The 144,179-nt window shown below is 41.5% G+C and overlaps 1 protein-coding gene across 1 annotated transcript; it reads right to left on the bottom strand.

Moving 5' to 3' along the window:
• Positions 1 to 39,344: 39,344 nt before the first annotated feature.
• TPH2 (tryptophan hydroxylase 2) lies at positions 39,345 to 128,157 on the bottom strand. The gene is given in 12 exon segments (XM_088025641.1): positions 39,345 to 39,519; positions 39,648 to 39,781; positions 48,501 to 48,596; positions 76,398 to 76,524; positions 92,246 to 92,313; positions 92,315 to 92,382; positions 97,291 to 97,487; positions 117,733 to 117,800; positions 122,478 to 122,578; positions 122,689 to 122,872; positions 125,403 to 125,555; positions 128,053 to 128,157. Coding segments are annotated over 12 exon segments (1,476 nt in total).
• Between the last annotated feature and the right edge of the window lie 16,022 nt (positions 128,158 to 144,179).

The raw sequence follows: 144,179 nt of genomic DNA, 5'->3' as shown, positions 1-144,179 counted from the left end.
ATGGGTTAGCCTGGTGATGGGTATTGAGGAGGGCACGTTCTGCATGGAGCACTGGGTGTTATGAACAAACAATGAATCATGGAACACTGCACCAAAAACTAATGATGTAATATATGGTGATTAACATAACAATAAAAAAATTAAAAAAAAAAATAGGGATTTTTTTTCCAGAAGAACCAATTTTATACTGGCTACAAAGAAAATACTGAATTAATTTATAAAAGCAGAATTTGGACAGACTGCATTTTTTAACCACAGAGGAATAAAGAAGTCAATAACAAAGCCAGAACTGTTTAGGTATTTTAAAATATTCTCCCAAACAAAATTGGATGGAAAGGGAAATTAAAAATGTAATAGACTACTGAAGGGAAACCACCAAAAACTAAAAGTGACAACACTGATGATAGGGTCAAACAGAAATGCTGCCAATTTTAAAAGAAATAGTAAGCATTCAACTAAGCATTCAAGGTAAGAAATTAGAAAAAGAACTTATCCAATACTGAGTTCTGATTCTACCTGGAACTTAATCCCTCCCACCATCAACTGAGGCAGTCGAGGGGATGGCCCCACCATCTCCTCGACTGCCTCAAGCCCCAAATCTTGTGACATCCTTGATTCTGCCCTTTCCTTGTAGATTGTAACTCATACTCCTACTTCACAGCCTCTGCCACATACGAAGGCCCATCATCCTTCACTTGGACCACGGCTATGACTTTCTTCCACTCTTGCCCACCTAGAAACCCCTCTCCACACAGAAGCCAGGAGGTGCCTGTGGGAAAAGCAAATTAGATTATATTCAATGATTTCCTGTTGCGTGCATATTAAAATCCCAATTTCTCCACAACACCCTACCTCGGAGACTGGAAACGGTCCCCGTGAACAGAATTTGACCCACAGACGTGTCTTTGCCCTATAGGGTATTTCAAGAGATTTTTAATTCCTTGCCAGTATTTTTTTTAAGGACACTATACATTAAACATAGAGATTTCTGAATTTTTTTGAAAATTTGAAAAACATGTCTAAACTGGAACCTATGTTTCCATATGGTGAATACTAACTACAGTTCCTACCACCTCATTGTGTCTCCAGACCCTAGTCTGGGTCTCAATAGTTCTTTACCATTAAGGCTGCATGATCTCCTTTTCATGTCTTAGTCATAAATATTTTTCTAGATGTAAGTATCTTTTACCATATGAGAACTGAGAAAACCACATTTTCTTACCTCTGGCGTACTTTATTTGTTTATGATACCTGTTCCGAAACTGGACTGAAATGGAATGTCTCCATATTTTTTCCATACTGCACTAAATAGACTCTTCCAGGCCTCCAGATGTTTCAGAATATTTGGATATTTGGTGTCACACAGAAGAAGAAAACTTCCATGATGAGTATGTTCACCTTTCATCTCAGTCAATAAAGGTCTAAAAGGAAAGAAGTAAGAGGAAGAGGAAAGGGAGGGAGGGAGGGAGCGGCATAGGCAGGAAAAGGAAAAGAGGCAAAGTATACAGCCTGACATACAGACAGAACCAGAAAACTCAGACGACTAACGTCTGTGTTAGTTATGTCTGTGCTTAGCATCTGTGCTTAACACAACGATACCTCCAGATGTTATAGATAAGATATTGATATGTGTTCATTTGCATTTCTACATGTAATACTGGGGGGAAAATGGTCTGCCGTCAACAGATTTCAAGCTCCAGGAGTAGGAGGACAGTATTATCCCTGACCCACCTAATCCATTTGTAGCATCTTTCAAAATCTCCCTAGACACATAGCAAAAAAGAAACAGTAACAATAATGCATTGTCTTTAGATAGGATTCTTTGTGAAGTAGTTGGAAGAACCTTACAACAAAAATTACACCTATTCTTATGTCTCAATAAGGTAGGTAGATAAAAAGCTTTTATCTGCAATTCAGACAGGATGAATAAAGGTGTTAAGTGGCTTGCCCATGCTATGTTTCTGGCTGAATTTCAGGTGACTCTCTATAATTATTTCACTTTTCAGGTGGCTTTGGAAATTTCTGCTCCTCTATCCCAGCAGAGTGCTTCCATTGTCTTCCCTACTCCTGCTGCAGGGCTAATAGGTCTGTGATAGCAGGCTGCAAGGGTGTCATTAGCCTCTCCCCAGTCCATCAGCTCATCTCTCATCCAAAAAGAGCTTCAGAACAGTTGGCTAAAAGTTTCCTGTTTGATTTTATTCCTTTTTTTTTTTTTTTACTTAACGCACTCTGGTTTTCCTGAACTAAGGCTGTACATAGGAAAATTCAACTGGAACCCAAAGATACAATTTGACCTACTCAAACATCCCTCTGTTTCTGAGCCATTTTGGGCACAAATCAGATTTTCAACAACCCTCAAATACAGAAAACCAATGCCTCCAGTGTAAATTATCAGTCAACTCATGTTTTCAGCTCAAGTGAGACAGAAGTATTGAAATTTTAGATCTCCTTTTCAGTCAATCCATGTAAATAAAATTACAGTCATTTCTGTCATATTGGAAATAGAATAAACCTAGAAGTCAAGGAGGCTGAATTTTAGACCCAACTCTGCCACTACCTGGTATCTGATGAAGTGGAAATCACGCTAACTGTGCTATATGACACAGAGGAAGCTACTGAACTTCTCCGACCCATCTGTAAAATAAAGACGATACTATTTAATTCACAAGATGGTTACAAGGATCGAATGGATTCCCTTGTAAAAAAGCATTTCACAGGTGGCATTCAATAATATTAGTCTCCTTTCCTGTAAAATGAAGGAATTGAATTAGATGAGTTTTCAAGTCCCTTCTGGTGCTAACATTTTTTGTTTCTACTATTTTTTCCTACACACTCTAAATTGTATACTAGGCTGATTCCCTCCTTTATCCTCCAAGCTGCACAGCTGCAAATATTTAACTCCCACCTGTAGACTCAAAAGAGGTCTAGACTCGGTGACTCTTATGACCAAACCTCCACATCATACCCCATTTTCATGGAGCACAAGTTGCTGACTGATTTCCTGTCTTGTACCCTATTCCTCTGGGATTTGAATCCCATCATTCTCCCCTCATTCCTCTCAGGATATGGAGGCCAGTTCCTGAGCCCTATTTGCATGGTCGATAATACCTGCTAGACATCCTCCCTGTACTGACCACCCACCTGCTTGGACACTCACTGTCTGCCCACAGCCAACTTGAGAGCCCTAACCCACCAGCCACGACATCTGTCCGCAGACCACGGCCAGGCCCCCCAGATACCAGATCCCACCTGCCGGCTGGCCTCACGGTACTTGCTGTGTGAAAGCCAGCCTGTTCTCTCCCGCCTGGCTGAGCTAGCCCACTTGTGGGTCCTACGCCATCAGCCAGACCCTGGACCTAACCTGGACCTGGACACTGCCATGAATACAAAGATGCTATTGCTTCTTCTTTCTAAAAAGAATATGTGTTCCTTATACATTTCAGATGAATTACCTTAATCTCTTCATTTAGTCGATTTTATAGCCTACTTTATTACCTAATTTGTTCTTTTCATTAATTTGAATTTTAGAGAGATAAAACACATATTCAGAAAAGCGCACGCGTTGGGGCGCCTGGGTGGCTCAGTCGTTAAGCGTCTGCCTTCGGCTCAGGTCATGATCCCAGGGTCTTGGGATCAAGCCCCACATCAGGCTCCTTGCTCAACGAGAAGCCTGCTTCTCCCTCTCCCACTCCCCCTGCTTGTGTTCCCTCTCTCGCTGTGTCTCTCTCTGTCAAATAAATAAATAAAATCTTTAAAAAAAAAAAAAGAAAAAGAAAAGCGTGCAAAACCTAAGTGCGTAGCTCAATGTATTATGACAAAGCAAACTTACCCATGTAACCACAGCCAGATTAAGAAATATAATACTAGCCCCTCAGAAGTTTCCCTCATGCCCTTTTCCAATGGCCACTTTTCACTCAACAAAGACAACTACTATCCCAACTTCTAAGCCCACAGTTCAGTTTTGCGTATTTTTACATTTTATTTAAGTAGAAAAAGACATTATATGTTCTCTTTGTTTGCCTTATTCTGCTCAACTTTATAAGATAAACCCATGTTTATGTGACTGTGGTTCATTCATTTTCATTCTTATAAAAAATTCCATTCAAGCAAGGATGTGGAGAAAGGGGAACCCTCTTGCACCGTTGGTGGGAATGCAAGCTGGTGCAGCCACTCTGGAAAACAGTATGGAGGTTCCTCAATAAGTTAAAAATAGAACTACCTACAATCCAGCAATTGCACTACTAGGTATTTACCCAAAGGATACAAAAACACTAACTCAAAGGGATACATGCATAGCAGCATTATCAATAATAATCAAATCTTATGGAAGCTGCCCAAGTGTCCATCAACAGATAAATGGATAAAGATGTGGTGTATATACACACTGGAATATTACTCAGCCATAAAAAAAGAATGAAACCTTGCCATTTGCAATGACATGGATGGAGCTAGAGGGTATCGTGCTAAGTGAAGTAAGTCAGTCAGAGAAAGACAAATGCCATATAATTTCATTCATATGTGGAATTTAAGAAACAAAACAAATAAGCAAAGGGGAAAAAAATGAGAGAGAGAGAAACTAAGAAACAGACTCTTAACTGTAGAGAACAAGCTGATGGTTACCAGAGGGGATGGGTGAAATAGGTGATGGGGATTAAGGAGTACACTTGTGATGAGCACGGGGTGTCATACGGAAGTGTCGAATCACTATATTGTACACCTGAAACTAGCACGCATGTGTTATCTATAATCAGCTTTTATTCTGAAGGGGAAAGCACAGGTGTTCCTCTCTGTGAATATGCACCACAACTCTAATCATCTTGCTTTAAAACAACATGCAAATGCCAAGCTGAATGACTTCAATTTTTAGAAATAGAGAAACTGGGGCACCTGGGTGGCTCAGTCAGTTAAAGCATCCAACTCTTGATTTTGGCTCAGGTCATGAACGCAGGGTCCTGAGATCCAGCCCCGAGTCAGGCTCCACATTGGGCATGGAGCCTGTTTAAGATTCTCTTTCTCCCTCTCCAAAAAAATAAAAAAATAAAAACTTTTTAAAAATCTAAAAAAATTCCATTCTATAAACCAGCCATAATTCACTCATTCATTTTACCCTTAATGGTTATTTGGTTTTTTCCCTTGGTTTGGACTATAATAATATTGCTATGAACATTCTTAGAAATGTCATTTGAGCACCTCAGCTTGTGTTTCTGTTGGGAAAATACTGAGTTATATACATACCTTCAACCAGACTGTTTTTCAAAGTGGTTGAATTGCAATGCCTATGTAAGAATTCCTGTTGCTCCAAATCATCACCAACACTTGGTATTTTTTAAGTGTTTTGAATTTTAATATTCTCATAAGACAGTAGTGTTATCTCATGGTTTTATTTTTTTTAAAGATTTTATTTATTTATTTGACAGAGAGAGACACAGCGAGAGAAGGAACACAAGCAGGGGGAGAGGGAGAGGGAGAAGCAGGCTTCCCATCAAGCAGGGAGCCCCATGTGGGGCTCGATCCCAGAACCCTGGGATCATGACCTGAGCCCAAGGCAGACACTTAACGACTGAGCCACCCAGGCACCCCTATCTCAGGGTTTTAAATTTGCATTTCTCTGATTCCTAATCATGTCAAGCTCCTTTTCATATGCTCATTGGTCATTTCTATATCCTCCTTTTAAAGTGCCTGTGCAAGTCTCTTGCAAATCTTTCTAGCATTAGCTCCCTTTTTCTTATGTTCCTCTACTTTATTAGGAGTTCTTTATATATTCTGAACAGGACTGTCAATTTTCTGTACTGAAAATACCTTCTCTTACCCGGCGCCTTAATTTTTCATCCTCTTAATGGTATCTTTTGATGAAGAAAAATTATTAATTTTAATGTAGTTTAATTTATTACATATTCCTTCTTTCTTGCTAATTTTGCTGTCCTGCTTAAGAAATCTTTCCTTATCTCAAAGTTATAAGGATAATCTCCTATAATATACTCAAGTACTGCACTGCACATTACTTTAGCTGCTAGCTGTAAGTGGCTAAATTTAAATTTATAGCAACTAAAATTTTTAAGAAATAAAAATTCAGTTTCTCATTCACACTAGCAACATTTCAAGGGATCAATAGGCCCAATACTGATGGTTACTGTAATGGACAGCACAGTTATAGAATATCTCTTTCATCACAGAAAGTCCTATTGAATAGCCCTTGCCTAGAAGCGTTATTGTTTATTGTTTTTGCTCTTTTCATTTTTATGCCTATACCTCACCAGGAATGAATTTTTGTGAGATATAGGCTATTGTTTTCCATATGGATAAACAGTTGACTCAGCACATTAGTTGAGAAGACTATTCTTTCCCAACTGTGCCAGAATGAAATTGTTGTCATAAATAAAAATATATATTTATAAAAATACATAAAAATATTTTATATATTTTATATCTATAAATGTGCATTTCTAGATATATAAATATATTTTTATATATTTATTTTTATTTATGATAACTATTGGATAAAATGAGTCCTCCGATCTTGTTCTTCAAAGGAGTCTTGGCTAATCCTGACCCCTTACATTTCCATATAAATTTTAAAATTAGCTTGACACATTCCACTAAAAAAAATTGGAATTTCAATTGATATTCCATTGACTCTATAAATCAGTTTGGAAAGGGTTTTCATATTTATTGTATTGAATCTTCTAATCCATGAGTATGGCACATCCATCAAAATACTTAGGTCTTCTTTAATTTCTCTCAATAATATATTTTTCTGTGAAGAGCTCTTACACATTTATTAGATTTACTCTAGGGGACCTAATACATTTGTATTTTCCTACACTCTGTTGCTGTTACATAGAAACATGGTCAATTTGAAAACTTTTGTTGGTGTACCCAGCAAACGTGCTAAACTTATTCTTCAATTCTATGCATATGATCATCTCTCGTGCAAATAGTCCTTATGCCTTTTACACTTTTCCATGACTTATGGAGTTGGTTAATAACTGCAGTGCATGAGTCTGTTGAGGATCCCTGAAAGGATTTGAGTCATAAAGAAGGACGCACAGGAGTCAGCATTTAGTCATACTGAATTATTTACAGCAGAAGGATACAAAGCAAATTCAGCAAAGGGAAAAGGCACAAGGAGTAAAGTGTGAAGGAAACCAGGAGCAAATTTCCAAGAGTCCTCTCCTACTGGAGTTGGACAGAACATGCTTAATTTCTCCAACATTGAATTGCGACAACACATGTGTAGTGATGTCTACCAGAGGAACTCATTAGAGATGCCGTGCCCAGGGTTTTTATTGGAGGCTGGTCACATTGGCACCCCCTGCCCAGCACATGCTAAAACTCCAGATTTCTAGAAGGAAAGCAGACATTTAGCATAAACCACATGCAGACAGTAAGGCCCAGTGAGTCACTCTTATCAGTTAGGGAATGATGGGAATATTACTGAAATCCAAGTTTCCAGATGCCAGCCAAGGGCAACCTTACCTGCAGGCCTTTGTAAAGACTCTCCTAGGGCCTGGTGTTCTCTAAATAAAAATCCGATGCATTTGAACACAATTTATGACATCATTTTAGGTCAGTAGGAAACATGCTAAAACCAGCACATCCCAAACTTGGCAGGGCATTTGAGGTATTTTGTCAAAAATACATAACACAGGGCTCAATCACTGAACTACTAAATCAAAATCTCTGGCTATAGAATCCAGAAATATGTCATTTTAAAATTTCTCTCAGTCATTATTACATGCAGCCAGACTTCTAAAACATCGCTCCAGAACTAATGAACCTAGAAGTCATAACTGCTTAGTTCATGTGCTCAGAGTATTAGCTAAAATAAACATTGTTCCTGCTTCATGCCCATGAACAGTACCTCTATCCTTGGCCATTATGGCTCCCCGAGTATTTGCTGCTCCTCACCTAGAAAACCAAGTGAGAATAGATTACCCCATCCAAACCCATCATGAAAAAAGGTCTGTGTCTCTTCCTTTTCTTATAGGAGTACCAGCCCTCAGATTAGAGTCTTACCCTTATGACCTCATTTCACCTTTAATACATCCTAAAGATGCTAACTCTAAATACAGTAGCATATGAATTTTGGAGGAACATGATTCAGTCCAAAGCAACTGAGATAAAAACAGTATCAATTACACAAAAATAACTTTATAGCTTCCCTTTATTATGTGGTTAGATATGCCAGTGCCAAGTGCTTTATTTGTACTCTCTCCTCTGGTAACTACCGTTATCGTCCACTGTTTATATGTAAGAAACACATCCCCCAAAAGATTAAATAATAAAAATCTGGAACATATCTTTCTCCTCATTAACATTTTCCAATGGTTTCCTATTACTCCGAAAATTGTATCCAAACTCTTCACCATGACGTACCTGGCCTTCTCAACTGGCCCCTCCACTCTCCCTTTGCTCACCGCTCCCCAGCCACATCATGCCTCTTTCTGTCCCTCAGCCAAACCACGAGTATACCCCATCAAGGCCTCCCTCTCTCTACAACATTCTTCTCACAGATCTCTGCATGTTTGGCTGCTTTGTGATTTAAGTCCTAAATGAAATATATCTTCTCAGATCTGGCCATTTTACTATGTCATCTGCAGCTCCCAACTGCCTCCCAACACAATGGCCTGTTTTTACTTTCTTTGTAACACATGCTGTTTCTCTGTAACAGTAAACAGCCTATATTTATTTTCTTTATAATTATTTCTAAATAATTCCCAGTTATTTTATTTTATTATTTTGATATATCTTTGGTGGTCTAACAAGTCTTATTACAATGTAAGCATCGTACAGATAAGAGCCTTGTCTTTCTTCCTCACCTCCTTATCCCCAGTGCCTACAGCCTGGCACATAATGGCACCAAGTGACATTGAATAAATGCATGGATAGGTGGATGCATGAATGAATGAGTGGCTTATCTATGATCACACAGTTAGGTAAACGGTAGAATCTAAATTCTAAGCTATTCCTTCTCATTTCAAACCCTACAGAGTAATGTATGGAAGAATTTATTCCAAAATTATACATCAAACTTAAAAACAAGGAATGGATTAATTCCTAGAAGAATTTGATTCAACAATTATGTAACTACCATTTATTAAAGGCCTACCCAGTGCCATGAACTCTGCTAAGTGCTTTCCAAGCACTATACATATAATCATCAAAAACTCTCCATGAAGTTGTTGTTTCTATCCTCATTTTGCACTAAGGAAATTGAGGTTTCACAGAGGTTGAATAACTGACCCAAGTCACATCTAATAGGTGAGTGAGCTAAGATGAAACCAGGTCAGTCTCTAGAATTTAAACTATCACAGTCCATACCATAAAATCCGGGTGTTTTAGAATAATATGCCACGTTGTATATATTTCCCTAATCTAAATATGTATTTGCTTGATACTTTAAAAATAAATTTAAAACAATTTGAGTCCAAAAATAATATGTAAATTGTATCATCACACCTGACACTGTTCTCATCTTCAACTCTCTCCCTCAGTAGAGAAACAAGATGTTATTTGATGATGAAATTTTCCCAGCACTAAAATCTAATATGCTATATAGAAGGGTAGTTCCACTAGATAGAAATTATAGATGGCCAATGCCCAGGGCTAATTCATTGCCTTTTAAATGAAATAGCAAGAATGTCTTTGAGAGGACATTTATAACACCTAATAAGTAATCTTCCAAAGCACAGTGTGTTAGCGATTATTAACCAGCACAAACTGCTGAGGTTAATGAATAATGCTAATCTGAATGCATCTGCATAAACTCCCTCCACTCAGGATTTTTCCCCCACTTTTATCTTGAGATGACTATTTACAAACTAAAGCCGGAATCAGAGACTTGCAGAGAGTTATCAGACACCACATTCTTTAAACATCTCTGGATGCAGAATGCTGACTTAACATGGGAATAACAGATCATACAGGCAGTCTCTCGACTGCTTCTTATCCAACAGCCTGTCTCTAGCCGGCCTGGAAAGCCAGCTTTCAACAGAAGCAGCTGAGTTATAATCTCTTAGATGAAAAATTCTACGGGGAAAAGGAAATACAAAAAAACCTAACACAACTAAAACAACCTGCCTCAGCAATTCAAAAATGGCGACGAGAAAACACGTCTGTGTGTGTGGGTAAGCTGGATAATATTCTGAAGCAAGTGAATAAAGCAAAGACTAGTTACTGTTACTAAAAGGGCGGGGAGTGGTTTAAGGGCATCACACCAACAGCCTACAATAGCATGCCATTGCAAAGCCAGCACATAAATCTAGTGCATCAAGTGGTACCACTCATATGGATTTTTCTCCACATAGTTAAGTTTTTCTAAACAAAAACTAATGCTCGGTTGCCTGGGCAGTTCAGTCCATTAAGCATCAGATTCTTGATTTCAGCTCAGGTCTTGATCTCAGGATCTTGACCCCAGGGTTGTGAGTTCAAGCTCTACATTGGGCTCTACATTGGGCTCCACACTGGGCATAGAGCCTTCTTCAGAACAAAACAAAACAAAAAAATTAATGTTTATCATTCTATCCAGAACTTTCACTTTTCTCCTTTTTTTTAATATTTATTTATTTATTTGTTTATTTATTTATTTGAGAGAAAGAGAGCAGGAGCAGGGGGAGAGGCAGAAGGAGAGGGACAGGGAATCTCAAGCAGACACCCTGCTGAGGGAAAAGCCCAATGCGGGACTTGATGTCATGACCCTGAAATCATGACCTGAGTCGAAAACAAGAGTTGGAGTTCAACCAACTGAGCCACCCAGGTGCCCCTCACTTCTCTCCTTTAAAGAGTTCGTGGCAGAGGGTCAAAATCAGTAATACAAAAGTTCTTCAGTTTCTGAAAATCTGAAGCCTAGATCCAGACACCTACTTATTACTCTTCTTTAATATACAAGCAGCATAAAAATTCACCTTTATCAAAGACAAGATAAAGATGATGGAAAATTTTTCCCAATCTTACCCTTTATTTGCACTTGTTGAGTGTCTTCCTAGATGGACAAACTGGCTTCCCAGCCTCTGGTCCATCCATAGCTATCCATCATGCCTGCCACTGTTGAAGAAGTTTCTTCTCCCCTTAAACTCAAATACAAGTATATCTCTTCCTGTCCCAAACCTCTGCCTACAGAATAAACTTCACATCCTCCAGCCTTCAGGCCTTCTCCAGTTCCGCAAGTTCCTACCTCTTAGACATGTGTCCAGCAGACCTGACCATTGTTCAGTCACTGGATTATATTCTGTTCCTAAATGAACTCTACAGCTACGTATTTCTAGGCCAACATTTCTCAAGCACCAGTTCTCCTGTGGGTCTCCCAGAAACAGTTTAGGAAATAATGCCCTGGCCTTTGCTTAGCCAGCTCCCTCTGCCCTTTTTCTTCACACCTCCAATGTCCCAGCCTTCTGGAAAGGTCTACCTCCAAGTCTATCTCTGCCAAGAAAACAAGTGAATCTCTCTTTCCCCAACACTTAGAGAATGTGGAGGCTCTCTTTTATCGCTTTATATTTAAGATTTTATTTAATTATTTGAGAGAGAGAGAGAGCACGAGAAGGGGAGGGACAAAGGGAGAGAAGCCCGAAGTGGGGCTCGATCCTAGGACCCTGGGATCATCCTGAGCTGAAACCAAGAGTCAGATGCTTAACCAGGCACCCCTCTTTTATCATTTTATAAACAAATATCCATGAAGAGCTTTTTGGTTTACCAAAAACCTTTGTATATATTATCTCTTTACATTTTTACAAAAGTCCTGCATTTTCCATTCTATTTTTTTTGGGGGGGTAGAGATTTTCAAAAGTTCAGTCAAGTTACTTCTGTCTGAACCTCATTTTTGTCTGTAAAATGGGAATAATAATAACATAACTAAAGAATCATGGGGAATATTGTTATTATTAAAACAAGGTACTTATTCCCAAGGACCTTACACAGCTCTCACACAGAACACAAACTGATGGACCATAAACAAAATGTGACTAGCACATATATTGAGTTTGGTTTGCACAGTATATTTTTAGTTGAGCCAATATGTAAAGACTAAAGTTTCACATGAAATCTAGATCAACTATTCAGCTTCCCTCTCATAAAAAAAAAAAAAAAAAAGATGAGAAGGAGAAGAAGGAAGGAGAATATTTAACATTCCTATATGACAAGTGAGTAGTTGGTGTGTTTCCTTAGAAGAAGGTATTCATCTACAAAGTGTCACAGTCCCCATCAGCCTCTCTGACACTAATGCCAAGTGTTAGTCCCTGTTTATCATCATATACTGTTGCTTTTCTCATAGGAGAGAAATATATCTCAAATATGTCTCCATCAAAATTGGAAAAGTGAAGTATAATCCAAAAGGACCTCATGTTTCAAGAAAATTAGGAAGCAGCACAAACTCTGTGGAAGTGAAAACTATTTTCCCTCACATTTAATAGCCAAAGAAAGGAAGTTTGTGTCTTAGACTTGGTGCTATGTTCTGAATGTTTGTGGTCCCCCAAATTTATATGTTGGAATCCTAAGCCTTTAGGGGATAGTGCCCAGAGGTGGGGCCTTCTGGAAGTGATTAGGTCAAGAGGGTGGAGCTCTCGTGAATGGGATTAGTGCCCCGATACAAGAGACCCCAGAGAACTGGCCTGCCCCTTCTACCTTCTGAGGGCACAACGAGAAGTCATGGGGGTCGAGGAAGCTGGCTCTCACCAGACACCCATCTGCCAGTGCCATGATCTTCGACTTCCCAGCCTCCAGAACTGTGAGAAATAAGTGTTTGTTGTTTATAAGCCACCCAGTGTAATAGTATTTCATTCTGGCCGCCCAAACAGACTAAGACACCTGGGCTGCTTCACTCATTCACATTACTAGCCTGGTCCCTGGAAACATTTGGAGTCGTAACCCCAGATCCAGACCGTCTGGATGGAGTCTGGACTCTCCATGGAGAGAGAGAAAGAGACAATATTTTGTTGTTGCTTATGGCCATATCTTCCATGCCTAGAGCAGTACCTGGCACAAAGGAGATCCTCAGGAAGTGCTGACTAAACACAGTCTAACAGTCGGGGAGATAGCTACTTCCAAATAACTGCCATCACACAGTGGCAAGTGCTCTTTAAACAGTACCTACAGGATACAGTGGAGACACAGCGGGCGTGGCCTCCTCCAGCATCACATACAGCGAGGGTGAGCAAAAAGGTGTCTGTGTCACCTTGACCACCATGCTCCATGCTCCATGCTAGCTTCAATAGCAGGGGTTGGTAAACATTTTCGGTGAAGTGCCACATAGTAAATACTTTAGGCTTTTTGAACCATAGTCACAACTATTCAACCTGCCACTGTAGTACAAAGCAGCCATGATCAACATGGAAACAAATGAGCATGACTGTGGCCCAGTACAATTTTATTTACAGGCAGTAAGCCACATTTGGCCACAATGTGCTGAAAACCTTGTTCTAGAGCATGGGAACTATTTTTATCATCTTTGTGGCTTCTTGAATTGAATGGAATTATACAGAAGACTTTACTCTTGGGATTCTGGACTCTGATCTTTGCCAATATATATATTTATCCACTTGAAACAGTGGTAACTGACACTAACCACCTCCAGAAAAATGCTGCTGCAGAAATGGAAAAAGCATTTGGTGTGCGTGGCTTCCTAATGGAAATGAAAGTCTTTGGACTTTTTTGCAAGTAAAGCCCTGACCTCAATGCAACTGCTTGGTCTTAAAAAGATCCAAGGGAGTATCAGCTTGACAACCTAGATACTTGTTCTGATATAGACAAAACTGACCTCATTTTCTCTGATGAGAACTCCAGGAATGATATTTACTGAGATTATGTTGCTTCCTTAAGTTACTGGAGATACCTGGGATAGAAAAAAAAATAACAAATGGACATGATATACATTTGCGACCTTCTCTTCACGAGAAAATAAAGCAGCTCTTCAGCTTAAAGGAAAGAAAGTATCTTCCCACCAGAAATTAACAGCTTCTTGGTCCTGCTGTCTGGGGAACAATTAGTCTGGAAAAGGAAGTAGGGGAAATACAGAGAAAATGGAGAGAGAGAAAGACAAGGAAGAAGGAAGAGAATAGAATAGGAGCGGAAGAAACAGTAAGGAGAAGAGATGAGGAAGAGACCAGTGAGCTGGTGTTATGGTGGCAGGTTATCAAGGATTCCTTCAAGGTCATGTAAATCTTTTAGGGTCACAGATGACCAAAGTCTGGCTCACCGGATTTTTAAAAAATCTAGTACATAGCATTTTATAGAAGTGAAGGCAATTGCTTATTTCAATTCTGTGTGTTAGGTTGCAAACTGGCCCCATACACAGAGGGCAAGGACAGAGCAGAGAAAGAGGGAGGCCTCTCCAGATTGGTAGGTGATAGGTTTTAATAAGCAAGGGAACGAACTCATGAGAGAAGTAGAGCTCTTCACCAGCCCACTAGAATCTTAAAAGTTTATATAGAGGCCTTAAGGGTTCAGTCACATATAAGATACAGCAGATAGGCTGGCTCAAAGATCCTGTTCTTTCAAGTCTGCATCCTTGAAAACAGCTTCAGCTGCGGGAATGGTGGGCTGAACATAACATTTCAGGGAAGGAGAGAGGGGGTGAGGAGCCTCTGATTGTCCCGGTCCAGCCCCAGGCCAAGTGGGGGTCGCTTCTTCTTAATGACCTCCAACACTACAAAACAGAACATCTATTTTAAAATTCAGACAAAATATAATACTTGGTGTATTTGGATCCCTCAGATCTGTGCTGGTGTGCATTGCATTTCCACCATTCAAGATCTCTGTTGTGAGAAGGATCATGTTGCATTTGCCAATGAAAGAAAATTCGTGGGCCATAATGTAGGCCAGAAATGACTAAAACTGCTTTGACTGCCATTTAATGTGACTTGTTGATTTCAAGGAGTGTCAGAGAAGAGGCCCTTACAAATCTGAAAGGAATGTATGAGGGACTCTGGAGAAAATCAGCTCCCACGTTCCACACTCCGACACCAATGTTGAAACCAAAATGTGACGTCAATATGTGTTTTCTTTTTCCTATAATTTCCCCTCCCTGTTCCAAGATGGCCACTGAGTTATGTTTTCTTCTTAAGGGAGTTCATGCTGCAAGGTCCAAGCAAAAGCTGCCCAAAGATTATGCATCTTTCTGGATTTTTTTTCTAAAAGCCTAAACTCCATTAGAGACTTATGGTAGGTCTACAGGGGAAGAAAGGAAGGAAATAAGATGAATGCTTGGAGGAGGGAGAACTCCCAGGACAAGGAAAGGGATTGAGGTCTGTGGGTTTGACAACAAAGAAGTCCCACAAAGAGAGAAGAGAGCAGGACCGCTGAGAGAAATGTTTGTGTATGCTGGTGGGTGTGTAGGCACACAGCCTCACAAAGACCCAGACTCCAGCTTGTAGCAAAAGCAGCATACAGAGAAAGACAAAAACTGTGTGGTATCTTTTATATGTGGACTCTTTAAAAAAAAAAAAAAAGGCAACTCAATAACAGAGGGTAAAATGGTGGTTGCCAAGTGTTGGGCATGGGGGAAATGAAAAGATATTGGTCAAAGTGTACAAACTTTCAGTCTTAAGATGAATGAGCTCTGAGAATCTAATGTGCAGTGTGGTAACTATAGTCAGTAACACTGTATTATATACTTGTAATTTACTAAGAGAGTAGACCTTAAGGTTTCTCAGCACCAAAAAAAGGTAACTATGTACAGTGATGGATGTGTTTATTTACTTGATTTTGGTAAACTTCACAATGTGTGTGTGTGTGTATATATATATATATGTATATATATATATACACACATAGTCATCATGTAGTACACTTTAAATACATACAATTTTATTTATGATTTTAATCATAACTCAATACAGCTCAAAAAAAAAAAAAAAAAGGCAGCAGAGCCTGTCCTTATCCAAGATAGATGTGAGCTGGGGCAAAGATCCGTATGAACCAAAGATATGAGAATCACCCCCAAATATTCTCACTGTAGGCTTCATCCCCCACCCACCCCATCCTGGCCAGCACCTTTGCCCAATTTGGCAACAGAGAAAACTCCAGAAAGTGCTGAGATGGAATTCCCAGCCAACACAATGACATGAAGGCTTGGATCAGATTAAATTTGATTTAAGGAAGTAAAAGAACTTTCTTACACCTAAATGTTAGGGTAGAATAAAATATATTGCTGCTGCCCCACTTTTTAATGAGTCACTTTAATTGTGTAGAGTTCAGTCACATCTCACATTAAATGCAAAGTAGAATCGTTTTTATTCTCAGCTTCCTCCACTCCCAGCTCATGAGCTACAATGTGTCAGACACTTTTCTCAGCACTTCATTGCAACTCTGTGAGGGAGATACTATTATTGCCCCCCTATTGCATATGAGGAAACTGAGGCAGAGAGAGATTAGATAACTTACTAAGACCGTCGCTCGTGAGTAAGAGAAGCAGGACTCAAAACCTGGCAATTTGACTTCAGAGGCCACCGTCTCTACCAGCGGCTGCTACCCGGACTCTACAGGCTGGGTGGGGCCTCCTGCCTGCAGACAAGAATCCCAATCCCGTGGCACCAAAAGTTCCCTGTGCCCTCAATGTCCTGGTGTAGCCATATGATAACAGATGTGAGAATTGAACATTAAAACAAAATAAGCCTCAGTGAATCGCTGTTGATGAACTGAACGTCTTCCTGGACAATCTCCAAAACCAGAAACTTGAAATCTTTTTCTACCATAGAGTTTATTCTAGTGCTTTAAAGTTTTAAAAATAGTGTCCTGAGGTCCTTTTTTTTTTTTTAGTTTTCCACAGAAATAGAGAAAACCTGATCAGCACCTGTCTCATTAAAGGCCACGCGCCTTCCCACAAAGGAAATGACATTACCCCCCCACCACGCCAGGGCTTGTGGGCGTGGCTCCAGCAAGGAGGAAACCCACCAGCAGGGGCGGGGCCAGTGACTGTCTACAAGGTGGAAAATGGGGGGGGGGGGGAATGCAAATGCACCACCTTTACTCTGAAGTGCCCTGTTCCCTCCACTCTAGACACGAGGGGAAGACCACAGCTGGCCTGACCCTGGGGGAAGGGGGGGGTGGGGCGGGAATAAAAAAGGAGCAAAGATCCAATTAACATCTTCAGCATATTCTCAGTCTAACCTCTTTTTTCCATTTCAACACAATTTCAGCAATTATGTCTATCCCTTAAATGTCTCCTCTTGTTCATAACTTTGATGATTCTCACATGGGCGGTAGACTGTTTACTCTAATTGTGTTCTTATTAACATTCCCATTTTAAATGGCTAAAAATAAGACTTTGACCTTCCAAAGTGAAAGCCTGTTTACTGCCCTTCCTCAGGGAGAAATTAACTTTGGAAATATCTGCAGAGTATGTCCAGGGTGATATGTCCATTCATTTTTTTTCATTTTTTTTTTTTTTTTTTTTATTCTTTAAGGTAGAGTCTCCTGTTTCCTTTCTGGAAGAGATATGGGGGCAAAGGGTCACTGGGCCCCAAAGAAAAAATCACAAGACACTAGTGACAAATGGAAAAGGTTTTCACAGGAGAATGCTACAGTGACTACTCTTTCCCGCACACGCACTGATCTATGGCTTTTGGTTTTAGGAAAGAGATCAAATAATGAATATAAAGTATTTTTCTTAATAGGTGCCAGCCATTAAAAATGATATCATTTAAGTTCAAATTTTTCACGTAAAGAAAACTATCATTTGGTCATTTCTGGGGGAAAAACATAAACTTATGCATTTCTACCAGAAAACAAAACAAAACAAAAACCTCCTCTGGAATGTCATCCTGAAGAAGCAGGGTAGTGAGGATTTTTTTCTATACAAAATTGAAGGCTAAAAACTATGAATTAAAAAAAAAAACATTTAAATATGAATTAAGACAATCAAAAGACTTATTTGCAAAGACTTGGAAAACCTAACCCAACGTATTCCCTGTGCCTCTATAAATGTGTGTGATAAGTGTGAGTGTCAGGGCCAAATAATAATTCTATACATTTTATTGATCATTGTCGTCAGCCTGACATATGGAAGGGAACATAATAGTTGCAGGAAATTGCAGCAATATATTTAGTCCCCTTAAACCTCTACTTCAATCACCTTTCATAAAGTAAAAGAAACGAAAGGAACTTTTTAAGATATACAAAGGGAACTAAACTTATTGATATATGCTAGGAGACCCAAACCAATTCCTTTCATCCAGACACACATAATTCTTACTGCAGACCAGGTTCTTTCTTTTTTTGGATGAGCAGTCACTCCCTCCCATTAGAGCTTGGGAAGAATGACTATCTCTGATCATGTATCACTATCATTAAAACTAAGGAAATATGCCCACCTACCCTTTGCAAATGAAAGGGAAGAAAAGTAAAAAATAATCATCATCAGTTCTTCCAAGCACTGACTTTTTATATCTTTTACAGGGATCCATGAATCTTCCAAAATTAATGACAATGGATAAGCTTCCTCAAAGATTTTGCAGGATGCTGCTGGCACTTTTCTGCAAGGTAAAGTGATTTACTTTGCCCTCAGAGGAGGGAAAAAAGGGAGGGCTTAGAAAAATAAACTAGCTTGAACATAAAATTATAAAGCTGAAGAAATAACATATGAAAGAAACATCCCACCTATTCTCAATTTTAATCATCTCAAACCTAAAGGAGAATTAAACTTATTTATTTCCCCAACTGAGGCCATTTTTGCTGAAATTGCAGAAGCAGTCATTTTGCAAAAGAAAGGGAACAAATAATATTTTGTGCTGTCCAGAGTAAATATCATAGATCAAAGAAGAAGGAAAGATGAAAATAAAGCTCAGTTGAAAAGAAGTAATTTCAATAAATATATACTCTACTATGTACTTTAATAATAATTGCTTAATCAACATCCAAATTATAAAATTTTTCTGACAAAATAATTCCTAAATCCAAAGATCGACTTCAGGAGATTATAAGTGATCAACAATATTTTGAAAGTTAAGCATCCCTAAGATATTTACTGGTAATTATTCACAATTAAGCAAAGGAATGTTCTTTCTGCCCATGATGAATTAAACACTTATGAAACAGTAAAATTCATTCAATTACTTTTTTATTCAAAAAATATTTACTGAAGGTCTACTATGTACCAAGCATTCTTCTAGACACTGGAGGTACAGCAATGAACAAGAGGGGGAAAAAAATCTCAGCTAGAGAAATGGAAGAATAGAGCTTTTATTCCAGTAAAGGAAGACAAAATGTGAATAAAATATATGTATGTTTGATGGTGATAAGTACTATGGAGAAACAATACAGGAAAGGATGATGGGAAGTGCTGAGGGTGGCAGGATTTGAGGAGGAGTGGGGAGGGAGAATTGAACAATAATGCTAGCTTTTGTGCAAATACCTAAAGGAAATAAGGGAGCAAGACATTGATATCCAGAGCAAAAGCATTTCAGGCAGAAGAAATAGCAAGTGCAAAAGCCCTGAGGCAGGGGTATGGTTGTCATTTTCAAGGAACATTGAGGAATATGTTATTTCTGAAGCAATGCGAGGCAAAAGAGAGTAAAGATGATCTCATAGAGGTAAAGGAATGAAATTAAAATTGTGTACATTCTTTTAGGCCATTGTAAGAATTTTGGCTTTTTCTCTAACTTAGGGAAGCTTTTGGAGAGATTTGAAAAGAATGACATGATCTGAGTTCCATTTCAACAGGATCACTCTGGTTGTGATACTCAGGAAGACCGTCACGAGAAAGGGACAGTAGCATGGAAACCAGATAGAAGGTTATGATAATTATTCAAATAAGACATGATGGGGCGCCTGGGTGGCTCAGTTGGTTAAGCGACTGCCTTCGGCTCAGGTCATGATCCTGGAGTCCCGGGATCGAGTCCCACATCGGGCTCCCTGATCAGCAGGGAGTCTGCTTCTCCCTCTGACCCTCTTCCCTCTCGTGCTCTCTATCCCTCATTCTCTCTCTCTCAAATAAATAAAAAAAAATAAATAAAAAATAAAAAATTTTAATAAAAAAAAAAACAAATAAGACATGATGATGGCTAGGACCTGAGTGGTAGCAGTGAAGGAACTGGGAAGTGATCAGATTTGGGATGTATTTTGAAGGTAGAGTCAACAGGACTTATTGATCATATGTTGGGAGCTAGTATGAGAAAGAAGAATCAAGAAGAATCAAGTATGACACTGAGGATTTTGGTTGAGTTTGGTCAGCTGCATCATTGACTCTAATTCCTCATGTCTCCCAGTATCAGCGTCCTTCTCATTACCTTAATATGGGCAGCATCTGTTTTCCCACACCTTGACCGTGGGCTCAACCACACACTTAACTTTGGCCAATGACATGCATGTAGAAGTGACTGCCTGCTGGTCCTGAGCCTAGGCCTCAAGAAGCCTTACACATTGTCTCTTGCCCTCTTATACCTCTGCCATCAGCATGAAAGAATATTCCCTGCCTTGCCTGCTTGTTCCAGAAAAATAAGAAACAAGTGGAGTAGAGCTGCTCAGGTGACCCACAGACCTGCAGTAGGAAGCAGAGCTGCCTTAGCCTCTGAAGCTTGGAGCCAAGGTGCCTAGGCAAGGCCAATCTAGATTAGCCAACTCCAAATCAACCTTTAGATATAGGAGTGTTAAGAAATGATTATTGTTTTAAGCCTGTGAGAATAGGATGGTTTGTTATGAAGCAATAGCTAACTGATATGCTAAACAACTTAATAGATAGAGTTGTATTTACAGAAACAAGGAAGCCTACAAGAGAGGCAAGTTTGGGGAAGAAAATCAAAATCTTAGTCTTGGACATTCTAAGTTTGAGTTTCCCTTTAGGCCTTAAAGTGGGGATTGAATAGAAACTGTACATATCAGGGAAGAAGTCTAGGCTAAAATATAAATTTAAGAGTCATAGGCACTTAGACATTATTTAAAGCCATAAGATTAGTAAGATCTCCAAGGAAACGAGTATAGTTAAAGAATAGATGAAATCCGAGCCTTGGAACACTTCAGCGTAAAGAGGTTGAGGAAATGAGGAAGAACAAGCAAAGGAAACTGAGTAGGAGCAGCCAGAGGTGCAGAAGGCCCCCAAAGAGGAGAGTGCCTGGAAGCCTAGTGAATAAAATCACGTACAGAGTAAGAGAGCCATTGGACCAATTGTACTGACAGGTGAAATGAGAGGAAGACTGAAACATTACCGTTAGGATCCTGCAGCGTGAAGGTCTGATGATTTGACTAAGTTTTGGCAGAGTGGTGGGGCAGAAATTTGGTTGGCATGAGGTCTAAAGAATGGGAGAAGAGGGACACGGTCAGTATGTACAGATTGCTCTTTAACAACAGGGAAACAGAAACGGGGCAACAGCAAGAGGGAGAAATGAGATCTTAAAAAGAGTATATTGGGTTGTTGCTGTTTAATGGTGGAGAGAATAGCATTGTTTTTTTCATATGCTGATAAGAATGATCTGGAAGAAGATGACAACTTAATGAAGGAGAGAGGCGGATTGTTGATAAACAGGAGAGAAGACAGCGTAGATGGAACGAGGGCTAGAAGACAAGTAGTTTTGGATGGGAGCTTATGGAAAGCCTCTTGACTGCTTGTATTTTCTCAGTGGAATAGGAAGCAAGGTCAGCTAAGAGAGGGGACGGAGCGGCGATATGAGAGTTCAAAGAGAGAGGAGAAAGTATGACATAATCTAAGAGAATGGGAAAGTACATGGATCACATAAAGTCAGGCTACATAAGCCCCACTTGGGGTGAATGATCACAAATTTAAAGTGAGACCAACCAGGGGTACCTGGGTGGCTCAGCCAATTAGGCATCTACTTTCAGCTCGGGTCATGATTCCAGGGTCCTAGGATGGAGCCCCGAGTCAGGCTCCCTGCTCTGCTCGTCCCTCTCCTTCTGCCTCTCCTCCAGCTTGTGCTCTCTCTGTCTCTGTCTCTGTCTCTGTCTCTCTCTCAAATAAATAAATAAAATATTTAAAAAAATAAAGTGAGACCAACCACGGTTGTGTGTTTGTCTACAATCACATTCTGTTGCCTGGTTATAGGCACAGGAAGACAGTACGGTTTACCCAGGTTGGGATTTTCCCCAACAAAACTCAGAAAACAAGAGTGCACGGGACAGCTGAGGATGTATGCACTATCACTATAATGACAGACCCTGGAATTTAAGCTGGAGAAGAGGGGAAATGTGTACAAAAGGCAGGTGAGGGAGAGTGATAAGAGGATACCAGGACTTTGGCGGTTGAGGTCACTGAAGGGAGCTGCAGAGTTGGGCTGGTGGTGACAGGAAGTAGTTGTTCGAAAGAGAACCCATGGAGAGGTTGCAGTTACTGGCAACAACAAAGTTGGCATATGCCTGAAAATGAAGAGCTGCTGGAGGACAGGATGCATGAGGCAGAGGAGGGCAAGGAAACACAAAGCCAGTGTATTAAAAGAATCATCTGGGCTCTGATGTTAAATTGCCAAGAATTCTATCAAGAGGAGTGTTAGAGAGCCAGTAGAATAAAAGACAACATCTTCCAGAAATTCAAATTAAAAGGTTTGGGGTTTCTGCAAAAAATTTATTTCACACCTTAACTGAGCTCATAGTAAGCAGCATTCAAATTCCCCTATAAAACGTTTAACAGGGATCCTAGAAGTATAGGAGAACTCTGTTAACCTACCTCCACTTAACCAACTTGCCAGGTTACCTGATACTCCCCAGCTCCCTGGTGGAGCCCAGAGCAGCAGAAAGCCATGGGGCGGAGGCCACTCCCCAGCCAGCTTACTCAGTGCTGTTCCCATCAGTGGCGTGGCGCTGGATGCTCGCCAAGAGGCAGCTATGTTTGCTCGCAGTTCCATTTATGCCACTTAAACTTGTTTTTGTAGTTGCATAATTGCATAATTTAATGAAATATCATGTAAGTCCATGATGTTTGAATGCAAAAAGAGAGCCATGGCTTCTTTGAAAACCAAGCTGAATGCTTTGGAAAGACTATAAAGGTGAGTCACTAAAAAAATATGCTGTCACATTAGATGTGAATGAGACAATCATAAAGTATTTTTAAAGAATCATAAAAATGAAGGTGTCAGCACCCAGGTTGCTGTGCCCATGTCTTAGGTTATTGCTCTACTTGAAGAAGCTGAAGCAGAATTCACAGACAATAAATTATGGGTGTGGTTGATGCAAGCAAGATGATGCAGAACTCCAATCGGGGGACACATACTCGAAATGAAGACAACGGATCTACAGGCGAAGGCTGGTGAAGGAATATAAATGTATACATTCTTAAGGTAAGTAAAATCTCTAAGGTGTCTTTTTAAAATAATTTCCTGCTTTAAACAACTTCTTCAATTAACCAATTTAACTACTGCCCTGATTGCATTAGATAAAGTAACATTCTGATGTTACTTTAAACTAGACCGAAATTTAGACGAGCAAACCAGAGAGATGAGAGGATTCATTCCTAAAGACAGTCCATTCTAAACACAGAAAGAACATTACCTGTTTGAACTGGGCAGTGACTTTGATCTTCGTTGTTATTTGGGTAAAGTCCTGTACCATTATCAGAATGGGAACAACATTACACGAGCATCAAGGCCACACACTTGTCTTTAAGGCAGGCTGCTCCTGAATTCCTAAATAAATGAGGATCTCTGCATTGAAGTTTCCCCTTGATTCCTTTCATATTAGAATAAGAGTTTTGGTGTGATGAATTATGTTGTAACTTTACAGTCATCATTCACCAGGGTAGGCGGCATGAATGTAGTTATGAAGAAAGTAAATAATTAAACTGACCTGCTCTTGTTCAGAAGGATCTATATCAGTGTGACACAGGAAATATAACTGTAATTATGCTACTGCACAATTTGACCCAGTATTTCCACCCAAGTCCAGAATGTCAGCTGAACCAGGCAATCCAGAGGACAGAAACAGAGGACCCTACAGGGCAAATATTGCCGGAGTAGTAAGGAAAAGATGAGAAGCGTTCAGCATGGGAAAAGAGGAAAGCCATCTCTTTTGAACACTGTGACGGACTCTATATTTTAAGAAACAGAAGGAAACTAAAACTTTGCTGCAAATGGTAAGAAATGTCCTGTTAAAAGGAAATAGCCTTCTAAGTGGAACAAGATCACCATGAGATACACAGAAAAGAATAAAAAAAAATAACTTGTGTGATACAAAAAAGAAAACTGGAACCAAAACTCTTTGCTCAGCCACATTTCACTAAGGTTTCTGCACATTCTTTAAAGAGGATGATTGAAATTCTTGTTTCATTATCATCATTAAAATTTACCATATATGCTTAGACTGAGGTTAACCAAATACTACACTCTATACAGCTTTCACCTCAGAGCATGAATTCAGTCAAAATGAAATTTCAAAGTTAAAGAACCCTTCCAGGTCTTGTAGGAGCTGTGATTCAAGACTGAGTTATAACCCTATTAACTGCCGCAAGCAAAACTCTGGTACCCAATGCTGATAGCATCTCTTTCAGAACAATTCAGTGATATGTATCAGGTACTATAAATTCCTCATACCTATTCACCAAGAGATGCTACATCCGGGAATTTAGTCTATAGAAATGAAGAGTGAATAGGCATTTATACACAAAGATTTAGAAACAATTCACATTAACAACTTTAGAGAAATGGTTAAGTCATACGGTGGTACATTTCTATGTTATTGGTTCTTAATGGGACCAGAGAAGTAGCAAAATGGGAAACGCATACGTATATAGGGTAGAATATTTGTTATTTTGAGAGTTGGGCCCTGAGTTCCTTATTAACATAGAAACTATTTCGTCATGGGAAAGGGGAGCAAGCTCGTATGCCTAAGAGAGAGAGGCAAGTGACAGAAGTGAGTGAAATGGCCCTTGTCTAAGAGATAACATGGAATAGTGGAAGTGGGGGTGAGGCTCACTGAAGAGCATTTACCCAGCTATAAAGATGACCAATCCGCAGCTCCATCTGATTGTATCGGAGTGTGCCCTTGTGTGGCTGGAAATGTTGCCATCTCTTCTGATTTTTTTCTGAAGGAGCTAACTACCTGGATTTCTTATGCTTTTTGTGTAATGGCCAATATTGTAAAGCATCACTTATAGCTCAAGGGCTGCCAAGGTGCCTGTGTGTGTGTGTGTGTGTGTGTGTGTGTGTGTGTGTGTGTGTGAAAGAGAGAGAGAGAGGGAGGGAAGAAGGCTATCTGAGGATAGCCTGGGTAGGCTGGGACTAGCCAAAGAGTAGGTAGCTAAACTGCCCTGCAAAAAAAGTTTAATTTGGGGTTGAGGGAAAAAAGAAAAAAAGGGAGAGAGGAGAGGAAATCAGAAACCAGCTAACATAGAAGTAGATGGGTTTAGGACTTAGAAGAACAGGGATTTTTTAAAATATCCAATTCTTGGGCATTGCACAAACCTTCAGCAAAGTATGCCATGTGCACAAATAGCCTGGATAATAGTATTAAGGGGAAAGGAGAGGACAGAAGCTCTTTGTTCTTCCACCTGGATTAATGTGGTCAAGGAAGAAGAGAACTATTTTATAAGTTGAGAGATAAGTGAGTTTCAAGGCTTTAATAAAACAGGAAATCAGAGAGAGAGGTGCCATAAAAATATAATCCTCCAAGAAGTGCCAGAAATCATAGCTAGGGCATTGGACATCCCATGAGACAGAAATTAATGAGCGTATTAAGGTAACCTTACCTGCTATTCCTAGATCTCAATGGTTTAAAACAATAGAAATTTGTTTCTACTACACATCACAGTTCATCTGATGATGGATAAGAGACTAGTAGCTCTGCTCCACACAGTTATTCAAAGTCTCAGGCTGACAGACAATGCGACACATGGATTCCAAGGTCACCCTGGGCATTCAGCTAGCTCTCAGTAGGACAGAGAGAGTAGAGAACCATGCAAATTATTTCTATGATCCACATTCTCCTATCTGTAATTCAATCATATGGCCATACCTAACTGTAAAGAAGGCTAAAAGTGTGATCTAGATGTATATCCAGGAGGAAAGAAAAACTACGTTCTCTGATCCAGTTAATTCAAGCTAACTTTGTTTAAATCTTAAAGAACTGGGTAACATGTAGATGGATGGATGGATGGATGGATGGATGGATGGATAGATGGATGGAGATAAGGATATATATATTTGGAGGAGACACCCCAAATACTTGTGTTGTCTTTATATGTCCATATTTGGGGAAGTATATATATTCATACAAAAATGGGCAGTTTGTATGCTTTGCCCCTTCTTAGTCTTCTCCCAGAACCTCTGTGATGTTGCCATGGTTCACATGATCCTGCCTCCCCAGATAAGGATTGCCTAAATAGGGAAAATACCTTACCCATCCTGGACCAGTCAGTGCCCCATTAAAGAGAGTTTGGAATTAAAGAAGAGGAGCTGCAGTTTGAGTTCTTGAATTAGGAAGTCCTAGAAGAGGCTGCTAGTTGTCCACAGCAATAGGGTTGTAGCTGGATACCTGATAGCACATTTGACATTTCCCAGCCTCTACTGGCAAATCGTGGTTAAATGGTTTAGTTCAAATCAAAGGACTGAGAGTGGGAAGTTAAGTATGCAACTTCTAGATTATCTCCTACTTGAAAGATAAGTTCTTTCTCCTGAACTAATGCTGCCCTGATTCCCTTCTATGAATTGGAAACTTGGATAAGCCCATGAACCAATTTCAACCAGGCAGACTCTGTCAATATTCCAGGGAATGGCAGAGCAAAAAGATGGAAGAAACCTAGAATCCAGAATGGCTGCACAGAGCAGACCCGCCCCATCACCCTGGAGAGAGACAGAGATACACTTCTTTTAAGCCACTGTATTTTGGAGCCTCTTTGGTGCAGCAGCTCAGCCGTTACTGAAACTAATAGAAAGGCCATGAACTAGAGTAGCCACATGCATGTCCAGACCTGAAAAAATCAGTTCCAAGAGCAAAAAAACACCAAAAGGAAGCAAAGATAAGAAAACATTCTGTCTTAGAGAAATGAAAAGAGTAAAATAGTATTGCTGCTTTTTCAATGACCAGAGCCCCTTCTTTCTTGATGTTCTTGAATTTCATGTATGTCCTTTCAATAAATGTCCATTCTTGCTTGAGCTAATTTGAGCTTCTGCTGCTTATAGCTATAAAACCTCTAAGACTGTAAGAGGGCATGAGTTTCAACAGCAGCTGTGTCTGTGAGGTAGGTGTACAGGTCATTTTTTTAAGTAGGCTCCACACCTAGCATGGAGCTTGAACTCATGACCCTGAGATCAAGACTTGGGCTGAGATCAAGATCAAGCGATCTGAGCCACCAGACACTCCAGTGTATGTGTCATTTATTTACGATTTCTTTAATTTCCCAAACATCTTATAATGAAAAGACATTGCTTTTTTTTATAGGAGAAATGTTATATTGAACATTTTTTCTACAAGAGGGGTTAAAAAGGAAAAATAACCCTTCTAATAGAATTCTCTCTTAGCCATACTTCTTGTCTGGGTGTGCCCGATAATATATTAATAGTAATGATACTCCTCACCATATATCTATCATGGGCGAGACACCGTTACTATGAATTTTTAATATGCAGTTTCATTTCATCTTTGCACCAAGTATATGAGAAAAATAATATCCCTATTTTAAGGATAAAGAAACGGATTAAATAACTTCCCCAAGGTAAGCAAAATTATACCCCCCTCCAAAATGTCCATATTACTAATCTCTGAAATCTGTGGATATTTTAGGTGACATAGCAAGAGAGAATTAAGGTTGCAGGTGTAATTAAAGTTGCTAATCAGCGGCCTCAAAATAGGGAGCTAATCCTGGATTATCCAGGTAGACCCATTGTATTCACAAGAGTCGTTACAAGTGAGGAAGGAAAGCTGGAAGAGTCAAGAGAAACAGATGTGATCACAGAAGCATGGTCAGGGTGGTGCAATGTAAGGACTCCACCCACCACTGCTAGCTTGGAGGACAGAAGAAGGGGTCATGAGCCAAAAAAATGTATTCAAAACTCTAGAAGCTGGACAAGGCAAAAAAAAACAAAAAACAAAGAACAGATTCTCCCCTACAGTCTCCAGAAAGGAAGGCAGCCTTATCAGCACCTTGATTTTAGCCTAGTGAGGCCCATGCCAGACTTCCAACCTAGAAAACTGTTGTTCTAGCAGCTCAGGTTGTGATGGTATTAGATCAGCAATAGAAAAATAACACACTATTCATGTGAGATTGCTGCTTGTGGATGTAGGGAGCAAAGAAAGCAAAACTCAAAAAAAAACTGAGATGCAAGAAAATGCATCTGCCCATGTTGCTCAAACTGGCCTCTGAGAAGGTTTCCTAAAAGTGGTTAGAGGAAGTTGCAATTAGTGATTGAGGTGTAGAAGGAAGGGCTGGTGTTTTATGGTGGGTGGACCCTGAGAAATAGTCGAGAATGTTAATACACTTTCTGGCAGATTAATCAGTTCTGAAAACCTTCAACAACCATATGACAGAGGAAAAGATAGGTTTTATGGAGTCTGGGGAAAATGTGGCCTATAGATATTGTTATAGATATGTTAAATGAATTTTGAAAGTAGAAGTAGTTTGGAAGTTATATAATCCAATCTTCTTTTTCCAATTTATTTATTTATGTATATTTTAACAGCTTTATTGAGGGATACTTGATATACAAAAAACTGCATGTATTCAATGTGTATAATTTGATGAGTTTGGACATATGGTGAAACCATCACCACAGTCGAGGTACCAAACATATCCATCCCCTCGTGCCCCTTTGTTTCTATTTTGGTTTGGGTTTGGGTTTGGGGATTGGGTTTTTTGGGAGGTGGGGGGAGGTTCTGGTAAGAACCCGTAACATAAGATTTATATTCTCACTCAAACTTTTAAGTGCATAATACAGTGTTGTTCAGCATAGGCAGAGTGTCATACAGCAAATCATTGACACTTATATATCTCGCAAACTGAAACTTTCCACCCATTGACCAATTCCCTATTTCTCCCTCCTCCCCAAACCTGGAAACCACCGGTCTACCCTCTGCTGCTATGGGTGTGACTATTTTAGATACTTCCTATAAGTGGAATCATACAGAATGTGTCCTTCTGTGGTTGGCTTATTTCACTTAATGTAATGTTTCCCAGGTTCATCCTTGCTGTTGTATATGGCAGGACTTTTTTCAATGCTGAATAATATTCCATTGTGTATATATACCACAGAGGTATATAATCCTCATTTTCCAAAGAAAGGAAAATACCACTCTTAGAATAAGGTAGGAATCTGAGTAGGAACATAGAGTCCATAAGCATGGAACTTGACTGGCTATGCTCATGATTACATCCAGGACACAGGCACTCCATTCATACCTCTATGGGCTGGAGGCTCCGTTCTTTGGAGTCCATAGCCCCTTAACCCTTAAAGTTCTTCTCCTTTGGCTTCTAGGACCACACATTCTTGATCCTCCTACTTTTCTTGATGCTCCTCCTCTGTTTCTGTTTTTATTGTCTCTCCTTTCTGCTCAACACATTAAGAGCCCACCAAGGGCTCTTTCCAGCCTGCATGTTAGATGATGTCAAGTACAAAAGTGGGGAGAGAGTAGAGAGGGGGAGAATGGACTGGCCAATGGTGATGTTTACCACTAGTATAAGCTCACTCCATCCATTCCAAAGACTAGGACATTTGATGAGAAGTCAGCACATGCAAAAGGGAGTGACTAAAACAAGGCATAGGGGGTAAAGGCCCACCCCAAGCCTGATCATTTAGGATCTAAGGACAAGCTCCATTAGGCACAATGATTTTTTAATGGGGCAATAGTTGTAGTCTGGAGGATAAAAACCTGTTTGGGTTTCTGTCCATCCCATCTTCTCCCAGAACTGACTCCCTGCCCATAGGAAAGGGTCTCTGCAGTCATATTTAAACCATCTACCCTTCTGTTCTGTCCACAGTCAACTAGACCAGGAATGGAAGCTGACCCACACTGGAGCAATCAGATTCTCTTTCCCAAGAATTTGAAATCTGAATTCAGAGGCAGTGAATCTGTCTTTAGCTAAAACTACAACATGCAAAACTCAGGAGTTCTAACGTCCCCCTATTCTACCATGCAGATGGGTAAGTAGAAAAATCCCATCTGCAGATTTTAAAGAAGATTAAAAAAAGGAGTCCTGGAAAGTAGAATGCAACAGATGTGCAGAGAAGGCAACGGTGAAAACAGAGACCAAATCCCAAGTCTTTCCAGTTACCAGCTCCTTTTGGAGGCCTACTGCATCCCTGCTCTTAGATCCCATGGGCCATATGTAAGAAAGCTCCCCATCGCTTGCCAAGCTAACCCAAATGATACAAATAATACAAAAATAAAAGTCAATAAAGTAAATGTTCAGGAATGGAAGATAAAGCTAACAGTTGGTCAGTTTTTTATTACAAGTCTTCCTGAAAGGAGGCTGCATTTCAGTTTGCATGTCACATGTCCCTTCTCCCCACATGTCAGGTTTTGTCACACCTAACCTCGGTCCTCACATAAAGGTGACCACAGGAGAATGGCTCTGTCTATGCTGGTGGTTAGAAAGAGCACTCTATTCAAAGTTGTTTAATTTAAAGCCAAGATGAAAAGGATGCCAGAATCAAGCTCAAAGTAAAACTGAATCCAGCTACTGTGCCCTTTTCCATATTCGAATATTTTTCTGAAAGTGAATTCTCCAGGGAAGAGGACATCACAAAGGAAACAGATGGTTATTTTAAGGCAAGTAGGAGAACTCCATATTGCCTCTCCCTCGCTCCTTCCTTTAACAGGGAGGATTTAAGCAGTTACGGCTAGTCCTCACACACATCTCAGCCATCCTGTTTATGCAGTGCAACAGATAGACAGATAACTGTGCTACTGCACGACAGAACAAGCAGCTGAATGTGGAATGGGACTCTGAAATGGAGACCTTGTCGGTTCGCATTAGCGAATCATCACAGGAAACAAATTGTTCACTTTTTGTTCAGTCCATTAGCTACAAGGATGAAGGGAATTGCTCTCCCAATACATAATATTCCAATTTCCTCTTTTCACTTAGCACCTCCCTTTCCTGCTTTACAAATAAAATGCATTTATATTCTGAACTTAATTTGTTCCCTCTGACCAGGACTTTATTTTCATTAGAGACAGCCCTAAGCAATTACTCTCTGAAATGAAGCCTTGGGAATGCGGTACCTCTGACAGAGAAGCGGTTGGTTGGGCCTGCCTTTTGGTAGATGGACTGGTGACTAGAACATGTACCCACCAAACATTCTGCCCTCTGGTTCAGTTTTTCTGAGATAGAGTTGCAGACTGGCCCAGAACCAACTTGCCATGATTCAATGAACTATGAATAATAGCTCGATCAGCTTAGTGTGTTTCTTCCAGAAAGTTCCAACATTGTATATTGTTTCATTAACTTAAACAGGTTTTTATATTTTTATCCCCATTTCATAGATATAAATTTTGATGTCCAGAGAGAAATGCAAAACATCTCTGAGGTCACTGAATCGGTGAGTATTCATTGCTTTTGAATTTCCAGGTAGTGATTTAAGGCCATCATGCAAATGATCATAAGCCTACAGATTCACATCTGAATGAGATTCAATCAGTTCTATTAAAATCTGGTCAAATGAAAGTATGAAAAGTCACAGAAATAAAAACAATGACCCGGGGCGCCTGGGTGGCTCAGTCGTTACGCCTTCTGCCTTCGGCTCAAGTCATGATCCCAGGGTCCTGGGATGGAGCCCCGCATTGGGCTCCCTGCTCCGTGGGAGGCCTGCTTCTCCCTCTCTCACTCCCCCTGCTTGTGTTCCCTCTCTCACTGTGTCTCTCTCTGTCAAATTAATAAATAAAATCTTTAATAATAATAATAATAATAAAATGAAAGCAATGACCTGAAACACTGGTATAGTACTTCTTTGGGCCATTAAGGTACAATGATTTCATCATCTAAAAGTGTGGGAAAAGCTGGAGATGTTTAAGGGCTGATAGATTTTAAAACAAGAAGGGAAGGAAATTAACCTTTGTGAAGTAATTTTTATGATTAGACATATATATAAAATTAATTTTCATGATAATTCTGTAAACAACATATTCTCATTCCCATTTACAGAAAACAAAGCTGAAGCTCAGAAAGTGTATGTCCGTAGAGATCACCCAGCGAATAAGCAGAAAAATCAGACTGTGTACTTCCATTTACCTGATTCCAGAGCCCATGTTCTCTTACTATACTCTGTGAATTTTGTTTAGAGCTGCTCAATTCTACTGCACACCAGATCCTCCTAACAGTTACAGTAAAAACAAAAAAAGACAATGACAAAATAAATAAATAAATAAATAAAAACTGGTACAAAAAAAGTCTTATCCAAGTATCTTAAGTTTAATTAGCCTTGATACTCTTTTTCCATGGAACAAATCAGTAGCCTACAGATTGAATCTCAAATAGTCACCTAGAACCCAATTAAACACTTCCATTGAGCAATTTTGCCGGCCACATCTTACTGGAAGAAGTCATACCGTTCTCAGCGTTAGAGAAGGATAAACAGGCCAGACATCCCAGACGTCTATGGTACACACTAAACCAGAAGGATATAAATAATCCTTCTTCAGGACGTTGTGATTTCCAAAACCAAGAGGAAAACTGTGAAAAAAAGCAAGTCTAAAATCTCCTGCCTCTCCTTTCGTGCTTTTATCCTGGGCCTTAGTGTATTTTTGGAGCCAGGGGCGGCAGCAGGAAAATGAGGGCAAGGGAGGAGAGGCCACTTATCATCTCACAGACCTGGAATGTCCAAAGGTACATCTAGCTTCAGGTGCAGCTAAATCCATGAGCTTGACAATGCCATTAAGACATCGTCTCTATCTCTTGCTCTTGGTGCTACATTCCCAGCATGGTGGCTCCTAGAAATTCCAGACTCACAAACTACCACCTTCCAGTCACAGAAGAAAGCAGGCAGCACGCCTCTTTCCCAATGGTTCCAGAAAAGGCCAGGGTTTGACTTTAATTGGCCCACCTCAGGGCATGGCCCATCCCTGCGGTCAGCTGATCACCAATCAAATGTGCGGGAGTGAGCTGTGCTGACCACCTATACTTGCAGTAATCATTTGGCTGGGTGAATCAAATTATACTTTCCAATGCCACTTCAAATCAGGATTTCTACGTCTGCCTGCCCTGGTTTTCAGCAGTTAAGTATTATCCTGCAAGTTATTTTCTTTGATATTGACTGTACGTGGGAAAGGGAGGAATTTCGGCTTCTTTTAAATTCTGCTCAACAGGAAAGACCAAAAAGTTTTAGAGATTTGTGAGGAGGCTAATTAGGATCCATTCCAATCTAATGGCTAGGCTTTCACACTGAAATGGATAGGGGAGCATGCTCTGCCCTTGCAAGGTAGAGATTTTTCTTCGAAGTACCTATCTGATTTGGGGACCTCATTCTTTCATAATGCCATGTGCCGTGATCAATCAGATGTAATGATCAAAAGGAAGTTTGCCTCAATCAATCCCAATAACAAATAACTGCTATAGTGGCAAACCTAATGTGTTCTTCACTTCAAATTCACTTGCCAATAATTGGCCTCATTAACGTCTGTGAAGTTAGCTGTTCACTAAAATTGGGCAAGCTGTACATTAGATGTGTTCAGTGGTTTTCAATCCTTCGGGAATAATAGACCTACTGAATCAGCATCTTGCTAGTTCCATGAAAATTAACAAGCTAAAAAGTAAAGAGGCTGCAAGGGATCTGGAAGGAGTGAAGGAGGCACCAGGAAATTCCTACCACCTTCCTATAATGAATAGTATCTTTCTCAACCTAAAAATGGGGGCTAGGTTTGCATCTTTTTTAAGGATTTGATTTTGACAGAAAATGAACTTGATCTCTTTGTGCCACGAGCTTTCAAATTACCCTACCCACATCTGTCAGTTGTTTTTGTTGTTCAATTATAAAAACTGTATCCAGACTGGATTATGAGAATGCTGTTTGCAGGCACCATAACCACAGATGCCCTTAGGTTGAACAGCGGGCTCACTATGATCTTCCCCAAGAAGGAAATACACACCCAGCTGTTGCACCAGACCCATCTTCTTGGGGAGAGGAAGAAATCACAGTAAGTGAACCTTTCTGAGGTATCTGAAATATGCATCTGGGGAGATGGAAGGCAGCAAGAAGAATGGAAATTGACAACTGATTCACTTACGCTTACAGGGTCCATTCCCACAGAAATGGCTGGATGGCATGGTGAACACAACTATTCAGCGTGCCTGGAGGTGAGGGAGCTTTTTTGTCCTGAATTATTCTAAATGTCAGCACCACCAATGGTCACCAGTAATGCCTCATTTTCTACTTCATTTAGGCAAAAATGAAGTAGAAAATGAGGCATTACTGGTGACCATTGGTGGAAAAAAAAATTGCATGGCTTTTTATCCTTAAAAGCTGGCCAGGGAAATTTTAACATGATGTTGCTTTGTCAAAGGAGGCTTTAAGTATTTGCAAAAGACACAGGATATCATTGGATACCTGCTTCTCTGGTCAGATGATAACCCAGGTACCAGTTATTCCAGTTTCCTTGTTTTTCATCTGACAGTTCTAATCCACCCATTCAACTTAGTAACTTATTTAATTACAACTAGTTTTAATAATGTCCACCATGATCCAGCAAGATACTGTATTGCAATGGCCTCCTAATTGGATTGACCCCACGCTTCCATCCCCCTTCAATTCATTTCTTTTTCTTTATTTCTTTTTTTTTATTTATTTATTTGTCAGAGAGAGAGAGAGAGAGGGCCCAAGCAGGGGGAGCTGCAGGTAGAGGGAGAAGCAGACTCCCTGCTAAGCAGGGAGCCCCATGTGGGACTCGACCCCAGGACCCTGAGATCATGACCGGAGCCAAAGGCAGCCACTTAACCAACTAAGCCATCCAGGCATCCCCCGCTTCAATTCATTTCCACGCCGTAGCCTGGGTAACCTCTTAAAAATGTAAATCAGATCTTGTCACTGTCTTGCTATGGCTCTCCAGTGACTTTCCACCCCATTTAGAACACACCTGACTGACCCCGTCGGGGCACCTGGGTGGCACAGTCTGTTAAGCAGCCCACTCCTGGTTTCCGCCTCAGGTCGTGACCTCAGCGTCATGAGATCAAGCTCCGTGTTGGGCTCCGTGTTGGGCTCGGCACTCAGTGGGGAGTCTGCTTAGGATTCTCTGCCTCTGTCTCTGCCTCTGCCTCTGCCACTTGTTCTCTTTCTCTCTCTAAAATAAATAAATATACCTGACCCCCCCTCTAGAACCCTGTATTATCTCACCCTTGCTTCCCAAGCTACCCTCTTGTCTTTCCTCTGAAGCCTTCCACTGGCTTTGATCCTACTGTCCCTCCTCCAGGAACAGTCTTTCCATGGGTCTCTTCATGCCTGGCTTCTTCTCATCCCATGGCTCTTAGTCAAACGACATCTGCTCAGAAAAGCTTTCCCTGGCCACCTTACTCCTTCCCCCCAGCCCATTGCTCCTTATTCCTCCAATTATTTTCTTCATAAAATTTGCAGTGGTCTCAAATAGTCTGTTGTGGGGTTTTTTGTTTTGTTTTGTTTTTTGTTTTTTGTCTTTTTTTTGCCTGTATCTGTCCACCAGAATGTAAGTTCAAAGTGGGCATAAGCTTCTTGGCCTTATTTAGTTCTATATCCTCAGTGTCTAGAAAAGTGTCTCATACAGTCCCCAATATGGTCTAAGCCACTGAATAAATGTTTTGAGACCCCCAAGTCATACTATAAAGAATCACCATTTCATGTTCCAGAACTGGTTTCTTTTGAACACATGCAAATCTAATATTAGAAAAAGCAGTATCTCACTATTAATTCTCTTGCCTCTTGCCAGAATATGGCAATCTGCATAAGAATCATTTCCCAAAATAAGAGAATGCCTTTGGAAATTGAAGAAGAAGAAGAAGAAAAAGAAAAAAAAAAAGAAAAACTCAGACACACTAGAGAACTCCGGGCTGCTTTCTTTTTCATTATAAGTAAGACAAGGTTCATGCGAGTAAGCATCAGTGCTTGATTCTTTAGAAGTTGAAAATTAGATCAAATGAATTGGAGGACAACTACATCGTGTGTTAATGTTTTCTTTCTCGAATGAAGAAAATGAGATGTTGTGAGCCATGACTCCATTTGAAAATGAAACGTTGTATTTCTATTTGCTTCCACGTTAAAGCACACTGTTTTTCATTTTAGACTTTTCATGTTGGTAAATGTTGCAATACTTTACATTCATTAGGCACAGACCCATTTACTATGTGCAAGCAAGACAAGCACAGATATATCATCCCCATAAAGCATCATTTCTAAATTACACAGTAAATAAATGAGACTAAACCAGAAACCCAAGTTCCACAACCCTTCCCACCAATGTAAAAAAAAAAAAAAAAAAAAATTTAACAACCTTGGGTCAAAGTTCCCTACTTTAAAACATAATTTATGGGGCGCCTGGGTGGCTTAGTTGGTTAAGAGTCTGCCTTCAGCTCAGGTCATGATCCCAGGGTCCTGGGATCGAGTCCCACATCAGGCTCCCTGCTCAGAGGAGTCTGTCCCTCCCCCTGCCCATGCTCTCTCTCTCTTTTTCTCTCTCTTTCTCACTCTTAAATACAGTCTTAAAAAAAAAGATGCAATTTATGAATAATCTATTGAGCTCTCATTATACCAAATAAACTGATCATCCAAGAATATATTGGATGCCTGACCCTCATTCATAACAGACAAAAATGCTTAAAAAAAAAAAACTGGACTAATCAGATTCTGGCTGTCTTTTGCTAATTTGTGATGCATAAAAACCTGGTCTTACTAGGAATCTCTTGTTGATTTCTGATTAGCTGGTTATAGAAGTTAGCAGCAAAGTCAAAATAAAGTAGCAATTCACAATGAGACGACAGTGAGCAAGTGTCTTCAAATTTATAATTGTCCTTGATTCTATTTAATTTAGCTTTAAGTCATGAGTCATAATGGAGACAAATGGTTACACAAAGCAGGTATCAAATATGATGAGAAGCTAGCTGTGATTATCTTGTACTATTTCCATTTGGGGACTTTTTCTGCCAACACTTTTCCTATGATGGCTATTAAATTTTATAGGATTTTTTTCCCACCATTAGTTGTAATGGCATTTCCGTGTTAAATGCTCACAACAAATGAAAACCATGATTCCATTGTTTCACATGGTGAAAACCATTGTTACTGCTATTCCAAATGGAGATCAAATTTAAAAAGAATCAAGTAATTCCTCCATGGTGTATGATACCTATATAAACTCTGTGGGAAAGCCCGTTTACTTTGCAACTCTTCTATTTTTGAAACAACATAGATTTTGCACATATGTAAAAAAAAAACCTGAAGATGCCCCTGTAAGCCAAATCAGAAGTTAGCTCAAATGTTATTTTTGTTGAGGGAATTTGTTCACAATTAAATATAATTCTTCTTTCAGTCCACTTAACTGAAAACCTCCCCTTTCATGGGGCTAAAAGGGAAAAACCCAATGGCTACTTAGGGGTTTTCTTTAATGGCGGGTATAGCAACACCAAATTACGAAAACACAGAAGGTGGACGTTGCTTAGACAATTTTCTTCTTTAAGAAAATTCAGCAACTAGTTCTGGAAATTTCTGGATTTATTGTTCTGGGTTATTGTTCTAGATTAGTATTTAAAAGTAAATAATTACTCAGGGTCATCTAGATCTAGCAAAACAAGATATAAGAAACTATGTATTTGGGGATCTATAAAATTATTGAAATATACAACTGCTGGATCATTCTAGATCCTTTTGGTTAACTCATCAGTTCTCTACCACCAATAATTTTTCAAGGCACTATCTCTTTCATCTAAAATAGCATTTAAGTTGCATGACTCTCACATTCTGTCTACCAAATCCCTTTCCAAAACTCAGTTGTTCTGAGAATCCTTCAGAAATGAAAGATCCTCATTAGTTAAGGAACCACTATTCAAACCTCTGGTTTTATTTTCATTTTACCTCTCTCTACTGCATATTTTCACTCTTTTCATGTTCTTCCTGCATATATCTAGTCCAAAAACTTCTGACTCATAATGGGCCCATGTGAGTATCAATTAGTTTGAAATTACATGCAATTTGTTATTAAACGAACACCTTAGAAATTGTGTAATTATTTTAGAACTGTTAACTTAAAAATCATTTGGTCATCTTTTTCTTCTCTACTTTTTCCCAGCCCCTCCACCCAGCATTCTGTATGACGAATGGAGAGTGAGAGGAACAGTGGTTGTGTTTGTTGAGAGAATCAGAAGAAGAAATTTATTCACTCCTTCAGGAGTTTTTTATTTGTTCACTTAATCACCTGATGATACCTCTTACGGCAAAGATGACCAGATATTTGTGATGTATCACTACTGTTTGCCCAAATTTGCCCAAACTTTGGGCAAAGTGGACACACCCTCAGAGATCTGGCTTGGATTGGGGCTGTACCATTGGCAGCCCTTGATCACAACTACTTAGTGATAAACATTAGTTTTGATAAGTATTAGTTTCCCATCTCTGACTACACACAAATCCACCAAGCTGAACTCCTTACCGATCTGAAGCTGGGATGCAACGAGTTATACATGTTAGGGCACACTGACTGTGCCTATCACCTAACCTCTCCGAGACTCAATTTCCACATCTCTGAAATCAAAGCTCTACGTTATTATTGTTCTCTAGGAGAAATGGGCTAAACACCTGAGCGTGATAATTCATGTTATTCCAGCATAAAATTCACAGTCCCAAGATTTTTTTGCCTACTGTTTAGTCTTTCCTAATGTCCCCCCTCTGGAAGTATTTTCTTCCAAAATTCTTTGGAAAGCATGCCACCCCTCAGTTTCTACATGGTCAATGCCACCTATCTGTTCCATTTGTAAGATATTCTCTTCTCTTACATTGTATAAGTACTCAATCTAAAACCCATTCCAACTAGTGTGTTCACTAGACTTCCTTTTTATACTGAATCCTTTGTTAACGTGATGGGAGGTTTCACACAATTCTGGGTTTATCTCAAATAATGCTGTGGAAACACTGAGACTATAAAAACAGTTTCACGGCTATTTTCATTTTATCTAATGAACACAGAGGAAACGCTCAGATCTGAGAAGGAAAAAGTAATAAGCTAGAATCATAAGAGGGCTATTTGTTACAAATTTTAAAGAGCTGCAGTTTGATTAAGGAAACCAAACAGGAATGTCAAGTCTAATGAAGACGTTTAAACAGGTTACAATATTTCAAACAATGAGCAGTTATCTGTCATTGGGTTCCTTATGGTGTTTCACACATTAACACAGCAAATTACATGTAGCTAGAGATATACAGAATTGCATGCTTACTAGCCAAGCCATGACACAGAAAGTTATCAGTGTTATATGACATTGACTGAATTACTACAAAGCCCCAAAAAGATCACGTTGGCAATGACACTGGTCCCAGGTATCAAATCCCCAGATACTGGTTCATTTTGTTCAAGGCATCACACACTGTGTTCAAATCACTGCGAAGGTCCTGCACCACGTTTTCAATACTTCGGGTGTCTTTCAGAATTTCAATACTCTGTGTGTAGGGATTGAAGTACACAGAGAAAGGACGCATAATTGATTTTGCAAAGTCCCTGCAAAAGAAACAGAGATAGAAGGATATGTGTGATCAACTCTCATTGGTAGAGGAAATACAGAGACGGAAGGAACAGCCAGAAAAAATAAAAATTTTTTTCTGGAGATGGAAGAAAAACAAGTCTACCTCATCTTTTCTTTGGCTTCTTCAAAACTTTCTGAAACAAAGTAGGCTTCCTGGAAAGTGGTGATAAGGCATTCCTGTAAGCAAGTTGTCTTTGGGTCAAAGGCTTTCACACATGCCTTGTCAGAAAGAGCATGCTGCAAAACATACCACAAAACCCGTTAAACTCCATAATGAGACTTCCAAAGTGCCGTGATGTCACATTTCTACAGCACAGCTCAGTATTTTTAGAGAACTGCTCAATTACTAGTCTGCCATGAAATATGGTACTCTCCCATATGCAGGGTAAATTGAGTGTTTGGGGTTTTGTTTACTTTTGCTCAAGTCTGTTAGAAGCTAAGGGGGAAAAATGAGATTATGGTATTATTTTATTTATCATCAAATTCATATGGAAGGACAGTTCAGAGGTATATCCCAAAAGAAATGGAATTTTAAATCTATGCTATGAATAGAAGCAAGGAGGGAGCATAAATATGGCCCTCAATTTATTGCCATAAGCAATGTACTGAAATTTCACTTAAATGGCAGAAGTAATAATCACCTGCATGGAAAGGTAACTGGAGCTCTGACTGAACTATTTGTGGCCTCATCACGAGACATTTTGAGGCCAGGTACTGTGTATCAACAGAGTCTGGAGTGGGCTTGTATATTTAAGGATACCGGCAAAGCTTTCATTTCCTTTTCAGTAAGTATAGCAGAGAAAATACCGCAGATAAATATTGTCAGGTAGGCAAAAAGAACTAATATTAATAGTTACAGTTATGCACGGAGCAGGCATTAGGAAAACAGGGAGGCCGGTGTAATTACTCTTTGAACCATCATTAGCTCCATTCAACTCACTACATGACCGGCACTGAGAACAGCAAGGAACAGTGAATGATTGTCTTCTCAAGCTAAATTCAGTGATGCCAAAGGTGAGTGGTCACTCCCTGCCACGTACCACCTGCCTATTTATAGGCTCTAATGGTTCTCAAGCCTCATGTGCATAAGAATGACTGAGGAGCTTGTGAAAAAAATGCAAATACCTGGGCCTCAATTTTATTTAGCAGGTCTGGGTGAATCCCAGAAATCTGTATGTTAGAGGCATCCACGGTGACTCTAGCGGTTGTGAAGTCTATTTTGAGAAATACTCCCCTAGATTCTGTGTTTTCCTTAAAGGGTAAATTAGCTGGGGGAGAGGGGTGCACTCAGAGAAGGGGCAGCAGGAACCGCCTTGAACTGAGAGAAAAGGGGCTCCACTCCAGACGTTTCTGCTGTCACACTGGGTAACCCTGCCATGGTGTTTCACCTCTCTGTGCCTCTGTTTCCTTAACTGTAAATGAGAGGCTTGGGCTGGATGATTTCTGAAGACACTGCATTCCAGCCTCTGGGTTCCACCCAACGCACTTTTCTACCTTTCAGTGTAAGAGGTAGATTGCTAAGGTTACCAGGAGAAATACTATAAGCCTTTCCTGTTCCAATTCTTGTAATAGTCCCCAACAATTTCAAAATGCATGGGATGATTTGCAGCCTTCCATGAATAAGGGTGTGGTTCCCTAAGTTTGAAAATACAACTGCAAACCCAAGGACTAACATGTTTGAGAAAGGGCTCACGGCCCTACCCAGCATGTGATTTGCTTTCCCGCAAAGTTGTGCTGTCCCCATCGATGCATGTATGAATCAGGGAACCCAGAGGCCCTCAGGGAATGAACTCATTCTTTTTGGCCCACAGAACAACTTCGTTAGAAGCAGAAGGTCACTACACCTGCAAATGTATTTGTGCTAGATTCAATCCAGTGCAGTGAACATCGGGGGATTTTGGTTCCACATGACTAATAATTCTGTCCACATTTTAAAAACAACTTCACAGTTTCAAGAAATAAATGTCCTTTTCGAAGAGCTGGGGCTCCTCTGCAAAGAACAGGCCTCCTACTGACTTGCTATGGTTTTCAGAATTAGAGGCGGCATTCTTCGTGGCCACGTACTCGGGGCGTGCTTGACTCCGGTACATTATTCTAAGGGTGTGCTCCCCAACCAGCACATATGAAAGGAAAGGCAGTGACTGACTCTGTGTCCTTGATCATTCTATTTTCTCATCCTCGCAATCAGGGGCGTGGGCAGAGTGGCAGCTGGACAGACTGTGAGAACATTTAAACCGCTGCTCCCTCAGGCAGGGCATCACTGCTGAGCCAAAGACTTTGCACAGGGTCAATATAAACACAAGAAGGAGGTGAAAGTCATCTGCTTGGGTCTGAAATGCTTTGATGGGCCATTAGCAGCCTTGGCGGCCACCATGTGTAAAAGAGGCCTCCCGAGTGTGTGTAGACAGACAGTAACAGAGACGGAAATCAGTGTAGCTGTAGAAAGAATTGTCACGTGACATTCCACTGGATACTCAGATGAACCCATGTCATCATTTTAACTAGTAAAGGGGAGGAGAGTGGACCAAGAAAGAGCCCAGAGGGCAGAGTGCTCTGCCCCAGACTTCAAGGACAGTCGGTGGATTCACAGCATAAAACTTGAGGCAAAGACCATCAGGCAATGCATTTCACACTTGCCTAATGTAATATTCCAAGGAAAAACTGGGAGCTGATTGTTGCAAGCTCTCAACAGGCGTCTATCCTCAAGAGCCTGCTGTGTCCAATATGCTAATTACCTACTGGGGACCTCTCCCTCCATGGGGTATGGGACCAGGGCTGCTCCTTGGCTATTACAAAAGGGGATGATAGTGGTACCCCAGTATTAGCCTGGAGAATGACAAAAGCCTGGAGTTCAGGGGGCAACCGGTGAGTGAGGCCGACAAATAAGGTGGTCACGCCTGTAAGTGGTCTCATTTACCTGACAGGGAGCTTTTTTGTGGGATGCCTGCCGGGAACATGCATGCAGCCTATGAGGTTCCCTGAATACTAAAGTGTGGCCCCAAGGCTATGAAATAGCATCCATGTCTCCACTGATGCCCCAGGGGATGAAGCCCTATTGAGTCTGTTCTCAACTCTTGTCCACATCTCTCTCTCAGCTGCCTCAGCCTGAGGGAGCCAGCTTCCATGCCCTTCCCTCTATGTCCACAGTGGATTCTCGGCAAACATCGAGCCACACTGCTTGATGTCCCCAGGGAACTCTGTGGTGACTACTTCCCAAAGTGTTAACAGTCTGACATCCTGAAGTCTGCAAGAATTCATCCAACTTCAGCAGACAGAGGCTTTATAAGGCTGAGAGAATGTGGCTGACAGTCTTTTAGTCTTAAGCCATTTTAAAAGTGCAGGAGTGCTTGAGAATCACCTGCCCTCATCTGAAGACTTTCTTAAAAGGACTATTTCGGATTTACCCAGAGTACTAAAGACAAGTACGCAGGACCGGGAGCTGTGATACCTGGGTCCTAAACATAGTTGTCCCCGAGGCATGATATCAAAGGAGTGAAACTTCCCCATGTTGGGACAGAGTTTCCCCTTTAATAAACTAAAAAGATTGATCTACATGAATTCTGAAGCTCTCCTTGCTGTATCGTTTGAAACGGGCCCGCATATACACTGCAATGCTTGGCATCCCCTCCTTCTGCCCCCAGGGGCACAAATTGGCCATGGCAGGCTTTCCCACCGGCCTCAGCACGGTCTTCCCCCACCTCCCCAACAGAGGTGGCCATTAGCAGTTAATCGGCTTCAGTGCACAAATTAAAGCTTATTTGCCATTCTAGCCTTTTAAATACAAAAACCTTTTTTCAACATCAAGTTGCCCAGAACCCAATTGTTATCTGAAGTTTCTACATGACTTGAGGCAAGTTATTCCACCTCTGTAAGCCTATTCTAGTATTCATCCGGAAAATGGGAATACTAATAGTATCTATAACCCAGGGCTGTGGTAGGAATTAAACGAGGGGCACCTGAATGGCTCAGTCAGTTGAGTGGCCAACTTTTGATTTCAGCTCAGGTCATGATCTCAGGGTTAAGATCGAGTCCCACATGGAGCCCCACGCTCCACAGGGAGTCTGCTTTTCCCTCTCTCCGGCTCCCTCTGCCCCTCCCTCCAACTGCACTCTCTCTCTCTAAAACAAATAAGTCTTAAAAAAAAAAAAAAATTAAACAAGGTGATGCATGCAAAGTGCCTGGCACATGGGGAGTGCCCAGTATACTAAGTGATTATTGCCAATTCAGTCTGGAGATGATGTTTGGTGGACACAGGCATTCAGCCACACCTGTCACCATTGACGCAGCTCTTCTCCCTCCCCCACCCCCCGGGGTCCAGAACACACAGAGAAAGAAACATGGCCCTCGCTATGAGGCTTCCAGGTTTTAGACTGCAACAGTGCCTGCCCTAAGTTCAATTTAAAATCTTCCTTCCTCCCAGCCACCTGCCTTTGCAGACACAGAGTTACTATCTCAACTATTCTCCATGTAAATCTTGTGATCCTCACCCTCTATATTAGGACTGGTTTAAGCTGGGAAAAAACTCAAGTGTGAAGTCAGGTTTAGAGGTAATTTGGGCCCTAGATTCTGAATAAGAATTTGCAAATACTCCTACGTTCACACTGCCATCATCTTTTCCCCCTGTCAGAACAGCAAATATATACATTTGTATATGTACATATGCATGTATGTAGATAATATTTTTTGAACTTCCCTCAAATGTCCCTCCAGCTAACCAAATACAAAGTGGCATCAACATCCCTATTGCTCAATTGGGTGATAAAGGCATCGCACCTTTTTTTATTTCTTTTAAATCAGTGATGTTGCAAGTTTTATCAGTTTGAATAAGCTGCAGGGGCAAGGGAACAAACTCCCTCTTCAAACAATCTTTTCATAAAGGCCAAAGACCTGTTTCCAGCTCCCCATGCTCCAGAGTTTGCTCTGTCTTTACTAACAGTGCTGGTTTCAGGAAAAGGAAGGGTGGGGGAGAAGGGAGGTGTGAGCCATCTGTGCAGGGGAAAGGTGGGGGAGCTCTTTAGTGGTGGACCCTAACTCTAGCCACACTGGTGACAGGACCCACAGGTGTCTCCAGCCTCTTCTGTACAGTCTGGCAGGAATTCTGACCACTGGACAGAGTTGCAGCAAGTGGCAGTAAACATGAATGATTATAATAAATACAAGTCTGTTGTGTGAATGCTGATTAAGCTATTTAAAAAAGCAGTATGATTAAGTCCCTGTGCAAGGAGATTCTAAAACTAGAGCCGAAAAATAATAATAATTAAAAATTTAAAGCCATCAGTTTTGTCAAAACTTGAAAAGCAGAACAGATGGATTTATACGTACTATTTCAGTGACTACTATGGGGTAGGTGCTAAGGCTGTTTACAAAAAAAATCTAATCCATGCCCTTAAGGAAATAAAGAACTAGACTTTACCTTTACCCCTAAAAAAAGGAGAAATTGCCTTTTTCCTTTTAAGATGGATTAACTTTTTGGGATAAGATTCAGCCAATTCATCAATTAGCAATCATTTCCTTACCACCACCATGGATGAACTTCACTGTTACTTGTCCATGAGATTTGGATTCGACAGATACCCATATCAACCACTTTCTTAAAACGTCCCTACTAGAGACTCCTAGTTCCTTGAAACCTTAGGCCTTTAATTGTGGGTTTGTTGAACAAAGCAAATAAATAAATGAGTGAGACACATAATGTAGGGTCTCATAAATAAAAATGAGACATATATAGTAGGGTCAACTCTGAGATAGAAAAAGTGTGAAAGACACATGCTGACTATGGGTAAATAGCAATTGATTATCCTACTTTCAACCTTTTTTTAAAGTCAGACTTCCAGATGAGTTAGCTCATTATCAACTACTCCCCAGAGTGATGAAGGTAGGGTAGAGTCCTTACCCAAATACACTTTCAGAATTCCTGAAAGTACATCACAGAACAGAGAAGAGAGAGAGCAACCACTGATGAGGTTAAAAGAAGAAGTCTTTGTGGCTATCAGATGTAGCTTGCACAAGCTTTTCCATATTTATTTTGTTTCTCTCTCCAAAGCTTGTCAAATAACAAGCATTGTAATCATTGAAAAAAATAAGAGGGAAAATGAAAGTTATCCTCCAAACTATAGATACACCCCTTGGAGGTACTTGGCCAGTTCTGAAGTAGAACATCTATGCCCAGGAAAATTTAGCCCCTTAAAGCACAAATTTTAAAACGTGTTCTGTTCAAGGAGAGAAGGTGAATCATGGATATTTATGTAAAAGTAATAAAGACTACACCAAAACCTCCAATGACTTAGCTGGGACCTACATATGGGCTGCAGTTTGAAACAAGAGATATTTCACTGCAAAAAGTAACTCCTTTCAAAATTGTGTGTTTTACACATGAATTTTTACAATGCTATCAATAAAGTCATCCCCCCATCCTGTGTTCAGGATTATCATGTGTCCATTCTAACAGAAGTTAGAAGTACTCAGAAGCTGTGGGAGGGTTCTGGACATTTGCCCAGAGCGGGGTGGAGATGAGTAGAGGGAAGCAGGTATAGAAAGCGTCCTGTGTTATGTATTCTCTGTGAGTAATCAGAAGATACTTCTCATAGGAAGAATTTCTGAATTGTAAAAATGGTCCAAAGTAGCAATCATTGGGATGTTGGAGTGTAGACATTTGAGAATGGAAGAATGCTAATGACTAGAGGTGATGGACCAGAACAAGATTCACGGCAGACAATGCCCTTTGGTGTACACAGCCCTAACTGATTTGATTTCCATTTTCAGACGTTTCTGTCCACACACATAGGAACAAAAACAACAGATTCACCCCAGTGCTGCCTATACATGCCCCATTAACCCGATTAGAGGACCCTGTCGAAAGCTGGGGCAATGAGAGAGATTTGTTTCTTTTGTTTCTGGTGTCATTTACAAACCTTCTGAGGAGAATGTAAATAGATGTAGCTCAAGAGATAAATCATTTTCTAATTCTTTTTTCATGGAAATCAAGAAGCACTCTACAAAAGGCATGGGTCTTACAAGGATATGACATCATGCTATTGCTGTGGGCTTTGGCCACTGTACTGAAATTAACCCCAAGTGGCTTTTTGTTGTGGAGAACTTTGTTAAAAAAAAAAAAAATTACCACATTACATCAGGCTTTTGTCATGTGAAATGTTATCATCTACTCCAGCCATGTGGAACCTCAGGTAGCTCCCTAAACGGGCCAGGATTTGACAAGAGCACACATGCTGCTGTCCACTCCCTGTTCTGTGCATCTAATCCTCTCCTCATTCATCCTTTCCACTCCTCAAGAATCAGCTTGGGCAGCAAGGCCCTTGTCAGAAGCCTTCCCCAGCACAACCTAGCAAGTGCCAGGCCCACATGTCACACTTTGCATTATCTGATTGGCTGTTTATCCCCTGCACCAGAAAGTAAACCCTCTGATGACAGCGACCCCAGGCTGTACAGCCTGCTGGTTAAGGGCTGGAATCCTGCAGGGTAGGCCACCTGGACTTGGGTCCAGCTCCAGCACTTATTAGCTGTGTGACCTTGGGCAAGCTCCTTAATGTCTTTATGCTTCAGTTTTCTCATCTGTGAGATATTATTATATTATTATTAAATACTGCTTATCTCACTGGGTTGTTATGAGAAATAAGTGAGTTAATATGTTTAAAGCACCTATAATACTAATTGAGGTCTGCTTAAGTGTCCACTGAGGTCACCGTTATGTCCTTCTCCCCCCCCCATTCCCCTCCTTCTCCTTCTTCATTATTTATATCCCCAGTGACTGGCACAGTACATGGCACGTAGTAGGTACTCAATCAAATGTTTGAGGAATTAATGAATGAATGAATGGAATCATAAAGTGAATACTCAATAAGACTACTTACACTGTACCTTTCAAGAATATAAACAACCAAAAAGTTCCAATAATCATCTATTTCCTAACTATATTATATAAGGATAATCAATACCCCAAATAACACCTTAGGGTAGTCAGTAATCCTGATCTTAGCCTGGGTAATCAAAGAAAGATTAAATTATCATCAGTACCATTTCCAGATTATACATCACACAGCATTCTAAATTCATCAAAACTTGCTATCCTCCAGCGGCATAGACAGCAATTCTTAAGTAACCAGGATACTTAAATTAGCAAATGATCCAGGCCCCAACATTTCTGAATAAATGACCATTTGCTGTACTTTAAGACAAAAAAAAAATAGCATTCTTTAGGCATCGCTACACATATTAGCTACCTCTCTGAACGTAGGTTTATTTAGGGTTTTTTTCCAAATTATATATGTCCACAAATGTTTGAATACACATTAATTTTGAAGAAGCTAAAATAATCTCAAATTCCCCTCTGAGGAGTAAATTCTAGGGTGTCCATGGGAGCCACGGGGATAACAGAAATGAAAATAGCCACAGTACTCAGTCGGTTAAACGTCTGCCTTCGGCTCAGGTCATGATCCCAGGGTCCTGGGATTGAGCCCCGCAACGGGCTCCCTGCTCAGTGGGAAGCCTGCTTCTCCCTCTCCCACTCCCCCTGCTTGCGTTCCCTCTCTCGCTATCTCTCTCTGTCAAATAAATAAATAAAATCTTTAAAAAAAAAAAATAGCCACACTATCCTTACAAGGAAATTTCAATCAGGAGGATCAGTGCTAACTTGCTGCCCACTTTTCAGCACTAAATTTAGGCCAGTCATATGTTACCCAACATTTGAGCATAAATTTGTAATTCCTGTTGATCTGTGCACATAGCTGCTCATCCATCTGAGTCACACCACAAACCTAGAAAGGCATGACCCATTTTCAGAAGTGCAAAAAGTTAGGTCAGCACCCACATCTGAGGTGCCAAATCCTCTCTATTAAATATTTATGGGGTACCTTCAAGTAGAACTGCTCAGACAAATCAATATTTCCATGACCTTGAACCAGTTTGCCTGGGAAGGATATTTTCATTCACAGCTTCATACCTTTAATTCTCCAATGGAGGAAAGGAGTCCAGCTCCATAAGCCCGCAGTTGCCCTTCTTGCTTGCAAAGGCCAAACTCGATTGTGAAGAAATAGCACTGAAAAAAAAACATGGACACAAATCCAGCATACTAGTCAACATAGTTCTTCTATAGAATAAAATGGCACCCAAAAGAAAATGGTGCCCTGGGCATAATCTCTTCAACATTGTCGATTTAAATACATTTGAATTAAGAACAGTCATTGAAATCTATTCCCTTGCTTAATAATCCCTCCCTAGGTTAAAGGTATATGGAAAAGGTATTAACTACTAAGAATTTTATACTTAGCAGATTCAGAAACCCCATAAGTCAAATCATATTCCTGGCAATAATTTTTTTAAAAATTTAAAAAAAAGCAACACAGACTTAGAAATGAATGACTATATCACAGTCATAACACCGTAAGAATATGCTACTGTACGGGTGCCTGGGTGGCTCAGTCAGTTGTTAAGCATCTGACTCTTGGTTTTGGCTCAGGTCATGATCTCATGGGTTATGGGATTGAGCAGTGCATTGGGCTCCACGCTAGCAGGAGTCCGCCTGGATAGTCTCTCCCTCTGCCACTCCCCCCACTCACACACTCTCTCTCTCTCTCTAAAATAAATAATCTTAAAAAAAAAAAAAAAAGAATATGCTACTGTGTTTACCAAATTGTGTTTCAGCTGACATAAAAAATTTCATACAAATGTGGAAAAATGATTTGGAATCCAGTAATTCCAAACTGATTTTTACAGTTTTTTTATTCATTCAACAAGCATTTGGTGAGTACCTACTAGGTGCCAATGTTTGGTAAAGAACTGTGGTAAAGAAACAAGAGCAAGAACAAAAGAACAAGTACATGCTTACCAAATTACCAAAACCACAATTTTACTATGATTTTTTTAGTGAGATCTTAAATGTATATCTTCGTATGCTACACACAGATACACGTATATGTGTGTATATATACAAATATATATAGTAAAACCACTTCATTGACTGAGCTTCACCAGCATCAACTACTACAGCTTCCCCAAGACATTGAAATCTCTAATTGTTTCTGTTGATTTTAGGACACCAACCTAGACAGACAGAAACCTCTGTACAACCAAAAGCCTCACGATGCTCTTGGGAGAGGCTGAAATCACACTACTCTTGCTCTGAGAGAAAAGTGAGAAGTTGACAATGAGCAATACAAATTGCATCAAATTAACACTGTCCTGCATGAGTGAAGATAGAGTACTGACAGTGTTGAGAAAGAATTTAAACACCCCTGAAAAGTGGAAAATGATAATTATTTCTAGCCCATGGCAGTTTGCTCTATTTTTATTTGGAGGCTGAGATGTCCCCTGGTTCGGAAGGGTTTTATATTTTTTCAATGTGAGGATGATCTGTGAAGTTGAATGGGCTGAACCCAAAGGACTGGTCCTTGCAGGTCAGGGAGCTCAGCCTCCCGAGGCAAAACTTCCTTTCCTGGGGCACCTGGGTGGCTCAGTAGGTTAGGTGTCTGCCTTCGGCTGAGGTCATAATCCTAGGGTCCTGGGATCAAGCCCCGCATCAGGCTCCCTGCTCATGGGGGAGCCTGCTTCTCCCCCTCCTCCCTGCTCATGCTCTCTCTTGCTATCTCTGTCTCTCTCTCTCTCAAATAAATAAAATCTTAAAAAAAAAAAACTCCTTTTCCTGTTTCACCTCCCCAAAGGGCTAAACTTATAGTCTTTTCCTACCCCATCACCACTCACAATGCCCACCAGCTCTCCTGCTTATTCTGTTCTGACTTTTCTTTCCTTTCCATCATACCATCTTTTTGACATGGTCTTTAATTTCCTTACGTATGATACACAGGGTCATCTGTCTCCCCACTCTAAACTATAAGCTCCACGAGAGCAGGTATCTGCTCATCTGCAATAGGGGTTCCCAACCCCAGCACTGTTGACATTTCAGGCAGGACAATTCTTTATTGTGGGAGGCTATCCTGGGCATTATAGGACACACAGAGGACAGCATCCCTGACCTCCGCTGACGAGATGCCAGTAGCACCGTCTACCCCACTTGTAAGAGCTAAAAATGTATCTAGACATTGAAAAATGTTCCCAGGGGACCAACATCACTTCTGCTTGAGAACCACTGATATAGAATCATGTCTGAAACATAATAAGAGCTCAATAAATAGTTGGTGAATAAATAAATAGCGAATGAGAGAATTATCTCTAAGTCAGGCTTCCTGTGTGGCAGCGTGACCTGAAGGAAAGACATGAAGGGGCCTGAGTTCTAGTCTTGGCCCTGCTTCTTTTTTTTTAATCAATTAGTTAACAGATAGTGTATTATTAGTTTCAGAGACAGAGTTTAGTGATCCATCAGTTGTATATAACACTCAGTGCTCATTCCATCACATGCCCTCCTGAATGTCCATCACCCAGTGACCCCCCATCCCCCCACCTACCTCCCCTCCAGCAACCCTCAGTTTGTTTCCTATGATTAAGAGTCTCTTATGGTTTGTCTCCCTCTCTGATTTCGTCTTATTTTATTTTTCCTTCCCTTCCCCTCTGATCCTCTGTTTTGTTTCTTAAATTCCACATGAGTGAAATCATATAATTGTCTTCCTCCGACTGACTTATTTTGCTCAGCATAATACCCTCTAGTTCCACCCACGTTGTTGCAAATGATAAGATTTCATTCTTTTTGATGACTGAGTAATATTCTGTTTTATACACACACACACACACACACACACACACACCCCACATCTTCTTTATCCATTCATCTGTTGATGGTCATCTGGGCTCTTTCCATACTTTGGCTATTTGGACATTGATGCTATAAACATTGGGGTGCAGGTGCCCCTTTGAATCACTACGTTTGTATCCTTTGACTAAATACCTAGTAGTGCAATTGCTGGATCGTATGGTAGCTCTGTTTTCAACTGTTTGAGGCACCTCCATACTGTTTTCCAGAGTGGTTGCACCAGCTTGCATTCCCACCAACAGTGTAGGAGGATTCCCCTTTCTCCACATCCCCGCCAACATCGGTCATTTCCTGCCTTGTTAATTTTAGCCCTTCTGACTGGTGTGAGGTGGTCTCTCATTGAGGTTTTGATTTGGATTTCCCTGATGCCGAGCGATGTTGAGCACCTTTTTCATGTGTCTGTTGGCCATTTGGATGTCTATTCATGTCTTCTTTCACCCTGCTTCTAATTAGCTATGTGACCATAACCTCTCTGGCATGTAGTTTTTCTACCCATGATGTTCATTCATTCATTCATTCATTCATTCTACAAACACTCCTTGAGCACCTATCAGATTCCAGAATCTGCTTTAACTGCTAAGGATATGCAATGAACAAGGCAACAAAGTCCTTAATCCCATGAAGCATATTTGCTACTGGGATGAGATATAACAACAACAAAAACCGATATACAGGATAATTGCAGGTGTAATATCCTATATAAATAATAAATCCACGTCACGTGTCAGGTATTAAGCAGAACAGATGGCTGTTTTAGACGAAGTGGTAAGGGAAGGCCTCTCTGAGGGAGCGATATTTAAGCTGCAACCCACTTGAAAAGCAGCCCTTTGTGGAACATCTCAGGGAAAAAGCATTGCCAGCAGAGGAGGCAGGTGCAAAGGCAGGAACGGATTTGTATTTCCAAGGGCAGTAGGAAGTCATGGGAGGGCTTTCAGGCAAGAAACAGACATGTTCTGATTTTGTTAAAAGATTGTGCTGGTGCTGGGTAAAGAACAGACTGTCGGCTGGACAAGAGTAGAAGCAGAGAGACCAGTTAGGACAGAGGCAGCCAAGGAGCTAGGAGGCGAGTGACTTAGAAAAGGACTTGGGCCAGGGGTAGCAGGGCATAAGGAGGAGTCGGTATCACAGAGGCCTCAGGAGAAGAACCAAAATAAGAGATCTGAGTATGTGTCAAAAAGTAAAAATACAGCCCTCAAGTCTGTCCTCCCCCACCAAATATATATATATATATATATATATAAAACTTTTTATTTTTTTTAAGTAGGCTTCATGCCCAGTGAAGAGCCCAACATGGGGCCTGAACTCACAACCCTGAGATCAAGACCTGAGCTGAGATCAAGAGTCAGAGGCTTAACCAACAGAGCCTCCCAGGTACCCCGTCCTCCAAAAATTTTTGCACAGTCCTGTGTACAATGAAGAGAAGTGATTGTATCGTCATAGAACAAGAGTCCTGGAAGTTCAGCCTCCCATTTCACCAAAAGGAAAACTCAAATTCAAGGAGGTAACGTGATTTACCCAGGACCAGTCTACATGGTGACATTTAAGAGAGCTAGAGCTTCAAATTTTAAAGAGCTCGACATCTGTCACATTTTAAAAATTCTAGGTAAAAGATTAATAGATGCATGATTCTCCCTTACAACCAAAAAATGGAGAAATAAAAGTCTAAAAGAGGAAAACTAGAATCTTATAGCATCTTCTTAGTATGTTTTTGGCTGATTTCCCTAATTTATATTGTATTTATAGCGCATGAGGTAAAATCCTTGGAGCCTTAACATTAAATACAAAAGAGTTTGTAAAAAAAAAAAAAATAATAAAAAGAGAGAGAGAGCGAGAGAGCGAGAGAGCAGTCATGTTCAAAAGCCTCCAAAATACACATATGGAGCCAGCTATAGGAGCATTCGGGTCAGCCTGTTAAGGGCATTTTTAATTTTCCTTATGCTACATCAGTGCATACATAATGATATAAATCAAAACAGGCTGAGAGAGCCCTTGAGAAAGTCTCGTGTGCCATACACATGGTCTTCACACAGGTTTGGCATCCCATCCTATTTTAAAGCAGGAATTAAAAGGTCTGCATCAACTCAACCTAAAGGTTCAAAGTTAAATCTATCAGTGTGTCTCTGGTCCATGTGCTTCTAGAATCAGGGCAAGCTCAGAGGAAAGAGCCACTGCGCATCTTCCTTCCCATCACTCAGAATGCTCTCTGGCCCCATACCTTGTCTGGGAGTCCTTCCAGAAACTCTGACCTTACATAGCTCCATCTGCTCATTCGTTGTCTGTTGTCCTCAACCAAGGAAGCCTACATGCTAACTTCTACAGCCTACTCTCCCCCGGGAATTAGACCTTTGGCTTTAAGAGAGTTTTCCATTTGCAGCACCATGTGTGGCTAACAGATAAAGAGAAATGGCAAAATATACCCGAACCTCAGGTGTTGGCAAAATTTGAATTATGGACATGCTCAGGACAATTCTTCTCTGTTTTCAAGACTAGTGGAGATCTCACAAGACAGAGTGCCCTGGGCATGATCGCTCACGGGCAGCCGGGACAACTGCACCTTTCTTCTGCCTGGTTTGAAATGCAAAGCCTGCTTAGAGTTGGACTGGATGACCCCTTAGAGATCTTTTGGAGTTCAAGGGATAACTAATTGCTTCCCCAAATTTTAAGAAAATATAATTTGTTTTCCTTAGAGCACTCTCCAGATGTGGATCTATAATATATTCCCTAGAGATTTACCAAATAAATATCCTACCTATTAGCAAAACAAAACAAAAACAACAACAAAAACCCACCAAAAAAACCCCTGAACATTACAAGAGCACCTGTAAAAGAGAATTGCAGATTCTTGGCCACTAATGTCTTTCAAACAGAAACAAATAACACGAAGACTATCACCTCCCAAATTAAAAGGTACCTCTCATCAAAGCTGATGTTCACGAATTCCAAATTTTACATACCGCTAATTATATGTCATTATTTATAACTATTTTATTTGAATATAATTACATATAATCATTAACTGAAAACCCAAATAGGAGTGATAGATCGGACCTCTTCCACAGAAGAAAAGCAGAATCATTTACATACATACAGTCATTAAGCAGAAAAAAGTCTGAGTGACAGTCGGAAATCCAAACCCTGCTGTGGAGTAAGAGCCGCAGAATGTGCCAGGCCCGGCATGTGCTTAGGAAAATGAGCTAGGTCGCCCAATGCTGCCATCTTCAGGTGACTACTGGTAGTACACCACTCTTGCCACAGTTCAGGTCTACCCAGCGGGCAGTACAGCAAGCTTGAGGGAACCAAGTCCACAGACACTGGACAGACCAACAATTATACACTGGCCCTCCGTGGTGACTTCCAAAAGCGAATGCTGCAACACCTTTCTTCTGTTTGGTGTTAGGTACCTGAAGCTTTTGCACATATTCCAATTAAAGAGAAATACAACTTTTTCAAAGAACTCTTGATGAAAAGAGACATTCACTATTCCATTTTCCCTTTTAAAGGGTCCTTTTGCCTCCCACTTCCCCCACGCCCTGCATTTCTTGAAATAATTATATATCCTCTGAGGGCCATTATGTATTCTTTTTTTTTTTTTTTTAAGATTTTATCTATCTATTCATGAGAGAGAGAGAGGCAGAGGAAGAAGCAGGCTCCCAAGGAGCAGGGAGCTTGATGCGGCACTCGATCCCAGGACTCCAGGATCATGACCTGAGCCGAAGGCAGATGCTTAACCATCTGAGCCACCCAGGCACCCTCATTATGTATTCTTAAGTTGGATTGGAAGCGTGCACACAAACTTCTAGGGAGAAACCTGCTGTCTGCTTCTTCCACTTTCTCCAGGCGAGTGGCTTCAACACGTCACTTAGTAAATGCCTGAAGGTGGGAGTAAGTGATATATTTTCTCTACCACTTTCACTAAAAATTCGATCTTTGCATACAGGTAGTATATATTTTAAAATAATCACCTATATCCTTCCACATCTAGAATTCCTTTATCCACATATCCAGGACACAGACACAAAGCCAGAAGCTAGCAAAGAGAGTTTAGAAAAGCCCTGAGATGTGCGAAATTTGAATTACTTTACATCTAAAGGAATCTCAGGCCCTCACTGAGATCTTATTTATCCTTATCTTATACACAGTCCAAAGTTTACTTACGTAGCATTAAGCCCATACCCTAACATAAGAGGGGAACATGAAAAAATAGACAAAATTCAGACCCAACAACTCAAAAAACACAGAAATATAAAATTTGACACGAACATACAAACCTCAGTAAACAGTTCCATACCTGAGGTTATCACTAAACAATTCAACAATGATGCTAAAGCATCAAGGTAATAAGGAAACTTAGCCAGAAGATGTCCCAGTTTAATGATGTGTTCTCAAGGATGTCACCGTACTACAAACGTGTTATCTTACTGTAACTTGAGCTAGAGCAGTTATTACTACACATTTCCACGTTATAGGTGGGAAGACTGAGACTCAACATTCCAGTGATTTTTCCAGATTCCACAACTCATGGTAGGCAGGGCTAGGAATCAAGCTCATTTCCTAACTTCAAATCCAGCGTTCTTTCCTCAACAAGTGCACTTATGAATGCAGGGCCACAGTCAGCCAGTCACACTGGCACAACAGTTCCTGTTGTTGAAAGAACGAAATCCTTCCAGAATGGGTGTAGAGCTGTCATCCCATACTCCCCTGGTTCCCCGCCCCCATGCTGCCTTGGCTTCTAGGTTCCATCCCTCACACCCTCCCCACCACCACTGCTCCATAATCTAGCACATAAGGCTCAGTGCCTGCTTATAAAGCTGGGACCTCAGAACCCCATTCTCACACAAGTGCTATTTGGTGGCTGGATCCTAACAGACGGATAAAGGAAGAATGCTACTCAAAGATGTTCTAACATCAGGGGTTTGCACCTCTGATAAGTGTAAAAAAAAAAAAAAAAAAAAAAACATAAAAGGGGCTGTGTGTCTCACAGCCCTGCATTCACAGTGCTTTCTCTAACATCTTTCCATCTTAGCTCAAACAAGTAGCACATTAAAATATACACTTGAGGACTGGTTGAGAGGTGGAACCATTCCAGGTCCCCTCAAACTCGCCCCTCTCCTGCCCAGCCCCAGCTACTGGGGTTTGAATTTTAGCTCCATCAACATTTCAGTTTACAAGCAGCAGTGGGTATCTTCTCTCCTTTGGCCCCAATTCCCTTCATCTCAATTAAATTGCAAATGACAAGAGGATTAGGACTGGAATGAGCTGTGATAGCTAAACCGGAAGCTTTGGGACAGATATGTCAGGACAATAAAATCACCATCAGCAATCAAAAGTGAACACAGGGACTGCATCGCTTCAGCCACAGAAGAGCCTCATGCCCCTGAAATGCACCCACCCCCAATCACCAGACATCAGTTTCTATTGTCATTTCTTTGACCATTTAATCTGCAAACAACCCCAAGAGTAGCACGAAAAGCCACATCCCACTAGGATGCCCTGACCAGCCCGGGCGGTGTCTCCAGAACAAGGCGTCCTGACTGGGGAAGGGCTCAGGGACAGGGTTTCAAGAGACAGCAGAAAGGGGGATTTTGCGAGCTTTGGTATTTTGCCCTGGGCTACTCCTGTGTAAAATAAAAGTGTAAGAGATGCTAGGAACTGAGAGCTAGAATCCATCCGTTGGTCACTTGCAGTCCTGGGGCTACAACTGCTCTGTAACCACAGCGCTCAGGCACAGCTCAAAGCCTCCCCTGGCAGAAGGAAGCTGCTGCTCGTATGTTCACGGATCTGGGGGCCAGTGGCTGTGCAGATTCTGAGGACTACTGTCTAAACACCTTGTGTGATGGTAGCTACACCTGGATTTCTGTACTCATTTTACCATGAACCTCTAAACGAAAATCGCTGTGGCTCTTGGCAAGTCACCACTTAATCCAGATACAATTTCTACATTGATATTTACTAAATTCTCCTGTGCTAAACTCTAGTTGAGATTCCAGAAGGAGGGAAATACCTGGTCCCTGTGCACGAGAAATGCGCAATATGTCTGGGGATACCAGATTAATATAAAAATAATAATTTAAAAAAACTGCTGTTTTTCTCCTACCGCAAACTCACTCTGTCTTGAAATTGCAGTGTGCTTATCCGTCTCTGAACATGAAGAATATGAAGTCTGTGTTGGACTTTGAAGGATTAATGGGATCTTAGAAGGGCTTTGGGAAGAGTGGAAGTTACTGGAAAGAGTAATATCAAGGGGCTGGGTCGGGGAGGGTGACATGGGAACCCAAAATGAGCACCAAAGGAAGGTAGAGGTAAGTCAAATTATGGAATGTACCAGATCACAGACTCCACTTGAACCAGCAGAGACTGCTTCTTTCGCTAGTGGTTCTCCTCAAATCATGACAGACAAAAACAAGTAGAGAAAAAGAGGAGGGTTGGGATTTCAGTAGAGTCTTGTCAGCTAGAAAACGATGATCCTGAATTGTGGAAACAGCATATATTGTCTTAGGTTAAGAACTGCCATTGAATGAATTAAAATGTAAAACCCTAAGCTCTGAGGAAACATTATAGCAAACCTTGTGGAAAATTGATCATCAAATATAAGAGGAGCATCCGTAGGGGGAAGAAAGGCATCAGCAGAAAACAACTTTTATTGAAGAATACATTGACACAGGAGATTTTCAGCAGCACTGCTTCCGTTGGGATTTTTCTGTGCGTTTCTTAACTACTGCTCCCTGTATTTTTCTGGTGCTTCCAAGAACAAATGGATGATTTTGTTTAAGAGCCCTCTGGCCATTTCAGTTTTATTGTCCCTCCTTCAGCTTATCTCTGAGCATTTTCAACTTCAGAGAAGGCCACCTGACTTATCACTTAACATTGACTAGTTTTTACATCAGGCTTGAATGCTATTTTTTTTTTTAATTAAGACAAAGGAGAAGGAATAGAAAAAAGACGTATCACGGATTAACAGGAGTGACCAGCATTCACTTAACATCAGAGCCACCCGAGCAGTTGGCCCGGCCCTGAAACCCTGGCAAAATTCACTCTAAGACCCTCCATCCCCAGAGCTAAATGTCAGGTCACAGTGGCCGTGTCCCGACCCAATTACAGACCTTCACCAGGGTAAGGTCCATACTTCTCCATAGGGCAGAAAAAGACCCTCCACGACCCAGCCCCTGCCTCCTCCAGCCTCACCTCTCAACCTGCTTCCTCCCTGTTGCCCATCCCTCAGGGAACCATTTGCCACTGTGCAGACTGGCCATGCTCTCTTCAGCTTCCCAACTAAGCCTTTGCACACTGCCTTCCCTCTGCATGGAATGCTCTCGTCACTGTCCAGCTCCCCGGCCTAATTCCTGCTGGTGTGACAGCATAGGGGGCTCTCTTCTCTCGCCCAGTGCAGCACGTATGGGTCCATGTGGAAATCACCGGGCTTCCTGCCTGTCCTCCCCACCAGGCTCTGACTGACTTGTTTTGGTTCTTGTCGTCTAATAGCTGGTCTCGAGCTTCCTGACTGATGTGTAGGAGTTGCTCAGCAAATGTTAAAGAAGGGAGGAAATGGTTAAACAAGAAGAGTTTCCCAGTGGCCTGAGCAAGAGTGAGCACCCGTCTTCCAGAGCAGTAACTAACTACTACTCTCGGTAAATTTTCCAATAAAATAGACTTTTCTGTAAAGCTGAAAAGCCTTCTACAGAAGCCGTCACATCAGTTTTCACCTACAGCTTCAGAAATGGACCTGTCCGCTGACCTCCCTTCAGCAGCAGCCCACGGCCCTCCAAGCCGGCGAGGAAGGGAGGAGCCGTCCTACTCGCAGGCCTTCAGGAGTGAGGCTGAAGGTTGACTGGCAGGTACCTCCCGTGGGAGCTCAGTGGTCTTGTGATTAAGGGGCCTCTGGCCTTCTTCATCACAAGCAGTAACCCTGAAAACCCACTGATTCCGACATGTGGATCCTCATCAAAAATACTGGGGTGGGGGGGTAGTTCTTTAGGTGGCCATGTCTCAAATTTGTAGCCAAGTGGAGACTCGCCAGGGAAAACACTAACTGTGCTTTGTCAGGGTAGAGGGGAGTCTGACTGTGACAGACCCAGGCCCTGAAGGGCCTCATAGCCCAGGCTACTCAGAAGTAGCCGCCATGAGGGGTTTCTGTTGGCATCACTGCCCAGACCTTCATTTAGCTGATGATGACACCTGAGATCCAACAGATGCTATTTTCTCCTGGAGATGAATTTGTGAGATGACCACCCATCCAATGCTGTTTTCCACAAAAACAGCATTGTGGCTCTTTAAAAGGTATTATGAATACAAATAGGCTTCTCTTTAATGCCCACTGGACCTACAGGTATTTTGAGTTTCACAAATCAAAAGCTGGTTTTATCTTCAGCAGTCTTACCTCCTGGGACCCTAGATGTAGTACACAAGTCTCAATACAACATCTCCACAACAAAGCAATTCACGTAAGTTTGGCTCTCTTTTTAAAGCAATTCCATCTTTTTCCAAACAACCACCTACTGAACTTATTATACAACTAGCTACCTTGAAATGGCTAAACTTCACTCTGAGGACAGACAGACACACACACGCGCGTGCACACACGCACACACACACACACATCATTTTCATACCAGCTGCATGGATCAGCATTCCATTTATATATGTGCTTCATCTACTTTGCACAGAAGACCTAGTTAAGGAAATTCTATAGGTTTGGAAGTGTCCAAGAACTGACTTTTATAAACTAAGCAATTCTGAGCTCCTTGAAGGAGAAGAAAACTGATGAGCCCGTTCACAGCCATCCATCCTATGGCATGTCCTAAAATGTTCTGCATCAAATCACACATTCTCCCCAGATGTGGGGATTTTAAAGGTCAGCTCTTGAAGGCTAGTATGAAAAATGAGGTTTTTACTGACTCCCAAGTAAGCTGTGGGCAGTCACCACTGCCTTTCGAGGGTCATTTTATTTTTATCCCTGCATTACTAAAAGCAACACCCTCCCAGACATCAGGGCTAAAGAACTTGCACTTGCTCACTTATTTCTTTCCAGGCAAGCCCAAAAATCCTGGAGATGATTATATGTCTGAAAACTGATGGGAAAGGTGTGTTTAGTGGGGGGAGTTCATTCTCGCCACTCCATTGCACCAAGCCGTCTTCTATTTTAGGTTATTAATGAAGCCATGTTTCTTTTCTAGTCACTAACCATCAGCACTACCATCATCATCTCTCACTCAGAGTCGACACTAACCATAGAGCTCTATGTGTAAATGGAGCTGAGAAGATTTACCTGTGAATTGGGGTCCCTGTCACAATGAGGGTCTACAGGTAATTGAACCTCCAGACGGCATTTCAGCTCAATTGAGCTCCCCTATCTCTAGTAATAACCACTGCGCGTTACTGAAAGTTACTCTCTACTACGGTGCTAAGCACTTTACATCGCGCTCACAACAACTCCGAGAGGCAGGCACTGTGACGGTAATATAATATGGTAGCTTGAGCGCTTTGACTTTGGAGTGAAAGATCAAGCTTCAAGGGCAGGCTCTGCCATTTACTTGACCTTAGGAAAGTTATTTAGCCTTTCTGAGTCTTAGGTTGTCCATAAAATGGAGAAAATGAAACAACAACTAACATTTATTGAATTCTTACTATTTGCCAGTGTTAAATCCACCATTTTACAGCTGGGGAAACTGACACTTAGGCTCAATAACTTGGGCAAGTGTGGAGTGATAAAGCTGGATTGGAATCGGTTGTGCCCAACCCCCAAGTCGATGATGTTGGCACGATATCACACTGTTTGCCCCCTCTTGTCAGCGACTGAACGCTGCAGACCCCCACAATTGATGTTCCTAAGAGTTGGGCATGGCATATGCCAGGAAAGCTGTCTAGCTTGCCTGCAGCCATCCTTCCACGGCTTGCCCTGGGGTAAGTGCCTTCCACTCCTCAGTGGCCCCAGAATCAGACAAGGAACCCAGCACACGCCTGTCGGGAGACAGTGAAGAGAGGGCACTCGTAACTACTCATTAAAGGAAGCCATACCTTCTGAGTCTTGCAAGTGGGAAACAGCACTGCTAATAGTCCAGCTCAGGAGACCTGAGACTATAATAAATTAGGTGAGGAAATAAAATGCATCGTGCCCAGAGCACCAGTCCCTCTGTTCCCTCTCCCTTCCTCTAGTCAACAGATTCCCCTAATCATAAGGGGGGGACAGGCAGGTGACTAGAGATGAAATTTTACTTCTCAATTCAGGACCATGTACCCGTTCTAATAGAACAGCAACCCCACTCTGGCCAATTGTCTCCTTGGGTAAAAGCAGTCTGAGTCCCAGAGACACCGGTCTTTTTAAGAGAAGCTAGGAATCCAGATGCTCATGGGCTAGCCTCTGATGTGTAAATACACACCACTTTTTAAATTTAAGCAAAGTGTAGGCTATATATATATATTCCCCCCCACTCCCTGCCCCCATCCCTCCCCTCCCCAGCACCACCCCCATCCCCACCACCCCACATTAGCCTGAATCCTGCTTCTGCAACAATAACTTGCCTCCAGGACACCAAGCACATGTCTCTGCTGCCTCACCTGGTCACACCTTGCTCTGACATCCTAAACTCCTGAGAAATGGTCTGGTGCACTAGATCAGGACTCAGAAAATCTCAGCGCTCAGACCTGCCTCTATTTTACTGCATGGTCTTGGACAAGTCATTTCAGTTATCTGAACCTCCCTTTATTCATCTATATAATGGGGGTTCCTTTCCTCACCAAATTTTTATTGAGCACCAATTGTATGCACAACACCCTGTAGACACCAGGGACTGCGTTCCCGGATGATAATAGGAGCCCCGCCCATCCTGAAGCGCTATTGTGAGACTCAAATGAAGAAACACAGGTCAAATGCTCAAGCAGTGCAAGAGCTGTAACTCAGAGGAAGGTTCCCTGTTCTGAGGCGATGAAGACCACAGACGTCTTCATGGCTGATCCATCCCATCTTGGGGCTCCGATTCTACAGAGAAACTACCTTCCGGGTCGACAACTGTGGGCTTAATTACGGGTCAACAGTTCCTGAAAATCAGAGGAGCTTTCTGATATGCAGACTACCCACTGAGAAGCAAAAGTTTCCTAAAGTACTAACATCTCTTCCATCAGTAAGCATATATAACAGCAAATAAAAAATTATCTGACTGCTGAGAAAGTCTTCCCCCCAGAAACCACCTCTGATCATCCTCAACCTGACGTAAGTGCCCTCCTTTTCCTCTCTTTGAATTTAGCAAGTTGTATTTAAATCCCTGTTCACTTCTGTGCATCCCTCGCTAGATTCTAAGTCCCCAAGGAACAGGACCATGTCTGCCTGCTTCATAGCTGAATCCCCACTGCCTGACACATAATAGATGTTCAGTAAATGTTTACTGAATAAGTAAGTGAACAGGCCACAACTGATTCTGTCAGAGTTGTGGAAAAGATGTTTAATAGGGATACAGCAAGGTCACGCCTTTGTTAAAAAAAAAAAAAAACACCTTTGCGAAGAAGCGGGACCCAGTGTGTATTTCCTCACCAATTATAGCTTTGGCTTTTATCGTGGAAGAACTAAGTCTCCTTCATTAGAGTTGAGGGAGGAAAACGTGAACAGCCCAAAAAAAGTTTTTGTGAGCGCCGAACATTTAAATGTTTCTAAAGTATGCCATTTTACGGTATCTTCCCATGTTTTATTACAGAGAACTTTTAAACCTTGCTAGTTAGACACTGACATAGGACCCCTGTGTACAAACACAGAGACACATCCAAAATGCATCCAAAGTAGAGCAAACAACATCTGGAACTCTTCCAATAGCTTCTTTGCATACTTTCATGTTAACGCAACCATCTTACAGCCCAAACAGCCAAACTGCAAACACCTGGCTTGAATTCTAAGAAATTTGAACTCATCAGGAGGAGCAGCTGAGATGTGAAACCCCCAATTTATTGCTTTCTTTAGTTATTAAGGGAGTGCCGCATGTATCAACGAACAGCATCACTCCTTATCTGCTTGCAAAATTTAGTCCGGAATTCGCAGTTCATGTGCTCTCATCGGCACAAATAATATTTATTCATCTGTTCTCTCCGAAGCTGTTTCCTGCAACTTGCCTTTCTCGGTGTTCACTCGGGGCGGGTGTGCTGTTAACTCTGGGGAGGCCTCCTCCATCTCCAGAGAGAAACTTGACATCTTTCAAGGGAGGACTTACCTTTATTATTTATGGTTAAAATGCTTTACATCGCAAAGCAGCATGCTGCCTCCATCCAAAACCCCTTTGTAATATAAAGGGCATAGTCGGCATTTTGGAAGGGAAAATCTGAGTTGTTAAAGGTAGAGAACTACTCAAGGTCACATGGGGGTCCTTCCTGCCCTTGAGTCTTACTGATATGGCCACCTTGATCCCTAAGTGTACGGTCACGTCGAATATGCTAGCTAGCAGGTATCGAACGGGCACTGGGCTACAGCAGCTTTACAATGCATTAGTCCTCAACAGCTCTGCAAGACTCAATTGTATTACTATTCTCACTTTAAACATGAAGAAACCAGGGCACAGAGAAGTTAATTAACTTATCCAACATTGCCCAGCAAATCAGTGTTGGAGCCTGGCTGTGAACCCAGGTAATCTGACCCTAAAGTCTGCACTCTGAATTATGCACTCACGGGACGGCCTCGCTAGCAGGTCCCTAAGGCGCACTGGCTCAAGGAAAACCACATAGTGCTGTACGGGGTGGGCGCACTCTATTTCATTCCAGCTTTCCCTTTTACTCCCTACCAGAATGCTTCTCTGAGAAGGAGGGGTATGGGAAGTGCTATGGGGAAGGATACTGATGACTTTACACAAAAAGAGAATAGGAGGGATGAATATGGATTAGATAAAAGTAGCCCTCACTGAGAGGGACAATCTAATGCAAAGACAGAAAATGGAAGATTAAAATATGGAGGGAAACCAATTTTTAATTAGAAAGTAGCACCTGCTTTTTTCTCCGACATAAAAGAAAAAGGAGAAGCAAACAAAGCTCATTAGCTACATAGGATGTTCACTGAAACACTCTGCAACTTACCTGAGTGAAAAGTCATAAGCCCCATATTTCCAGAGTACTTCCAATTTATTCTTGCTTCTGGAGATGTAAAAGATACAGTCTCTCCTGACAGCACAGGTGTTTGATAAATGGAGGAACACCTCACTGCTCCTTTTTCCAAAGCCAGGACTCCCTTTACGAAGTTCTTATTTGATGTGGCAAAATAACTTCAGAAGAACAAGAAGGCTATATACCAAACGTTAACAGCGGTGATCCCTGCTCTGATATTACAAATGATCTTTAGATTTTTTTCCTTCCTTATCCATTTTTTACATTTTTTTCCCTACAGTGAATATACGTCACTTTTGTCATACGGAGGGGAAACAAAGAGTTTTGGTAAACACTTTTCAATAAAGGAGTCCCCAAGTCACCCTGCCTCAGCACTCTCCTTCATCACCAAGGGAATGATTGTTTACGGACACCATAAAGGACAGACTGGCAGACCCTGAAAAGAGTGATGAAGCCCATGGGTGATTTATTCCCCTCTATTCTCCTAGCATTTCTTACATCCACTGCGGATTTCAGCCCTCAAATGACAGCATTTCCATTCTCTCCCCATATGCAATCCACCCATCGGAAATACTCCAGAAATGCCCATCTTTACAGTGACAAGCATATAAAACTCTAAGCAAATTACAATATTTCTACAAGGGGAACAAAGAGATTTTTAATCACCGTGTGTTCAATCTCGTGTCGTGTTTCTTATTGTGTTTCCATTCATTGTGGTGGCTCATAATGTACAGTAATACATTTTACATCTACTAAATGCATTCTGGGTTTTTATATCACAGCTCAGAAGAATAGCTTTGAAAATCCTTTTGACTCCTTTATTTGAAAACTACATTTGTGGAATGGGGTAATTAAATTCCTATAGTTCAATATAATATTACCTCTGCTATTCTAGCTCATTAAAAAAAAAAAATCCCCACCATCTTCTCCCTGCTTTTGCTAGAAATGGAATTACACCACAGAAATTTCTGTTAATACAAGTCTAAGATTTTGAGAGCCTATTCCATTGTAGTTAAACCGGAAAACTCCCTCTTTTGTACATCTTTATGGAAATTAAAATGACTGTAGAAATCTTCTGAGCTTGATGAATGCATGCTAGCTTACTTTGAGGAGAAAAAGTAAGAAGGGCTCAATGTCAGGGCTTTTGAATCACAGGAAGACGTTATCTCTAGATGAAGAGCTAGAGGATTCAGGGCCTTAAAATGACTCTAAAATTAGGAAATCAATAATACAGAACTTTTGGTGCAGTAGGATTTCTTGGGTAATGGCAAGATCGAGAACAACCATATCTGAGTATGATGTAGATAACGGCGTGGCATATACATCACAGAAGTATTTCATTTCATTTGCTCCTCATTCATTATCAGGTGGTAGGAGAATATGCCCCATTTAAAGAAGACATTGGAGGCACACAGTGGTGAGGTAATTTGTCCCGGGATACAAGTTTAGGAAGTAACCAAGCTGGTACTCATATCAAGAAGACAAGAGAGAACAAATGTTGGCAGGAAGGTGAAGACAAGGGGACTTTTTTGCCCTGTTAGTAGGAATATAAATTGGTACAGCCGTTATGGAAAGTAGTATGGAGTTTCCCTCAAAAAGTTAAAAATAGAGCTACTGTATGATTTAACAGTCCCACTTCTGAATATATATCCAAAAGGAATGAAAACAGGCTATTAAAAAAGATATCTATGCTACCATACTTACTGCAGCGTTATTCAAAATAGCCCAGATATAGAAACAACCTAAGTGCCCGTCAATAGATAAATGCCCAGAGATGTGGTATTCAACGGAACGTGATTCAGCCCTGAGGAAGAAGAAAATTCTGCCATTTGCAACAAGAATGGACCTGGAGGGCATTATGCCAAGTGAAATAAGTCAGACAAAGAAAGACAAATACTATAAGATCTCACTTATATATAGGATATAAAAAAACCAAACTCATACAAACAGAGACTAGAATGGTGGTTACCAGGCGCTAAGGAGCAAGGGATAGGAGGAGGGATTGGCCAAATGGTACAGACCTCCAAATATAAGATGAAGAAGTTCTGGGGATCTTAATGTCCAGCATGAAGATTAGAGTTAATGATAGTGTATTACATACTTGGAAGTCGCTAAGCGAATATAGCATCACAAAAAAGAGATGGTAATTATGTGACATGCTGCCCGTCTTAGCTAACTACTCACTCAGATTGTGATATATAAGTATATCAAATCAGTACACTATACACCTTAAACTTCCACAGTGTTATACGTCAATCATACCTCAATAAAGCTGGAAAAAGAAAAAAAAAAAAAAAAGGCTGGCACTCAAGCCCCACAGAGACTAACTTTGGGTTCAGGCCCTTTCCATCACATTGCACCACACCACATACTGTCCATCAGACACCCCAAAAGCAGTTTCATCAACTGCTGAGAGACTCCAACTGCTGGCTCGTGGTGCTCCTGCACAGATAAAATTAAGTGGGCACAGAGCTCACTCAGCACACAAACAGAATGAACTGCTACCAAAGCAGCTCTATGTGTCTGAGTCTCCAAATATCTAAAGCAGGTTGTTGGGCTTGTTTCCCCCTCATCTGCAGTTAGACGAGGGCTCGCTGAAGCCCCTAAGGATACAGTTTTAAATGACAAAGAGATGTGGGTTGCAAAAATATACAACTATTCTGAATTGCAAATCTATTTGTTTTTACCCATCGTGAGCAATGTAGAGCTCACTTTTTAATTCCGAATTATGATGGTGTCCTCATCATAATACAAATAGATGGCAATGCCCTCATAATGGCAAGGATGCATAAGTGAAACATACACAGAGAGAAAATGGCCTTAGCTCCAACATCAAAGTTCCCAGAAGAGAGCTAAAGTCAGAAGGAAGTGCGCCCAGGCAAAAGAACACTAAGGGGAAACACTCAAAAAGTTAAGCTTTATGGGGCTAGCTGAAAAAATACAGTGTTCCTACAAGGTGCTACAATTTTTCTATATGCAAAAAAACATGAAAGTGAAAGTAATGAGTTGGAATAGATACTATTAACTTTTAATTAAGTTACTCTTAGAAATAACGCACACACTGATCATCTGCCCAAACATCTCAATTAAGAATGTATAAAAGTGCATTCCTTCCAGCTTTTTGTCAGCTTTGTATCAAATGATCCAAACAGTTGAACTAATTCAAAGACTCTACATGGAATAAATAAGCCTGGGGCTTATTTCCAGCTTTCTGTAGAGATACTGAAATGGTCATTTTTAAAGTCATCCATCTTCAGAAAGAACTAGAGCTGGGCGTAAGTCTCTTAAAAGCATACGTAAGTTTCCCCCTCTCAGCCAGGTAGGCAAAGACGAGATACAGGGAAACAAGCTAATGTCCTTCCGCAGGCAGGAAAATATTAATTAGCAATTCATAAACTAAGGTTACCTTTACAAGTACACTTCCAGTGTGAATTATGGTCGATTATTAGTTTAAGACTGAGTGTACATTTCATTACCACTCTCAGCGTGAGAAAGTCCTGGTTATAACTGGAAATTCAAACACACTTGATTCATGACCATCAAAAGCCCCAGTCAATGCAAACTCTTTTACTTGGAACAAATAAGTTGTTTCTTTTGATAAAATACAAACAGAACTTTATATTATTAATTTCCTGACAATCCTACTCTGAAAAGAAAAAAAAAATTAAGCTGGTGACCGGTTCTCTGCTCACAATGAATTCTACCCTTTCAAAAATCATTCTAGACTTGTATCTCCTAAACTGTGTTCCTTGGAATATTAAAAGCTTACGATGCTGATATGCATTCCATAAAAAGAGACCTCAGCAACCATATAATGTATTTCCTTAATTCTCAAGTTCACTGTTTCACATTTTAACATGTCCAAAATGGAGCTTCATCTTACAATGTCAAAAACTGCTAACTAAATCTTTTTCCCCCTTTAAAAAAAAGCTATTAAATTAAAGGTATATTTTATAACCAATGACATCTTAAAATGGATGAAACATGGTAAGTTTGGAGAAATAATTTCTTATTACCTGTGGAGATTTCACCCTGCACATTACCACATTAAAGTCTCTGAAAAGTCCTACACTTTACAAACAAAGCTGTTTTCTTTATTTAACTCAATGTTTCCCAAACATATTTGCCCATCGATCCCTTCTTTTCTAGAACTCATAATAGCATTTCATGAGACCAATGTTCTCGGAACACATCCTGGGAAAGACTGCTTCATTTTTCTATTACCCTTGGCCAAGCCTCTTCGCTCATCAGCTTTCCAAGACCCAGTGACAGAAACCTTCAATCATAAAGTGAAGGTAAACATGTTTCAGAGTCAGCAGAACTGAAAGAATGACCCAAAACTCTCTGTAGAGAGAAAATGCCAACTAGGCCAGAGGCCGATTGATTCTGCTTGGAAACATCTGTGGTGTATTCATACTGATTGCTTTCTCCACAAATGATGCACAGCTTTGTCTGTTTCAAATGCCTTTATGATGTGAGAAATGAATAGACGGAATTGAAGCCATCTGCATGGTAGGATGGGACGCACGGTAGGACGGGATGCACCGTTGGGTGAAAGCACCCCTGTACATTGCCCAACATTTGGAGGGAAGAGAAATCCATATTTTTCTAGGACTGGTTCCTAAATTTACTTCATCAACAAGTTGCTGTTTGTGCATTCCCATAAAATTGAATAAAATAAGTCATATGGCCAAAGGGCAGGCAGCAGGAGAGTTTGAGAGCAGACACTCAAAATGGAACCAATGACATGGCGCTCACTGATGCAAGCGTCCATCTTTAGGGCCAGACTAAGTCTTAAATGAACTCATCTCCTACCACACAATATTTATCTGCCAAGACCCTATGAATCTAATTTGCAGAAAAAGTATCAAAATATGGAAATAGGACCAGAAGATTACCATGTGCCTTTTGAAAGACAGACTCAAGCATTGTCTAACAAGCCCACCTGTCTAGCAGGTCAGCTGACTCTCTTGGACTAGCAGCATCGTCATTACCGGAGATCTTATCAGAAATGCCAGATCTCAGGCCCCTTTCCAGACCTACTTGATCAGAATCTGCCTTTTTGCAAGATCCCTAGGTTATTTTATAGGCATTATGGTTTGAGCAGCATTGATCTAGGGAATATAACCTTTTTCTGACTTCCCATTTACTGCTCATCGGGGCCCAGATGTCGTGAAGCTAGATGTTCACTCGTGAAGATGGAAAAATGGCAAGTTATTTTTCTCTATTAAACACGCAAATGTTTCTTGCCTGGTAAGAAAGACACCCTCAAGGTTTATGGGGGTGCTGCCCTGTAGAACATAAAACATTTTACACCTTATTCCAGAATTCTCTTTCAGGGACGACGTGGTCTCAGCCCCTCAATTTACCATCCTGCTTTTCCCTCATTAATGAGTTAAATAAACCTTTGACACGTGCTCAGCACACATGCATGACCATCATGCTTGTAACTGTTTATGGTTTCATTCAAACCCAGTCATCTCTTGACAGGGACAGGACACTTATCTCTAGTGAACATCCCAATAGTCACCCCTTCTTGTCCGCAAACAGTAATTAAGAACATCCACTCTGACAGAGAGATGAAGACCTACCCACAAGGAGGGTAGGTCTAATGTATAATCTCACTTCAGATACAAGGGCTGGCAACTGAGAGCCTGTAGTTCTGTTTCAGCTTGCAGACATGGTGTGTAGCCAAAGAACATTTTGTTTCATTTTAATTTTTGGATCTGAAGGCCTTTAGGTGTAATATGTATTCTCCCGGTCTCCATAGGCTCCTACACTCCTTATTGTCGTTTATCATGCTGTTTCACACATTTGTTACCTAGCTGGCCCCTGAAGGCATTTAAGTTTACATCCCTTAAAGAAGGCACTAATCTATTAAATCCACTTAAGCCAGCACTACAGTGGGAAATGGCTCGCCTCAGAATCAGCACACTCGAAGCAGCCCTTATTGGGAATATTTTTGCCTATCTATCATGCGCAGACCCCGGACGACTATGACGGGTATAAAAAGTGTACAGCTGCCAAAACCGGTGGCCTTCTTCATTATCCACCAGAGGGCAAATTATTTACACGTGTAACGATGCATTTGAAATACATTTACCACACATCATCATCAATTTCTTCAGATACAAAAGAGTTTCATTTAAACGGTTCTCCGAGCATAGAAGCCACTGCCCACATAAACAGCACAGATAGCTTCATTCTCAACACTGAGCATTATTGAAATGTCAAAATAAATATCATGCAGAAATATAGCAAGAAGAGGCACTCTTGCTATAGGCAGTAGCCTGGTCCCTCTGAAATCAGACCCAGGAGTCCAAAAGTGGCTCTGGACAAAACAGTGTAGTGGGGCCAATTCATCCTAGTGGACGTTGCTTTCTTCCTTGGATGGACTTGTTGACAGCACATCAGAGAAAGTTCTTAAGGGTCTGCCTTTACACGCGTGACTCTGTTTCGTAAGTGCTTAAATTCACTAAACAAGGAAAAGCAGGCACTACATAAACAGAGTCATTAATAATATAAATCTCACCTAGAGGAAAAGAATAATTTGGCCTGTCTCATTGTGCCACATAAATAGTGATTTCTGTGGTTTTCCATTTGTCCTCTCTATGGATTTTTCTCATTTGGTACATCTCATCTCTCATTTTACTCCGGTACTTCTTCAGGGGACTTAATGGGAACAACTTCAAGGAAATCAGCTAATAACACCTCCATTTCTCCTCTGGACAGCTACGAGGCCTTGCCAGCCCCCACTATCCCCCCCCACCACTGGACTTTCCACACCCCCCAGTGAGGCCTTAGTTAGCCCTTAATCTCTTAGTCTTTGTACCTGGGTCATTAAATTGGGCTTTTAGCTACAGTATATGGCTTGAGGGTCATTAATATGCAGTTATCCAATAGGCTATTTATTCCAGGGTTTACTTGGCAATTGCCTGGTTGGAATCTATGTTTTCTTTCAAAACCACCTTCCAGAAGTTTTCCGTTCACTTTGTTTTTCACTGATAGATGGGATGTGGTTTCAGAAGTCAAGAGCAGTTTTAGGAGCATTTCAGGGAAAATCTCCCTAGCCTCCTGGCACTGTGAATCTCTCCTCCATACTCCCCACATCACACAGAAAAAGCTTTCCAAATTTCTCTTCAGTCTGCGAAACACTTTTAAAGTAAATGGGCAGTCTATAAAACTGGAAGGAACTAGAGGAACTGGAACTGCAAGGTTTGTGAGAGGCAGGAAATCCAAGGAAGTTGGGGTGGGGGCTGCCCATACCATATGGGGGAAAGAGGAAAGAGTGGATCCGGCAAAACCATGGTAAGTGCCCCCAAACTCTCCACTGCATTTAGAAGAGATTCCAAATCTTTTGTGTTAAGGTCTTTTGCAAGTTTATACTCTCTTGGGTTTGTTTGTTTGTTTGTTTGTTTGTTTGTTTTAACTGTCAAAGCTACTGCAAGATTCCAGGCAGGTTGGCTCCCTTGGGGGACACTTGATCCTCCTTAACCTGTCACCAGTTACTTCTTCCATACAAATGAACCTGTCTGCTGGCCCCTGCTCCCAATTCTGAATCCCAGTCTCCACCACTGAACTCAGAACTCAAACACATTTGTAAGATTCATCTTAAATCCACTTCTGCATATCTCTCTTAATAAAAGCTGGGGGCGCCTGGGTGGCTGTTTGTTGGACATCTGACTCTCGATTTTGGCTCAGGTCATGATCTCAAGGTCAAAGAATCGAGCCCCACATCAAGCTCCATGCTCAACTCAGAGGCTGCTTGAGATTCTTTCTCTCTCCCTCTGCCTTCCCCCGCTCGTGCTCTCTAAATTAATTAACTAATTAATTTAATTTAAAAAAAACAGGCTGACACTGACTCTGGGTTTTCCGTTTTTTGTGTACAAGGTCATGAGCTCCTTGATGCAAGTACTACCTTTTTGTCTTTTTCCTATTCCTACCTCATGGTACCTAGGACTCTTCAGCCATTTAAAGACTAACTGTTGATTGGTTTTTGCAGAGATGCCGGTATATTCCAGGAAAAAGGCAATGAAAAAATGAGAGAGAGAGACATGATTAATGACCTAATGATCTCTAACAGATGGAAGCATTTTTGGCTGTTGGAGCTAGGGCAATCCATAGCCAACAGTATTAGAATCATGCTAAGGAATGTAAGTTCCAAAAGAAAACTTATTCTTACTCCAAATTTACTGGTCCTAGTAGAATAGGTTTTAAGGTACAAGTGTTTGTTCTTTCTTGCAAATGTAAGAATAGAAACAAAGAATAATGCCCCTCCCAAAGATGTCCTGACCTCATCCCTAGAATATATTCTCTTTCCAGATATGGTTAAGAATACAGACCTTGAAATGGGGAGGTAATTGTGAATTATCCAGGGCGGGGGGGCCAATCTAATCACATAAATCCTTAAAAGCAAAAAACCTTTCCCAGCTATAGCCAGTGAAGAGAGATGTGACGGTGGAAGAAAAATCAGAGAGATGCAACATTGGTGGTTTGAATACAGAGGAAGAGGGCCACGAGCCAAGGAATGCAGGCAGCCTGTAGATGCTGGGCAAAGCAAAGAAACAGATTCTTCCTGAGGGGTCTCCAGAGAGGAACACAGCCCTGCTCACACCTTAACCGTAGCTCAGACTTCTAAGCTTATGAAACTGTAAGATAACAAATTTGTGTTGTTTTAAGTCACCCATAATTTGTTAATGGTACTGATAGAAAACTAATAGAAAAGGCAATCCTCCTTTTCAGCATGGCCCTGTAAAGTGGTGAACAGGCATTCACTGCTGGACCCCCAAACCAGAGAGATTTCTTATTCTGGCTGAAACTGTCTCTCCAGTCCCCCTTCCTCCCTTTGCAACTTGGCTGACTTTGTCGTCTTTCAAGATTCCACACAAACTTTCTCTCCTGTGAAAAATCTTAGTTTTACCTATAGAGGCTATAAATTTCCCAAATGTGAGGACCATGTTATATTCTTGGTGAATGTTAGTTTGAATGATGGACTTAATTAATTATCATTTGATGGAGTATAAAAATAAGGGCCAATAAAATTACTTTCTTGTTACTGCTTTTAAGAAACGAATAAGATCACTTGCTAGGACCCGCCTACACTCATAGCCATGAAGTCCTACCTTATTCCTTCTCCTCCTCTTTGGACACACACAAACACACACAGAACCTGGCAGAGTTGAACCCCAGTTTGTGACTGTTCAGAGTCAGATAAGTAAGCAAGATGTGCATCCCTGGTGAAGAGTACAAGCTGTAGGGGGGTCAAAGACTGAACCCAGAAAGTTGCAAGGGAAAGTTGCAAGGCACAGAAAAAGTTCTAAAATGTGGAGATTAAAGACAGAGCCAAGGTTTGAGAATTAAATAACAGAACTCAGTGGTGTGCTGGTTTTAAAATATGTCTACAAATACTCTGACACTCCTTTCTTCAAAAGGTGGAGACTAAATTCCCTCCCCTTGAGTATGGGCTGGAGTGAGTCCCTTCTAATGAACACAATATGGCTGACATGAACAACATGTGATCACATCGCAAAAGTCATTACAACTTCCTACCCTCGAACTCTTTCTTTCTCCTCCCCCCTCCAACCTCCTCATTACTTGCTCTAGAGGAAGTGATTTGCCAATAGCCACATGAGTGAACTGTCTTAGCAGAAGATTCCTAAATCTTCAGACAACTGCAGACCCAGCCCACAACTTTTTTTTTTTTAAGATTTTATTTATTTACTTGACACACACAGAGAGAGAGGGAGAAAGCAAGCACAAGCAGGGGGAGTGGCAGGCAGAGGGAGAAGCAGGCTCCCTACTGAGCAAGGAGCCCGATGCAGGGCTTGATGCGGGGCTCAATGCGGGGCTCAATCCCAGGACCCTGGGATCATGACCTGAGCCAAAGGCAAATGCTTAACCAACTGGGCCACCCAGGCACCCCCACCAGCTCACATTTTGACAGCAACCACAGGATGAGTCCGTGAGCCAGAACCATTCAGGTAAGTTTCTTTTAAATTCCCAAACACAGAAACTATGAGATAATAAATGTTTGCTGTTTCCAGCCACTAAGTTTTGGAGTTATTTATTATACAGTAATAGATAGCCAATATATATGAGACACAATCCCTCGGGCAGAGGTTGCAAATTGGAAGTCAAGATCCTAATTCAGTCTACAAATATATTTTCCTAAGCTCATCATGTTTTTTATGAGCCAAAATTTCAAAATCATTTAAATTCATTTAGAAATCTAGATTTCCAGTCTCTCTCTCAAAAATGTGCAGATCTGGCAACACAAAGGCCTGCACTCTGGTCTGACAGCTGTGAGTGAGAACTGAGGATCTGCCTTCTGCTGTAGGCTTTCCTGAGCTCCCCGGAGCCCCCACTAACCCCACTAACTATTCATCTTTATGCCGACACTAACAGCACGGCTTTTGCACTGCTCTTTCTCTTGTATTAGAAAAATATTTTCTCATGTCTTATATCTCTGTGAAAACTAGGAAAGATAAACTGAAAAGGGCTTATGTGTCTTAAGAAATCTAGAACAGGGGCGCCTGGGTGGCTCAGTCGTTAAGCGTCTACCTTTGGCTCAGGTCACGATCCCGGCATCCTGGGATCGAGCCCCGCATTGGGCTCCCTGCTCCACGGGAGGCCTGCTTCTCCCTCTCCCGCTCCCCCCACTTGTGTTCCCTCTCTTGCTATGTCTCTCTGTGTCAAATAAATAAAATCTTTAAAAAAAAAAGAAAGAAAGAAATCTAGAACAGGGGTGCCTGGGTGGCTCAGTTGGTTAAGCATCTGACTTTGGCTCAGGTCATAATCTCAGGGTCCTAGGATCGAGCCCCACGTTGGGCTCCCTTCTCAGCGGGGAATCTGCTTCTGCCCCTCCCCCTCACATGCATGCTCTCTCTCTCTTTCTTTCATATAAATAAATAAAATCTTTAAAAATCAAAAAAGAAAGAACACCTATTTTTTGTGGGAGAGAAGAATATCCCTGCATGCCTAATATGCCATCAATGAGCATCTGTGTCAAATACATACAACTTAAGATTCTAGAAGATTCTAGAAGCTTTGTTCATTAGGCAGATGGACTGCCCCTGTAATGAGTTGGCTAAAGCTGCTCTTTCTCACCCTGGGCTCTTTGAAATGGGGTTAAGGTAAGGAAGATGAGTTTGCTAGATTTGGCTTTGAGCATTTTAAAGAAGCCACCAACATGACACTTTTCCTCTCATATTGCTTGTTTTGAGAAAAACCTTGTTGAGAACATAGTAGTCATCAAATCTTCTGGTTTTGTACTTACAATAATTGCTTATCTTCAGCTTCTTACTGCTGAATCAAATTGTGTCTGACCACATCCATACTGACTAATCAGAAATAATCTCAAGCACAAACCCTACTTTTCCATAAATGCATATATTACTATTCCTAATGTCTCTAGAAAATAAACACTAGTTTAGTGTTTATTTTCGTTGACAAGAGTCAACGAATTTCAGCACACAAGCCAAATCTGGCCCACTGCCGGCTTTAATAAATAAAGTTTTATTGGAACACAGCCACACTCATATTCATTTTCATGTTGTCCATGGCTGCTTTTGCCCCATGGTGACTGAACTGAGTAGTTGTGACAGAGACCTTATGACCTGCAAGCCTAAAATTTTACTATCTAGGGACACCTAGGTGGCTCAGTCAGTTAAGTGTCTGCCTTTGGCTCAGGTCATGATCCCAGGGTCCTGGGTTCAAGTCCTCCACTGGGCTCCTTGCTCAGCAAGAAGCCTGCTTCTCCCTCTGCCTGCCACTCCCCCTGCCTGTGCTCGCTCTCTCTCTCTGACAAATGAATAAATAAAATCCTAAAATATATATATATATTTACTATCTAGGCACTCCTTGCACAAGAAGGATAAAATACAAATATTTTAATAGTTAATAAGCTAAGAACACATTGTGTTTCAAAGGAACACAACATGGGAAATAGTGAAGTCACCATGCCCTCTCCAGAATACTTGCCTTATAATTCATAGTCAATAACTCTAAAGCTTACTTTACCTTACAAATGGATATAAATAGGACAGTGTTTTAAATTGAAAATGAACTCACGGTGGCTAGTTTCTGTACATCTTCATCTGATGCTCCCAGAGATGCCAGGCCTATTTCTTGTGAAAACTGAGCAAACTTAGGATCCGCAAGTAGTGGAACGTGTCCCAGGAGTTCATGGCATGTGTCTCTGCCAAGAAAAACATTGTAAAAAAATATTATATGAAAGGCTTTAAACTATCACTGGTAGAACAAGATTTAAAATCATAAATATAACCTTGGTATTATAATTAATTGCTGTGACCAAATTTCATCAAGTCTAAGACTTTTTTTTAATCACCTTTCAACATCTCTGAAATCCAGATGCACCTTACAATTCATGGCATCTTCAATTATATGATATCCAATATTTGTAATAAATAATAGCAATGACTATTTTCAAGCGCTTACCATATGCTAACGACATGGTAGGTGTTTTATTACATTCACTATCCCTTTTAATCCTCAAGAGAAACTTAGAGAATTAAAGTAGCTTAACAGTACAAAATCCGATAGAGCAGGGGTGGGCAATCTACCGTCGCAGGACAAATCTGGCCCACCACCCATTTATAAATAAAGTTAATTGGAACACAGCCATAGCTCATTCATTTATGTATTGTCTATGGCTCTTTTTAACTAAAACTGCAGAGCTGAGTAGTTGTGACTAAGACCATATGGCCCGCAGAGCCTAAAATATTTACTAGCTGGCCCTCTACAGAAAAAGTTTGCCATGGTGATAAAGCCAAAATTTGAATCCAGCTTATGGTGACTTCTACACTGTTGCTTTTAACCCTTAAGTTGCACAGACTGCCATGTTACACTTCGCAGACATGAGGACACAGCAGAGGATCATATTGTCATCCTAAAAGTGGCTTTTCCCATCAACGAGTTATCTGCCTATAACACAAGCAACTCCCTTGAACCTGCCCAGTGGAGAACCTTCCCAGTCCTCTGCTTTGGTTCGCCTGAACTAGAAAATAACAGAAGCTTAGATCTGCTCTCATTTGCCTGAGCTTCCGTTTGGAGCCAAATGATCAGGCAAAGGCAGATACATGTCACAGGGAAGCAAGGCAGATGCCTTCCTGAGCCATTGCCATGAATCACAAAGTGTTCCCTGATCCCAAGCTATAGTCAAATGAATCCCCCTATAGTTCTCTAGGAATGGATCAAGAAGCTGCAAAATTTTATTCTCCTGGCAAAAAGGAATTAGCCAGGTAGTATTTGAAAGATGTTTCCTAACTTCACCTGGGCTCCTCTCAAGTGTATCACTTCAAATAGATGCTAGAATATAAATGCCAGGTGCTGCCACTGTGATTAAAAGTACAAAGTACATTGGGTGGTTATGCATTTGAAGCAAGTCGATGGTGGTTAAAGGCACAAGATTGATGCCCACATAAAACAGATAGCACTACTCAATCAAAAAATCTTGTTCCCACAACTCAAACTACATCCCCAGCCTTGGCCAGCCACTTCACAGGTACATCAGGTTGAAAAGGCAACCGAATGAGAATATGGAGACAGGATACTAAAAGAAATTCCCAATTTATTCCCTGTCAACTGTGTGCCGATAGCTTTCTTTTTACACATAACTGAATGTGTGGAAAAGAATACATGGTTGTTACTCTCCAACCATATTACTTAAGGCAGAGAATCAGACTCATTGGATTTTAGGGCACAAGGAGAATTTAAATATTATATGAGTCCTTCATTTTACCTATAAAGACATCAAAGACAGAAGGGAAAAAAGAAAGAACGCGAACATATTCTGAGCTCCTATTATGTGCTGGGTACTATACTAAATGTTCCCATATCATATCAGTAATTTATCTTCACTTACAAAGAAGCCTTATGATTCCCATTTGATAGATGGGGAAACTAGGGCACCCGGGTGGCTCAGTTGGTTAAGCGACTGCCTTTGGCTCAGGTCATGATCCTGGAGTCCCGGGATCGAGTCCCGCATCGGGCTCCCTGCTCAGCGGGAAGTCTGCTTCTCCCTCTGACCCTCTTCCCTCTCGTGCTCTCTATCTCTCATTCTCTCTCTCTCTCAAATAAATAAATAAATAAATAATCTTAATAGATGGGGAAACTATAATGCAGTAAATTTAAGCATCTTTCCAAGGTCACACTCTTAATAAGAGACAGACAAGATTTGAAATCAAATTCTTCCGACTTGAACCTGTACTCTTCCTGCTCTGTTGTTTTATCTAACAGATGTGGAATAAGTAGGAAGGGATAGGTCAGGGGCCACCGCTTACATGGTAGAGAGACAGTTTATCCAAGCTGGTTAGCAGGAGTGAAAATGTAGTCAGTATGTTGCAAGTCTCTTTTCCTGCCACTCAGTGGGCTGAATCCTCTAAATTACTTGAGAAGCCTTTCTAAAAATACCAATGACCAGGTCTTATGTAAAACCATTTCAATCCAACTCTCTGGGATAGACCAGAGCATCTATATTGTTTCAAGAGCTCCGAGGGTGCTAATAAGACACAGCCAAGGTGGAGACCCACTGTCATAACAGATGATGCTAGGAGCCCTCCTAGCAGGCTTCAAGCAGCAAGGAATTGAAACAAAGGTCGAACGTGATTTTGTAATTTTGAGCTGCCTAAATTTAATTCCACTGAAATTACATCAGAATACTGGGGCATAATGAAAGGTGGTGATAGAAAGTTCACTAGGTAGCTAATTACTCCTCTGCATGCATTTGATTCAGTTAAAGCATCTAATACCCCTATGCTGGGAGTAGACCCTATCGATGCACTCCTGTGACCAGTTTTTTAAAAGATCATACAGTCTGCACTGATGTTGGGATTAGGATCAAGTGGCCCACCATGGATAAATCTGAATACCTCCATTGTAGCCTATAATACAAATACTAAAGCACCCCTACCTATCCAGGCAGAATATATGACAACGATAATTCCAAAATTAGACCAGATGTCAAGCTTTGGGGAAAACTGAAGGCAGCGTAAATAAAATAGGTAAGTGGAAACTAAAATAACGAGTATTGTGACCAACACATTATCGAATGCTTGCTATGAGCCAGGCCATGTGCTAAGTGCTTCATCATGTGAGAACGAGACAGGTCAGGGCTACCATGACAGTTGATTCAGGGTGCAATACGGGATTTGCTTTTGAGCTTATTAAATCCTTGAAGAAGGCTGCTGCTGAAGACAGTCTTCTATCTACCTAGGTACTAATGGAATTCAAAAACATACAGGTGGAAGGAAAAGTGAAGAGGTGGCAGCTAAAAAGGAAAAAAGAAGGAAAATACTAAGATCCAAAGACATTAAGGAGTCAATTCTCTGTAATAAAAAAAGGAGCTATCACCTAGATTTTAAGTTAAGGCGTCATTATCTGATAACTCACAGCCAACTTAAGAACCTTTAATAACATTCCAATGACAAAGTAATCCAACTATTCATAGAAGAGGATAAAAGAAATAAATTTGAAAGGATGAAATCATACCACATGGCAGAATATACTGTTTCATTAAGAATGAAAGTCTGGGGGTGCCTGGGTGGCTCACTCAGTTAAGCTTCTGACTCTTGATGTCAGCTCACATCTTGATCTTGGGGTTGTGAGATCAAGCCCCATGTCTGGCTCCACACTCAGCAGGGAGTTTACTTGAGATTCTCTCTCTCCTCTCTCTTTCTCTACCGCTTCCCCCATTCCCACTCATGCTCTCTCTCTCTAAAATAAATAGGCAAATCTAAAAAAAAAAAAAAAAAAAGAATGAAAGCCTGAAGTAAGATGTCTAACAGAATTACCGATGGAACGTGAGGGATGCCCTACACCCTGTTATAAGCAGAAATGAGTGCTGCATCTCACCGTCTTCTCAGCTCTGTGTCCCTGCATCCCCACAGAGACCCTGAGGAAGAACTGCCACTCTGATTCCTAAGCAAGTGTGTGTGTGCAGTATGGACAGTAAGCCCACTTCTCACTGAGCCAAAGCTTTAAGCACCTATATTTCAAGACCAGAAACAAGGTTATCATCTTTTATGACTGGTGCAACGTTCTCAGAAATAAACTCCATCCCAGTGTCTTTGGCTTAGACATGGGGTGTAGACAAAGGAAACCGAAGTGCCTGGAAACCCTTCAACCAAACAGCGATAAAAGATGTTCAATGTTACTAAAGATGTTTAAAATTACTTAACTTCGAAAAGTTTCTTTAGTTTCTATGACACCGAAGGATTTAGAAGCTGACTCAGAGCCTGAAAGAGGCTCCAGACTATTGGGAATCTGAAGGAAAAAGGCTGAGTCTTTTCTCCAACCTTTGTATCAATCAGGTTCTGTTGGGCTGAAATCACATGGTTTCACCCTATTTTACAAAGTGCAATGGTTATTATGGCCGGCATATAAAGTAGTTCATGATCCCTCTGTCGGTTGTGTCATCCACAGCCGGGACCCCTGAGTATCTAATTATGAACAGGTTTCCGAGGTGAGTCCACAACTGTTGCCTTATCACACCAGATCTCTCTTAAAAGATTCAATTATTTGGCTATAATTGCACCTGTCAGCACATGCTGCCTCCAATCTCCACATCGACAAACTTTTCTCTTTTTAACTCGCATCCCTTTGATGCATTTTCGCCTGAATAATGCTTTCAGAAGCTTTTCACAAAAGCGCTCTGTTCACTGGAAATGTAGGACCTTTCAAAACTGTTAACGCTGTAAAACATCATGTCTCCTTTTAAAAAAAAGAAAGAAAGAAAGAAAGAAGAAAGAAAGAAAGAAAGAAAGAAAGAAAGAAAGAAAGAAAGAAAGAAAGAAAAAGAAAGAAAGAAAGAAAGAAAAAGAAAAGCTAGAGCTGATCGCAGACTCTAAACTTTTGCTGCTCTAAATTGGCATCTTCTCTGATAAGCCATGTTAGGAGGATTTTAAAGCCTGCCGAAATGGGCCCACAAAAGGGCCTGGGCAAAATGCCTCTGGGGAATTCTTAGATCATTCTAAGAAAGTCACGATCATATTGCCGAGGGGAAATAAGGGTCCTGGTTGTTAAGTTCACATCCAAAATGCGCCTGGCATTTTTCTCCTCTTATCAGTTTTCAAAGCTGACTCCTCACGCTACGTGTTGAACAACTCCTTTTCATTTCTGCTGTAAATTAAAGCCTTTAAGAAGCAGTGAGCCAGCATCCAACATTGGCTTCCCATCCCAAATCAGTGCATCTGTCTTTTAAATCATATTTCTATAGGTTTTGTTTGTTCTAAATGACACAGAAGCCAACACAGTAGCTAAATCATGAAGAGAAGGAAAGCAAGATGAGAGGGAGGGGTGGGGTGTTCGCGCTGGTGAAAAGCAGCAGGAGGATGAGCTGGGAGACGAAATCGGGTATTTTGTTCAGCTTTCACACAACATTTGGCAGGCGAGTGCAAGTAATCTGGGATAACACTCCAGGACGCATGGAAAAGGGGGTGACTTAGTTTGTTTTCACTGCACCAAGGAGATGATAACGGGAATTAATTTGGTATCGAGGCAATTTTTCTTCAGCACTTGCCTTGGAGCCATATACAGAGTTCTTTTGGTTTAGATTTAAAATAGCATACTGTAAAATCTGGCCCAGATAAAATTTCAGGCAGCCCTTATGATCACTCCCTCTTCTATCCCTATCGCCGTGCAGATAAATAGATATGTGGCCCTCTTCCTATGAAGCCGAGCACTCGGATATCACCCTGGAGGAAATCTTCTTTACTTTTTTCCCCCTAGGAATCCTAAGGAAGGCCACCAATGTTACTTTCCTTCACTACAATTCTTTGGAGACTGACAGAAGATATTATAGTTCTTTTTTGAAATTTCGTTCAAGAAGCGTTTATGGTATGCCTATTTTGTACCAAGCACTATGTTAAGAACTGACGCTTAAAAGTAAATAAGACATAATCCTAGAATAACTCTTAGCAAAGTCACCTTATGGTGCCATAAAAGGGCAAACAGCAAGTACTAACTTCCCTGGTCCAGGGAGAGACATAGTTTCCAGTTCTTACAAGTCCCATAAAAGGGCTGCAAGGGAAACTGTTGCTAGGTTTCTAGGTCCCCTATCATCTCAAATATTTCTTATTTCTGGAATAAATAAGAGATTTTTAATTCTTTCCCTGCTGCCTCCCCAAATTTCAGTAAAGATTAAGGATGCATTATAACAGAATGGTTAAAGGTCTACACTCTGAAGTCAGATCCAAGTCCATTTCCCACATTCCTGCAGAGGCAAATGACTCAGAGCAGTTCTGTGCAATAGGACTTTCTTCATCAATGGAAATAGTCTATATCTGCATTGTCCAGTCTGGTAGCCACTTGGCACAGGTGGCTACTGGACACTGGAAATGCGGCTAGCACTACTGAGAAACTAAATTTATAGTGAATTTGACTTTAATTAATAAATTTAAATAGCCACATCTCTACCATATTGGACAGCACAGATGTATTTTTTCTCATCTTTGGAATAGAGATTACGTGAGTCCCTATCTCATGGAGTTCTTAAACAATGTAGTAAAATAACACATTGAAAACATCAATTCCCAACAAGTTATGTATTATTCATCATATTAAATTAAATTATACTTACACCAACATCTATCGTACTTCAGTAAGGTTGCCTTTTGGGGAGATATTTTATCCCTTAAACAAGAACTAGTAATCTCCTCCCAGACAGATGTCATGCCATGTTCGTCTTTGGGTGCCTGGCACATAATAGATGCTCAATTTAACTGTCGTTTTTAACTCAACCAAACAAAGCAGGGATGATGGGACTCTATGGCTCCATAAAGAGGTAAATCCAAGTGCATCCCAAGTACAGTTTTCCTAATTTCCGGTGTAGCATCGGGGCATTGGACTAGGTCTTTGGTTTTGCTATTTCCTAGTTGTGGGACCATAGGGAAATTACCTGACTTCCTTGAACTATGGATTTGCCACCTGTTAAATGGTGACAGTCCTGCCTACCTCATAAAAATGAGTGGAATGTTTCCAGGCCAACAGAACACGTGTGAGAGAGGTCAGATCCCTCTTTCCTCCTCTTTGGTGGTGGCTTCTGTACCTGTCAATAGATGTAATTCTCTGCCCAGCATATATATATATATGTATATATATGAAAGCTTTACCCCAAGTCACTGTGGATAACAGCCTAAAAGAACAGAAACAGCTCCAGCAGGCACTTAGATATCAAAATGCACAGGTTTTAAAAAATGTATAGTGCTTTTTTTTTTTTTTTTTTCATAGAATATCTATTGTTAGAGTGCTTGGAGCTCTTGAGACAAAAGGCCCCGTAAAAAGTCTTAGGGGTTATTTTTGCTTTTAGGCACCTCACAAAACTAGACAAAATTTTATGATTGAAAACTTGGGAGTCCCAGTCTAGGAACATACGTGGCCTTGTAACTAGGCCAGAATTTTATGAGGCCCATCAGCCTCCTCATGAATTTAAGAGGTATCAAGAAAGAGTGGACCTATTTGGTATTTATGTAAAGTTTTTTTTTTTTTCTCTCTGCAAAGATCAAAGCATTATTTCATTATCCATCACACAGAGAGGTTAAGTGGCTTGCCGACAGTCACGCTGAGAGCTGATAGCAGGGCCTGGATTTCGGGCAAGCAGCCCATGGGTCCTTCTGCCTAAGGACGTGGACATAGCAGCCTCCTATCTGCATTTCTACCCTGTAGAGAGGAGCTATCTTCTTTTTCCCAGTGAAAGAGGAGATGCCTCCTCTTGATAAATAGGGCAGGCTCTGGCTCTGTGAAGATTAAAGGAGAGGGTGGGTTTCTAACAAAGACTGGTAGCGCAGCCCAAAGACTAGCTGGAACCTGCATAGCTCTAGACCATCCAATGGACACAGACACTGCTTAGTCTTCTGGCAAAGCGGGGCCACCAAATTAAAGGAAGGGTGTTACTGTTGACTCTCTTACTTAACGTTTGTAAATTAGAAAAACCAAGAAAGAAGCTATTCAACTTCTCACACAATGGGTTTTGAATTTTCCTGTTTAATGGTACCTTTTAACATAGAATAGTGGCTAATCTCACAGTCACTGACACCACTACTTGAGTTCAAATCCTGACTTCCTCCCTTACCACCAGCTGTGTGACCTTGGGCAAGTTGCTTAACCTTTCTGGGCCTCAGTTTCCTCATCCATAAACTCAGAATAATAACAGCAACAACCCCTCAGAGGGCTGTTGTATTAAATGAGTTCAAGCCACATCCAACACTGAAAATAGTGCCTCGTCCATAATAGTCAATAAATACATACTTGTTGTTAATAGTGAAAAATACTGTTGTTGCTTCTGTTGCTACCGATACTGTTGTTGAAATGATCTGTTAGTCTAGAAGGGATGACAATACTTTCAGGTCCTAGGGCCTCTATCTAATGTCTTAACTGGCCCGGGTAGAGCCCAAACCAAACTTCTCCTGAGGGGAGAGATGGCTGCTAGGCTGGGGGGTGTGAGCTCTGGGTTGAAGTGCAAGAAAAGGAAGCCAGATGGGATCGGCCTTCTGAGAACATGCCATTTTCTGAGAATCGCTAGTGGTGATGCTTCTCCGCAATCCTGAAAGGCAGCGATGATAATAGAGCCACAGAGGAAGCCAGGCAGGGAGCTCAGGGCTGCGCTCCAGTGTCCTCTGGGAAAGAGCAAGTTTAAGCTAAACAGAGCTCATAGGAATAAGGTTAAACTCTCTAAAGTTCTGGTTCATTCTTCCCAGCACCGCAGTAAGACCTTGCCCAGACTGGCCTTCCACGCCGCAGTAAGACCTTGCCCAGACTGGCCTTCCACGATATTAAAAACACCCGAGACGGTCAGGGCTTAACGTCAGACAAGTTCACATGCCCAGAATCCCTCACACGGCAGCAAGGAGGGATAATTGAGAATGGAAAGATCCTCTTTTTCCTCTCATTACAGACCTAGTGAGAGACATCTGTTAGATCAAGGGAAGGGCAGCCAAATTTTCTCAAATTTTTTCAAAACCTACGTCTTTACCTGCTGCTATTATTACTTAACAAATGAGGATTAATGTCTGAGCCACAAGAAAAGAAAATAAATGACATCTTCTGCCAGTTTTTGAGAGGGTTCTGTTCTAATAAACAAGGGCTAAGCATAAAATTCATTGACTTAGAAACATGTGAAAAATACTGTCAGAAATAATTCACTTTTATTTTTCTTGTAAAATTGAAACACAGCAGCAATTATAAGAAAAATCACCTGACTGCAAAGCTTTTTTTAAACTTTAAAACAGTTATATTTAAAGATAACATTAATTGCCTCTAAAATGTTCAACTGGGACAAGAAAGAATTTCCTTAATGCAAATGAATTCAGTGGTATTATGGCAATAGAAACTGCAATATTAGTCAATAGTGTCATGAATTATTTCCTAAGGGTGGAAGTTTGCCCTTTGATTTGAAAAGTGACATACCAGGAAAGAGCAGAAGAAGATATACCCACATCACTCTGTGCTGAATAATTGATCATCCCAATGCAGTTCTGAATCAGGGACTCCCTGAATGAAGAAGCTTATAATATGTTGTGCCAAGTATATTTTTGTTACTAGTATGTTAAGCCCAACATCTGAAAATAAAGTAGAATGAATATTTTTAAATATTTTCACTAAAACATTGTTTAAAGTGATTCCTGGTGCAGAATTGCATTATTACTTTGGCAAGAGTTCTTCTGGAAAGAGAGATATTGTACTGGCTTGACCTCAAAAAAATTGATGTCGAAGAATGTAGGTTTATATTTAAAATTCCTGGTTGCTTCTCCCTGAGCAATAGACAAGGGGTAGAGCTTATGCTATGGATGTGTATTTCACCACGGCTCTGGGCAATGTTTAAGTTTCAAAGGACTCCCAGTGCAGAACCATGAGGCATCTGGTCACCTCCATCCAGAAATCTAGATCACAGTAGATTTGGCTTATATTGAGAAGAACAAGACCAGATTATATAGGAAAATTATATAGGATTAAGGCCTTAGAAGATAGGGTCTGCTTGCCCTACCCCTCTTCATTCCTGAGATTTCAGTCAATCCACACAGCTTCTGGAGGAAAGCATAAAATTTGGCCCCAGGTCTTGAACTATATTTCTCATTAAAGGGCTCTGCATTTCTAAGATACCACTGGGCATTGGGTATAGAGGTCACTGAAAATCATATACATGAGTACATGTAGGCAAATTCAGTTAGCAGGTGCTCAGCCTCCACCTTGCACAAAACACATTCAAGAAGTCTTTGGGAACTATGAAGAATAGAGACCACAAATCCCCTCAAAGGAAGTGCCCAGGGAAGAAAAGGCAAAGGACTTAAAGCAGAACTAGGGAGAGTGGAATATATACCACATCTGAAAATCCAAGGCACCTTCTGGAAACCAGAAGCCTGATGTCAGAGACCAAACCAGAGAGAGAGGGACAGGCCCCTTCCTACGACTTGCTTATCTCCCCAGTACGCCTCCTAAGTTGAATCACCACCACTTCAGCAAGAAGCTTCGAGAGATAAATCCAGAGATGTTGCTACCTCTCTGGTCCACTCTCCTCCTTGGGGAAGGGGCAGCCACTCATGCCAGACATGGATGACACTCCCATCCACATGGCCGCCCCTGGGGGACCTGCACCAGTGCTTGGCAGAAGTTGCCAATCTCATAGAACTTCTTAATGCAATATTTTGAATATTAGTTCAAATACAATTTAGAACATGTCACAGACTGACATTCCTGTTAAAGCTAGGGTCATGAGCTTCCCTGCCTTTTAAATGGGACAATATTTAGGGTTAGTTACCCAAAGGGGGGAAAATATACTTCTTTAGCACCATGTAAAGTACAGTTTCTTTCCCTCTTTCTCTCTCTCCCTCTCTGGTTCTTTCCCTCCTTCCCTCTCGCTCTTTTTCTCTCCTTTGAGTAAGGGGGAGGTGGGGACAATTTGTACATTTCCTTTTGTTCCTCTTCTTCACCTTCACAGTGCATAATCCCTCCTTTATTCTGCAACTATCTTTATCCCAAAAACAAAAAGAGGATCAGAATAGGTTGTCCCTTACTGGGCTCTCTGATCCAAGTGACTTGTACGCTCACAGCCGCAGTTGCTGCCTATAATCCCACCTGTAAAGGTTCAGGATTTTACCCGAAGACACTGAATGTGTAAAAATGCCTTATTCCTGGAAAGATGTCCAGATAAGTCCCTCCAATCAGAGTAAAGCTATTGGGGAGAGCGGAGGGCACTCCCCAACACAGGGCCGCAGCCTTTCAGAAAAAGGCCTCACCACCACAGTGTGCAGGCCCAGGACTTCAAATAAATCCACAGCATTTACTCCCCTGTACTCCCTCACTCCACGGATCTCAGGTTGGGTCTGGGCCTTTGAGAATACCTTGAACTTGACACCTCCTGGTAGCAGTGCTGGTCATGGCTTCGGCCCACAGAGGACTCAGTTTTCGCCTTATGTGCAAGGTTTGGGGATCCACTGCAACCTCAGTCTGATCTCCTCGCTTCTGCATTGCCTTTGTCAACTGGCTTTGACATCATCATAGTCTTATGAAGGAGACTGACATGTGAACAAATAATTGCCATTCAGTGCTGTAAGTGCTAAAATAGGAGTAAGGCAATGTGTTACAGGAACACCCAGTTCTGCCTAGAAAAACTCCACAGAGAAGGCCGTGACAGCTCTAATCCTAGAGAATTAGGGGGATTTTACCAGAGTCATTCCAGGCAGGTAGAAACACCGGGAAAAGCAAGTCCTTCCACCAAGAAAACCAAGAGTCATTGATCCTCCATAACTTTCACTGCTGTCCTCCAGGCCAGAAAACATTCCCCAGAGGAACCAATCCAATCTGCCATCACTTTTTAAATTAAAGTCTCACCAACCAGCCAAGTTTAGAGAATACAGGGTCTTTAACATGTAAAATGTAAAAACAGGCCAAAGACACGCTTAAAGCCCATTATTTGTTGAAAGCGAGGATATCAAAATACATTGTCCCCAGGCTGAAAAAGGAAAATAAAATTCTTTTTTTCAGATAATGTCTTTTTGCTGCTTTCACTCTCATTTCTACCAGCATCTTCAAGGGCTCACCTTTGTCTCATTACCACTGCCCCCACGACAACAGTTCAGCAATTGAAGGCAGCTATTTGGAAGCAGAGCACAAGCACCAAACACAGGAGCCAAGTTGAACTTCACAAATTGGAGAATCTGCCCTCTCTTTGGTTTTCAATTGAGGAAATGGGATTTCATTACAAAGACAATGCTTGGAAAAGTGCTTGGGCAGGAAACAGCACTCCCAGCATGGGGTCCCATGTATTCAACGATGCCGCTGGGAAGGGATTTAGGACTTTGCCATACATCTGGATTAAAGGGATCTTTACAGAGAATTGTGTCTGCATAGTGTATTTCTGGAAGGGTGCAGGGGAAGCTGGCAGCAGTGGTGGCCTCTGGGAAGGTGAAGTGGGTGTCGGGGGAGCAGAGGAGGAAAAGAAATTTATTGCTCACCGTATGCTTTGAATTCTGAAGCAGGTACGTGTATTACCTACTCATAAAATAATAATAATCTAGAAAATGAATGAAAATTACTTACACACACACACAAAACAAATGAATGACATAAAACCCACTCCCCCAAAAAAGATTCTGTTAAAAAAACAACAACAACAACAACAACAAACAAACCCAAGTTAGTGAATCCCACGTTTTCATCCTCTGACTTAAGCCTCCTCTTGTCTGGGTAGTCATGGGAGTCATGGAAGAAGAAAACACTCACATCTATAGCAGGAGCTTTACATTCACTTCTGGACTCCCGACACTTATTTCCAACTACCAGGCGCTTCTCCGGGAGGCCCCACCCATGAGCACCTCAAAGACAACATGTCCCAAACCCAAATCCTCCTCTTCTCTCCCTCCTTCCTCCCTACCTCCCTCCAAGCCTGATCCTGCTCCAATAGTCTCAGTCATTACTAGAAAAAACCAACCATTCAGCTTCCCAATCTAAAAACTTTATTGTTACCTTGAGGACCCTCTCCTCACCCTCTTTATAGCCACCAAATATTGTTAATTCCACCACGATGGTGTTTTGCGAAGAGATGACCTCTTGGCCTATCCCACTGACCCTTTCTAGTTCAAGGAATTATAAACTACACTCCTTCACTGGAATGGGAGCTCCTGCTGGTTTTCCAGCTACTTCATTCTTTACACTTCCCCAGCCCCCACCCCCATCATCTTTCTCAAACACAATTATGTGATCATGCTTCAGAACCTTGGATAGCTCCCTACTGCCTACAGATTTTAGCCCAAATGTCCTAGTTTGACAAATGATCATTTACACTGTGACCTGAGAAAAACATCCCATCCCTAACACACACTCTATGCTCTGGCCACTCTGGTGTAACAAGCTTTGCTCATTTATGCCTCTTGTGAGCCTCCACAACTTTGCACTTGCTGTTTCCTTGACTTGAACACTTTCCCCTCCCTCTCCGCCCTGCCTTGGACAAAAACAATTTCCTATTCCCCGTTCCAGACCTCCCCACTCAGTTTATACCCTCTCTGAAAAGCCTTTTAGAACTGCTCCCTCCTCTGTACTCCTCTAACACTTTGTACACACCCTCATCATCACCCCAACCACACTCTTTCATAATTATTTATGTTTCTATCTCCCCTGCCAGAATGTGAGCTGCTTTAAGAAAGAGCTGCTATATTTTATTCATCTTTGAATCCACTGCCCCTCCCTGCTAACACTGCACATAAATGTTTGCTGAATGAATTGGCTGAAAGTACTTTGGTAAAAATGTAACATGTTATCCCAAAATTTTATAGACTTCTGTGTCTAAAATCTCATTTCTTTGCCCTCTCTCTCTGCATACTTATTGGCACGCTATCACAGGTCTCAGGGGGACCAGTTATTCAAAAGGAGCTAACAAAGTGCCTGCTATTTGTAAACAGGGCCATTTGTAAACCCTCTGGGCTAGATTTAGAGATTGCCTTTCTAACTCTGACAATGCTCTTTTGAGTACTCACTCCACTATAAGAAGCATTTCTTTTCCAAATGTCTTGAGTCCTATAAGTAACCTTTGTTTACCCTGAAAACACTTTCAGGGAAGCTGAAAGGAGCTAAAAAAGCAATATAGTGACCCTGCTGGGACCTACCTGGTCAGCAAGCCAGCCTCCAGCTGCCTAAGAGAAGGAGTGGAGACTCAGCTCAAATCCCTGCCTACTTCCACCACCAGCAACTACTCAAGTGCTTGAGCCTCCAAGGACTCTCTGCTCCCCAGTGAAGATCATGGCAGTCCATTAATCACAAGATGATTCTAGTAAGCATCACAAGCAAAGTGATAACCCCAGTATCCTGAAGAACAGTGGGTAACAAATTTGGGTAAGATGAGGGGTAGACACTCATTCAAATGGAGCCCAAGGGGGGAGAGACCCAGTGACAACTCCCAGCCTTGGGGTCTTTGGCTCTTCTCTTTTCTCTCTACCGGGAATGTTCTACCAGGAGATATTTGCATTTAGGTCTCTGCTTGAATGTGACCTCCCAAGAGGTTTCCCTGATGACTCAATCCAAAAGAGCACCAACCATTACTGGTCATCTCCTCACCCTGCTTTATTTGTCTTTCCAGCACTTTGAGCACATTATAGCACTTGTATCTGATACCATATTGCCTATGTGTTTGTATGCTGACCATTATCCCCCACCCCCACTCATTCACCCCAGAGAGCAGGGACCTTGTCCTGTTCCTAGACCATGCAAGCACACAGTAATCTCCTCATAAATGTTTATTCATTTTTTCAAAAAAACGTACAAAGAAATATTCAAGTAGTTGACAATTTTGGCAAAGATGTAAGACACAAGTTAAAATGTTAAAAGCCAGCAAGGCTAAATGCATGTAATAGATGGATGATAAGGAAAGTAAATGACAGATATGCTGAGGAAGGAGTGATTGTGCATGGGGATGGCAAGAGAATGTTTCCCAGAGAAGATGGGATTCGTGTCTGTCTCGAAGGCACTGGAAAATTCAGTTAAGTTTGAGAAAACGGGCCAGTGTTTCACCCTGGAAGACTCTACAGTCCATGTGTGATAAGGCCAAATGATTAACACGTGAGGATTCACAGCTTACCCAACCTTGGCCACCCACTATCCAGGAGAAAACTGATAAATGCCCCAAAGGTAGATTCTCTCAAGGAAAGCCGACAGAGTCAAAGAAGAATCACAAACCCCATATACATCGAGAGGTGGTGGGTAGGACTGGAGGAGTGTTCAAGAAATGAAGACAGCAGGAAGAGCACAGCACAACGTTCTGAGTTTCTGGGGTGGGGGGGGGGATGAAAAACACTAAGGGAGAAGGAATCAGTCATGAGCGTTACTAAGAATTGCCTTGTCGGGTGTGCATGAACGTCCTTAATGAGGAGAAGCCTCCTCACTAGACAGGTGCGTGAGTCCTGACTGTGTCGATGCTGACTTATCCCTTTGTGCTTGCATCTCCTCATCAGTAAAACCCAAAATAATAACCTACACGGTGGGATCGCTGTGAGGATTAAATGAGTTGATGAGAGCCGCACCTGGCATGTCAGGATTGTCTTTATTATTAGAATTTTGAGCCCTGCTTCTTTCAACGCAACATTGACCTAATAATGGTCTCTATGGAGCATGGCTTTATACAAATTACATGTTTTAAGGAGCAACATCATCAACAGCCTGGCCAAAGTGAAAGGGTCAGTGTTGGGATAAAGTTAGAGAGGCAAACTGAAGTGAGACTATTGGAGGCCCTACATCCCCAGTTGACGAATCCGATCTTTCAGTGACCATTGGCTTCTTTAGGTGAGCACGGTGGCCCTCAGATGAAATTATTTTGCAGGTAAAAGAGGGCCTGAGCAACTTTCCAAGTAAAGTGAGCATGGACCACTTGACAGAGTGATGGTCCCCATCCAGCCTAGGAATGCAATGTGGGTACTCACGGTTCTGGAGTATAGAGGGGGTCTGAGCCATGTCGGACGTACTGAGTACAGTGGAACACTCTGTAGGCCCAGTCCCGCCAGAAAGTCTCTCGGACTCAGGTATCCAGCCACCGGCCTCACGGTAAAGCCTGATCTTTCTGAAATGACAGAAAGAGCCAACTAAATATCAACTCGACAAGACTTGAGGGCCCAAGCAGGGTGTCCTATTATTTATAAGGACGTTCTAGAAACAAAGTAATCAAGGTTTTAAAACTCTTGACAATTGAATGACATCTACTGTTAATAGCCATCACGTTTGTGCTTCTGATTACTAAAATATACTCCTGCACGATGGTTTCCAGGGAAACAAGACATTCATTAAAATGGAAAAGAAAGGTGAAAAAAAAATGTTAAGGATTTAAATTCAGAAGCCGAATTAGGATAAGAAAGCTCAATTCCACGGGACAAGATTACAACGAAAGCGAGGCTTATGCGTATTACCTGGTATCTTTCTCAAGACACACCCTTTCCACCTGTATGTGTTCAGTTAACACACAGCTAATTCACTCCCGTCACTAGCCTGGTGGAATCAGTTCACACCACGGCTTTCTACTGTCAACACCCCCTACCTCCTTCATTCCATATTGCTGTTTTCTGTGATATTATGAAAACAATCATATTAATTACTGTCATTTGAAGAGGTACACTAAAGCTCTACATACTCTATTCGCTTATGAGGGGAGGAGACAAAATAAACGGAACACAACATCATCTACGAAGCTGCCAGGTACCGCTAACCCAGTTAGGCTGTGGGGTCATCAGTGTTCTCTGTTAAGGGCTACCCAAGGCTTGCTTATGGTGACAGCCCAGCAAATTTATAACAGGAGAGCTACCTTGGCTCTGACACCAGCATCGTATAGGCTCCATTCTTGAAAACCTCATCTCATTAGGACAGCCTAAACCTCAGAATGGTTAGAATGGTTTAAAAAGGCAAGAACCAATTAAGCTTATAAATCCCATTCTGGGATTTCTGGTATCTATGTGAAAAATATCCTGTTCTCAGGCCTCCTCAGACCCATAATTCTAACAATATTATGTTCATTCTTAAAAGCTTTTACTTTGGATTGTTCCCCACTGAATATCAAAAAGATAAATGTATTTTTCTTCTTTTTCTATTTTATGTCAATTAAACCACTATATCCCACGTGTGGAACTGAGTGGTGTACACAGAGGGATGTTCTTTATTGAAGTTATGTATCTTATTTTTATATAAATTTTTTTAAAAATATGTAACTAACACATCAAGAACTTTGAATTTGTGGATATCATTGTTTTAAAAGTTTCCTTTTAAATAAACTAGGTATTTAAAAGTGAGTCAGTTAAAAAATAATAAAATAAAAATAATTTAAAACACATACATTTACATTATGCTTGCTATGTGCAATGAATGATGCAGACTGAGCTCCCAGTGTCCAATTCACAGGGGTCTTGAAAATTAACAGCAAGAACAATAGCAAGAATAATTAAGACTCTGCTATGCTTAACATGTGTCAAGAAATAAATTTAGGGGCACCTGGGTGGCTCAGTTGGTTAAGCCTCCAACTCTTGGTTTGGGCTCAGGTCATGATACTGAGCCCTGCCTCGGGCTCCAAGCTCTACGAGGAATCTGCTTGAGATTCTCTCCCTCCTGCCCTTCTTCCAACCCCTTGTGTGCACACGCTCTCGCACTCTCTCAATAAATAAGTAAAATATTTAAAAGAAAGAAAGAAAGAAAGAAAGAAGAAAGAAAGAAAGAAAGAAAGGAAGGAAGAAGAAGGAAGGAAGAGGAAGGAAGGAAGAAAAGAAAGAAAGAAAGAAAGAAAGAAAGAAAGAAAGAAAGAAAGAAAGAAAGAAAGAAAGAAAGAAAGAAAGAAGAAAGGAAGGAAGGAGAAGAAGGAAAGGAAGGAAGGAAGGAAGGAAAGGAAGGAAGGAAAGAAAGAAAGAAAGAAAGAAAGAAAGAAAGAAAGAAAGAAAGAAAGAAAGAAAAGAGAAAAGAAAGAAGAAAGAAAGAAAGAAGGAAAGAAAGAAGGAAAGAAAAGAAAGAAAGAAAGAAAGAAAAAAGAAAGAAAGAAAGAAAGAGAAAGAAAGAAAGAAAGAAAGAAAGAAAGAAAGAAAGAAAGAAAGAAAGAAAGAAAGAAAGAAAGAAAGAAAGAAAGAAAGAAAGAAAGAAAGAAAGAAAGAAATAGGGGCACCTGGGTGGCTCAGTCAGTTGAGTCTGCCTTTGGCTCAGGTAATGATCCCAGGGTCCTGTGATCCAGACCCCCATCAGGCCCCCGGCTCAGCTGGAGTCTGCTCCTCCTCTCCTCTGCCTGCCGCCCCCTTGCTTGTGCTCTCTCTCTCTCTCTGTCAAATAAATAAATAAAAGCTTTAAAAAAATAAAAAATTTAAAAAAGAAATAAATTTTTTCTTAAAGAAATAACTTTAGGGCTTCTAGGTATATCAGTATCAATTAGTTTCCCCTTCCCAACTACCTTGTGAGGTAGATAAAATGACTATCTCCACCTTGCAGAGAAGAAACTGAGGCACAGAGAGGTTAAGAGAACTCATCTGAAGGTCACACAGCCAAGAACTGGCAGAGTGGGGATTCAGTCCAGGCATTCTGCAGCCAGAATCCATGCTATACCATACGGCCTCTCATAAAAATATTAAGTTGGGCGACAGATGTGGCAAAAATTATGGGATGGTATTCTAATTACTGGGGTTTGGGAAACAACGCAGTAAAAAGCAATTCCCATATATGAGCAATCAAGCTCATGGTAAATCTATAATATGCACATAAGTGTGAGAAACAAAGAGGGACATGCCAGAGGCAAGGCCTTTAGGGCGAACATAATCCAGTTAAACAACAACATAAGGCATTATGTAATTAAGCACTAATTAAGTGATACTGATTAGTGGATCTCAGTCTTTTTCCCCGTAGTAACAAATATCATGGATGACGTTCACACACGGGGCTCTCCCATCGTGCTGGGCGTGGTTCTCTGTGTACCTGCTCTCAGACCACGCCTACCTCTCCCCTGATACACACGTGATCCAGGATGAACTCCGAGAGGAAAGGTCCTGGTGACAGTTAGGATCAGGGTTCAGACAGGAGGCGGGACTTGCTCTGAGTCTTAAAGAACAGGTAGAATTTGATAGGTGGAGGAGAGAGGATTTTTCTAGCAAGGGACAAAACCTAAGCAAAGGTGTGGAGAGCCCACAGGTAGAACGGAGGGTTTGTATGGCGCAGTCATCACTCTACACAATCTCGGAAAGCCAGGTGTGGGCTTTGAATTGAGGCTGAGCAGTTCAGAACTGGAGCATATAAACCAGAGATCAGCAAACCATGGCCCGTAGTCCAAGTCCAGCTTGTCCTGTACACCCTACGTGCTAAGAATAATTTTTACTTTTTTTTAATGGTCACACTTAAACAGTTATCTAAGTACTAACAGAGGAGCCTCCATTTTGCCCACAAAAACGGAAATATTCACTATCTGGCCTTTACCAAAAAAAAAAGTCCAACCCCAGTCAAATCAAAGGGGAGCCACTAAGAGCTTCTCAGCGGAGATGCCTGGAAGGAAATGATGCTTTAGGAAGTTTCATCTGGAAAGAGAGGGCAAGAGAGTGGAGGGGAGAAAATACGGGCATCAAGGTTGTAAGATGGGGACCTCAGTTTGGGTGCAGGCAGTGGGTAGGCTCACGATGGGTAGCAAAGCTAGAAGTGGCCATTGGTGGAGGCTGCAGCAAGCTGAGTCATAGCCTCCAGAGATGCCCACGGCCTCACGCCCTGAACCTGTGTCTATGCGGCAAAACGGGTTTTCCAGGATTTTCAGGTGGAGCGATTACCCCAGATGACTCAGGTGGATCTGAGATAATTACAAGAGTCCTGATAAAAGGACCACAGGAGGGTCAGAGTCAGAGACGGAGATGTGACCAAGGAAGCAAGAGGTTGGAGCCATGTAAGGAAAAGGCCAGGAGCCAAGGAATGCAGGTAGACTCCAGAAGCTGAAAAAGGCAAAGAAACAGAAGCCTCCAGAAAGAGTGCAGCCCGGCCAAGACCTCCCATCTCCAGCACAGTAAGGTAATACATTCGTCTTATTTAAGTCACTAAATTTGTGGTGTTGTCTTATAGCAGCAATAGGAAATTAATACAAAGATTGATTACATAGTGGGGAGGGTGGGGAGGAATTCAGAGGGGGGTCCTTATAGGTGGGCCTGAGGAGTCTAGAGAATAAAGTGTCACCGATAGAAAGAGGGTAGGCAGGCGAGGAAGGGAGTTCCAAGAAAGAAGAAAGCAGCAAGGCTTTTACTTTTACAACTGTGCGCTTGAGACAGGGGGAGAGAAAAGAACGGAGAACCGGGGACGCAACCCCGGGGAAGCTCAGAGGAGGGAGTGGGGCCCCCGTAAAACCTGGCTTCCTCCCGCCACCCCTACAAACTTCCCCAGTTGCTGTCCCAGGAGAGCCAGTGAGGAGAGTGACCACACAAGGACATGAACTTGAGCTGACATTCTGTCTCATCTTGTTCCATACTATATCAGCCATGAATATAGCCCCGTCACATAACGTATATATAAAAATATTTCTTTGATTAATTGACTGGTTTCCCCCAAAGGAAAGTCACTAGTGCTCAGCATTATCCATGATATTTCTTCATGCGATACGTAATTTTTAACGAAGCAAATAAAATGTCACCTTTGAGGTCATTCCATCCCCACGTAGCCCGCACAGAGTAGTTCCTGGACCAGAAAGAGCTCAAAGCTGAACTTGCAAATATCCTTTGGGGTTTAACACCTAGAACAGCCAACCACGAGAGACCCCCCAAGCCCCTGAGTGGTGTGAACGGCTGGGTCCCTCTCCCTGCCCACAGTCCCTGCTCTGCTTCCCGCAGGTGGCCCGGGGGAGTTGATGGCTCAGTGCTCCTCTCTTTAAATCCAAGAGAGCTTTTCCTTTCTTGTAGAATGGGCCATTGCTGCCCCCCGTGTGTCCTTGGGAGGCAAGCAAGGATGTTGGCTAGGAGGGCAAGAGACAGCCTGTGTGAAGCCTTACCTTTCAGAAACACGGAGACGTCTTCAAGTTGAGGCACGTTGTCCTCCCTATAGCCACAGTATTTAGTCAGCAGAGGGAAGTTTTTCAAATACTCCCGGCAAGCATGAGTGGGATAGAGCTTGGAGAGCTCTCGGAACACGACGCCCCACGTCTTCGTCTCTTCCTCTGTGTACTCCACCCTGGGAATGGGCTGACCGCTAGGCAGGAGAGAAGACCAGTGAACGACTCTAGCTCTGGAACGGGGTTAAATATCTTCTCACCTCACACCTACCATTAGTCAAGCTCCTGTAAAGTGGGGCACCTGAGTGTCTTAAAGGATCCCAGGAAGAATTATTTTTTTAAATAAATGCTAACCTTTTAATTTTGTGTGTATATTTGGACTTCCATATAAATGATTTAAGTTACATCTTCACACATCGTTATGGAAATTTGATAACATTTATGTTCTTACACTGAGATCAGTAACGATTAAGAATTCTTGGTTGAAAGAAACTGGTTTAGGTACAAAGCTATGCTCTGGAAGCCTTTTCTGCAATCCCCTAAGGATGGCAATAAATGGATGTTGTCTCTAGAAAATGAAATTGCCTGTGGGTTCTCTTTGTCCCTTGTGGGGAAACCACCCCAATTTCCAAGTGTAATTTTGAGATTTTTGTTGTTGTTTTCAGTGAGTAAAATGTCTGGGAACTACTAAAAAAAAAAAAAAAACCTATACTGAATTCTTGGGGCGCCTGGCTGGCTCAGTCAGAGCATGTGACTCTTGATCTCAGGGTTGTGAGTTTGAGCCCCACATTGGGTATGGAGATTATATAAAAATAAAATCTTTTTTAAAAAATGGGGGGCACCTCAGTGGCTCAGTTAAGTGTCTGCCTTCAGCTCAGGTCAAGCTCTGCATCAGGCTCCTTGCTCAGTGGGGAACCTGCTTCTCCCCCTCCCTCTGCCTGCTGCTCCCCCTGCTTGTGCTGTCTCTCTCTCTCTGTCAAATAAATAAATAAAATCTTTAAAAAAAATAACATAAATTTTTAAAACTATACTGAATTCTAAAGTGAGAGATCTGCACAGTGCACAATAGGGGCATTCATTACACATCATGCTGGGAGGTTCATACATTAAGCTTTCTCACTTTAGGAGGGGGGTCAGCAAACTTTTTCTGCAAAGGTTCAGAAAGTAAATTAAATATTTTAAGTTTTTGTGTGCCACACGGTCTCTGTCACAACCGTTCAGTTTTGCCATTGTATCTCAAAGAGAGCCAGAGATGACATGTAAACAAATGAACATCGTTGTATCCTAATCAAACTTTCATTACAAAAACAGACAGATGGCTAGGGTTGACCTACAAGCAGTAGTGTGCTGACGTCTAGGTCAGAATAGTGAGAGGTGGCTCAGGACTGGAACGGGCACGGAGAGCTTCCTGGAGGAGGCTAAGCCTCGTGGGCCAGGTGAGATCTGCCAGATCCCAGAGAGAAAGGTGACAGAGGAAGTGCTGTAACAACAGCCAGCAGCCATGAGCAGGAAACAGCTCCAGAAGCAGCCAGGAACCAGCAGAAGGAGGGCAGCACGGACATGTGCTTTTGCAAGCTATTCTTTGACAGACGAGAATCCGAATTTAGCCTCCGATTAAGATACCTATTTTAAAAGTGAAATTAGGGTTTTGAAAAACCTATCAAGACATCCTCAACAGCCACCTGCAGCACTGCCCCCTCCCCACTGCCTACCCTGACCACCCGTCAGAAGTTCTGCCCCTGCCGTCAGCACATATATACATACAACATATGGAAGTCCAAATATACACACATAAAACTAGGAATGCTACCTCTGCCATCTACAGAACCCAAGCTCGGGCAGCAGCTGCCACTCAGGGTGCAGCAGCTGCAGGACCCCTTCAACAAGCTGGGACCACCAGGAGTACCCCGCCCCCCCCACCCCACGCCTGCGCCCCCGCCCCTCCCCCACCGAGGCAGTAAAGAAGGGAAAGAGGACAATAACAAGATGAAGTTAATACACAGATCCCCCATCCCCCAACCAGCTCTATACTTCAGGGTGTTCTTGCCAAAATACTTTCTGTTTTAAACTTTAGATCCAAATGTGGTTCCTACTGCCCCAAATTAATTTTATTTGAAAAAAATGAACTGAGGTGCATGAGGGACAAGGGAAGAACACACTTAAGAAAGAACCAGCAATTAGCATTTGCTTTCTCTAAGTACCAAGACTGGGGCTCACGCAAACCTAATTAGAGATTAGCCTTGTTTAAATTTGGCTGTTGATAACAAATAAAAAATTACAACCTGGCAAATATTTGCTGAGAAGATCAAGACTGCTAAGGCTTAGCATCTGTGATAAGTTTAGAACGAAAGCTTGAAATGGAAAGATAAAAATAGAAAGGATGCAAGGAAATACATATATAAACGGTCTGCCTCCAGTTCCAGAAAATTCAACGAAATCAATTTGAGTCAGGTAAGCCAACAAAGCTAATAAGAGCTGGGCACAAGCACGAGGTAGGAAGGCGATGAGACTGAAACAGTAAAAGAAATATTGAGAAGCCATTTGAGAAGAATCGTTAGGTAAAACTTTTCCCTTCCATAGGAATCTGCAAACCTTCCGCATTTCAAAGGGGAGCTGAATATAGCCAACAGCAAGCAATAGAAGAAAAGCAAGTGTGAGCTAGAATGGGAACAAAGAGCTTTACGGATCTGTTACTTAATAACGAATTTCCAGCATTAGTCCTGGGACTATAGATGGTCACATACATTTCCATTTGTTTCCACTTGACCGCCCTGCCTGGGGGGCTCAGTAGCCTACTCTCTGAGTTCTCCACTGGTGCATGTAGGATTGCTACCCTGATGGCAGATACGTCTGTCTCTGGTCATCTCAAGCTTTCTCATTCCACTCTAGTCCCTAGCCCCAGGTCACTCTTTAAGGCAAATGTTTAAAAGTCAACTTCATCACAAAGTAAATGCTAATTTTATCCATTTTATTTCTATGATTAATAGCCAAAATACCAAGATCCAAGAAAAAATAAGAAATTTCCTACTTGTCTCTGTAGCTAATAAAATTATATAATAAAAACCCATCTTTCAGAGGTCACTATGGGCCAGGCACTTTTCTAAGTTAATTAAGTGGTTGGTTTTTTTTTTTTATGAATTAATCCACTTGATTCTCACAACAATTCCGTGAGGTAAACACTATTATTATCCCCATTTACACATGAGGAAATTGAGGCTCAGGGAAATTAAGGTATGTGCCTAAAATCATGGGGCCAGGCTTAAAACCCAGTCAGTCTGGCTCAAGACTAGCTGTAGTCTTACTTGATTGGTATATACCAATGAAATAAAAAATGTATTCCAGAAACCAACTTATTTTCATATACCAAACTGAAATAAGGCTTGTAGGCATGCATATTTATACATAGAAAATCGCATATACAATCACATGTAATCATAGTACTTGCATGTATCTGTAGATCACATAAAGTACTTGCATACTGATTCACTTATTAATTCCTCTCAGTAAGACCAGAGATAGTGTTTGGGGCACTAGGAATGCATGTATGTTTTTAAAACTTTGAAATTTGACATATGGAAAAATAAAAATTATAGTCATGGGAAAAACAGAATGCATTGCCCTTCTTTGCCCTTGTCATGGATTAAGGTTTTTTTGTGTGAATTGTATATGAGAAGAATGACAGGAGGGTGTCCTGATCTTTTTAGGGCCTAGGAAATATACCCATAATCATTTTATATCTATGTGTGGGTACACGTTTTAATGTATATGAAATAGGTGTCATAGTTCAGCATCCTAAAACTCTGCTCTGGCCCAAAATTAAAGTCTCTTAAGTACTTCACATTCTAGAGAAAGCCCCCAGCAACTAGAGCTAGCCAGCTTATTAAGAGGCAGCAGAGAGGCACCTGGGTGGCTCAGTCAGTTAAGCAGCCAACTCTTGGTTTCAGGCTAGGCCATGATCTCCTGGGTCGTGAGATCGAGCTCTGCGTCGGTCTCCATGCTCAGCGGGGAGTCTGCTTGAGGATTCTCTCTCTCCATGCCCCTATGCCTTTCCCCCTGCTCAGGCATGTGTGCTCTCTCTCTCTCTCAAATAAATAAATAAACCTTAAAAAAAAAAAAAAAAAAGAGGCAGCAGAAATGGCCCTACCACTAAAAAGTTCTCTCAGAGGCACCTCGCTGGAACATGTGACTCTTGTTCTCGGGGTTGTAAATTCAAGCCCCACACTGGGTGTAGAGATTACTTCAAAATAAAACCTTTAAAAAAAAAATTCTGTCCTACCACCCTTCCCAACCCACCCCCAAACCTCACCCACCAGTCTAACAGGAAATAAGAGAGGCACAGGATTATGGGAAAGCCAGTGTTTGAGGGAGAGGACAGGTTCTTTCCCCTTCCCCCAGTGAGGAGAGTAGGCTATGCCATGACATTTTAGGAGGACTGCCCAGGAGAAGTGGGGCCTGGCATCACGTTTCCCAGCTGGACCCTGGCTGAGCGGCAGGACCCCAGGACCCCCCTGGTGTGGCCACCAGTAGAGAGACATGAGGGTATCTGGAAGCTAGGAGCATAGTGCTCTATGAGAGAGAAGAGGGGACCTTTGACGTGCATCCTCTGACATTTGAGGTTCACATGAACATGGAGCCAGATGCCCAGTGGGCTCTAGAGATTTCTGTGAAATCCGATGTGATGTGCCTGGGAGGAAAATGGAGAAGTCTCGTCCCATCTAGTTCTGCCTAACTCTCAGGAGGCAAAGGGGATCCCATCACTCCTGTTTTGTGAGGGGTTCCCAAGCTCTAGCATGCACAACCTAGAGAAGGGGTCGGTGGCATGACCACTGCCAAGGCCTGCAGGGCACATGTCTGCAGGGATGGAGGTGGAGGGAGGGGGGCTGGCCCAAGAATCTATACATAACACTCTGCAGAGACCATTTCAACAGAGGCCACCCCATCAGAAAGAATCTGTCTAAGCCACGGTGAGTGTGGCCTGCAGTCTGCCCACCACTGATTTTCTAACAACCTTGTAAAAAGGTCTCAGCCGCCTCCCCCCGCCCCCCAGCACTCAGGGGAGTGAGGTCCTAGAAGAGAGAAGGAAAGGTGCACACATGCACACTCCCTCCAAATAACAGAGGGGGAAGGAGGATACACTTTGAATCAAATTTGAGATTAATCTTTTTTTTTAAATGAATGGGGACTAGGCCTTAAATCCCCAAATGAGACTATACTAATAATTGAAAATGATAGCAAATTAGATGTTGCTAAGGAACTTGCTTCCCAGCAGGAAAGGAGAATTCAACACAGTACAGTGGAAAGCAGCGAGTGGGGAAAATAAAACCATTTGACCGCTGGAATAAACCCCAACAAGATGAAACTTCTCAACAAACTAATGTCATGTAAATACTATAATTAGACCTTTAGGGAGTCTCCTCCATTTGCATGGAATTAGTTGGGATCCCGGAATTCTCAATAACCCCCAAAATTATTATTCACAGATCCCTAAATCACTGGAGAAAAACAGATGCGACTCTCAGGAGCTTCTACTCACTGCAGATTCAGCCCTCTTGCCAAAGAATGGTAAACTAACTCTTTAGAAACACAACAGGAAACCAACGCTCAGTGAAGACAGAACTGGGAAAAGCACAACAGCGGTCACCACGGAATCGAGGCTTGATGATGAGAAAAATCCCTGGAGCAATAGGTTACTCAGAGATGATGAAGAACTTTCTTTGGAAATACCGAAGGCTGTGGGAGGCATCTTTCTGCCTGTGAGGTAAAATGCCACTCTTCCTCAAGGCAGGGGTATGATCCTAGAAAACCTGCTTGGTCCCCACAGACGGGACAAAATAAAAAGTGCAGAGGCAAAAGTATATTTATAGATTTTGTAGGTAAGTCCCAAGCTTGTTCAAGTTGTTTAACAAATATGTTTTGGATACGGAAATCCAGAGACACATACCCCACTGAGGCTGAAATTGTGAGAGTTCTTCCTCTAGCCAGATGAATAAGCAACAAGGCTTTTTTGTTTTATTTAATGGTTTCTTTGATCTTCTCCTCCAGCAGGTCCAACCACTAAGGCTGGACTTTTCTTATACTTTTTTTTTTTTTAATTTGGGGGATTGGAAAACATTTGATTATAGTGGTACACTCTGGCTGTCTCCTGGAGCCCTTGCTGTCTAGAATTCCAAAGGTGAGATGCAGTTTCTTTGCTTGCGTTTTCATTAGAGGAACTCCAGCGTTGGGAAGCACTTCACTTATTCAGTGGAGGAAGATGTAACAGGCTACAATTGACAGTATTTCCATCAAGATGGCAAGACTGGCTGCAACACAAGGCGATTGTGTTCTTTGAAAACAGTTGGATCTCCTCAGTGGCAAGAACCAAATGGAGCAGAAGGTAAACAGAGAATCGGTTAAGGAGATGGGTGAATCTGATAGAAGCAGTTAGGAATGAACTCATTTTTTATTTGATTTCATTACATGTTCCTCGGGCCAGGAGATGCCTCACTTATTCAAAAGCTGTTTATCTGCCTGGAATAGACTGTCCCTCTCATCTTTGCCTCATCTTCCTTCCCTACCTTAGACCCTTCTCTCTTGATTGACACTTCCACCTGGGAGTTTGCAGAAGTGAAATGAGAAGAGATGAAGTGTAAAACCCCATCAACTTTGCAACTCATTAGCAATTAGCAGCTCCTCTAAGGTTTTGGACAGGGCCTTTGGAGAAAGAGTATAGAAACATGAAGGCAGGAGGTCTCTATCTTTGTTCCTTCTTGACTTATGACACATGCATGTGCTGCCTCCTCAAGGAGCATACCCTGAATTCTGCATAATTTTCAGGGAGCTATCTGTAATTCAGCCTCTTTCTTTCCCATCCAAGAAAACATATAAGACTATGGAAGAGGAGACTGACATTATTCTAAGAAGAATCTTTATTTCGATCCAATGTAATTTTTTCAAGATTTTATTTGTTTGAGAGACAGAGACCGCATGAGCAGAGGGGAGCGGCAGAGGGAGAGAGGAAGCAGACTCCCCGCTGAGCGGGGAGCCCGGTGCAGGGCTCGATCCCAGGACCCCAAGATCGTGACCTGAGCTGAAGGCAGATGCTTAACCAATTGGAGCTACCCAGGAGCCCTCCCCCCAGTGTAATTTCTTGAAAAGAAACATTCATCATTCACAAAACTTACTATCGATTGTCACAAAGCATTTGTTACACTTCTCACAACTGAGGTCACACACTGGTGTACAGAAATTTCAATCAGTATTTGTGATCTCATGTAGCTGGTGACCATAATGTCACCTCGTACTGTGCCAGTTGGTCCCACCTTCACAAAATAGTATCACCTGCAGCCAGGTGTCTTGAGCAGAGAGCTGTAGGATCAATGGGAGTTGAACAGGAAGATGGCTTGTGCCTCCGAGACCAGAAAATATGTTGCCACAAGCCAGGGAAAAAAAAATCCTAAGTGGAGTCAATGGATTCCATTAAAGTTTAACCAGAAAGCAAATGCCATTTTTTCTACTGATTTCCCAGAAGTCAATGAGAAAGTCTAAGCCTCCTGCATTTGATAAAGTTACACTTCAGGATTCAGACCATAAAGGACACTCAATAACTTTATGATGAAATAGTGTCAATACTACCCGGGGCAGGGCTGGGGGTGGGGGTGGGCGGGCGGCATAGGGGTGAAGGGGGGAGTAACATATCCAAAATATTAATCTGCTAAATCTATTCCCCCATTACAACATATGCTCCTTGAAGACAGGGGATTGTTTGCTCTTTCATTTTTATATCCCTCCTACCCAGAGCAGAGTCTAGAATACATAACAAATATTATTTGTTGAATAAGTAAATCAATCTGGCTGAAACAAGCCACAAATGTAAAGGTTGAGAAGAATTATAGTTGTGTATCACAAAGGCTAGCAGATATGCATTTGTCTTACTTCATCCCTGCCTCATATTTTAATTGCTATGGAAAAAACAAGTCCAAAGACTGAGATTTTAGTAAGTTTCCTGGTAGATTCCAATTATCCCCACGTACTACATACTTTATATGTAAGGGTTTCTTTTTTTCTAATTTTCTTAACTCAGCCTTCCTAGGCATATCCTATACTTGTAGCCACAGTTTTCATGAGGAAATTTCGAAAGCAGCATATTCAAACCCATAGGGACATAAAAGCCAAACTTAGCTAAACGAAGAGATGTTTCCTTTGCTGGACTTCTTAAGGAATGAACTCGCAGAGATGTTTCCAAAGCTACAGGGCATGATGATTGAAAGCAATTTTTCAAAAAGGAAACTCACAAATCAGTACAATGACATAACAGCTGTCTGAGTTATATCCAGATTTCAAACCATCGAGTTGGTCTGACATAAATAAAATGGCTCGATGAGGATTCATTTGGTAAGGAGACCGGGCAGCCCGAGACATGTACGTTACACCATAGAAGTAGACGTAAAGGCACAAACTCATTTTCAGCTAGTCCCCTAGGCCAGTCAGGTAAAGAGCATTTGTGATCACATATTTTATTTGCTTTTGCAAATGAGTTTTGCACACATGAATTTTCGCAAATGAGTCTATGGGCCCTAAGGAACTTTCGGATGGTAGCAAACAAAAATGTTAGTTTGTTTTGTTCACATTGTTAATATTTGTGCTCCTTTGCAAGAGACATAATGAAAATAAACTACTGCACCTTGGGAGCCTCAGGGAGAGTGAAAATTTAACTCCTGGAAATTATTTGTTTTTATTTGTCCCGTGCACCCCAGGATAGGACTTCCCACCATTTTTTCACCTTGCAGAAAGCCCTCTTCACATTCTAGAGGAGTGATTTTCTTCCGCAAAAACTATCATGAAATTAACTATGAACAGCCATAACAATGGGTCTCACATCCATCGCTACGTGCGTGTTCAACACACAAAAGGAAATGGGACTCAAAAGAATGCAATCCAGAAACAAGCTGAAATTCAACAGCAGCCAGCAATCTCAGGGCACTGATATGGAGAGACCCAGGCTGGGGGCTCCAAGGCCTCCAGATTTAATCCCACACGTCTTGCGCCTTGACCAATAATAGCATCCACCCATTCATCTTCCTGTAACAATAATATTATAATAGCACATCACCTGGATAATGTCATATAACACTCACCTTAGAGAGTGATTAAATTACTGTTAGTCTCCCTATTTTATGGTGAAGGAAACTGAGGCTTACACACAGTAATCTAAGATCAAACATCTAATGAGCGGCACCGCTGGGACTCAGATTATGGAAGGCTAGCTCTAGAGACCCCGCTCTTTTTTTTTTTTTAATTTTATTATGTTATGTTAGTCACCATACATTACATCATTAGTTTTTGATGTAGTGTTCCATGATTCATTGTTGGCATATAACACCCAGTGCTCCATTCAATACGTGCCCTCTCTAATACCCATCACCGGGCTAACTCATCCCCCCACCCCCTCTCCTCTAGAACCCTCAGTTTGTTTCTCAGAGTCCATAGTAGAGACCCCGCTCTTAACCAATACACCTCAGTGCAAGGTACTGAGTACTTAATGTGTATGAAGCATTGAGTTTGGCCTCTGCTTCCTCACTTGAAACTGAGGGAAATAAGACAACCACACAACACTGAGATCAAATGATGCCATCTGTAAAGTGCCTGGGTGGATGCCTAGCACCTACTGGCTACTCGGTATAGATGGATCCCTTCCTCCAGGCGTACGGCAATGAATACAATTTTATCCCACCCCTGCAGGGCCGGGAATAGGTCTGGAGATGACAAAACAGTGCTCTTGTGTGTGAATCCATTCACCTCTCAGACATGACTTGTAGAAAGTAATTTCAATCCTTCATGTTCATGGAAATCATTTTAAAGTAAAATAATCATACCTCATTCCCTGTGGAATTTGGTGCAACCCCTGTCCTTGTCAGTAAGTAACACCAGGCCATACTGTGCTAATGTTTCCCCAGCTGTGGGAGCCATGTTATAATCAGACAACATCCTACTGAGGCATTCACGCACATCTAAAAAACGCGCCAAGCTCAAAAAATGACAAGGAGAAAACCTTTTCCAAATCAATTTTCCCTTTTGTCTTTCTTTCAATTCTCAGGCTCCCTTCCTTTCAGCCACTGAGCTGAACTTCAGGTAAAGAGAAACATTTGGCACGAAAATGATTCTTCCATAAAGCCTGACATCTTTTAAATACTTCCAAGAACTGTGCATTTCAAATACGCTGAGAATTCTGTAGAGAGCAGAATAACTTTTTTAAAACCCAGTCATTTAATTCTGGTGCTCTCATTTTCAACTGGAGGATGATATCACCCATGTCAAATGGAAGTTGCTATGTAGATTGAAAAAAAGGGGGGAGACAGGTGTGGTCTCTTGAGCAGAGAAAGATATTTAGATTCAATGGAAGAGGCACTCTTGAAAACCCTAATGTGACCTTCCTCAGAAACCATTCCAGTCATCTGGGAAATGACCCCAGGACAACAAATATTTGGTTTTGTTCTACTTTTCAATTTACCGCTCCATTTCAGAGAAATTAAAGCATCAACAACTGGTGTTTATGCAGGAGTCACAAAGTACCCAAACAGCCACATATATCTCAGTTTCATTCAAAACCTGGGAAAGCAAATCAATGGAGGATAATGGAATGGGATAAAATTAGCTCAGTCAGGGAGAAAACATATTTGCCTTCTAAGATGCATCTTCTCAAAAAGGTGGAGAAGGGGAAAAATTAAAGCTTGGTCCCACCTCACAATAGAGCCCACAATTCATCAAGGTGATCATCGGCCAAAGAAACTGATGAGAAAAATGGAATTAAAGATAAAAACTTACAACCCCCCAGTTTTCTTCCCTGTGAAGAAAGCATAACTTTTCCCTTTCATCCTTTTTCCACCTTCTATTTGTGATGTTTCCAATTAAGATTGCCTATCTAAAAATAGGTAATGTGACACTCACAACTCCTGTTAGTAATGTATTTCTTTTCACTACATTCTGAAACCAAGCAGGATCCATAAATCATACCTCTTCTCGCATGAAATGAGAAATGCTAAGGTCAACTGAAATTTCTGGGAAGGTGGAGAGGTGGAGCCACGCCAGTTATATTTCTGCAAGTTGCAAGAATTGCAAATGCTTCCTAGGAAAGACTCAGCGTCAGTAATCCTCCAGCTCAAACAAAAGCTAACTCATCACAAGTACCTGGGAGTCCGGAAGGCCCCGTGTGCCCAGTGGTGGGCATGGGCAGCATCAGCTCTACCCAGGATCTGCCAAACAGTCCTACTCGCAGTCTCGAGCCTACCTTTGCTTGTCTCTGATCATCCACCTCCTTCCTTTTCTTTACAAAACTAGAGCGACTCCTGCGGAGTCACGTAGCACAAGAGGAAACAAGACCTCCTGAGAAGCGAGATGCCGGCTCAGAAGGCACATCCATTCCTTATTATGTATCTATTCAACGTCTTAGAGTGCACAGCATTTTGGTCCCAGAGAGCTTCGTGTTGACGTGGGGTATCTGGGGTGGGGAGAGAGGAGGGTGGCAAAAAATGTTCTCCTCTGCTTTGATGATGAAAGGAGGTTAGACTCATCTCCACTCCATGTCGAACGAGAGGTTTCTCTCTCTCTCTGATGGAGCAGAGTAGAATACTCACAAGCTCCCCCAAACTGAATGAGCCTGCTGGGCTGGCGATTGCACTTTTCAAATGTGCTAGTCCCCATTCGGGACTGTTTTGTTTTAGAGTCTCTGTTTATCTGTGTACTTACACTCACAGCAAATGAATCACAAAGGGTGCGATTCTGTTAAATCAAACAATCAAGAAATAAATAGTTTGGCGACTAGAAAGAGCCAGAGAGGGACAAACCCCTGGCAATCGTTTTACAAGCGTCAGCCCAGCTGTGTTTATTTCCATCCATCCTGTCTCCCACAAGAGTCAGGCCGGGAAAGGCGGGAGGAGAAGAGCGCGGGATGGGGTGGAGCCGGGCAGAAGCTCTGCGCAGACTGGGGCGTGGCTCTCGCCTGCGGGGCCCCGCCCACGTGCCCCTCCAGCTCCCCCCCGCCCCCCCCCCGGGACGTGCCAGAGACCGGAAGTCACACCTGGCTGGGTTGAGTCCTGGCTCACTAAAGCCTGAAGTGAACTAAATACACACAAGAGCCGTGCATTTCCAAATATGCCGAGAACTCTGTAAAGAGAATGACTTTTTAAAATGCCGAGTCTCTCTGTGCTGTGACTGCGCTTTTCAACCTGTGTTACGATACCGCCTGTGTCAAGAGGAAGTGCCACATCCACGTCCAGACGGACAAAAGAATAGATGTGGCTTCTTGGGCAAAGAAAGAGTCTTTAAGAGAAGCACACTTGACAGCCCCGGAAATGACCTTACTCGGAAACTATTCTGTTCATCTGGGAAATGAACCGAGGCCGACAGTATTTGCTTTCGTTCTACTCCTCAACTGCTCCATTTCGGAGAAATTAAAGCATCCACAGCTGGTGTTTATGCAGGTAACATGATCAGCTGTGTCGCCTTCAGTAAATTTCTTAATGTCTCTGAAGTTCAGTTTCCTTGTCTTCAAAATGAGTACAAGAACGGCACCTATCCCAAAGGCTTTTTGTGAACTTAAATGAGCGAACATGAGCAAAGTGTTGAACAGTGTCCAGCACATGGCAGGAATTTAACCAAAGGAGGCTAAAACTACCCAAATATGCCAGCTGAGAGGTCCCGACAGCAAACGCTTCTACCACCCTCAGCCCTTCAGGGACTGATCAACACAGCCGCCTGCAAGCTACACCCTCTAACCTTAGCTGAGACTCTCTGGGCTGGGAAGGCCTGGGAAGGCCTGGGAGGGGGCCAGTTTGTCAACTGAAGAAGCAAGCTGTGTGCATGAGTTACAGGAAACTGAAAAGTGTACACACACACATATATTTTTGAAAAGCTCCTTTAACCCAGCCCACCATGGAGCCTGAAATTCCATAATTCACTCACTCCTTAAGGTCCTTTATCCATTTTAAATGAGCTTAAATGATTATATGGGAATCGAGGAACCATTAGCTACTTAACACATGATAATAATAGTCATATCTATCAGAGATTCAACCCCAGCTTGTACCAGCCAGCATCTGGGCCCTGTAAGCACTGCCAGTCCTCCCAACCACACAAGGAAAATACTGTGCCCTTTTTAAGGTAAGAGCACTGGGACTCAGCAGTGCCTAGGTGGTTCAATTGGTTGAGCGTCCGACTCTTGATTTTGGTTCAGGTCATGATCTCAGGGTCATGAGATCGAGCCCTGCATCGGGCTCCATACTCAGCGAGGAGTCTGCTTGAGATTTTCTCTCTCCCTCTCCCTCTGTCCCTCCTCCCTTCCTGCCTGTGCTCTCTCTCTCTCTCTCTCTCTCTCTCAAATGAATAAATAAATCTTAAGGAAAAAAAGAGCACTGAGACTCAGAGGAACTAGGTCAGTGCTCATGGCCACAGAGCTTGTAAGTGGTGGAGCAGGAAGTCAAACCCAGTACTGTCTATCTTCAAAGTCTATACACTCTGCCACATGTTCTCCCACACCTCTGCTTCCATGAGGATTACTTCTATGGATAATACATTAGCACCTGTTGTGATACAGCTGATAGAGAGGGTCTTGAAGAAATAAAATTGAACACAAGTTAAATGTATATGGTAGCCAACCTCCAAGATGGTCCCCAGGGAAGCCTGCCTCCTGGCCTTCATCCCCATGTGTAGTCCCCTCCCACAGTGTAGCAGGGTTGGGCTATGAAACCAACAGAGTACATCAGGAGTGATGGTATGTCACTTCTGAGGCTAGGTTATAAAAGGCAGGGTAGATTCTACCTTGCTTTCTTTGGGACCACTTGATTTGGGGGAAGCCAGCTGCCATATCTTGAAGACACATGGCAGCCTTAGTGCAGGGACCCATTTTGTAAGAAAATTTGGCCTCCTGCCAATAGACATGTGGGTGATCATCCTGGAAACAGATCTTCCAGCCCTAACCTTCTTTGGTCAACACTGACTCCAGCCTCATGAGAGACCCTGATACAGAATCACCCAGCTAAGCCACTCCCTAATTCCTGACCCTCAGAAACTTTGTGAGATAATAAATGCTTGTTGTTTTAAGCTGCTCAATTTTGGAGTAATTTGTTACACAACAATAAATAACTAATACAGTATAAAAATCAGACAATTTCAGGGCTTAAAGAGTCTTGGTGAAGGGGAGTGGAGAAGGGTATTAACCAAAAGATAATAAAAAGATTTGGAGGGGCACCTGAGTGGTTCAGTTGGGTACATATTCGACTCTTGATTTCGATTCAGGCCACGACCTCAGGGTTGTGAGATCAAGCCCCACGTTGGGCTCCACGCTTAGTGAGAGTCTGCTTGAGATTCTTTCCCTCTTCCCCTCCTCTGGCTCATAAGCACATGTGCTCTCTCTCCAAAATAAATAAATAATCTTTAAAAAAAAATCTTAAAAAAAAAGATTTGGAGCATGAGGATACACAAAAAGGAGAGCAGTTGAAGTGAGAAAAATTATAATAATATTAGCAAATACTTATGTAGCATTTCCTATGCAGTGTTCTAAGTGCTGTTATTATGTTGGCTCACTTAATCCTTAAAACAATCCTATAAAGCAGTAGTAGAGTTATCCCCATTGAACAGATATGGAAACTGAGGCACAGAAGACAAATCATTTGCAGGAGTCACTCAGCTGGCAAGTGTTTAAGGGTGGAATTCACCGCAGGCAGTCCAGTCCAGCTTCTGCCCTCCTAAACACACCACACCCTGCCTCTCAGATTGAAAGAAAAACTGGAGAAAGCAACCAAGACCCTCCAAGTGGGCCAGGGGGCTGAGTAAACCCCATGCTTTTGGTCTAGATTCTTTGATTATTGTTTTGAGAGAGAGAAGGATAAAGTACACTGTATAGCAATGCTCCATTGATTTCATTTAATCCTCAAAATACTCGCAGGAGAAAGTCAGAGGAGATACTATTATTCCCATTCCACAGAGGAGAAAACTGGGGCTGAGAGATGGATTCAAGTGGTTCTCCCGGAATTTGAAGTCAGAGAAGTTTTCTTGGCAAGTTAGGGAATTTTCCAACTTTAAGCAAATTCTGGCCTGTTGCAACTGCCTTGTTTAACTTACTCATTGACATTGCATTGACCTATTTACATTTCAGATTCCATGGACTATAAAAAAAATAAAATAAATCAGAGGAAGCAGCCCCGTGAGAAGGACATAAGGTTCACGTACCACCTTAATTTCAGCCAGAAGAAAGTACATTCATAACAAAACACAATCACAATAATATTCAAAATCAATTGAAGCAAACAAGAGTGGCATAATTAAAGTCAGAGCTCGGGGCCTCTTTCCAAGAGAGTAAGATGGATTGAAATAACTACCACCACCCCCACCAAAAATATAATTAAATATGCATGCATATTGTTGAGGAATAATCATTATAATAGCCCTCAAAGAAAAATGTGTTTATTTCTAGCCAATTGGAAAAAAAAATGTATTACTGATTCTTCTTCCCCACTAATACAGCAATTGCGAACCCTACAGAAATGCAGCCAAGCGAACGCCAAGGTTAAAATATGAAGGTGCCAATGGCAGAAAGCTGGATCGTTTCAGACAAACCTCACAGCTACCCCCTCCCCGTCATAATTCTCTCTTCCTCCACACGCCATCTGCCCCCCGCGCACTTGCATAGTCTCTGAACTGTTTGTATGCGCTCCACACCGTCTAATCACGGGCTACTTCTTTCTTTGTCCTCCCCCCCCCACAAAATTTCTTTTATTTGGGTCGGGGAGGACAGGGTGTGTGATGCGCATCCTCTCCCACGCGAGTTCAGGAGCGGTGCCCTCTCAAGCCAGGGCGGGCGTTCTGGGGTCTTCGACGGAGAATGTATTTGCACCCAGGAAGGTTTCCTCTGCCATTATTGGTGAGGCAGTTAGGCCTCCCCCCGACACTCGCGGCCACGCGGCTCTGGCCCTGGGTAATCAATCCTGTTCTCGGCCGCGCTGTCAATCAGCTACGCGCCTGAGTGCCCCCTATCGACAGCTCTCAGCGTGCGGCCGCCTTCCCCGCTCCCGCTCCTCTCCGGGTTCACCGGAAGAACAGACCTTGAGCCTGCTGGGTTTTTTCATCAGAGACTGGAATTTTTCCATTTTCTCTGCTTGTGTTGATTCTTCCCCCCTGCTTTTATCTTTTCAAGACTAGCATAGAAAATACAGTATTCAAGACGAATCCCCCGGAGGGCTTCTTGGCCATGGTTTCAATATCTATTATTCGGTCTTTCATTCCTTTCTCCCTCCCCTTACCTTCAGACACCTCAGACTGCAGCCTGCCGATCCCTACCAACAACCCCAAACATCCGGACTCCATCTTCGTCTCCATTTCCGACCATCTACTTGACCTGCTCGGGGTCCAGAAAGCCTAAACAAATTATCAGTAGGGAATTGAATTGTTCTCCACGTGTCAGAATGGTCTCTCGTTCTATCCCCCAGTTGTATTTGCTGGGACCTCACATGCCGGATTTTTCAGGATCCCCTCAATATCAACTAATCTGCTTCTCAGACCAGTGGTTCCAAACATCGGTTTGGAAAACCAGATTGCAGCATGCTGCCAGAAGCCACGCTAAAGAGCTTATTTTAAGTACTTATTGTGTACATAACTTTCCTTTGCTCTCTCAGAAAGCCATCAGCACTAGAAAAATACCTATTTCAATTAGAAATTGCATCTTTATTCTTTGTGAACGAAAAGGACACCTAACTTACTTCATGGCAAACCTGCCAGGCCCACTTGGGATTTGTTAGCACCTGTGCCCCACACCCACCAGCCCCTAACTCAAGCTTGACCTCCAGCCCTCTGTGTGCTTGTGTGAGCACACACACACACACACAAATAGCTAGCCTTTAACCATCCTCAAACTCCTACCGAGAGAAGCCACAGCAGCATCGACATAAAAGGCATTAAGGAATGATTCTTTTCTCTCTACTTTCCACAGGCCCTAGGTTTGTGGCTTTCCAAATTTATCCACCCCTGCTAGGCACCTTGCCCCCTCTGTCAATTTAACAGATCATCAGTTGCCTTGTGCTTCTGGTATCTGTATTTTGGCAGCTTCACACACACACACACACACACACACACACACACACACACACACACACACACACAAACACACACAGGGGAACATGATTGCTTTCTATGAAATCTTTCCATAAAGAAGGATGTTGGTCTGCCCTAAATGCTTCAGTATAGGCAACAGTCTTTAAATGGGGAACCAAAGGAGTTTTCATCCAAGAATGACTTCTAGGGACGTTGGAGCTACAGTATTTGTTAAGGTGGCAGCATAAACAATGGGGTTAACATAGCTAAGGAATTCAACAATTGTTCAACGGGAAACGGAAGACAGCCTGTGGAAAAGGGGCAGGGGAAGATATATTGATACTGAGTGGCACGATCACAAATCACGTGCCAGGCCCTGTGCTAGGCACAGCAGGGCAATCCCTGCTACCACCCCGGGAGATGGGTCACACGTATGCGGAGACGCTCTTCTCGGATGAAGAAACAGGCCCAGTGACAATGATCACCCAGCGAGGAAGCCGTGCAGTCAGAACTTGAACCCCTGACCGGCTGGCTCCAATGCTGTTGTTTTCATCATGGTTTGTTGTTTTTCATCTCTTTGCTGTTGGAGGTCATCAGTCTGGACTCGGCACTGTCCAGGGAGAGGGTTATAAAGCCCCTGGATTCCAGACTCTCTTCGTTAAACACCCTTTGCTTTGACTCTATAGCCACCAAATCACCATCAGGTTAATGTTTAGCCTCTCTGGGGTCATGACAATGGGGACTTTTGTGAATCGTATGAGAGTAGTTTCTCTCTGTAAAATGATGAATTGGCAGTTTCCTGCTTACCTCAGCCTCTTGAACCTCTACTTACTGAGTCAGGGCCTTTGAACCTAAGCACTCCCCAGGCCTGTAAACAGGAGCCAGACCCGGGGATGCCCCTTCCTGCCTCCCATTACCCTCCAACCTCTTCTCCAGTCATAATGTTCAGAGCCATCTTCTCAGCCACCCTCGGCCTCTGGAACCAGCCAACGCCATCTTTTGAGCTTAGCTTCCTTATTGGCCACCAACCAGGAGCTCACAGATTGGTCAGAATTATTCCCCCGAGGTGGAGGCCACCGTCAATGGCCTGGTCAGCATGCATCTGCGGGCCTCCTGCACCTACCTCTCTCCAGCCTTCTATTTCTATCACGCTGGTGTGGCTCTGGAAGGCGTGGGCCACTTCCTCCCCAAATCGGCCGAGGAGAAGCACGAGGGTGCCCAGCACCTCTTGTAGAGGTACAAAGACCTCAGCCAGGCCCTCCTCCAGGACGCACAGAAGCCATCCCACGGAAGCTGCCGCGATTCTAGAGAAGAGCCAGAAGCAGGCCCTTCTAGATCTGCAGTGCCCAGGTTCTGCCCACGCAGACCCCCAGCTCTGTGATTCCTGAAGAACCACTTCCCATATGAGCAGGCGAGACTCAGCAAGAAGATGGCAACCGCCTGGCTAACTCCGCAGGCTGGTGGCCCCCGAGGCTGGGCTGGGTGGGTGTCTCTTCCAAAGGCTCACCCTTTGAGAGGCCCCTCTGGCATCCCCCTGGTGCAAGGGCTCCTGCCTGAGCCTCTTCCTGCAGCCATGCAGCAGCTTTTTAGCCACCCTGGAGCCTTCTTCTGAGTAGTAGACCAAACAGAAACAATAAAGCTTTTTGCAGGAAAAAAAAATCTCTACCATTTCCAACCGCCAATTTATACTTTCACTTTCCACAGACACTGCACCTCAATTTTCCTCTTTAGCTAAGGGAAGGTGGCAAATGCAAACTCCTGTTAATGCTTTAAGAACTTCACCCTCCATCATTTTGATTATATGCTTTTTTCCTCTTCTGCCCATATCAGTATGTTTTCTTTAAAACCAAAAGAGTCCCCATGGTCAATGCCCCTTGAAAGTGGCTGACTCAGATATACCAGTTCTGTTAGTGTCACCACAATATCACCTTGCCTTGTCCTGTTTCTGGGCTGTTTCAAGAAGAAATAAGTAACATTTGAGATAGTTCCTTGATCACTATGCTATCAAAATTCTTTATAGATACACACACATACATATTTTTTTACGTAGGTATAATACATATACCATCTATGCATAAAAGACATACTTATCCATCTCTTCTACTAAAGAAAAAGGCTCTGCCAAGCACTGAACTTTTATCATGTCGTGGGCAGGTGATACCCTAAAGGCCAGTCCTGCTCACACCCCTTCTAAGGACTCATGTAGGACCTGATTCCCCAGGGACAGTCTGTGAAGCAAGGGGAGCCAAGCTGAAGGCTCATAATCAATTATCAGACCCTGATGTGAAAAACTGAGCCCAGCCCATCAGGGTCCTCTCTTGGTAATTTGACTGTGAAACAGTGGGAGATGGTGTTCGTGAGTGATGGTGCTGAGGGTGGGAAGGAGGCATGGGCCAGGACGAGCCTTGTGCACATTGACATTGTTGGGGGGGGGCGGTGGAGAAAGCCACAGGAGACTAAAGGCAGTCAAGAAGCTGCCTGGAACAGAGGAAAACAAAAATGGAGTAGACACGTGTGGAAAAGCACGTGCCAAGTGGTCCTGGGTTTTAGGATCATAAACATGGTGGAGAAAGAACGAAGGATGCCTGGGGCTTAGGAGGAAGAAGGAAAGAGCGCCAAAGCATGAAAGGAAGTTAGAAATGAGCACACAACTGACTCAGTCAAAGGTGTGATGTGGAATCCTTTGACTTGGCTTTAAGCCCTTGTGTGTCATATTCTTTAAAAAAAAAGAGAGAGAGGGAGGGAAGAGAAAAAAGCAAAGGATGATACTCTCTGCAGTCAACACATTACATTACGGCCGGTAATCCTATCACACGCCATGCACGAGGCACCGTGCTAACCCCAGTCCTGAGGTTCTCCAACTTCATCCCAGCCGGGATCTGGGATTAGGTATGAAACTCTCCCATAAGCCCTCCAGTTTACAGAAATTTCCCTTTCCATGTAGAGCAAACATTTATTTTCTATTAAGGCTGCTTACATGAACCCTTGCACCATTCCTGCTGACTCTTCTATTTTCACCAGGGAAGCTGGACATTGAAGGGGGTTACTGACCAGTCAAATCAAAAGTACAATTCAAACACATTTTCCGGACCCTGCAGCATATATACAAAAATGGCCCCATGCCTTGGCAGAGCAGCAAACACAACGGTGAAAATGGAGTGCTTGGCATGTGGCCTGTGGGTCTCATTATTTTACAATTACACCTGGATGTGAAACATCAGTGTTGGCATTTAAACCCCACCAGGTCGGTGAGGGTTTAAAATGGTTCGTGTCTGCCTTCTGCAAAAGTTAAAGTGAAGACAAGGCGGGTCTGTTTAACACAGCAGGTTTCCCCTAATTAGCCGGCCACAAGTCGCAGAAAAGAGTTACACAGGTACTTACTATTTGTAACCCATGGCCACATCCACAAAATACTTTCTTCTCTGTCGATAGACATTGTCCTTAAATCCCTTAAACAGAAAAGAGATTAAGTTATTTAACAGAGTGCCAAAAAATCCGCCGCAGCAGGCCTGAAAGAAAATCACCGTGGTGTTTATTGAATGTTGGAGTCAAATGTGAATTTTATCCTTGGATGACCATCTTGATGGCACAGGCAGAAGCGAACTGGCCTTACAGTAAAACCTCATTATATTTGGGTTGTACTAATTTGGGATGCATGGGAATTCAGGCTAAAGTGAATGGCATCTTTGGTTTTCAAGTATCATTTACACGTAATTGATGTTAATCACGAGTTAATCTTATCCTGTTCATTAAAACAGGTCCCTTTAACATGGTTATTTAGTAAGTTAACCTAAATGTAATTGCTTTGGGTAAATAGCCAATAAATGCACATTTGTTAAAAATTCTATCATTCAGGATAATCGTTGAATCCCCCAAATTAGCATGGATTAAAGAGGTTTTGCTGTTTTTTATGAGAATAGCCACATAATGCAAAATCGATTATAAGGGATTCATGCACACGATAGCACATGAGCTCCATTCCGCTCTGAGTTCCCCTTGATTCTATTTAGTCTTTAGGAACTGCAAGACATCTGTCCGTCATCATGCACTTGGGAAGTTAAACATCCTGACTGTCACTGTTCTGTCAGGTGGAATACTCCTGAGAGGAACTTCCCGGTTTACTCAAGAATCTCTGCTCTTGTCAACAGACCTTCCACTTTCCTTTCCTTCAGGTACTTTCAATCAATTCTTTCTGGGCTGGTTTCTTCAAACTGCTGGAAACCCAGAAGGAATTGTTTCCATTTAACTTCTTATGTCTGCAGCCCTGCGAGCTCGAAGGGTAACCAGGAAGCATTGGAGAATGGAGGCTGGGCGGGACAGGCCGCTGGGATCATGGGCTCTGAGAGGAGAGCTGAGACAGGCCCCCGGAAGCCCAGATTACCTCGGCTACGGCTTGCACGCTTCTGCAAAAGTGGGCTGTTCAAGGAGGCACCTCAAACACAGAGAAAATCACTCTGTTCTCTTGTATGGTTGAAGGAGAACTGGCCTTGAGGACCGTCTGCTGGGCTGAGATAAAGAACTTCCACTGCTAACAGCCTTTCTCTCTAAGAGCATTATTGTTAGTGGGAGACAGAGAGAGAGTACCCTGAGATCACCCAGACACCCCGAAGAAATGAAGTATGCCTGCCAGAGAAGCTAACCTTTCTTTCCTCTGTTATGAATTGGGAGTTTTCAAACTGGTGTTCACAGGCAGGCTTACGAGGCCTTAAAATATGTACACACAAAATGCTGTGACCAAGCTACCGCATTCCCAAATGTGTCTGTGACCTAAAGAAGGTCTCCTGCTCTAGAGGAGAAAGTAGGAGCTTCAAGTCACTAGGAATACTGGGCCGCCTAGGAGAGCAAAACGGGAGTTCCAAGCACCTTTATTACTCAGAAGGAAAGCAGGCCATGACAAAAGGCAAAGAGTCATATGAAAAGCACAGCACCTGTTCCCCAATTCCTGCCAAACCAGACATCACCCTACAAGCATCGTTATCGGCTGGGCTTCCTGAAGATTCTTGACTGTCTCTCCTTGGCAAACACCTGCACCTTTTCCAGGCATGCAGGAGAGTGATTTACGCAACATGCCTCATTAGCCTAGTATGGCAGTGATTATGCAAATATCATTGGCAATCCAGAGCTGCCAGGATTGAACTGTGGACTAGCAAAATAAAACAGGGACGCTGGCTACACCAGTGATCACAGAGACAGAGCATTCTTTGGCCATCTATTCTGAACTGAAGGCAGGGATAAAGTTACCAGATAACACAGAGGACACCCATGCAATAGTTGGGGCATACTTATACTAAGAAATGATTCCTTGTTTACCTGAAATTCAAATTTAATTGGGCATCCTATATATGTATTTACTAAATCTGGCAACCCTAATCCCCAGAGAGTGTCTGTCCCACACCCATCCTTCCTCTCTCAATTTAAATCAAGGGGAACTGAAGAGCCACCCAGCACCCTAAAGTGCTCAGCCAAGTACGAGTTGGCACTCAAGTAGCTATCCCAAATAGTTCGACCCTGGTGAAATATTAGAATCCCTTGGGGAGCTTTAAAGAATACTCTGAACCTAGACACATTCCCTGAGGTTATGATCTAAGCACTCTGGGGTGAGATCCCGGCCTCAGTATTTTTTTTTTTAATTCCCCATAGATTATTTGAATGGAAAGCTAATGTTGAGAATCACTGAGCTAGAACATTAGTTTTCAAACACTAGAGCTCATCAGAATCTCCTGTGAATCCTTTTAAATGCAGATTGCAGGGTCCATCCTGAAAGTTCTGATTCAGTGGGCTTCAGATGAGCCCCAAGGAACTGCATTTTTAATAAGCACTTTATGGCTGGGCCTTGAACCACCCTTTGAGAGACCCTCCCAGTCTGGATCCTTGCTACTCAAACTGTAGCGGACCTCCAGCGTAAGCCTCAACTGGGAGCTCACTAGACACGCAGAACCTCACTTTGCACTTTGAAAAGATCTTCCAGGTGGTTTGTCCGGCAAAGTTTGGGAGACACTGACCTAGATAGATGTTTAACCCTTTCTAGGGAGGCTCGGCAACCTGACTCTCCCATTCCAGCTCCTTCCGAGCCACCTTAGTACAGGGCACCATCCTGACACAGTAATCCCTGTCTCAGAACTGGGAGTATTCCCAGGCACCAAAGGTCCTTCGACCACTTTTTCCATGCTCACCAAATAATAACTTACAAAAAACATCAACTTACCAATACCAGATTTTGCATAACGAACATTTGGTGTGCTTATAAAAGAAATACATGTGGTAAAAAAAAAAAAAAATGATGAGAGAGGTCGGAGATAGCTAAGTACTTGCAATTATTTCAACTGGCTGCACAGAAAATAAGAGACGTCCTAAGGTGGGTATAATTAGGAGTAATGGAACAGAATTAAACACAGGAAAGTTTACACTGAGTATCGGAATCAATTTCTTCACAAGGTCATTGGTTCCTGTGGTTGTTACACTAACAAAGCTGACCCCCTTTCTCCGGGTTGAGTAATTGAAGAACTAGACTAAGGGGAGCATTTGGAAATAGGAGGTTTGCAAGAAATCCTTTACTATCCAGGCATTGATCTGAATGATTTAATACAGCATTTCCATTCCTGGGATTAGGCATTTACTCTTGCCAAAATGCTTTCCAGTTGTTTTATTAACTAGGCTTTTCCAATGCCCCTTGGAGGTCAATAAGGATTTTATCTCCACTTTTTACATAAAGAATTTGAGGCACAGAGGTAGAGGGACTCGCCCAAGGTCATCCTGCAAGTTAACAGCTGGTATCTGGAAAGTCCTATTACTGTTAATCTCTTAAATCAGGCTTCTTTGTGAAGTCTGACTCCTCTGAAAGTAGCGGAGGGGGGTGGGGGCAAGGGGAAGGCGGGAGATAACAAACGGATGATTCTTAAAGGCACTTTAAGTGTTCAGGAGCCCTATATGTGACTTACTGTGAATTATTCTGAAGTTTTGGATTGGCAAATGTAACACACTGTGTCTCTGAGTAAATTAAGCTTCTTGAAAATAATGCAAATGAATTAGGTCTGTTTGACCATTTGCTTGAATGGTACGTTATGAATTGGTCTGAATTGGTATATTATACCAAATGACTAATTTGACCGAAACTTTCCCTCTAATTAAAGATGTTGTAGGATCCTCTCTAGCAGTGATTCTCAAACTTTATGTTGTTAAAACAAACTCCCAGGTAATGCTAATGCAGCCAAGCCTGGGACCACACTTGGAGAACCACTGCATAGGTTAATAGTCACACGTCAGATTTCTAGATTTCCTCCATTTAAATAAAAGGAATACCTCAGACCACAAAGCCCTTCTATAAGCCTGGCTGATCTGCTTGGGTTTTACCCTTTTATCTGCCCATTTGTAGAAAGGGTCACGGGGGGGAAAAAGTGCTTGTAACAAATGAGCATATTGCTTACTTCTCCCAGACTCTTAGCTGTACTTCATTCTGACCATAAAGAAGTTCCAAGTCTCTTGTGTTAAATAAAAACTGATGTAAAGGGGGAGGAAGGAAATAATGGGAAATGCTTACCTACATATCATATTTCTTTAAAGGTAGTTGTTTTTATTGGAATAGAAGAGAGATAGTGGTAAATAGATTCAGGGTAGATGTGGGAAAAGATGTGTTTTCCATCACAACCTTATTCTAAAACTCTCTGCCTTTCCATTGAGACTGAAGTCCACCGCATTACTCTACTCCTAACTACCTCCAGTCAAGGAAAATAGCAAGGAGAATTTTATTCTCTTACTGAGGCCCATAATGCCTAGTCCTCCCTCGTTTCTCAAAGGGGTGATCAATTTCAGTTCATCGTTTTTCCACGGGTCACCATCTGCAAGTATATTTCACACTGTCTAATGCTACAGAAATATTCTCCAAGGTTTAGAATCTCCTTCCCTATACAACCCTTTTAAGAACAAATGTTACGTGGAAATGCCATCTTTCTAATCTGCTTCCAGGCAACGCATATGTACAGGGAAGATTTATCATTGGGAAGCCGGCTCTCAGAGATGGGGAATAAATAATAAATTGCTCCACAATAAAGCACACAACATGGCACGCTGCCTGGCACATGCGTGGAGCTGGACCAGCATGTATGGAATGGATTAGACTGGACACTTACTGGGTGGTCGGCATCAAGCTCAGAACCATACATGAGAACTCTGTGAGAACATTTGTCTAACTCAGAGATCTTCCGGGGGAACCAGGGCACATCCTCTAGTTCTGTTGAAAACACAGTGCGGGTTCAAAAATATTAGCTCACAGATTGTATTTTCCTTTTTGCAACATTTGTCAGATTGCTAAGTCACCCGACAAGGAAAAGCTGGCCTTGCCTTCTTCCTCCGTCCAAATGTTCTCCGGCGGATTCAGCGTCACAATTGTAGTTTGAAATTTCAGCAACTGAATGAGTTCATTGAATTCGATTTTGCCACACTCGCAGTCCACAAAGATTTCAACCTCTGAACTTCTTCGCCGGGATTTCCTAGACTCAATATGAACCATGTTGACGTGTTTTTCCTGTGGAAATATGAGCAACATCTCTAAATTATCTTCACGGCACAATAAAAGGGACGCCAAGGGCTATTCTTGTTCAACTCTTAAGAACAGGTGCCAAGTGCCCACAAAGGAGAAAGACAGTCTCCTTCCTCTTTGATTGACTAAAACATGGGAATGTTTTCAACCAGTGCTTCTGTTAATTGGACTAGAAACTGTATGTAGGTTTTCCTGTCTCTTTTTTTAAAAAAAGAAGGGGGTATATAAAAGCATATAAAGGGCCCTATAAAATGTATTATAATTATGAATATCATCATTTCCCTGCACAGTCCGCATCCCATTGGGGGTGTGCATTGCTAGTTGGGGGCAAGGGGAAATTAGCTTATCACATCATCGTATCATCCCCAAATTTATATTTTTATTTTCATATGTTTCCAAAACCATAGCTAAAACTCAACCCCCTGATTTAATAGTGGTATAAGGTTTCCACTATACATTAAATTAAAGTTTAAAAATAATCTTTGAAAAAACACGTAAATAGTACAAATGGCAAGCAAGTGAGGCAGACACTGGGCAGGTGGCTGGGAATCACAAGCCAAAGAAAAGGAAGAAAAGCAGCCAAGAAAGTACCTCTACAGGCAAAAACAAAAACAAAACAACAAAACAACAACCAAAAAACACACCTCAGTGGGACCATTCATTAACTGTTCTGTTTCAGCAACCTCCAGACTAGCTTCATGCAAGGATGCATTGTTGCAACCATCACCCCACCAGGGATTTCAGGGGTAAAAGTCTCCTTACAATAAGGTATTCAAGGAGGGGAGCAGCAATTTAATATTTAAACATTAGGTTTAAACTTGCCCAGTGAGGCATTTTCCTTTCCGCTGAGTTAACTGAAGACTAAGTTCTCATCTCCACCCTAGCCTACCCCTGAATAAGCCCATACCTCCCCATCACACCTGCTGATATCCTGTGATTATCAATTCACATTCCTAATACAATCCTGGCTGGCCTCGGAATTTTCAGCACAGGAGTAGGAGAGGTAGTTACCAGTGCAGAGTAACATCAAATCAAACAGCATCCTCCTCTGTATAAAGAAACTAGTCCTGTGACTGGGAAACTAGATGCTCTAGTCTTGTTTTTATTAATCTTTACAGTCACACCGTATTTTCTAAATTGGCTGATAATAAAGGTAAGACTAATATTAAGGTCAAGAGTCTTCACACACATTGTGTCACTTAGGACATTTAATGCCCATTGCTTGAAGCAGAGTAGATATTTTTAGACAAGGGAACTGAGGTACAGATGGGTTAAGTGGTTTAGCTAAGACCCCATGACTAGCTGATGGCCAAGTGAAAACTTCGGGGCCTCTAACTCCTTCTCCAGGGATTCTGGCCTGCCTTGGGGCACTGCGTGGAGACAGCACTGGATGATATAATTATGTGTAAAATATTTCCCCAGATTTCCATTACCACTGTTTATGGTGTCTGATCCTTTCTTCCAGGTCAAGAGAGAACAGGGAAATATTTGCCAAATCAGGCTGCTAATTCCCCCTCTCTGGTCATCAAAGAGACCTCACAATAGAGGCCTCATATCTGTACATTTTACAAGGCACTTTCACTCATATTACTGCATCACAACTACCTTGTTAGGTAGGAATTATGATCGCTATTTTACGAGTAAAGAAATGGAAGCTAGGAAGCAGTTAGTGGTTAGCCAAGCCAGGAGAACACAGGTCTGACTCCTCTGACTGCAATTCCCATCATCTTTCCACTGTACCAGCAGCCCCAGGCACCACGCAGAGCTAGGCTCCTTATCTTACAGCTCAAATCAGCAGCCAGCGCTCCCCAAACAAAATGCATTTGTAAGGGACAATGCTTGCTGAAGGGTAAGGTGGCTATCAGGTCTGCCCTGGCCAGAGGGGAATAGTTTTTCTGGTGTTCTCGAACCTCACCCTCAACCAGGCTCTTTCTTGAGGGTTCAAGCCACCAAACTGGACCTGGAAAAATGGCTACTACATTTCTATAAAATAAAGAGAGAGCTAGCCCTGGCTTCAATAGGAGAGTGACTCATCTCCCCAAAAAACATGTTAAGCTCATGCAAAAACGAGGCTCAAGGGAATTTACCAAATGCCTCTACTCATGCATCTCGTTTGATGCAATAAAGGTGCTCCCAGGACATGTGCACAATTCAGATGTTAACAAATCAAATCAGGCTGCAGTCTCTTGATATTTAAAGATACCCTCTTTGGCTCCTTTTGCCAAACAAAAGGGGGTGAGGCTCACATTTTTTAATTACTGACTTTCTTATCTGGCGATAGTCTGAGGAATTACTAGTAGATTCACTTGGAATTAATAAAACGTAGTTGACACAAATCTGCTTATTACATCACTCGGCAGACAAACTTTACTTATAAAGCTTCATGAAATCTGGTTTCTTTGAACCTTTGAACACATTACCCAGAAATGGACTCAGTAACGTTTCACAGCAGAGGACGGGTTTGTCATTGGGCACACAGTCACTTTTAAGGTTAGGTAATGATGTTTACATTCACCTGGAAGAGGTTCAACACTTTTACCAATCCGCCAACTTCATTTTTCAGTGAGAATACAACAGCTGTTTTGCCGCCTTCAGGACTGGTTTCACTTCTGCTGTTTCCCTTGCTGCTTTTTTTATCATCCTTTTTGCCAGAGTTAGCTTTACTTAACTTCAAGAAGGTAGAAACACACACACATAAACATTGGTTAGGATCCCAGAGTTCTCATAACTAGATTTTTGGTCAGATATTCCATTCATATGCTAGAAGCCTCAGCAATCATATAAACTCAAAGAGAAGTTGCCACATCACTCATAACTTTTGATCATAAATACCAGTCTAATTTACTCTGGGACACTATTTTCCAGTGCTCTAAGATAGCCAGGGGTTGAAATTAAAGGGGGATCAGATTTGCTTCACCTTATTTAATGGCAACAAAAATCTGACCATCATAAAGTATAAAGTCTCATATATGACACTTCCTGCTTTACTTTCTAGGTTTATTTTACAGCATGAAATTTGGTCTGTTAGCCTAGTTGCATAATATGGAAACTATATTAATAACTAACATAACAAAAATAAGACCAAACATATATTTCACAACAATAATTTTAGTTTCCATTTAATCTTAAAAACAAAATATTCATTTCATTCTGAAATATGTCAGGACGTGCCCTAAAATTGACAACCTCACTTTCTGCGATTAGAACTACATTGTCTGTGTGAATCTATCTGCAGAAGTTCAACACAGGGGAGCATATTCAATTAAGGCCATCTATGTCAGCAGAGGATTCCTGAAAAGTGGCTGTTAAAATCCAGCCACAAATAAAAGAAAAAAGAAGGAAGGGAGGAAGGGAAAGAGGAAGGAAGGAAGGAAGAAAACAAGGAAGGAAGGAAACAAGGAAGGAAGGAAACAAGGAAGGAAGGAAGGAAAAGAGAGAAAGAGAAAAAAAACTAGCTAATCATTAGAAGCAAAGAGTAAAATCTGAGAAACTGTAAAGGATTAACCCTTCATTAGCTACTCAAGTTATTATAATACAGAACTAAGTGATGACTCTTAGTCCTATTGGTTAAAGACAAAAACAGCAGATTTCAGAAACTTGGATCCCACTGTCCGAAATACCAAATAAAAAAGCTAGAAACTTTCAGTTAAAAGACAAAGTGAAGTTAGGGTGTACTTTTTTGTGTTCTTTATATGCAAACGAAGACTTGGGCAAACAGACGTTTCTCCCTGGCTAATAGTAGTACAGTGCAGTCGGACCGGTCTATCACTTCCTCAGGAAACTGAGAAAAGTACATGTGATACGGAACCCGGTGAATAGGAACTTGCCACTGCCTTCCTCTGATTTCCCCACTGCCTTTCTTTTCACATGTGTCACATTTTCCCATTGCCTCACTCACTAGATTTTTATATCATAGAAATGAATATTTGATTAGTTATGACTTGAAGGAGAGAAGTATATGCAGACATTGGCATTTGACAGTATGTTTAGTCAGTAAAAGCTCAAATGTCCCCGCACTCTCAACATCTGCCCTCTTCCCACCACATAACACACAGCTCTTAGATATTTACGTAGGCTTTTTTATATGAAAGGGTCATACATTAACCATAACTCTGAGTTCTTTGTTTTCCTTCTAGCAGTTCATTATGACTTCAAAATTCCTCAATGTAATATCTCATCCAAATATTCATGATGTTTGGATGTAAAAAAAAATCTATTTGCATTTCTGGTCTCATTTCTGCAAACTGATTTAAATGGTTCTACAAAACTTGCCCTGATTACTTTTCAACATTTTAGCAGTAATAATACACGAGTACAATATAACCTTCTGGCACATGTTTGGAGCTATGATATTAAAACAGAATTTTCTATGATACAGACTGAACTGTAATTGTTTGATAAACTCTGTTACAGCAATGAAATAGCATTTAATATTTTTAATGACTAGGAATCTGAATACTTTTTTTTGTTCACTGTTTTTTTTATTAAATCCCATCACTATGACCTCAAATTAGGATCTAAAATCCTGCAAAATGTTAACTTTTTTTCCTGTTAATATTTAAATACAAAAACTGCCTTAAGTACTGAAATAAGTGGCACATTGCTTTCATTTTGTCAATTAAAATGAAAAGTGAGGAAAGCAGGAAAACTTTTGAAAGGAACCGATCCTTATTTTATCCCAATAATCAACACTTCTAGGCAAGAATGAAAATCTTACTTCTGTGTTTAAAGAACAAGCTTTGTAGATGGGAAGGGGTATAGGAGACAAAATCATCTTGCGGGAACCACAGAAATCTATTTAACTTCTTCTCCCTGTCCCTACTCATAATAAGTGGCCTTTCAAAATCCTACACCCTTTTTTTGGTTGTAGATATAAGACATTGGTTCATACAACCTCTCGCTCTTGGTGGGTAGGAACTGTTTTACTTTCTACTTATAAACTTTGAGGAAAGGAAGTTTAGAACATAGGGATCGGGACACCCACTTTACTTTACGGAGAGAGAAGGAAGACTGAAGGCAGACAGGAGGGAGGTAGGGTATTCGGATGCTAGAGGAACGAGTTGAGGTGTGTGTGCTTACTCTGCATCAGGTGTCCACATGGCAAGACTAAGACCATCGCTACCCTAGAAAGCACTCCTCTAGAGTGCCAGCCACTCAGTACTCACTGTTAAGCTGCCAAGGAGCTGCTGCTCTTCGGGCAACGCTGAATCCAGAGAAAACCCTCTCCTTGCCCAGTATTTGCTGGAAAACATCATCATTGCCGGCTGCATGGATCCCGATGTAATTTTCTTTCTCTGCAGCAGGGGGGACTAAAGGGGCGCTAGCAGGGCTGGTGGAGACCGAGAGAGGAAGGGGTGTAGGAATAGCAGCCCTCTCCAGGCTCTGTCCAGAACCCTGGTGCTGAAGAAAGAGCAACGAGAATCGTCCTCTCCCCAGGCTCCTTTATATGAGTGACTGGGGACTGATGGAAAGCTGATTAGAAAGAAACTCATTTCTGGCTGCTGATGGCCACGATCAGATTACAGACCTGAAGCCTGGGGTTATCTGTGCTTCTGGTGCAGTCTGTTTCATAGGTCGAATTGACGTTTGGGCGTGGGTGGTGGAGAACAATACATAATGGGGTGTTACATGTAAAAGAAAACATATGTTCCCTGATATTAGCTCATCTCTCAGACCTGCTCCTGGCAAGCTAACCTCAGCCTTTAGGTGACTATGAGTTCAAAGGGTTTGTGCTTTCTTCCCAAAGGAGGAAAATTAGAAAGATCAGCATTGCTGAATCCTTAAGCCATTTTGTTTTGTGTTAATAAGTTTTCTGCTCTGTGTTATGATTGTATGTGTGTGGTGACTTCATAAAAAGCACTGCTTCCCAATCCTGTGATGCCGCTCTGTGGTGATGTTCAGGCAACAGTATTGTAAAGGAAATGTAAGGCTTTGATTTAGCCTTACATAATATAGATATAGTTGAGACACTAACCCTAGAATCTTCCTCACTATGTGGGAAGGAAAAGGAAACTAAATGTCTATATACCATTCTTTTGATGCTATTGATGGTTACTGAATTTTTCCTCTCCACTTGTAACTAGATCAAACCCAAAAATTTGAAATGCATAGATCAATTGAAGTCTTTACTATTCAAACCTTTAGTAAGTGATAAAATTCACCATGTCACAGGAAAATATTGCCAGTCTCCTAAAGGATGGAAGACTCTTGACAAATGTGTGTGAATGGCTGCAAAACTAAACAAAACCTGGGGCTGACACTGCTTCTCTGTACAGAAAACAAGATGAAAAATTTTCAAAACCAAAATGGATGACTTAATGTTAACCAGATATTGTTCCTGGAATCTTGGAGGACATAATTATTACTTGACTTAATTTTGGAAGTATTACTTGGCACGAATTTCCTCTAAAAGTCAGCTCTGATGAACTAATAGGAAGGTGAAGGGTTTTTTTTTTTTAAGGTTTTATTTTTTAAGTAATCTCTAGATCCAACCTGGGGCTCGAACTTACATCTCCAAGATCAAGAGTCACATGCTATATGGACTGAGCCAGGCAGTTGCCTCCAGAAAGGTGAAGTTTAAATACATTGATTGAGGTTTAGAATATAGGATTTTAAGATTGTCAACACTGTACTCAGACATTTAGTAAAATCATGCTACTTCTTTCTATTAAAAAAATAAATACATACATTGAGGTAATTATAATAACAACTAATATTACTGAGTGCTTAGTATTTGCCAATCTCTATTCTAAGAAAATTTTGTGATCAATCACAAAAACGTGATTGATCATCACAACAACACTTGCAAGGCAGTAACTATTATTTTCATTTTATATAAAGGCACAAAGAATTTAGGTAACTTGCCAAAGGATTTATGCAATTAAAGAGGCAGGATTTAAATTCAGGCAGTCTGGCTCCAAACTCCATGCTCTCAGCTATTACATTCTACAGTCTCTTAAGTATTCCAAACAAGGAAACATAAGTAGGCTCAAGAGACCACACACAGATCATTTCAGCTAGAATAGGGCTTAGGATGATGTGTAATTCAACAAAACTTTGTTAAGTGGTCATTTTGTGTTAGGCATTGAAACTGAGTCTTGGCAATGCAAAGATGAATGAGATACAGTGCCTCCCCTCAAGGAAATCACAGACAAGCTGCAAGAAGCATACATGCAAATCAACAAGTGAAACAAAATATACTGACTTATCTACAGAAGACATTAGAAGCACAAGAGACAGGGTGCTCAATGCTACCTTACGAGAGTTAGGAGAGGCTTCTAGGAGGCATTGCCTGAGCTGAATATTTAAAAGTGAGTTTGTTCTGGGTATTTACTCTAGAGAAATGAGCTTATATTTTTAAAAAAAACCTGTACACAGGTTCATAAGGTCAAATACTGGAAACAGCCCAAATGTCCTTCAGTGGGTGAATGGATACACAAACTGTGGGCCATTCACAAAATGGGATACTACTTAGCAATAAAAAGGAATCAACTATTAATATACACAACCTAAATGAATCTCAAAGGCATTATGCCAAGTGAAAGAAGCCAGGCTTAAAAGGTCATGCACATTTATAGGACATTCTCAAAAAGATAAAACAAGGGCGCCTGGGTGGCTCAGTCGTTAAGCGTCTGCCTTCGGCTCAGGTCATGATCCCAGGGTCCTGGGATCGAGCCCCGCATCGGGCTCCCTGCTCCGTGGGAAGTCTGCTTCTCCCTCTCCCACTCTCCCTGCTTGTGTTCCCTTTCTGGCTGTGTCTCTCTGTCAAATAAATAAATAAAATCTTTAAAAAAAAGATAAAACAATAGTGATGGAGAACTGATTAGTGGCTGCCAGGGTTTATGGGTGGGGGAGGGTGTGACTCCAAAGGGATAGCAAGAGGGAGTTTGAAGGGTAATATTTTATATCCTGATTATGGTGGTGGTGGTTACACTAATCTATCCGTGTCAAAATTCACAGAACTGCACAACAAATTGATTTTACTATACACTAATTTAAAAACAAAATTTAAGGGGTGCCTGGGTGGCTCAGTTAGCTAAGCGTCTGTCTTCCGGCTCAGTCATGGTCCCAGGGTCCCAGGGTTCTGGGATCGAGCCCCACATTGGGCTCCCTCCTCGGTGGGAAGCCTGCTTCTCCCTCTCACCACCCCCCCCCACTCGTACTCTCTTGCTGTCTCTCTCTCTCAAATAAATAAAATCTCTTTAAAAATTAAATAAATAAAAATTTAAAAGCTTCCAAAAAAGTGTTTGTGTTTGTTTATCAAAATGGAAAGGGAGACCGAAAGAAGGTTATTCTAGGTAGAATATAAAAAAATATACAGAGAACTGTTGTTCAGCAATGCTGGAGTATGGGTTTGGGGCAAGTGCGCCCAGTGAGAGAGAAGGCTGGGGAGGAAAGCAGGGTCAAATCTTGTTAGACCTTGAATGGCATCCAGTGGGCTTTGTGCTTTATCACCTTACGCTGAGGGTGAAAGAGAACAATTGGAAGGGCATTATGCAAGTTGATAGTGTAACCTCACTGGTATTTTGGAAAAGCAGTAGCTTGGAGGAGGACTTCAAGACTGAAGGCATACACCACTTAGGACTCGAAATAGTGTAACCAGGAGATGATGACCTGGATTAAGGCAACAGCAGTAAGGATGCCCTGAAAAAAAGAGATATTAAGGGGTAAATCCATAGGACATCTCTACTTGGATGTGGGAGCAGGAAAAAAAAAAGTGCCAGAACAACTTCCAAGTTTCTGACTTGTGGGACTGGGTAAATGATAGGTGTCATACATTAAACTAGACCACGCATACATACTAGCAAGAAAATTCCTAAAAGTTAGATTTTATACAGATTGCATGTGAATGGCCAAGTGAAGATGTCCAATAAACACTTAGATATATGGGTTTTAATACAGAAATGAGACCTAAGCTGGATATAGAAGTTGAGGCATTGTCAAATAATTGAATTTATGTGACTATACCTTCCCTAATGGAGACTATGTTGTCTGAGAAGAGAGCCAAGAACAAAATCCTGACCAAATTTAAGAAGCAATTTAAAATAAGTCCAGGGCGCCTGGGTGGCTCAGTTGGTTAAGCGACTGCCTTCGGCTCAGATCATGATCCTGGAGTCCCGGGATCGGGTCCCGCATTGGGCTCCCTGCTCGGCAGGGAGTCTGCTTCTCCCTCTGACCCTCCCCACTCTCATGTGCTCTCTCTCTCAAATAAATAAATAAAATCTTTTAAAAAAATAAATAAAATAAAATAAGTCCAAAAAAGGAAAACAAGAAAGAAAAAAGTTCAGAGAGGTAGGAAAAGAAAAGCCAAGAGAAGGTAACTTTCCAGAAGACAAATATAAAATTTGAAAATAGGATAAAGACTGATTATTCAGAAATTTAAATGTCAGGATTTAAAAAATTGTATTTGAAGAGCAAGCATTTATCATTTTCGTATTGGGACTATAGCCTATTAAGTGATACCTTAGTAGGATTTAGTCTAGGCAAGACAACAAGTTAGAGGGAGGAAAAATGATAAAATCTTGAACTAGGTGGTGGCAGTTATGAATAGAAAAAGGAATGTCAAAATGAGAATCAACAAGGAGTTGGAAGCTCACTGAATATTACTCCAAAAAAAGAAGGCAAAGTCGTATATACAAAAAAAATTAAACTGTCAAGCTCCCACGGCATTTCCACTATTTCCAAAGAAGGAATAAGTTTTGGAATAAAAGAGGAATTTAAGGGACAGGGAATTTGAGTTGACTGCAGTACTATCAAGAGACTTTTTAAAAAAATTTTTTTGATTGATGCATTATTTTTTTTCTTTTTTAAATTTTATTATGTTACGTTAATCACCATACATTACATCATTAGTTTTTGATGTAGTGTTCCATGATTCAGTTTGCATATAACACCCAGTGCTCCATTCAATACGTGCCCTCTTGAATACCCATCACCAGGCTAACCCATCCCTCACCCCCCTCCCCTCTAGAACCCTCAGTTTGTTTCTCAGAGTCCATAGTCTCTCATGGTTTGTCTCCCCCTCCTATTCCCCCCCTTCATTCTTCCCCTCCTGCTATCTTCTTCTTCTTCTTCTTTTTTTTAACATATAATGTATTATTTGTTTCAGAGGTACAGATCTGTGATTCAACAGTCTTACACAATTCACAGCACTCACCATAGCACATACCCTCCCCAGTGTCTATCACCCAGCCACCGCATCCCTCCCACCCCCCCACCACTCCAGCAACCCTCAGTTTGTTTCCTGAGATTAAGAATTCCTCATATCAGTGAGATCATATGATACATGTCTTTCTCTGATTGAGCGAAATAAGCATTTTTTCTTTACTTTCAGCTATTGTGATAAGTGTGTCGTTTATTTCTTTTCTATGTATTTCCTTTTCAAATTTAATTTTATTTACATTCAATCAATTAACATATAACATATTATTAGTTTCAGAGGTAGAGTTCAGTGATTCATCTGTTATGTATAACACCCAGTGCTCATTACCTCATGTGCCCTCTTTAATGCCCACCACCCAATTACCCCATCCCCCCATCCCCCAATCAAGTGACTTTAAATAGCATACAATTATAAATGTGGGACTGGATTTGGGGAAATAGATTATAGCTGGGAATAGAAATTTTAAAGTAATTCAGTGACCGTTAGCTGACAAATCAAAAAATAAAGAGGAAAAAAAGACTGAAACCCTTGTACACTGTTGGGGAAAATGTAAACTGGTACAACAGCCATGGAAAGTACTATGGCAGTTCCTCAAAAAGGTGAAAACAGAATCACGATATAATCTAGCAATCCCACTCTGGATGGATATATATACATTTATTTACATATATATATATATATATATAAATCACCAAAGCAGGGTCTCAAAGAGATACTTGTATACCCATGTTCATAGTGGCATGATTCACAACAGCCAAAAGGTTGAAGCAATCCAAGGATCCATTGATGGATGAGTGGATAAGCAAAATTTGGTATACCCATACAATGGAATATTATTCAGCCTTAAAAAAGGAAATTCTGACACATGCTACAACATGGATGAAACTTGAGGATAAAATGCTAAGTGAAATAAGCCAGTCACAAAAAGACAAATACCATATGATTCCACTTATATGCGTTATCTTGAGTAATCAATCTCAAGTAAAATGGTAGTTACCAAGGGCTGAAGGTGAGAGACAATGGGGTACAGAGGGACAATGGGGTATAGACTTTCAGTTTTATAAGATAGAAAGTTCTGGAGATTGGTTGCACAACAATGTGTGTGTGTGTATATACACATTGAGATATATATATATATATATATCTCAACACTACTGAACCATACATTTAAAATTGGTTAAGATGGTAAATTTTATCTGTATTTTACAATTTAAAAAAAAATTAAGAATAAATAAATAAAAGCCAAGAGAACCCAGGAACTAAACCATGGAAGATGCTCACAATTAAAGGTAGAGGGAAAAGAGAAGTCATCAGGTGACAAGATGACTAAAGGAGGTGAAATATGAAGGCTTAGGAAAGAGATAAGAAAGACTTGTGGTCCATAGTTTCAAATACAATAGAGTATAGGAATGAAATGAGGACAAGAGGAAGACCATTAGATTTGGCTATGAAACTGTTGTTGGTGACCTTAAAGAGTGCAGTTTTAGCGAAAGAGAGAACATAAAACCCAGATTACAGGAGTTAAAAAGACTGGGTGCTGAAGTGCAGGCCACAGGTCTAGATCATCTATATAAGATACCAAAAGACTCTTCCTAAGGAAGATTGTAGATTTAACTACTTCTGCCCCTTCCAGAAATCCAACTGGAGCAATGGTATAAGATTTCCTTTCCTTTTTAAGGCACAAAAGAATAGCATAAAGTTGAGAAACAACAGCAACAGAAAATTCAAAGCTGAAAGGAGATGAAGAGTGATCAGACTTTGCAGACAGGAGAACGCTAAACTCTAAGCTTTCAAAGACTAAGAAACAACTCAGTTTATATTGTAGAATCCCCTAAAGGCTCAAACACCTCTAGAAATGGGAGTAAATGGAGGAGACCAACAAAAAGTGATTGGAAGTCTGTTTATGAAGTAGTTAATTTCAAAACTTAGCAAAGTTATAGTCATCAAATCAAAATGGTATAGGGAAAGCAAGAGGGACGTAAGTCCTGTAAAGTTACCGGTATGAGGCAAGAGTTAAAAGTTTCCATTCGCTTGGAGACAAATACCTCCTTCTGGGAAAGAGAACAAATGAGAGATAACAGCTGTTAGGGAGTAATAGTTGTCTGATCAAAATTAGAAGTAACAATTTAAACCCTGCTTGCACAAGTACTTTTATTTTCCAGGAGCCCTAAAGAACGTTGACCATGAAGAAAGGCATCCTGTGATTGTCTTGTGTCCACTAAAATGTAACGACTGCAAGATATTGACAGTGGGACTGAAGGACACTTCCCCACTCCCAGCCTCTCACCCTTTGGAAAACTGCCTTAAGCCTTGCACATTACCCCATTAGGGAGCAGGATTCCTCTTCTTGTTGCCTCCCTTGTATACAAGCTATCTCTAATAAACTCTGCCTGCTTTTTTCTCTTGAGTTCAGTGTTCATTTCTGTGACATTGAGACTCAAGAACCTGGTGCTGGGGATCTAGTAACAAAATCAGTGTGGTACTGTGAAAGAATAGACATATAGATAAATGAAATCAAATTTAGAGTCCGGAAATAAACTCTTACATTTATGGTCAATTGATTTTCAACCGAAGTGCCAAGACAATTCAATGGGGGAAAGAACAATCTTGTTAACAAATGTTTCTGCGAAAACTTTGGATATCCACATGAAAAACAATAAGTTGGACTCCTACCTTACATCACACACAAAAATTAACTCAAAATGGATCATAGATCTAAGTGTAAGAGCTAAAACTATAAAACCCTTAGAAGAAAATACTGGACTGTAACTTTAAAACCTTGGATTAGGCAATTGTTTCTCAAATATGATACCAAAAGCATAAGCAACCAAAGAAAAAATAGATAAGGTTTCATCAAAATGCAAGACTTTTTTTAAAAGATTTTATGTATTTTTATGTATTTGTTTTTTTATTTATGAGAGAGCGCGTGCACAAGAGCAGGCAAGGAGCAGAGGGAAGGGAGAGGGAGGGGGAAAGAATCTCAGGCAGACTCCACACCCAGCACAGAGCCCAGTAAAAGGCTCGGTTTCACCACCCTGAGATCACGACCTTAGCAGAAAACAAGAGTGGGATGCTCAACCCACTGAGCCACCCAGGTGCCCCAAAGTGAAAAATTTTGCTCTTCAAAGAACACCCTCAAGAAAATTAAGACACAGGGCGCCTGGGTGGCTCAGTCATTAAGCGTCTGCCTTCGGCTCAGGTCATGATCCCAGGGTTCTGGGATCGAGCCCCGCATCGGGCTCCCTGCTCCGCGGGAAGCCTGCTTCTCCCTCTCCCACTCCCCCTGCTCGTGTTCCTGCTCTCGCTGTGTCTCTCTGTCAAATAAATAAATAAAATCTTAAAAAAAAAAAGAAAAGAAAATTAAGACACACACAAAAAAATTGAAAGACAACCCACAGTTTGGGAGAAAATATTTGCAAATCAAGTATCTCACAGGAGACAGTATCCCAAATACATAAGAAACTCTTATAAATCAAAAATGAAAAAACAAATAAACCAATTTTTAAATGGGAAAAGGATTTGAATGGACATTTCTCCAAAGAATATATAGCCAATATGTACATGAAAAAAAATGTTCAGTATCATTATTCATTACAGAAATGCAAATCAAAAAGCATAATGAGACACAATTTCATAAACCACTAGGATGGCTAAAATATGCAAGTGTTAGAAATGGAAAAATTGGAGCCTTCATACATTGTTGATGGGATTGAAAAATGGTACAGCCGTTTTGGAAAAGTTTGGTAGTTTCTCAAAATGTTAAACATAAAGTTACTGTATGACCCAGCAATTTTACTCCTAAATATATGTACAATGGTGTAGTTGCTTTGGAAAAATGTTTGATAGCTCCTCCAAAAATTAAGCCTAAACTTACCATATGAGTCAACAATCCCACTCTTAGGTATACACCTAAGAAAAACGAAAATACATGTCCCCACAAAAACCTGTACACGATTATTCATAGCAACATTATCCATAATAGCCAAAAATGGGAACTCAAATTTCAACTGAGAAAAAGACCAAACAAAATATGGTATATCCATAAATGGCAATATAAAGGAATGAAGTACTGATATGTGTTACAACACAAACTTTGAAAACATAATGCTCAGTGAAGAAAAGCCAGTCACAAAAGACCACATATTTTATGATTCCATTTACATGCAATGTCTACAAGAGGCCAAAAGAGAGGGGAAAAAAGAGACAAAGAGAAACACAGAAAGGAGATTAGTGGTTGCTAAGGGCAGGAAGGAAGTGGGGGGAAGGTAGAAAGGACTATTAAGGGGTACAGAGTTTCTTTCAAGGTAATGAAATATTCTAAAATTACATACTGGTGATAGTTGCACAACTTTGGGAATATAGGAAAAAGCACTGGAGTGTATATTTTAAGAGGGTGAATTTTATAGCATATGAATTGTATTTTAGTTAAGCTTTTTCTTTTTTTCTCTTTAAATTTTTTATTGTTATGTTAATCACCATACATCATTAGTTTTTGATGTAGTGTTCCATGATTCATTGTTTGTGCATAATACCCTGTGCTCCACACAGAATATGCACTCTATAATACCCATCACCAGGCTAACCCATCCACCCACACCCCTCCCCTCTAGAAGCCTCAGTTTGTTTTTCAGAGTCCATCATCTCTCATGGTTGGTCTCCCCCTCCGATTTCCCCCCCTTCATTCTTCCCCTCCTACTATCTTTTTTTTTTCTTAACATACATTACATTATTTGTTTCAGAGGTACAGATCTGTGATTCAACAGTATTGCACAATTCACAGCGCTCACCATAGCACATACCCTCCCCAATGTCTATCACCCAGCCACCCCCTCCCTCCCACACCCCACTACTCCAGCAACCCTCAGTTTGTTTCCTGAGATTAAGAATTCCTCATATCAGTGAGGTCATATGGTACATGTCTTTCTCTGATTGACTTATTTCACTCAGCATAACACCCTCCAGTTCCATCCACGTCGTTGCAAATGGCAAGATCTCATTCCTTTTGATGGCTGCATAATATTCCATTGTGTATATATACCACCTCTTCTTTATCCATTCATCTGTCGATGGACATCTTGGCTCTTTCCACACTTTGGCTATTGTGGACATTGCTGCTATAAACATCGGGGTGCACGTACCCCTTCGGATCCCTACATTTGTGTCTTTGTGGTAAATACCCAGCAGTGCAATTGCTGGATTGTATGGTAGCTCTATTTTCAACTTTTTGAGGAAACTCCATACTGTTTTCCAGAGTGGTTGCACCAGCTTGCATTCCCACCAACAGTGTAGGAGGGTTCCCCTTTCTCCGCATCCCCGCCAACATCTGTCATTTCCTGCCTTGTTAATTTTAGCCATTCTGACTGGTGTGAGGTGGTAGCTCATTGAGGTTTTGATTTGGATTTCCCTGATGTCGAGAGATGTTGAACACTTTTTCATGTGTCTGTTGGCCATGTGGATGTCTTCTTTGGAAAATTGTTCTTGTCTTTGGCCCATTTCTTGATTGGATTATTTGTTCTTTGGGTGTTGAGTTCGATAAGTTCTTTATAGATTTTGGATACTAGCCCTTTATCTGATATGTCATTTGCAAATATTTCTCCCATTCTGTCGGTTGTCTTTTGGTTTTCTTGACTGTTTCTTTTGCTGTGCAAAAGCTTTTTATCTTGATGAAATCCCAATAGTTCATTTTTGCCCTTGCTTCCCTTGCCTTTGGCAATGTTTCTAGGAAGAAGTTGCTGTAGCTGAGGTTGACAAGGTTGCTGCCTATGTTCTCCTTCAGGATTTTGATGGACTCCTGTCTCACATTTAGGTCTTTCAACCATTTTGAGTCTATTTTTGTGTGTGGTGTAAGGAAATGGTCCAGTTTCATTCTTCTGCATGTGGCTGTCCAAGTTTCCCAACACCATTTGTTGAAGAGACTGTCTTTTTGCCATTGGACATTCTTCCCTGCTTTGTCAAAGATTAGTTGACCATAGAGTTGAGAGTCCATTTCTGGGCTCTCGATTCTGTTCCATTGATCTATGTGTCTGTTTTTGTGCCAGTACCATAATGTCTTGATGATGACAGCTTTGTATTAGAGATGGAAGTCCAGAATTGTGATGCCGCTAGCTTTGCTTTTCTTTTTCAACATTCCTCTGGCTATTCGGGGTCTTTTCTGGTTCCATACAAATTTTAGGATTATTTGTTCCATTTCTTTGAAAAAAGTGGATGGTATTTTGATGGGGATTGCATTGAATGTGTAGATTGCTCTAGGTAGCATTGACATCTTCACAATGTCTGTTCTTCCAATCCATGAGCATGGAACGTTTTTCCATTTCTTTGTGTCTTCCTCAATTTCTTTCATGAGTATTTTAGAATTTTCTGAGTACAGATCCTTTGCCTCTTTGGTTAGATTTATTCCTAGGTATCTTATGGTTTTGGGTGCAATTGTAAATGGGATCAACTCCTTAATTTGTCTCTCTTCTTTCTTGTTGTTGGTGTATAGGAATGCCACTGACTTCTGTGCATTGATTTTATATCCTGCCACTTTACTGAATTCCTGTATGAGTTCTAGCAGTTTTGGGGTGGAGTCTTTTGGGTTTTCCACATAAAGTATCATATCATCTGCAAAGAGTGAGAGTTTGACTTCCTCCTTGCCGATTTGGATGCCTTTAATTTCTTTTTGTTGTCTGATTGCTGTGGCTAGGACTTCTAATACTATATTGAATAGCAGTGGTGATAGTGGACATCCCTGCCGTGTTCCTGACCTTATCATTGAGAATGATATTCACTGTAGGTTTTTCATAGATGGCTTTTATGATATCGAAGTATGTAACCTCTATCCCTATACTCTGAAAAGTTTTGATCAAGAAAGGATGCTGTACTTTGTCAAATGCTTTTTCTGCATCTATTGAGAGAATCATATGATCCTTGTTTTTTCTTTTGTTAATATATTGTATCACATTGATTGATTTGCAGATGTTGAACCAACCTTGCAGCCCATGGACAAATCCCACTTGGTCATGGTGAATAATCCTTTTAAAGTACTGTTGGATCCTATTGGCTAGTATTTTGGTGAGAATTTTTGCATCCATGTTCATCAAGGATATTGGTCTGTAATTCTTTTTGATGGGGTCTTTGGTTTGGGGGTCAAGGTAATGGTGGCCTCATAAAATGAGTTTGGAAGTTTTCCTTCCATTTCTATTTTTTGGAACAGTTTCAGGAGAATAGGTATTAATTCTTCTTTAAATGTTTGGTAGAATTCCCCTTGGGAAGCCATCTGGCCCTGGGTTTTTGTTTGTTGGGAGATTTTTGATGACTGCTTCAATTTCCTTAGTGGTTATAGGTCTGTTCAGGTTTTCTGTTTCTTCCTGGTTCAGTTTTGGTAGTTGATACATCTCTAGGAATGCATCCATTTCTTCCCGGTTATCTAATTTGCTGGCATATCGTTGCTCATAATATGTTCTGATAACTGTTTGTATTTCTTTGGTATTGGTTGTGATCTCTCCTCTTTCATTCATGATTTTGTTGATTTGGATCATTTCTCTTTTCTTTTTGATCAGTCTGGCCAGGGGTTTATCAATCTTGTTAATTCTTTCAAAGAACCAGCTCCTAGTTTCGTTGATCTGTTCTGCTGTTCTTTTGGTTTCTATTTCATTGATTTTTGCTCTGACCTTTATTATTTCTCTTCTTCTGCTGGGTTTAGGCTTTATTTGCTGTTTTTTCTCTAGCTCCTTTAGGTGTAGGGCTAGGTTGTGTATTTGAGACCTTTCCTGTTTCTTGAGAAAGGCTTGTATTGCTATATACTTTCCTCTCAGGACTGCCTTTGCTGCATCCCAAAGATTTTGAACATTTGTGTTTTCATTTTCATTGGTTTCCATGAATTTTTTTAATTCTTCTTTAATTTGCTGGTTGACCCATTCATTCTTTAGTAGGACGCTCTTCAGCCTCCATGTATTTGAGTTCTTTCTGACTTTCCTCTTGTGATTGAGTTCTAGTTTCAAAGCATTGTGGTCTAAAAATACGGAGGGAATGATCCCAATCTTTTGGTACCGGTTGAGACCTTATTTGTGACCGAGCATGTGATCTATTCTGGAGGATGTTCCATGGGCACTAGAGAAGAATGTGTATTCCATTGCTTTGGGATGGAATGTTCTGAATATGTCTGTGAAGTCCATTTGGTCCCGTGTGTCATTTAAAGTCTTTATTTCCTTGTTGATCTTCTGCTTAGATGATCTGTCCATTTCAGTGAGGGAGGTGTTAAAGTCCCCCACTATTATTGTATTGTTGTTAATGTGTTTCTTTGCTTTTGTTATTAACTGACGTATATAATTGGCTGCTCCCATGTTAGGGGCATAGATATTTACAATTGTTAGATCTTCTTGTTGGATAGACCCTTTAAGGAGGATATAGTGTCCTTCCTCATCTCTTATTACAGTCTTTGGTTTAAAATCTAATTTGATATAAGGATTGCCACCCCAGCTTTCTTTTGGTGTCCGTTAGCATGGTAAATGGTTTTCCACCCCCTCACTTTCAATGTGGGGTGTCTTTGGGTCTAAAATGGGTCTCTTGCAGACAGCATATCGATGGGTCTTGTTTTTTAATCCAATCTGATAGCCCGTGTCTTTTGATTGGGGCATTTAGCCCATTTACATTCAGGGTAACTATTGAAAGATATGAATTTAGTTCCATTGTATTGCCTGTAAGGTGACTCTTACTGTACATTGTCTGTATTCCTTTCTGGTCTATACTGCTTTTAGGCTCTCTCTTTGCTTAGAGGACCCCTTTCAATATTTCTTGGAGGGCTGGTTTCGTGTTTGCAAATTCCTTTAGTTTTTGTTTGTCCTGGAAGCTTTCTATCTCTCCTTCTATTTTCAATGACAGCCTAGCTGGATATAGTATTCTTGGCTGCATATTTTTCTCGTTTAGTGCTCTGAAGATATCATGCCAGTCCTTTCTGGCCTGCCAGGTCTCTGTGGATAGGTCTGTTGCCAATCTAATGTTTCTACCATTATAGGTTACAGATCTCTTCTCCTGAGCTGCTTTCAGGATTTTTTCTTTGTCTCTGAGACTCGTAAGTTTTACTATTAGATGTTGGGGTGTTGACCTATTTTTATTGATTTTGAGAGGGGTTCTCTGTGCCTCCTGGATTTTGATGCCTGTTTCCTTCCCCACATTAGGGAAGTTCTCTGCTATAATTTGCTCCAGTATACCTTCTGCCCCTCTCTCTCTTTCTTCTTCTTCTGGGATCCCAATTATTCTAATGTTTCATCTTATCGTATCGCTTCTCTCTCGAAATCTGCCCTCGTGATCTAGTAGTTGTTTATCTCTCTTTTTCTCAGCTTCTTTATTTTCCATCATTTGGTCTTCTATATCACTGATTCTCTCTTCTGCCTCATTTATCCTAGCAGTTAGTGCCCCCATTTTTTATTGCACCTCATTAAGAGCCTTGGTTAGATTTTAGTTCTTTTATTTCCCCAGAAAGGGTTTCTCTAATAACTTCCATGCTTTTTCAAGCCCAGCTAGTATCTTTAAAGTCATGATTCTGAACTCTAGGTCCGACATCTTACTAATGTCCGTATTGAGTATGTCCCTGGCAGACGGTACTACCTCTTGTTCCTTTTGTTGAGGTGATTTTTTTTCATCTTGTCATTTTGTCCAGAGGCGAATAGATGAATGAGAGAACAAAATGCTAAAAGGTTAACAATGTTCCCAGAAAATATACTCTAATCAAATCGGAGAAGACCTGAAACCAGGAGAAAAGAAAGGGAAAGAAAGTAAAAAGAAAGAGAAAAAAAAAAAAAGATAAAAACAAACAAAAGAAAAAAAACAGAATATGATCAATTATGATCAGGCTGGTGCATAGATCAGTGCCACACACTAGATTTTGGGTGTATTTTGGTCTGTTAGAAAAAGTGCCTCCTAAAATTTTAAAGAAAGAAAGACTTATATATGTACAAAATAAGGGTTGATATGATGAAGGGATGGAATATGACTGTAAAGATGAAAATTATAAAAAATTTTAAAAAAGGAATTGATAAGAAGATGTTTGAAAAAAGAAAGAAGAGGATAAAAAAAAGGAAAGAAAGAAAGAAAAAAAAGGGGGGGAGAGAATGTGATCAGGCAGGAGACTAGAACAAAGCCATACACTAGAGATTTAGGGTATATTTTGATATGTTAGAAGAATCTGTATCTCAAAATTTTAAAGAGAGAACAACTTATATATATATGCCAAAAATAAGGGTAACTACTATGAAGGGATAGAATATGACTCTAAAAATGAAAAATAAAAATTTTTTTTTAAAAAAAGGGATTGATAAGATGTTGGTTGAAAAAGGGAAAAAGAAAAATTTTTAAAAAAAGTTAAAAAAATTAACTTTGCAAGACTAATGAATCATGGTAAAAAAGCCATGAATTCTATGTGCAATATTCCCCTAGCGCTGGAGTTCTGCCGTTCTCATTGATCAGTAAACTTGGTCTTGGCTGGCTGTGCTGATCTTCTGGGGGAGGAGTCTGTTGCCGTGGTTCTCAAATGTCTCTGCCGGAGGCGGAATTGCCCCGCTCTTGTCGTTCGGGGCTAAGCAAGCTGCTCGGGTTTGCTCTCGGGAGCTTTTGTTCCCTGCAAGCTTTCCCTACAGCTTTGGAGGACGAGAGTGAAAATAGCAGTCTCCCAATCTCCGCCCTGGAGGAGCCGAGAACTTGGGGCCCCGCTCCTCAGTGCGCCCCCAGAGAAAAGCAGTCAGTCACTCCCGTCCCCCCTCGGTCTCCGGCCGCACTCGTGCTCACCTGGCCTGTGACCGAGCATTTCTATCTCTGGCACCTGACCCCGTGTGGAGTCTCCAAACCCAGCAGATCCCTGCGGTGCGCTCCTGCGCCGCTCCTCCCGGGGGAGGAAGGTGAGTCTCCCCAGATCTGCCACTTGTTGGGTCCCTGCTGGAGGAGCAGTGGCCCGACTGTCACCGATCAGAGTTTATGGCAACCCCGAGCTGAGAGCCCGTGCCTCGGCTCCGTCTCTGCAGCCGGCTTCCCCGCTCTGATACCTGGGAGCTCTGCTGCACTCAGGCACCCCCGCTCTTTCTGTGACCCCGAGGATCCTGAGACCACACTGTCCCGCGAGGGTTCCACCCCCTACTTAGCCACTGGAGCGATGTCCCT

The sequence above is a fragment of the Eumetopias jubatus genome, unplaced genomic scaffold (genome assembly GCF_037043125.1).
Source record: "Eumetopias jubatus isolate StellerSeaLion01/CBP00866 unplaced genomic scaffold, mEumJub1_p1.0 scaffold_8, whole genome shotgun sequence".
Classification (NCBI taxonomy): domain Eukaryota; kingdom Metazoa; phylum Chordata; class Mammalia; order Carnivora; family Otariidae; genus Eumetopias; species Eumetopias jubatus.
This window is presented reverse-complemented; position numbering and strand designations above follow the sequence as displayed.